General features: G+C 41.9%; 1 protein-coding gene across 2 annotated transcripts; it reads right to left on the reverse strand.

Annotated features, from left to right (window-relative positions):
* Positions 1-63,758: 63,758 nt before the first annotated feature.
* On the reverse strand, positions 63,759-112,801 carry rbl1 (retinoblastoma-like 1 (p107)). 2 transcript variants are annotated; one of them, XM_031827392.1, is made up of 22 exons: positions 112,521-112,801; positions 100,777-100,910; positions 98,572-98,772; positions 94,754-94,818; positions 94,503-94,631; positions 86,730-86,887; positions 86,238-86,302; positions 85,867-86,053; positions 83,832-83,998; positions 83,321-83,433; positions 82,863-82,966; positions 82,476-82,613; positions 78,180-78,344; positions 77,654-77,786; positions 76,928-77,152; positions 71,676-71,866; positions 70,757-70,933; positions 69,175-69,246; positions 68,867-68,954; positions 67,969-68,117; positions 67,324-67,488; positions 63,759-66,584 (listed from the first exon to the last, which is right to left on the reverse strand). In XM_031827392.1, the coding sequence occupies exons 1-22, from the start codon at positions 112,677-112,679 to the stop codon at positions 66,411-66,413; spliced, it is 3,159 nt and encodes a 1,052-aa protein (XP_031683252.1). In that variant the 5' UTR covers positions 112,680-112,801; the 3' UTR covers positions 63,759-66,410. The 2 variants fall into 2 exon arrangements, with proteins under 2 accessions (XP_031683252.1, XP_020338835.2); XM_020483246.2 differs by having other exon boundaries at positions 67,969-68,129; positions 112,521-112,800.
* Positions 112,802-121,896: the final 9,095 nt, after the last annotated feature.

Genomic DNA, 121,896 nt, shown 5'->3' on the forward strand with positions numbered 1-121,896 from the left:
ATGCCAATATCACGGCCTGGGGATATGTAATTTCTGCAATCTACCCCATTTAGAACAGTGATGGACAAGTTCACGAGCCTTGGCATTGTAGTGACAAGAGACCTTGATCAGCTATTGAAAGCGAATTAGGACAGGAAATATATCAGCTTAAACAAAATATAGATTTTTGGAAAACTCTGTCTATCTCCTTGGTTGGTCGTATAAACGCTATTAAAATGGTTGTCCTACCCAGGTTTCCCAATTTCATACCACAAAGCTATTTTAAGAAACTGGATTCAATAGTAACTCAATTTTTATGGTATAACAAGGCAGCCAGAATTTCAAAGAAGCATTTATGCAAGTACAAGATAGAGGGGGGCTTTGGCCTTCCTCACTTTAAACTGTGTTATTGGGCTGCTAATCTGAACATTGTCTGCCTGGAGGGAAAGTTTACCTGCGATGAGACAGAAGGATATGCCTGCATGGCTTTTGATTGAGCAGGCCTCCTGTCAACGTTCCTCACTCCCTGCACTTGTTAATAGCCCATCATGTGTGAAAAAATCCACTTATGACTAACCCAGTCATTTGTCATATGCTTAGGATCTGGAAACAGATGAGGTATTTTCTTAATTATGCTGCATACCTGCCCATGAGTCGCTCATGAGCACCAGGTCGTCAGAGAACGCCAGGGTGGTAACTTTCCTCCCCTCGAACCTGTAACCCTCATTAAAAACCTGTTGTGACTCGGGGGCAGTATTTTTATTTTTGGAAAAAAAACGTTCCCGTAGTAAACAGGATATTTTGTCAGGACAAGATGCTAGAATATGTATATAATTGACAGCTTAGGATAGGAAACACTCTAAAGTTTCCAAAACTGTAAAAATATTGTCTGTGAGTATAACAGAACTGATGTTGCAGGCGAAAGCCTGAGAAAAATCCAATCCGGAAGTGCCCCATGTTTTGAAAGCGCTGCGTTCCATTGAGTCCCTATTGAGCTGTGAATGGGCTATCAACCAGATTACTCTTTCTCCGTATTCCCGAAGGTGTCTACAGCATTGCGACGTAGTTTTACGCATTTATGTTGAAGAATACCCGTAAGCGGCTACATTGCGCAACTGGTCACCTGATGCTGCCAGAGAGATTCTCGTGTAAAATACAGAGGTAGCCATTACTCCAATCGGTCCTACTGAAAAACGAATTGTCCCGATGGATATATTATCGAATAGATATTTGAAAAACACCTTGAGGATTGATTATAAACAACGGTTGCCATGTTTCTGTCGATATTATGGAGCTAATTTGGAATATTTTTTGCAGTTTTCGTGACTGCAATTTCCGGTCGATTTCTCAGCCAAACGTGAAGAACAAATGGAGCTATTTCGCCTACAAAACTAATATTTTTGGAAAAAAGGAACATTTGCTATCTTAACTGGGAGTCTAATGAGTGAAAAGCTCATCAAAGGAAAACGATTTAATTTGATTGCTTTTCTGATTTCCGTGACCAAGTTACCTGCTGCTAGCTGGACAAAATGATATGCTAGGCTATCGATAAACTTACACAAATGCTTGTCTAGCTTTGCCTGTAAAGCATATTTAGAAAATCTGAGATGACAGGGTGATTAACAAAAGGCTAAGCTGTGTCTCAATATATTTAATTTGTGATTTTCATGAATAGGAATATTTTCTAGGGATATTTATATGTCCTTTGCGTTATGCTAATTCGTGGCAGGCGATGATTACGCTCCCGCATGCAGGATGGGGAGTCACTGTTTACATTAGAGGTCGACCGATTATGATTTTTCAACGCCGATACCGATTATTGGAGGACCAAAAAATCCAATGCCTATTAATCGGCCAATTTAAAAAGAAGAAAAAAAGTATTTGTAATAATGATAATTACAACAATACTGAATTAACACTTATTTTAACTTAATATAATACATCAATAAAATCAATTTAGCCTCAAGTAGATAATGAAACATGTTCAATTTGGTTTAAATAATGCAAAAACAAAGTGTTGGAGAAGAACGTAAAAGTGCAATGTGTGCCATGTAAAATATGTGCCATGTAAGAAAGCTAACGTTTCAGTTCCTTGCTCAGAACATGAGAACATATGAAAGCTGGTGGTTCCTTTTAACATGAGTCTTCAATATTCCCAGGTAAGAAGTTTTAGGTTGTAGTTATTATAGGAATTATAGGACTATTTCTCTCTATACCATTTGTATCTCATTAACCTTTGACTATTGGATGTTCTTATAGGCACTTTAGTATTGCCAGTGTAACAGTATAGCTTCCGTTCCTCTCCTCGCTCCTCCCTGGGCTCGAACCAGCAACACAATGACAACAGCCACTCTCGAAGCAGCGTTACCCATGCAGAGCAAGGGGAACAACCACCCCAAGGCTCAGAGCGAGTGAAGTTTGAAACGCTATTAGCGCACGCTAACTAGCCAGCCTTTTCACTTCGGTTACACCAGCCTCATCTCGGGAGTTGATAGGTTTGAAGTCATAAACAGCGCAATGCTTAACGCACAACGAAGAGCTGCTGGCAAAACGCACGAAAGTGCTGTTTGAATGAATGTTTACGCACCTGCTTCTGCCTACCATCGCTCAGTCAGATACTTAGATACTTGTATGCTTGTATGCTCAGTCAGATTATATGCAACACAGGACACGCTAGATAATATCTAGTAATATTATCAACCATGTGTAGTTAACTAGTGATTATGATTGATTGTTTTTTATAAGATAAGTTAATGCTAGCTAGCAACTTACCTTGGCTTACTGCATTTGTGTAACAGGCAGTCTCCTTGTGGAGTGCAACGAGAGAGAGGCAGGTCGTTATTGCGTTGGACTAGTTAACTGTAAGGTTGCAAGATTGGATCCCCCCGAGCTGACAAGGTGAAAATCTGTCTTTCTGCCCCTGAACGAGGCAGTTAACCCACCGTTCCTAGGCCGTCATTGAAAATAAGAATGTGTTCCTGACTTGCCTAGTTAAATAAAGATCAAATAAAGGTGTAAAAAAAATTATCATCTGCAAATCGGCGACCCAAAATATCCCGATTTCCGATTGTTATGAAAACTTGAAATCGGACCCAATTAATCGGCCATTCCAATTAATCGGACGACCTCTAGTTTACATAGACAGCCCAATTTGCCTGAATCATGCTTTCCACCCTGCATTGGATGATGTGGTGTTTTCACAGTGGAGGGAGAAGGGGCTCACAACAATTGGTAATCTATACATAGATGGTCAGTTAGCTTCATTTCAACAATTATAGGGAAAGTTCAACAGGCCAACAACACATTTTTTCAGATACCTCCAAATCAGGAATTTCGTAAGGACACATATCCCACAGTATGGCATGAAGCCAAATAGTCCTACATTAGATAGCTTGATCCTTATCAAACCCCATTCAAAAGGGTCGATCTCTAGACTATATGATGTGCTACAGGCCCACATAGAGGTATCCACAGACACCATTAAAATGGCTTGGGTACAAGAGCTTGGTTCAGAAATCTCAGATGAGGACTGGGTAGAAGCTCTCAGGAATATAAACCACAGTTCAGTGAATGCCAGACACAACCCTGTGCAGTTTTAAGGTGATACACAGGTTACTCAAAAGTAAAACTGCATAAAATATTCCCGGACACCTCACCACTGTGTGAGAGGTGCAAGCAGGATGAGGGGACGTTGACCCACTTATTCTGGACATGTCCTAAGTTACTCTCATTTTTGATTACTTATCTAAAGCCTTTGATAGAGTTCTAGCCCCAGACCCATTGATCGCTCTGTTTGGTATAGTATGTTCATTACCGGAGATTAATAACGAAGTGCACGCCCTCACCGATGCGCGCCACAACACTACAGCCAAAATGGGAGCCACTTAGAAAAACTACAAACTCTAGCTATTTTTTTTTAAACAAACCTGAAACTCTTTCTAAAGACTGTTGACATCTACTGGAAGCCCTAGGAACTGCAATCTGGGAGGTATATATGGTAAAAGACCAATTCCATATTATGGCAAGAAAAGCTAAAATAAGCAAAGAGCAATGACAGTCTCTCGTTTACTTTAAGACACGAAGGTCAGTCAACCTGGAAAATTAAGAACTTTGAATGTTTCTTCAAGTGCAGTCACTAAATCCATCAAGTGCTGATGAAACTGGCCACAGGAAAGGAAAGGAAGACCCAGAGTTACTTCTGCTGCAGAGGATAAGGTCGATAGAGAGAAATTGCAGCCCAAATAAATGCTTTACAGAGTTCAAGTACAGACACATCTCAACATCAATCAGGCTTTCATGGTCGAATTGCTGCAAAGAAACCACTACTAAAGGACCAATAACAAGAAGAGACTTGCTTGGGCCAAGAAACACGAGCAATGGACATTAGGCCGGTGGAAATCTGTCCTTTGATCTGATGAGTCCAAATTTGAGATTTTTTGGTTCCAACTGCCGTTTCTTTGTGAGAAGCAGAGTAGGTGAATGGATGATCTCCGCATGTGTGGTTCCCACCGTGAAGCATGGAGGAGGATTTCCCAGCTGCTTGCCGTCGTTTTGAAGTAATCGCAAAAAAACAGGCCTTATTTTAGTGCATGCTCCAATTAGTTATATTGAGCACCATGGCACCAACTCGCCTTCCGACCGTTCTATTCCCAGCTTATTGTTCAACGTCACAATGCCTGCTTCGCTATTGTTGGCAATGAGACCTGCTCACGTTGTTTTATAGTTAATGTAAACAACAAAAATAAATATTGGAACTTTGCTGGCTTCCCATTGTTTCCTATGGGGGAAATATACGCATGTCTGTCGATTTCGCCAAATATCTCACAATGTGGAAATTTATATTTCTTTCAAGTCGGGTGTAACCGGTGTGAAATGGCTAGCTAGTTAGCGGGGTGCGAGCCAATAGCGTTTCAATCGGTGACGTCACTCGCTCTGAGACCTGGAAGTAGTTGTTCCCCTTGCTCTGCAAGGGCCGTGGCTTTTGTGGCGCGATGGGTAATGATGCTTTGAGGGTTGCTGTTGTCTATGTTGTGCAGAGGGTCCCTGGTTCGAGCGCAGGTAGCGGCGAGGACAGGGATGGAAGCAAATCAGGAGAATCTCCTGTATATAATTATGTAAGTCTGGGCAGCGAGTTTTTATTTTTCCCCTACTTTTTCATTACGCAAACATAAGCACAGTTGACACCATCGAGGTGTGGATGTTTACTTTCTACACAAGTAGTTTTTTTCCAGTTTCGTCCGAACAGATCGTAGTGGTAAAATAAAAAAAGGGATACATTTTTAATGGAATTTAGCATTATACCATTTAGCTTATACCATTTAGCTAAGCTACGAATTATTAAAAAACCCTTAAGATGTCAGCTGCTAATTTTCAGATTTACAGCACATAAACACAGCCATTTTCACTGGACTATCTGTTGCTGCCTAGTCATGATTTCCCTGGGGGTTAGCCTTGCAATAACCAAGTGGTGAGACACATAGCCCTCTAAATGTTTCAGGTACACTCCGATAGGTGTCTGCGTCACATACAGTATCTTTTATTGACATTATCTTCTATTGTTTGTCCTTGTGTATCTGTTTTTCAGCAAAAAGTACTCTGTAGCCACTTAGTGTGGACACCAGGTGAGAACACACACAATAACTGTCTCTCTTCTTCACTTCATCCCTCTCCCCCTTCTCACCTAAATCCTCAAGGTTATATCAACTGGCTGACACAGAGGGCACAGCATGATCATAGGTGAGATGTCACTTGGTCGGGTCAACAGGAAGTATTATTAAAGAGATGCTTTACATTAAAATACAGACAGAGAGATGTAGTAGTCCTAGAGTTAATGATCAAAGGTTAATCTTGCATTTCACTACCTGATGATTATGATGACTGACCATGTTAGATAATAATGCTCTCTTAATAATGCTCTCTATCCATCAGTCTCTCGTCTGCAGGTATGTTTTGATGTGAGAGAGGTATTCAGTCCCATCATCGTCACCTCACCGGCTCTTAAGATAACCTTCGGGCCAACTGGGGGCCCAAGGCTGGTTAGGAGACACCACTACAATTGTACAACTGTAATTGTGATGAACTGAGATAATATTAAGGGAGCACTATAATTCATTAATCATATGCTGTCTGCCTCTGTTCTTACCTGTTTCCCTTTCTGTCTTCTACACCTCTCTCCACCTCATCTTTCTTCCTCGTTTTATAAGGCACAACATATGTTCGTTGAAGTACAGATTGAACTTGTATTTATAAAATGAAATTATCATAATTATAATGCATGTATTTATAACACCTGGATAATTACGGTTTGAAACTGCACATGGGGACAAAGATCATGCTTTTTGGAGAAATGTCCTCTGGTCTGATGACACAAAAATAGAACTGTTTGGCCATAGTGACCATCGTTACGTTTGGAGGAAAAAGGGGGAGGCTTGCAAGCTGAAGAACACCATCCCAACCCTGAAGCACAGGGGTGGCAGCATCATATTGTGGGTGTACTTTGCTGCAGGAGGGACTGGTGCACATCACAAAATAGATGGCATCATGAGGGTGGAAAATGTTGTGGATATATTGAGGTAACATCTCAAAACATCAGTCAGGAAGTTAAAAGCTTGTTCGCAAATGGGTCTTCCAAATGGACAATGACACCAAACATACATCCAAAGTTGTGGTAAAATGGCAGAAGGACAACAAAGTCAAGTTATTGGAGTGGCCATCACAAAGACCTGACCTCAATCCTTTAGAAAATTTGTGGGCAGAACTGAAAAAGTGTGAGGCCTCCTAACCTGGCTCAGTTACACCAGCTCTGTCAGGAGGAATGGGCCAAAATTCACCCAACGTATTGTGGGAAGCTTGTGGAAGGCTACCCAAAACATTTGACCCAAGTTAAACATTTTAAAGGCAATGCTACGAAATACTAATTGAGTGTATGTAAACTTCTGACCCACTGGGAATGTGATGACAGAAATAAAAGTTTAAATAAGTCATTCTCTCTAGTATTATTCTGACATTTCACATTCTTAAAATAAAGTGGTGATCCTAACTGTCCTAATACAAGGAATTTTAGGATTAAATGTCAGGAATTGTGAAAAACTGAGTTTAAATGTATTTGGCTAAGGTGTATGTAAACTTATGACTTCAACTGTATATATTTTTTGCTTGAAAAAAATGTGGGTCGCCACTGCCTGTATATAGCTATCTTTTGGATACACACTGTCTATCAATTTCACCTATGCCATGATAGTCACTGCTAGACTGGTAGCTATCAGAAGCAGAGTAAGCATGTTAGTTTGTTCATTCTATCTTAGACTAACGTTAGCTAACGTAAGCAAATATGAATAGCCCAATCTGGTAGCCTTCTTTTCCACACTTGTCTGGAAAACATTCCATTACTAAAAATAGAATTGTCCATATAGCTAACTCACTCTCTGTGTTGGTCGCAATGATGACTGTGCATAAATCGTCTATGGTTGGTTAGTTGGTTTTCATCTGGCTAGCAATTGTGCTTCCAATTTAGTGATGCTCGCTAGCTAAGAGCAAGCTAGCCATATTGAAATGTCCGTTTTAAGTGTACCAAGCTATCCAGTCAGATAGCGATCAATACAAATAATGGGGTGGTTTAATTGTTTATTGTGTATTTGTTGGAAACAGAATCTGTTTCCACCACCATGTGCTTCCAACCCCTAGCTCTGCACAAGGTGAAGGCAAGTTGTCAAAAATATTTACAAGCTAACGGCTTAGATACATTTACAGTAAGCATGGCATAAGCATGAATTGGGTAGTGTTTGTATGGGTTTGTGTTATGGGGTGTTATGGGGTGGTTAGAGGTAGCCTGAGGACCACAGAGTTCCTTCCAGACCATGTAATCAATTTAGACTACCCCTTTTCACATTTTCTCTTCGTAAAACACTGGTTATCTGGAGTCCTTCCACAGCGCCCTGTTGAAAAATACCCCAAAGCGGCGGAATTCTGGGTAGACAAGCATGAGGGAGTGGACACACCTTGTAATTAGGGAGCGCAACAAGATTGTGGGACAGAAACCAGCAAGGGACACTGAAAGGTATAAAATCAAGACTACAACAGTAATGACACAACCACCTCATTCTTCTCTCTGAAGATTCTCAAAACACAAATAAAAAAGCATGTCTACAGAAATCCTCTGCCAAGGGGTACTATTGACAAGAATGATATGTCAAAGTCAATAGGCTGGAGGAGGTTTACAGACAGGTCTTTGAGATGAGGAAGGATCTTTTTGTGCATGGTAGTGTTTAGAGATGGTAAATGTATTGTTGTATATGAGAGCGATTGAGAGGTGCCATTTCTCCTCAATCTCTCAAACACAACAATACATACTCTGTAAGAACTGCCCTCCTAAGACATTTCACACTTTCTGCAGCCCGTTCACTTTGTTGATTGCTCTTCTTCTCAAGGGCAGCTCCTAATGTCCCTCATTTTCCTTAAACAATACACTAGCCTGTCTCTAAACACTTAGATCCCATTCGGTTAACACCTTTACCAACAAAGGCGAATTGCACTACATCCCTTACACAAAAGTATAAAATGCTAACGCCACAACCTTGTCTTTCCAGGAGACGTGCAGTACCAGCAGATCTTCTGCAAGAGGTCCAAACAGTTGGTGGTTAAGAAGCCTTACACCACTTCCGGCAGTCTTAGCCAGCTTGCCGTACACCGCAAACAGGAAAATAACCTTTGCCACAAGCACAAAGAGTCTCAGCTTCCCCAGCTCACCACGCCAAACACCATTGCCACAGGATCAAGGGCTATTGCTGCATTTAGACAGACAGCCCAATTCGGATGCTTTTTTCATGAATTGGTCTTTTGACCAATCAGAACAGATCTGAACAAGATCTGATGTGAAAAGATCTGATATGATTGGTTAAACGAAAAACAAAATCTGAATTGGGCTGCCTGTGTAAACGCAGCCAGTGTGGCTCAGCATAAGACCATGTAGAACCACTCAATTAAATAGGGATATTTTCTATCAATCTTCAAAATGTGTCTACCTTTATGGATTCACTGAATATATTTATATATATATATATATATATATATATATATATATATATATATATATAATCTGTACAGGGCTCTGTAGCATCAAACAGATGACCAAATCATTTTAATTTGTCAAAATCTAAAACACAGGGGAGTGTACACTGTTCAATGTTAACTAAGAAAGAGAACTGGGTATTAAGCAAGAATGTTACATTCACAGTTGAACTTTGCCAGCATAACGTCAACAGTAGGGTAGGCTAGTTGAACATGCATACATTTAGAAAAATATCTAGCCTAATAGAAAGAAATATGGCATAAACCTGAACTTCTGTATAGTGACCAGACTGTACAAATGTACCTAGGTAGGTAGGTAGGTAGGCAGACAGTATTGTCACGAACCTCGCCGGAGAGGGTGCCTCTTCCTGTTCGGGCGGGGCTCGGCGGTCTTCGTCGCCGGCCTATTAGCTGCCATCGATTCCCTTTCCGTTTGTTTTGGTTATTGGTTAATTGGGTACACCTGTTTTGTATTAGGGTTTGTTTGTAGGGTATTTAAGGGCACTAGGCCCACTGGGTATTTGTGCGAGCTTGTTAATTGTTACTCTGTGTTTGATGGTGTGATTTATTTTGTGTCTTTATTCTCCGGTCTATTTTTGTCCTGTTGTTTGGACTGGCAACTTATATACGCCCTGTGTGTTGGCGTGATCGTTTTGTTGCACTGGTGAAATAAATTTGACAAACGACAGAACCCTGCTCTCTGCGCCTGATTCCACCCACCACTCCTAGTTGATCGTAACAAGTATCTAGATACAGTCATGTCTAACAGGCATGCGTAGGCAAAATATTTGTTATAATAAAACCAGCTTCAGTTTGAGATTTACAATAGTAAATTATTTTATTGTTTTTCCTTACTGTTAGTAAACTTAGCGAGCTAGCTTGCTTATTTACATCTGTTTGGAATCCTATCTTGCGTCATGCCTATAATTTTGTGAGATTAAAATGCATCCAGTCATAATCATAACCAATATGAACCCTCGTCAATGATGTTACATAACTAGTTAGCACAATTATGTACAATTGCTGATGTTACATATTTGCTAACAAGTTACAAACATAAAGTGTGGCTAAATAGCCAACTCCAGTCATGTACTAATGTCTGCTGGTAAACATAGCTTTGGGTGGCTGGTTGTAACATTGTAACTTGCTGTTTAGTAACTATATCTACTACAAAAAAAGATAAAAGGTTTTTATTGTAAAACCTCTTCTCTTTTTAGTCATAAATATGGCTAACGAAAGATGTTTAGCTAGCTACACTACATGACCACAAGTATGTGGATGCCTACTCATCGAACATCTCATTCCAAAATGCATTAATATGGAGTTGGTCCCACCTTTGCTGCTATAATAGCCTCCACTCTTCTGGAAAGACTTTCCACTAGATGTTGGAACATTGCTGCGGGGATTTGCTTCCATTCAGCCACAATGGCATTAGTGAGGTCAGCACTGATATTGGACGATTAGGCGTGGCACGCAGTCGGCGTTCCAATTCATCCCAAAGATGTTTGATGGGTTTGGAGGTCATGGTTCTGTGCACGGGGGCATTGTTATGCTGAAACAGGAAGGGGCCTTCCCCAAACTTGTGCCACAAAGTTGGAAGCACAGGAACTAAGGGGCCAAGCCCGAACCATGAAAAACAGCCCCAGACCATTATTCCTCCTCCACCAAACTTTACATGTAGCACTATGCATTCGGTCAGGTTGCGTTCTCCTGGCATTCACCAAACTCAGATTCATATGTAAGACTGCCAGATGGTGAAGCGTGATTTATCACTCCAGAGAACGCGTTTACACTGCTCCAGAGTCCAATAGTGGCTAGCTTTCCACCACTCCAGTCAAAGTTTGGCATTGCGCATGGTGATCTTAGGCTTGAGTGCGACTGCTCAGCCATGGAAACCCATTTTTATGAAGCTCCCGGGGAACAGTACATGTGCTAACGTTGCTTCCAGAGGCAATTTGGAACTCTGTAGTGAGTGTTTGCGCGCAATTATATACACCGGTTAGCAACGGGTGTGGCTAAAATAGTCTTGCATATTTAGAAATAAATGTGCCAATAGGAGCATCTCTGAAAGACGTCCAATGGCTCTATCAAACAAGGACAACCATATCTACACACAGCAATGTACAGTACGATCGGTATAACATAGAGGCTTCGCGGATGCCACACAGCAGGACTACAGAGCTTCCCAATCTATCCCCCCCCCCCAACTACGGTCCCGCTTTAAATGACGTGTAGCTTTGAAAAGCTTCACAAAGCCTTCATCGGCACTACATGTATTGCAAACCATCTATAACCGTAAATCATGCTTTATAAAGGGTTAATAAGTGTGACATCACTGTGGGACATAATCACCAATGTCAAATGTGACATAAACATGTGCTTTATAAAGGACAACATGTTGGACTGAAGGATGGCATATGCTCTAAAGTGATGTCATGTTAATCACATTACACCTAATCTCCTTCCCAGACACTTCCGCCCAAATGCACTGAAGGACCAGCACTAATTAGTTAGGGTTAGGTTTAAAATCTCATTTTAAGAAGCTAAATTGTGGTAATGGGCAGGGTTTAGCCATAATTAGGTCTTTTTGACTGTGTTAAGTAGTGACGATGACAAATTCTTTACTCGGGAAGTTCACTCCTATAGACTTCTATGGTCACTCACACTAAGGCCAACTTTGAATAGTTGATATCCCAGGCTTATATGTGCTGTGCGTGCAATAACCTGGGGATGACGTTACACCAAGAAACACTTACCTTGATGGAAGTCCCCAACCTAAAGAAATTAAAAGTGTCTTTGTTCTGGAACCAAGTTGCATGTTCCTGAGTACACAAACAAAAACTAGTCATACCTCACGGTGCTGGGCCCAGTCAGTTCTTTGACACATTCACCCACTATCCCGCTGAAAGATCAGCCACAAAATACCGGCACCAATTCAACAGGTTGTAATCAAGCCCTGGTCTCCAGCATTGGAACAGAAGAGGAATACCTTGTGTGGTAGTCTCAGGTTGGACTCCTCAAAAATGTCTTGGTTCTGACACACAAACACAAGCTTTGCAGGTCCAAAGAAACCATTTCAATAACCTGTGGATCATGAGAGAACCTTCATAAATCAGCAGAATGCTAATACCTACTATAAAGTCAGAGACCTTTGGTCATTCATAACACATACATTACATAAAGGCTTAATGAGGTCATTACAAATGTATTAACACTTAGTGATAATTCCCTAACGGCTAAAACAAATAAACATTAAAGAAATGTTTAATCCACACATTTCCTTTAATCTGTACATTTTTAAAACAATACAAATACATAGTTTCAAAAAGTCCAGCAATGCAATTACACTGAAAATTACAAAAGGCTGTGAATAGTTTAGCTTGTCCCTGAACTGGCGGACCAATGGTTCTTGCCTCTCTTTCTGCTGGATATACTGCATGTTGGTTCCAACCTTAAAAGTATCAACAAAGAAAGTTAGTTAACATATCTACAGTATTTCACTTTAACTTTCACTTTAATATATTATTGCTTACTAGTTGTTGTCCAATTAATTTTGTAACCACTCCCTCTTCTAATTAGGGCTGATTTGGAAAAAGCTGTTCAAAAGAGGACATTGTATTATAATTTCTTAGTACTCCCTGACAAAGACCATGCAGCCGAAATGCGTCTGATTTTTAAAACTTTATTTCTATTGAACATGCCATACAAATAAAGGCATTTTAATGAATTATATGAGGAGTGCCTTGGTCCTCCTTTCTTTTTGATAAAGTTAGCAAGTCTGTCAGGAAATGCCTATGTCCCACCATCTGGATAACGAATCTGAATCATAAGGATTGTTGCTGGACTGTTACTCCACCCATTCCATTGGAGTCCAAATCACATCATGTGCGCTTACTGTACTACAGAAAATCCGCCAACGAAACAACAGTGCAGGGCAGTCTCACTGATTTAAAGGGCAACTACACTTAAAAATAAAGAAATGGGGAAATCCGAAACCTGAAAGGCCCTACCAATGTTTTTTGCATGAATGTGTGTCATCCTGCAGCACAGCATTTTGGGGGAAGTTGAGATCAGGTCCAATATTGTTTATGCACCCAAGAAAGAAAGACGTTCGGCATTCCTAGAAATGTTTTAGTGAAATATAATATTTCAAATTTAGCAGACGCTTTTATCCAAAGCAACTTACATTCATGTGATGGTCACGGAAATCGAACCCAATATCCTGGCATTGCAATGCTCTACCTGGATGCATGACAGGGTTATAAATGCTTTGTGAAGCCTCAATTTAATATGGTTTATAATGCCTTTATTAAGCAGTGCTTATGCCACCCTTTATAAAGCACAGGTTGATGTCATATTTGAAATAGTGGGTTATGTCACATTTGACATTGGTGGTTATGTCAGACTTACTGCATGCCACATTTATGAACCTTTATAGAGCATGACATAGATGATGTGTAGCACATTGATGTGGTGTTTTTGAAGGCTTTATGAAGCCTCTATAAGCTGCACATAATTTAAAGCAGGACCAAAACTACTTCTTACAGCATATGACAAATGTTATGTGTTATATAGCTGTTATAAAGGCTTCATGAATGCATTCATAAGGACTCCTACAGTAAAGTGTTGCCTTTGTTTTTGATTTCAAAACATTTTTTCATTATATTCTGTTATATGATATATTCTATTATATTCTATTATATTATATATTATTATACTCTGCCATGTCAATTAAATAAATTAACATGAACTTGAACTTGTTTTTTGCTTCCTAAACATGACCCTAGTTTACTGAGGGTTTTCCGTTGGCGCCTTCAGAACGCACCCTAGAGTGATGGCAGCCAACTTATTTATCAACACATCCATCACTATATCCCTGCCACAGCTTTTATTTAGCACCATACATTTGAAAGACAACTCGTCGCTCAAGACTATGACTGCAATCGCGGCGATGTGACAACACCGATCATCATGGCTGATGACAGTGCGAAAGTGTCCATAAAAGGTCCCTATCCACCATTTCCCCTAATTCTGTTATCTGGCGGGCATTACACCTCACAAAGAGGATAATAAAATCTCATCCCACAGGGAATTATCTTTACCACAGGTGATATATTTCACATTTCCCCCACAGGAGGACTGTTTGTCAGCCACTATCTAAAGCCAGCAGCAGGAGATAATATGTCTATACATCAGTCACCGAGCATTGAATACATTATGTTCTTAGGCATCCTGAATGATTGTTTAGGGGCCTGGCTGCCGCAGATAGCTGGACATAAGCCCCTTATCACGCTTCTCTTGGGAGGCATAAATCACTGGGGAAGTCACTCAGAGCAGAGGTGTGAACTCTCCTTTCAATTGGCATTTAGATGGAAGCCAATTTCGAGGACCACTGAAGAACAAGGCGATGAATAGGCGAGAGACAAACAGGTGTATACAACAACAGCTTGTCCTATGACCCCACGTGATAGGCAACAGCATTACCCGGCTGAACAACAACTGAATTGTGGTTTCCATGCTGCTGAAATTGTGTATCTTGACAGCATCCCAGGTTTGTTTTCTACAGTGAATATAACAATTTAGAGCCTGGCAGAAAAAAACAAGACGTTGATAATTGCCGTTTTTTCATGCCTTAGAAATCCCCATTTTCAGTCATGTTTGTTTCTGAAATACTTGACATAGGCTGTCAGAATCTTAACTGAACATGTTTGAACAGATCACATCTTCATTTGTCATCAGACAGTTCAACCGGACTCATCCGAATGAACAGGTGCATCTGTTTCTCTTTCCCTAGTTCACAGGTCATTATAAAAAATGGTATTGGAAGCTGAGGGGGAATAACGCATAGGAAGCTGAATGGGAAGAATGTATTAAATCAAAATAAAATGTTATTTGTCACATGCGCCGAATACAACCTTAAAGTGAAATGCTTACTTTCATGCCTGTAACCAACAATGCAGTTTTAAGAAAAATAAGTGTTAAGAAAGTATTTACTAAATTAAACTGAAGTAAAAAATAAGAAAATAGAAAAAGAACAAATTATTTAAGAGCAACAATAAAATAACAGTAACGAGGCTATATACAGGGGGCACTAACCTGTGCGGTTAGTCGAGGTAATTGAGATAATATGTACATGTAGATAGAGGTAAAGTTGACTATGCATAGATAATAAACAGAGTAGCAGCAGTGTAAAAATGGTGGTGGGGGGGGGAGATAATGCAAATAGTCAGGGTAGGTAGTAACCAAGAGAAAACAAACCTCAGTGCACACGTTTCGCCTTCGTAGCCCGAGCGAAGGCTTCACACACACTCCGTGCGTAGTGCTGTTCTCCCCACAGGGACCGACTTATGTACCGCAAACATGTCCATCGATCAAGAGCACAAAAATAAACAAGCACCCCCAGATGAGATCTCTGGTCCTTTGTAAAAAGGTGTTCGTTCCTTCTGCACCGCCCATTTCTGTCTGAAACATTAAACTGTGCTGTGAGAGTTCTGTATTTTCCCTGCTGTTGCTGTTAATATGAAGATGGCTGTTGAATTGACGTGGTTGGAGGTCCCACAACTGCTTTGCTTCCTGTCGGAGAACAGGCCTTGTCCGCTGCTGTTTTTATTGCCGGTTAAAAGTGGAAAACAATGTGGTGCTAAACACAATACCTGCGGGGGATAAAGGCATTATAATATATTGACTTATTAAGAGAACCTGTGGAGAGTTGAAATTATATGCCTTGATGTAGGGTTGATAGCTTCAATCAGTTCAGTCTGACAGTTAGGATGTAACACAATAAGAACACCATGTTGTCATGTTTATATGGTGTTCTGCTTACTTTATTTTCCTTCTGCAAGCTATTTGAAGGATGTTCTACCAATGACCATGAGTTCTCAACACAAAAATACCAGGAAAGGAAGTGATCCTTTGCTATTTTTTTATACAGACTGTGAGAGATCAAATAATAGTTTTTGTTAATGTATCATTTGATTTTGCAGCTCTGTGGTGCCTGCAGTATCAGGCTACACCTGCATGAATTTGTCTTGGATGTGAACGATGGTAGCATAGATAAACAGTTATTGCTACGCCGCAAGAGGGGAAAATAGGGCTTGCAAAAGTTATCAAAAACAACCTTCTTATCTTCTGGAGAGACCGTTCAAGTAATCTGGCCATGCTCAGAGGAAAAACAAGCCTTGAATTGAAGAACATAAGTAGCCCCATGTAAACAGAAACGTTAAATAATTGCTGCACAATATGCATGTGTGTGTGTGTGTGTGTGTGTGTGTGTGTTTGTGTGTGTGTGTGTGCACGCATGTATTTGTTTGTTAATATGTGTATAATCCATAAATGCCTTGTATTTCGAGGGTCTTAATAATTAATAATTAAAACCGTAGGTGTACCTTGAGGATTACTTCAGGATATAATATTTATGAAAGTGCTCACTGCAAATGGATAGGTAGGAGGGAAAGAATCGGGTGGGATAGGGGCTTAGAGACGCCCACCTTCCATGCTTTTCATTTGAATGCAAACACTCTTGTGTCGAATCCCCAAGGACAGCGGGCAGATATTGAAAGGTTTTGTTATCGGCGTACATTTACATCACACTGACAGAACAGCTCGCATCAACCGTGTCCTTGCATTAGGACTTAGCAGGAGGACAGTGGCAGTAAATGCAACTGATTCATTGGCTCATATGGACAAATTCTATGGAATGTAATCTTAAATTAGTACATTGAGCCTTCCTGATATGCTGAATAAGAGTGCCAAGTTTAAAGGCCCAGTGCAGTCACAAAAAAATTCCACACTGAGGTTGGAATAATACTGTGAAATTGTGAATATGATGATAATGCCCTTTTTGTAACATCTGCATCCAACTCACACCCTCAAACACATAGATCTCCTGAACGCAGCTCACTTTCCAGCCCACACTCTCAAACACCTAGATCCCCTGAACGCAGCTCACTCTCCAGATCCCAATCACCTGAATTCTAATCATCTGTTGACACACCTGTATATCAATATCACTCACTATCACTCCGAAAACGCTCAGTTCTTTGCACCTCATCACTGTGAGGTATAGTTTGTTTTGTGACACACGGCTTTCAGAGTGATGTTTTTCCACTCTTCCAGTGTATGATCGTTTTTTCCTATTCCCTGCCTGTACTTTAGCCTATTGGATTTCCTGTTATCTACCTATTGCCTGATCTCCCGGCCTATGCTCCTAGCCTTTTCCCAGCCTGTACTGTTGCCCTTTTGGTCCCCCTGTGTATAACCTTCTGCCTGCCCCTGGACCCAGCTACCTGACTCCTCCTGTGGTCCTTTGCAATAAACACCTGCTGCACTTGCTGCGCTTGAAACCACCTCTGTCTCTCCTCGTGTTCATTACACTTTTAGTGTAGGAGCTGCTTGAAAAGACCCCCTGAAGTTTCCGACTGTTTTGGTGGGATGGAGTTTTGGCCTGCCAGGTAGTAAATTAGTTAATAGACCAATATGAAAGAGTTCCAAACCGCTCTGCCAATAATAGCTACTTTTTGTTTTCTCCTCCATAAGCAGAACATTTGCAGTGGCAATACAGCGCTATAGTTTAAAATATAGTTTAAAAAAACACGTCATACTTTTTATATTTCTAAGACACTTAAACATGTTATAACTTTAAAATGTTTGTTTTAAGTGTGTAATTTCAGGACCACAGTGTTACTGCTGTTCTTAACCCACCGTGTTTTTCTGGATTTGATGGTCTCCTGGAGCTAGCATTAGCAGCCTAGCCCTGGCTAGCTCTGCTAGCTAGGTTACCTGGCTGTCGCCGGCAAAGCTTCTCTCATGTCAAGGTTGGCTCTTGTAGCCAGGACAGCTGTTTATAAGTAGAAGAGTATAAGAATGTCAGACAGCTCTGTTTTGGATTCGGATCCATATATGGACAGTAAAGCCAGAAAATGTGAGACCTGTTCAGCATAGTGAAAGAGGAAGAATTGACAGATTTTATACATTTGTGAAAAATGTAAGCAACTTGTTGCCTCAAAAGATCATTGACCTACAAGGGGAGAACGGTCCTAAAATAACATCTCAATCTGGCTAAAGAGACTTCAAGACTGCATGCTGTTTTTGATGTAACAATTATAAACGTCAGAGGGGATAATCCAGAGTGCTCTAAAAGATTGGGCTACTGTGCAGTAGCTACTGAGGATACTACCTTGGACCACTTTCTGTGTTAACAAATCCCACCGACGATGTTCTACACTATCAGAGGCAAAGTGGAATCGAGTTAAAGGTAGGAAATGAAGAATATGCCAATGTATCCTGCCTCTGCCCTCTCATCCAGACCTGCGGCTCGCCAATTTTTTACTATCTGACTTCACCGGGGCCCTCCGACGAGGTACTTCGCTGTTCTCACCGTCCTTCCCACTCCACCTCAGCGCCAAGAGCAAGGTCCTCTGAATCTGGTCCTGGATTACTAAGCCGGCCATTGACTGGAGCAGCTCCCAGAACAGGTCCCACAGGCTCACAACGACCCTCTCCTCATCCTCCGGTGGTGTTGGCTGTTATAAGGAGCTCCATAACTAGGGATGTGATGGTCACGGCAGCAAGGACCCACTGCTTCCCTGGAGCCTGTGTTAGTGACATAAATTACCAGGTTCCTACTGTGATGGAGAAGCACCCGAATGCTCACACAGTAGTCATTCATGTTGGTACAATAGGCATCAGCCATAATGTCGGAGCAATTCAAAGCTCACTTCAAAGTGTTCAAAGGAGACCGACAAGCAGGTTCTAATCTCCGGGCTTCTAACAACAGTAGGTCACAGAATTAATCAGTTTAGTCTTCTCCACAGTCTGCAATACTGTCTTAAATCTTACTGTTCCTTAAATTATTTGGAGTTCATTGACAATTTTGAAAACTTCTGGGAGGCCCATGTTTTTCAAGAAGGATTCATATAGGAAAACAGATCAACCCCTGCTCAGGTAATTCTTCCCATTCCCATTATTTCACAGAGTTATCATCTTACTGCTAAAGATATCCATATTCTCAGGTGTGTTGTCATTGACAATCTTGTGCCCATAAATTTGTATTCCACTGTTAGCTCTGTTACTGTTAGCCCAAATGGGAAGTCCACTGTAGTCAGCTCATCCAGTGCTATTATTTCAAATACCTATATAGATAAACCCACTGTTTTCAAATCACATAGAGGGCTTGGACTGTTGCACATAAACGTGCCAAGCTTGATGTCAAATATGGACCTTCTTGATGTCTGGGAGCATGATACGAGACCTGATATTCTGGTTCTCACAGAGACCTGGCTCAATGGTTCCATCATGAAGAAGGACATTGAAATGGCTGGTTATTACATCTTCAGATGTGGTAGACTGAAATGGGGGCGAGGGATGGCTATATGTGTGAAATTGACCGTTGTGTCATCATGTTCTCAAAGTGTCACTTTCCCCAAAAGTTTGAGCGTTTGTTTATAGATGTGTGCGTTTGTTTAAAACATGCATTTGTTTGTAGCATCAATGTATCGCTCCCCCTGCTGCACTGGCGGATGCTGTTGGTACTATTTAAAAACTGAATTACTTATTTTAGGAGATTTTAACCTGGATTGGCTTACCCCGTCCTCTGATCATTTGAAGAATATTTGTCTCAACTTTAACCTGACTCAACCAAACTACAAAACTACAAGGATAAATTTAAGGAAACGAATCAAACTCCTTGCTGATTGACTTAATTTTGACAAATAGCCCCCACAAGTACAAGCTAATGACCTCAGTGATCCCTCTCCTATTGCATGTATTAGAGATACATAACAGAAAAACATTGATCCTCGTATAATTAGGAAGATATTGTTTTATTCTCCACAGGCGTTCCGTTATATTTATTGCTCTGAGCTTTTCTCTATCAGCTGCAAGCCTAACCTTGAATTGGCTCTAGAATTTTTCGAATCTATTTTCATACCTTTTGTTGACAAACATGCCCCGCCGTAGAGTTAAAAATAGAACAAATCCTTGGTTCTATGTAGAAATTTCAGATCTCGTTCTGATGAGAAATCAGGCCTGGGCCAAGGCTAGAAAACCTGACTCGCAGGTTTATTGGCAGCTCTTCAGGCAATTGATAAATATATGCACTTCCTCAATTAAGAAAGCTAAGTCAAGCTACTTTTTAAGTTTTATGTCAGACTGCTGATCCATCCAAATTTTGAAAAATAAGAAATGCACTGAAGCGTGGAAATTCCTCTCCCTTCTAAATGTTGATAAGTGATACTTCTAATCAGCATTTTATCTCGGCAGGCTTTTATTTGAAGACATTATGTTTTAATTGAACCTGGTCAGTCAATTGACTGCTCTTCCCTCACCCAGCCTCCAGTTGGCTCGATGGAAGATCAGTCAACTTGTAGTGAATCTTTGTACTTTATACAATTTTGTACTTGTGATGTGCTAGATGCCTTGATTATCCTTCCTATTATGTTGCTGGTCAATTTGACCCATTTCCACTTTTGAGTTGTCTAAAATACTAGTTAACCTCTCTTTTTCTCCATGATATTAAATTACTTTACCTCATTTATGGTCATGAACCTAACTTCAAAATGTGGACACACTGATGTGTTGTGGAATGTCTCTGTATATTTTGTATACGAACATGATGTTGTGTGTCATTTTGACCCGGAGGCTTTCAAATGTATAGATATTTGCACAGGTCCAAAATAAACAAGTGTCTAGCTTCAGAGTTAGTTCTGTTAGGTGACCTAAACTGGGATATGCTTAACACCCCGGCAGTCCTACAATCTAAGCTAGATGCCCTCAATCTCACACAAATCATCAAGGAACCCACCAGGTACAACCCTAAATCTGTAAACAAGGGCACCCTCATAGACATCATCCTGACCAACTGGCCCTCCAAATATACCTCCGCTGTCTTCAACCAGGATCTCAGCGATCACTGCCTCATTGCCTGTATCCGCTACGGATCCGCAGTCAAACGACCACCCCTCATCACTGTCAAACGCTCCCTAAAACACTTCTGTGAGCAGGCCTTTCTAATCGACCTGGCCCGGGTATCCTGGAAGGATATTGACCTCATCCCGTCAGTTGAGGATGCCTGGTCAGTCTTTAAAAGTAACTTCCTCACCATTTTAGATAAGCATGCTCCGTTCAAAAAATGCAGAACTAAGAACAGATATAGCCCTTGGTTCACTCCAGACCTGACTGCCCTCGACCAGCACAAAAACATCCTGTGGCGGACTACAATAGCATCGAATAGTCCCCGCGATATGCAACTGTTCAGGGAAGTCAGGAACCAATACACGCAGTCAGTCAGGAAAGCAAAGGCCAGCTTCTTCAGGCAGAAATTTGCATCCTGTAGCTTTAACTCCAAAAAGTTCTGGGACGCTGTGAAGTCCATGGAGAACAAGAGCACCTCCTCCCAGCTGCCCACTGCACTGAGGCTAGGTAACACGGTCACCACCGATAAATCCATGATTATCGAAAACTTCAACAAGCATTTCTCAACGGCTGGCCATGCCTTCCTCCTGGCTACTCCAACCTCGGCCAACAGCTCCGCCCCTCCCGCAGCTACTCGCCCAAGCCTCTCTAGGTTCTCCTTTACCCAAATCCAGATAGCAGATGTTCTGAAAGAGATGCAAAACCTGGACCCGTACAAATCAGCTGGGCTTGACAATCTGGACCCTCTATTTCTGAAACTATCCGCCGCCATTGTCGCAACCCCTATTACCAGCTTGTTCAACCTCTCTTTCATATCGTCTGAGATCCCCAAGGATTGGAAAGCTGCCGCAGTCATCCCCCTCTTCAAAGGGGGAGACACCCTGGACCCAAACTGTTACAGACCTATATCGATCCTGCACGGCCTATCTAAGGTCTTCGAAAGCCAAGTCAACAAACTGGTCACTGACCATCTCGAATCCCACCGTACCTTCTCCGCTGTGCAATCTGGTTTCCGAGCCGGTCACGGGTGCACCTCAGCCACACTCAAGGTACTAAACGATATCATAACCACCATCGATAAGACAGTACTATTGCAGCCGTCTTCAATCGACCTTGCCAAGGCTTTCGAGTCTGTCAATCACCATATTCTTATCGGCAGACTCTGTAGCCTCGGTTTTTCTGATGACTGCCTTGCCTGGTTCACCAACTACTTTGCAGACAGAGTTCAGTGTGTCAAATCGGAGGGCATGCTGTCCGGTCCTCTGGCAGTCTCTATGGGGGTGCCACAGGGTTCAATTCTCGGGCCGACTCTTTTCTCTGTATATATCAATGATGTTGCTCTTACTGCGGGCGATTCCCTGATCCACCTCTACGCAGACGACACCATTCTGTATATTTCCGGCCCATCCTTGGACACTGTACTATCTAACTATCTTTGTACTCCAAACGAACTTCAATGCCATACAACACTCCTTCCGTGGCCTCTAACTGCTCTTAAACGCTAGTAAAACCAAATGCATGCTTTTCAACCGTTCGCTGCCTGCACCCGCACGCCCGACTAGCATCACCACCCTGGATGGTTCCGACCTAGAATATGTGGACATCTATAAGCACCTAGGTGTCTGGCTAGACTGTAAACTCTCCTTCCAGACTCATATCAAACATCTCCAATCTAAAATCAAATCTAGAGTCGGCTTTCTATTCCGCAACAAAGCCTCCTTCACTCACGCCGCCAAACTTACCCTAGTAAAACTGACTATCCTACCGATCCTCAACTTCGGCAATGTCATCTACAAAATAGCTTCCAACACTCTACTCATCAAACTGGATGCAGTTTATCACAGTGCCATCCGTTTTGTTACTAAAGCATCTTATACCACCCACCACTGCGACCTGTATGCTCTAGTCGGCTGGCACTCGCTACATATTCGTCGCCAGACCCACTGGCTCCAGGTCATCTACAAGTCCATGCTAGGTAAAGCTCCGTCTTATCTCAGTTCACTGGTCACGATGGCAACACCCACCCGTAGCACACGCTCCAGCAGGTGTATCTCACTGATCATCCCTAAAGCCAACACCTCATTTGGCCGCCTTTCATTCCAGTTCTCTGCTGCCTGTGACTGGAACGAATTGCAAAAATCGCTGAAGTTGGAGACTTTTATCTCCCTCACCAATTTCAAACATCTGCTATCTGAGCAGCTAACCGATCGCTGCAGCTGTACATAGTCTATCGGTAAATAGCCCATCCAATTTTACCTACCTCATCCCCATAGTGTTTTTATTTATTTACTTTTCTGCTCTTTTGCACACCAATATCTCTACCTGTACATGACCATCTGATCATTTATCACTCCAGTGTTAATCTGCAAAAATTTTATTATTCGCCTACCTCCTCATGCCTTTTGCACACAATGTATATAGACTCTTTTGTTTCTACTGTGTTATTGACTTGTTAATTGTTTAATGTGTAACTCTGTGTTGTCTGTTCACACTGCTATGCTTTATCTTGAACAGGTCGCAGTTGCAAATGAGAACTTGTTCTCAACTAGCCTACCTGGTGAAATAAAATGAAATAAAAATAAAATGTAGTGTATATATTTTTTTGTAAAATATTTCTTTCTCTATTATTTTCCCCTAGCCTTTCCACCCTTCCCCTAACTGGAGTAAACTAATGGTCAACAATACTTAGGCATCCACTTCCAGCTTATACTGTACATACTACATACATTTCACGGGCAGAATATTTTACATTAGTCATCTTTTTGCTTTTTTTTGTCCCAGCTTTCAGCTACCCTCAACACCTCCCATCTGTCTCTGAAGACCATATAGTTTCATTGATAGTTGCCATATATTTTTCAAGTGTTCTGTGATGTTTCACAAACGTTCTGAACCTTTCCAATCTCATAGATTCTACAGATTGTACATTGTTTTGCTAAAAGTATTATTATATTATTGATAGATTTACTATTACTTGTCAAATCACCCAACAGTGCTATTTGCAGAGTTAGCTCCAGGTAAATGTTGCAATTCTTCAGCCATTCCTGGACCTGCGACCAAAAACAAGCTACAAATGGGCAGTACCAAAACAAGTAATGTAATTATTCTGTCTCTTCGCAGCATATTCTGCAGAGCTGGGATGGTTGTATCCTTCAAATATATAACATTCTATTGGCTGCAAAAATGTTGTATAATTATTTCAATTGAAAAACTTGGTTTTGAATCCGAAGTAGCTTTGTGTATCAATTCATAAACCATGTGCCATAGAATCGGTACATGGAAAATCTCCTCCCAACTATTCTGGAACCTGTATGGTGCAGCTGTACATTTTTTGGTCCTTAAATTAAATTGTTATACTTTTTTATTAATCACAATTTTCTTTAGCAAATTTTGGTCTTTAATGCTCCTTACCAAGTTCCTTACCTGTTCCCCTTTCTACTTGCCTCCTCCATTTATGTGGTAATGCTGCAATCAGTTGGTTGTAATTTTGGATAGAGAAGACATTTCCATCCATTTTTGTTAAACTGCATGTGTGACAACTCCACCAGTCCTATTAATAATATAATGTACAAAGATTATACCTTAAAAAAAATACATTTGTATATTTGAGTTTAACCATAATATTTGATATAATATTTGTTCTGACTTCTCTGGTGGATTAAACTGAAATTGCAACCAGCTTTCTATTGTTTGTTTAAAAAAATAGTGATATTTTGGAGATGATTTCATTTTCAAATAACAAAAAGTGAGAGGTTATAATCTGAATGAAGGGGAAAAGGCCATTCTTGAACACGAGGTGAACCATTCTTACTAATCTGCTAGAGAACCCATTCGGATATAAGTATAGTATGACTAAAGCCTTTAGTGAGAGGTCCAATGAATTACTATTGAATCATTTCTGCCCTCCAAATTCATATATATTATATAAATACGCTTGTTTAATTTTGTCTGGCTTGCTGTCCGAAATAAAGAGGAATATTTATTTGCTCATATAATTTTAAAAACAAGTCATTAGGTGTAGGCAGAGCCATAAGTAAATAGGTAAACTATAAACTGGGATATGACTAAAGAAAGAGTGATCTTTCCACAAATAGACTGGTGTTGTACTTTCCATGGTAGCAAAATCATATCTAATTTGTCTAAATTCTATTAAAATGTATTGTAGTGAGATCATGTCTTTCTTTCGGGATATGAATACCGAGTATGTCCACTTCTCCATCAGACCGTTTTATTGGTAAATTACACGGTAATGTAAAAATTGTATATTTTAGCGATCTAATATGTAATATGGTGCATTTATCATAATCCGGTTTTAATCCAGAGAGGTTTAAAAAAGTATTTAGATCCTCCCTGACACTGTGCAGGGATCCAAATTGTGGATGTAAAAGAAAACATGAATCGTCAGTGTACAATGACACCTTTGATTTTAATCCCTGGATTTCTAACCCCTTGATATTATTGTTGGTTCTGATTTTAATTGCAAAAATTTCGATGACTATAATAAATAGATATGCCGATAGTGGACAACCCTGTTTTACTCCACTTGAGAATTTAACACTTTCTGAGAAGTAGTCATTATTTACTATTTTACACCTGGGGTTACTGTACATAACTCATTGTATAAGAAATTCTCCTTTTCAAAGTCAGCTATGAATAAAAGGCCTGGTTTACCCAGATTATTCATAGTGTTCTATTGTTTCCAGTATTTGACTTATATTACCGTCCATGTAAAAAAACTTGTCTGATTAGGATGAATGATATCTGACAATACATGTTTAATTCTGTGCTAATACATTTTGCTAGGATTTTGGCATCACAACACTGAAGTGTAAGGGGTCTCCAGTTTGGATCTTTATATTGACCACCTGGGACCTGTTTCAGTAATAGTGAAATCAGACCTTCTTGCTGAGTATCTGATAGTCAACCATTTTCAAAGGAGTGGTTAAAACATGTTAGCCAACGTACAATCAATTGATAATAAAATAGACAAACTACGATCACGTATCCTATCAACGGGACATTAAAAACTGTAATATCTTTTGTTTCACTGAGTCGTGGCTGAACGATGACATGAATAACATACAGCTGTCGGGTTTTAAGCTTTTAGTCAGGATAGAACAGCAGTCTCTGGTAAGACAAGGGGTGACGGTCTATGTATATTTGTAAACAGCAGCTGGCGCACAAAATCTAAGGAAGTCTCAAGATTTTGCTTGCCTGAGGTAGAGTATCTCATGATAAGCTGTAAACCACACTATTTACCAAGAGAGTTTGTCTGTATTTTTCATAGCCACCACAAACCACAAACCGATGCTGGCACTAAGACCGCACTCAATGAGCTGTATATGGCCATAAGCAAACAGGAAAACGGTCATCCAGAGGCGGCGCTCCTATTGGCCGGGGACATTAATGCAGGGAAACTCAAATATGTTTGATCTCATTTCTACCAGCATGTTAAATGTGCATCCAGAGGGGGAAAAAACTCTAGATCCTACTTACAAGCAAAAAACTAAAGCAGGAAGCACCAGTTACTCGGTCAATAAAAAGTGGTCAGATGAAGCAGATGCTAAGCTACAGGACTGTTTTGCTAGCACAGACTGGAATATGTTCCAGGATTCTTCCGATGGCGTTGGTACACCACATCAGTCACTGGCTTCATCAATAAGTGCATTGATGATGTTGTCCCCAAGGTGACCATACGTACATACCCCAACCAGAAGACATGGATGACAGGCAACATTCGCACTGAGCTAAAGGGTAGAGCTGCCGCTTTCAAGGACCGGGACTCTAACCCGGAAGCTTATAAGAAATCCCGCTATGCCCTCTGACGACCCATCAAACAGGAAAAGTGTCAATACAGGACTAAGATTGAATTGTACTACATCGGCTCCGACGCTCGTCGGATGTGGTAGGGCTTGCAAACTATAACAGACTACAAAGGGAAGCACAGCCTCGAGCTGCCCAGTGACTCGAGCCTACCAGACGAGCTAAATTACTTCTATGCTCGCTTCAAGGCAAGTAACACTGAAGCTTGCGTTAGAGCATCATCTATTCCGGGCTGTGCGATCACGCTCCCGTAGCCAATGTGAGTAAGACCTTTAAACAGGTCAACATTCACAAGGCATAGGGCCAGACGGATTACCAGGACGTGCACTCCGAGCATGCGCTGACCAACTGGCGAGTGTCTTCACTGACATTTTCAATCTGTCCCTAGCTGAGTCTAATACCAACATGTTTCAAGCAGATCACCATAGTCCTTGTGCCCAAGAACACTAAGGTAACCTGCCTAAATGACTACCGACCCGTAGCACTCACGTCTGTAGCCATGAAGGGCTTTAAAAGGCTTGTCATGGCTCACATCAACACCATTATCCCAGAAACCCTAGACCCACTCCAATTTGCAGATCCACCGATGATGCAATCGATATTGCACTCCACACTGCCCTTTCCCACCTGGACAAAAGGAACACCTATGTGAGAATGCTATTCATTGACTACAGCTCAGCGTTCAACACCATAGTGCCCTCAAAGCTTATCACTAAGCTAAGGACCCTGGGACTAAACACCTCCCTCTGCAACTGGATCCTGGACTTCCTGGCGGGCCGCCCACGTAGGTAACAACACATCTGCCATGCTGATCCTCAACACGGAGGCCCCTCAGGGGTGCGTGCTCAGTCCCCTCTTGTACTTCCTGTTCACTCATGACTGCATGGCCAGGCACGACTCCAACACCATCAAGTTTGTCAATGACACAACAGTGGAAGGCCTGGTCACCAACAACGATGAGACAACCTATAGGGAGGAGGTCAGAGACCTGGCTGTGTGGTTCAAGGACAACAACCTCTCCCTCATCGTGATCAAGACAAAGGAGATGATTGTGGACGACAGGAAAAGGAGGACTGAGCACCCCCCCATTCTCATCGACGTCGCTGCAGTGGAGCAAGTTGAGAGCTTTAAGTTCCTCGGTGTCCACATCTCCAACAAACTATCATGGTCCAAACACACCAAGACAGTCATGAAGAGGTCACGACAAAGGCTATTCACCCTCAGGAGACTGGAGGAGGCATGAGTCCTCAGATCCTCAAAAGGTTCTACAGCTGCATCATCGAGAGCATCCTGACTAGTTGCATCACTGCCTGTTATGGCAACTGCTCAGCCATCCAACCGCAAGGTACTACAGAAGGCACTACAGAGGGTACTGATGTACGGCCCAGTACATCACTGGGACCAAGCTTCCTGCCATCCAGAACCTCTATACCAGTCGGTGTCAGAGGAAAGCCACCCTAGTCATGGACTGTTCTCTCTGCTACTGCACGGCAAGCGGTACCGGAGCGCCAAGGCAAGGTCCAAAAGGCTTCTTAACAGCTTCTACCCCTAAGCCATAAGGCTGAACAGCTAATCAAACGGCTACCCAGAACCCTCTTTTACGCTGCTGCTACTCTTTGCTTATTATCTATGCATAGTCACTTTAACTCTACCTACATGTACATATTACCTTAATTACCTTGACTAACCGGTGCCCCCGCACATTGACTCTGTACAGTGACCCTCTGTATATGGCCTCGCTATTGTTATTTTACTGCTGCTGTTTAATTATTTGTTACCTTTTTTTCTTTTTTTAACTTAACACGTTTAATCTTAACTTCTTAAAGCATTTCACTGTAAGGTCTACACCTGTTGCATTCGGCGCATGTAACAAAATAACATTTGATTTGAATTGAGTACACTGAAAAATATTTGATATACCTCAACTGATATGCCATCCAGCCCTGGATGGCTGGATGACTTGAAGACTTTAATTGCATCTAGACGCTCCTCCTCTGTAATTAGGCCTTCACATTAATCTTTCTGTATAGCTGTTAATTTTACGCTGTTAATTTTACACTATTAATAGAAAAAATATTTAGAATGGAGGAGGCTGAAAAGAAAACATATGCTTAAAGTACTTTTCTTTCTCTTTCAAAATATAGATTGGTGAATCGTGGATGACTCCATCAAGTTTATGTAAAATATTTTTGGTAGCAATTCTACGTTGAAGATTTTTTTAAATGCTTTTCTAATTTTCCATCCAGTTCGCTTTATTTTTCTAATATTTTACACTTGATCTTTTTTGAATAAGTTCCTCCATTTATACATTTTTTCCCTCTAACATATTCTGTGCCTCTATGTAACAGTTATATTGCCATCTATCTGTACTGTTAGTTCCTCTATTTCCTTTTTTAAGTCTTTTGAGCTAAATTGTTTTTGTTTTAAAGATGAGTATTGAATTGCATGGCCTCTAAAGGCACATTTAAAAGTGTCCCATACAATAAGGGGATCTGCTGTACCTATGTTATGTAGGAAAAAGTAAGTTAGAAATGATTCTGTCTTGGTTAAAAACATGTTGTCATCCAGTAGACTTTGATGACATTTCCAATATCCTCGTGTAAATTCTGTAAGAGTAATGTGTATACCAATTATTTGATGGTCCGACCGTATTCTGTCCCCTATCAAAACTCTTTTTTTGTTTTGGTGCCAGTGAAAATGACATAAGAAAGTAGTCAAGACGACTAGTTTGAACTGAGTGTTCGCCATGTATATCTCACTAGGTCGGGATCTTTAAGCTTCCATATAATGTACACACTAGTTCCAATATATCCATGTTATTCGTGATTTTCTTAAGTACATCAGGGTGATAGTTTAAAGAGTGACTTCCTTTATGGTCCATTGAAGTACTTAAACTGTGTTATAATCTCCCACCATAATAATTGACTTATGTATTGCCTGTAATGCTTGATAAATGATTATATATATTTTCAAAGAAGCATGGACCGTATAGATTAATGAGCCAGATCTGTTTATATATAAAAGGATCCACCTTCCTTGCGGATCTGTTTGAACAGTTTGCACATTCCGATCAAAATGATTATTAATTAATATCATCACCACCCATTTTGAGTTTCTTTGCTCATGGGAGAAATATACTTCGCACCCCCCCCCTAGTCTTTTTCCCACAGAACATCATCTGAAGGTGTAGAATGAGTGTCCTGTAAACAATAGATACTATATTCCTTCTCTTTTATCCAGGTAAATACTGATCGTCTTTTCTTATCTGCTAAGACACTACAATTATAATTAGCTACACTTATTTCACCACTTACCATAATGAGATACAAGTTTTGATTATATTTACCGTAATATATGTTTGTAAATGTTTGTATATGTTTGTAAATTTAAGTTTATTTGTCACGTGCACCGAATACAACAGGTGTAGACCTTACAGTGAAATGCTTACTTACAGGCTCTAACCAATAGTGCAAAAAAGGTATTAGGTGAACAATAGGTAAGTAAAGAAATAAAACAACAGTAAAAAGACAGGCTATATAGAGTAGCGAGGCTATATACAGACACCGGTTAGTCAGGCTGATTGAGGTAGTATGTACATGTAGATATGGTTAAAGTGGTCTTAAAGTCTTTAAAATGGTTAAAGAGAGTAGCAGTAGCGTAAAAGAGGGGTTGGCGGGTGGTGGGACACAATGCAGATATCCCGGTTAGCCAATGTGCGGGAGCACTGGTTGGTCAGCCCAATTGAGGTAGTATGTACATGAGTGTATAGTTAAAGTGACTATGCATACAGTATATGCAGAGTAGCAGAACATTAAAGAGTATCAGCACCGTAAAAAGCGCGGGGGGCACACAATGCAAATAGTCCGGGTAGCCATTTGATTAGCAACTCAAACCGCCTGATGTAGAGGTCCTGGATGGCAGGCAGCTTAGCCCCAGTGATGTACTGGGCCGTACGCACTACACTCTGTAGTGCCTTGCAGTCAGAGGCCGAGCAATTGCCGTACCAGGCAGTGATGCAACCAGTCATGCTCTCGATGTTGCAGCTGTAGAACCTTTTGAGGATCTCAGGACCCATGCCAACTCTTTTTAGCTTCCTGAGGGGGAAATAGGCTTTGGCGTGCCCTACTTCACGACTGTCTTGGTGTGTTTGGACCAATCTAGTTTGTTGTTGATGTGGACACCAAGGAACTTGAAGCTCTCAACCTGCTCCACTACAGCCCCGTCGATGAGAATGGGGGCGTGGTCGGTCCTCCTTTTCCTGTAGTCCACAATCATCTCCTTAGTTTTGGTTACGTTGAGGGATAGGTTGTTATTCTGGCACCACCCGGCCAGGTCTTTGTTTAACTCTTTTGGTTACTACATGATTCCAAATCTGTTAGTCAAATAAAGAAAAACCCCTGAATGAGTATGTGTCCAAACTTTTGACTTGTACTGTAACTTAATAAACTCTTAAATTGTTGCATGTTGCGTTGATATTTTTGATCAGTGTACAGTGCATTCGGAAAGTATTCAGAACCCTTTACTTTTTTCACATTTTGTTACGTTACAAAATACCCCATAATGAACAAAACAAATTTTATAAATTCTTTGCAAATGTATTAAAATAAATAACTGAAATATTACATTTACATAAGTATTATGTATTTTCAGGTCTCTCCAGAGATGTTAGATTGAGTTCAAGTCCAGGCTCTGGCAGGGCCACTCAAGGACCTTCAGATACTTGTCCCGAAGCCACTCCTGGTTTGTCTTGGCTGTGTGCTTAGGGTTGTTGTCCTGTTGGAAGGTGAACCTTCACCCCAGTCATAGATCCTGAGCGCTCTGGACCATGTTTTCATCAATGATCTCTCTGTACTTTGCTATGTTCATCTTTCCCTCGATGCTGGCTAGTCTCCTAGTCACTGGTACCAGGTTTCCTCCAGATGTGACACTTGCATTCAGGCCAAAGAGTTCAATCTTGGTTTTATCAGACCAGAGAATCTTGTTTTCCATTGTCTTAGACTCCAAACGGGCTCTCATGTGCCTTTTACTGAGGAGTGGCTTCCGTCTGGCCACTCTACCATAAATGCCTGATTTGTGGAGTGCTGCAGAGATGGTTGTCCTTCTGGAAGTTTCTCCCATCTCCACAGAAGAACTCTGGAGGGCTGTCAGAGTGGCCATCTGGTTCTTCCAAGGCCCTTCTCCCCCGATTGCTCAGTTTGGCCGGGCGGCCAGCCCTAAGAAGAGTCTTGGTGGTTCCAAACTTCTTCCATTTAAGAATTATGTAGGCAACTGTGTTATTGGGGACCTTCAATGCTGCAGACATTTTTGGTACCCTTCCCCAGATATGTGTCTCAACACAATCCTGTCTCAGAGCTCTACAGACAATTCCTTCGACCTCATGGCTTGTTTTTTGCTCTGACATGCACTGTCAACTGGGACCTTACATAGACAGGTGTGTCTTTTTCATATCATGTCCAATCAATTGAATTTACCACAGATGGACTACAATCAAGTTGTAGAAACATCAAGGATGATCAATCGAAACAGGATGCACCTGAGCTAAATTCCGAATTTCATAGCAAAGGGTCTGAATACTTATGTAAATAAGGTATTTCTGTGTTTAATTTTTAATAATTCTGCAAAACATTCTAAAAACCTATTTTTGCTTTGTCATTCTGGGGTATTATGGGTAGAATGATGATGGGGGAAAAAAAACTATTTAATACATCTTTGAATAAGTGTACAATGTAACAAAATGTGGAAAAAGTCAAGACGTCTGAAAACTTTCCTTATGGACTGTATATACACCTCACGTGTCTCGTAACAAGACTAATCAATTAGCCTATTAAATTAATTATCTGACTCCATAAGATAAATAGCAACAATATGCAAGAGCACTATAGTTGAATTACAGTAATAGGCAATGAAGCAATGTCTGAGAATGGAATTCTAAATACAAGTGTATTTAATTACTTTGTAAAATGAATGGATTCACATACAATTCATAAATCTTAAGTTACAAAGAATTAACAAGCATTACAAGGCATTATTCTAAGCATGGTCAGAAAGAAACAAAGAAAATATGCCTTATACCATGACCCACATCTCATGGGAGAGGGAGAATGAAAGAGTGTAGGTATCTCACCATTGCAAGTCAAGAACATAAGTGAAATAACAATTAATCTAAGACCCTTTTATTAACATCTGAGTTGTTTGGATTCAAATTCTGAGTTGTTGACCAATAGCGTTACTGTAAAGTTAACCTCCAATCAGATATCAGACCTACATGTTGTAATCACTACAGAACCTCTGCTTCTCAGAGATGTGACAATGGGGTTTGGCAAGGTAACGAGGCATTCCTAAGACAACACAGAGGATATTTTTGCATACAGTTGATAAGAAAAGTCACTTCAGGGGCTGGGTCGCTCTACATGCATGCACACCAAACAGGATGATACACCTTAGAAAAATGTTTAGTAAAAAGTTGTGGTGAATAAGATTTTTTAAATGCATGTCAATCGATCCTCTCTTTCCAAAGAAAAGCAAAATCATTATTACCTCACTATAGAAAATTATGCTGAGAGATACATTGTTTATTGTTTTCTCTCTGAAAATCATACCCACCCACAGAGCATGGATGCCTTTTGTAAGCAAATGTATGCTGATTACTTCCTTCCACTGTGTTTGGTTGCCTCCTTTCCTGGCCAGTGAAATTATTACAAACTGTGTCCACAGTCCAGCCACTGACAGTATGGCAGACATGATAATATGAGCTGCAGAATAAAGCCTTTAACAGATGCAGCTGATTGAGACATTAATAATGAACTGGGTCTCTAGTTACATTTCTAGAAAGCTACCTTTTAATTCTATCACTCCCTGTGGCTTCTTAATGATAGCATAGTCAGACTTTGTGTCTCTCTCACTCTTCTAATTTCTTCCCCTTGCTCCCTCGGGGGGGTATTATGAAAGAAAATTACATTTCCCCCAGATTTATCTGCTGAAAAAAAAAATCTAATATAAATGTGGTTTTATAAACCAGACAGAGATATGTAAGGGGCTCAATTAAACGCGGAGGCAATCTTGTTATTGGGTTATTGGGTAATCTTGTTATTCAAACCAAGGCCAAGGAACATAGGCCAGAGGGTAAGACGGGAGATTGAATTTCAAACTCTATTAACTTGGATAATCTATAATAGCACAGTAAAGTCTATCACACTAAGATAGAACAACATTAAGGACATATTTGTTTATTTTGCATTGCATAAATAATTATGCAGATCAAGATAGTTAGAGTTTTAAAAATAATTTCACTGTGACTACTTGCTCCCATTTTCACAAAATGAATGTCCCTACTTGGCACACTGGGGACCATTTTCATAGATGTTCAAAAATGTAAAAACATAATAAACAGCTAGTAAGAAATATGCAATGCATGGTGCTATATGCATTACAATTTTGCCAGTTTGCTGTATCCCATGAAAAACATAATAAACAGCTAGTTAGTAATACATTTGCAAGTTCGCTGTATCCTTTATGATTGGCTGTCATTGGGAGTAAACATCTTCAATGCTCCCATCTTACAAGGACATGGGATTTCCTAGCCATATATCATATTTGCACTGATATCAAAAGTAAGTACTCAAATGACCTCTAACATGTATGTGTAATTTTATTTTACCTTTATTTAACTAGGCAAGTCAGTAAAGAATAAATTCTTACAATGACAGCCTAGGAACAGTGGGCCTTGTTCTTTTGCCGAACAACAGATGTTTACCTTGTCAGCTTGAGGATTTGATCTAGCAACCTTTCAGTTACTGGCCCAACACTCTAACCACTAGGCTACTTGCCGCCCAGATCTAGTGTTTGGATGAAAGGGTTGCCAAGGGTAAAGAGGCGCAGACATATAAAATGGCTAAGTGCCTCACCACCAATACCACTGAGACTATGTAAGTATACACCACTGGAAAACATCCTTGTCACTGTCCCACTCCTGGCTTTATGTGGACTCAAAGGGAAGGTATAAGAAAAAAAACTCCCATCTTTCATGCTTTTTGAATATATTTTTTTGTAAATTGAATTGAATCCAAGATAGTGTCTCAGATGAGGGTTTCTATGCACACTTTACCCTTCATCTGAACTTTACTGTGACTCAGGATCTTTATCCTGTGGGACCTGTGCATAAAATGTAACTGGGGATGAAAGGAAGAACTGATAAAGATAATTAATTTAGGAGGCCCCTGATAAATAAGGTCCCTAATGATGTGCTTGTCATTATTTATGTGGAGTAGGGTGTAGAAAAGCATTGGAAAAAGGTTAGGAAAAGGGACAGCTAAAATGCAGAGCAGGTTAGGGTAGTTAACGTGGCAGGTTAGGAGAATGAGGTTAAGGTTATTAAATCACAAGAATTTTCAATCCTAATGATAATAACAATCAATCAATAGCTTTGACCAATCCCTTAGGTTTGTAAGACCATGGGTTTAATAATTATTAGTCAGAGACTCAGCTTATGCAAAAGGTTAGTACAGTTTATTCACGAGAACGTTCTGAAGTCCACAATACAAAGACATCTATTTTATAGCGACGCACATACTACCACACAAACAGCAGATATCATACGCACATACATACACACACAAACAGTAGGTATCCTACGCACATACTGTATCACTACCCAGCCGACAAAGATTAGGGAGACCGTGGGAAGCACTCCCTGTCCTCCCTCAAGATTAGGGGGACCTTGAGAAGTACTCCCTGCCCTCTCCCAAATCTCTCAGAGGCCACTAGCAAGGTCAGCACCAAATTTTGCTCAGACAGTCTGTGTTTAAGATACTATAAAGATATATTGTACCGATATGTGTTTAAGATACTGTAAAGATTTATTGTACAGATATATCATTTTACTGACTAAACCTAAACCATCAGATAGTAATTGTATGATTCTAATCAATTTCATACAGTTATAAGGTTTCAGAGTGGAATTATTTCATAATTATCTTCCAACATTTAAATTACTTTAACAGGTTAAGAAAAGGGTTATGGTTAAGCTAAAATGCTACAATTGTCAACAATCGACTCACCGATCAGCCACGCAAAGCAGTCTTGAGTGGCAACAAATCTGCCCAATAAGCTGATTCCCTTTCCATACACCCACTTCTGTTGACACGCCCACTTTCAGACACACTCCATGTGTGCATGACACATCTACTCCCACTCCGGTGCTCCACGCCACCGGTTTACTAACTACCAGTCCTGGCAACCCATCATTACGCACACCTGCGCCCAATCATGAGGCACACCTGGAATCTAAACTGATTACTCCCCCTTTATCTAGCACTCGCTAGCAGCACTCTTCAGGCAGTATTGGTTCTGTGTTCATGTCCAGATGCTTGGCTTTGTATCGTGTTGTTTATTATTATTAAACTCTGCACCTGACTCCCAGTGTCATCATTACAATGCAGTTACCCATGACTCAGTGCTACAGCTAATCTCATGCTAATTTACACATTTTGCCATGAGGCTAAGACAAAATGTTGCTATTTTAGAGCTGTGATTCTTCTAAATATTTATCTTAATATTAACATAATGTTATAGACCAAAGTATGAGCTATAACACAATGTAAAGGATTACAATTAGTTTTAAAGTTCATAAAATGCAACTAACTGGATTAAAGGGTTTATTGGCCTTGATTGTTAAATTCTAACATTAGATTATTCAAATATGTAATACAAATCTCCAAACTTTATGTTTTGTTTAATACCACTATTTATTAAATGCTCCAAGACATCTTTTTTAAAATCATTTTAGATTTTTTTCTAGATTTGGAACATAAAACAACATTTATAAAGTGAATATTATCCGGTAGGTCTAGCACAGCAAATACCTCAACAATTATTTGTATATTTTATCCCTTTTTTTCTCCACAAGTATGCACACCTGGTATCCAATTGGTAGTAGTTACAGTCTTGTCTCATCACTGCAACTCCCATACGGACTCGGGCGAGGCGAAGGTCGAGAGCCGTGCATCCTCCGAAACACAACCCAACCAAGCCGCACTGCTTCTTGACACAATGCCCATCCAACCCGGAAGCCAGCCACACCAATGTGTCGGAGGAAAACACCGTACACCTGGCGACCTGGTAAGCGTGCACTGCACCCGGCTCGCCACAGGAGTTGCTAGTGCGCAATGAGACAAGGATATCCCTGCCGGCCAAACCCTCCCTAACAACGCTGGTCCAATTGTGCACCACCCCATGGGCCTCCCAGTCAACAAAAAAATTAAACCTGTTTTTGCTTCATCATTATGTGGTATTGTGTGTAGATTAATGGGGAGGGAAATGATTTAATCCATTTTAGAATAAGGTTGTAACGTAATACAATGTGGAAAAAGTCAAGGGGTCTGAATACTTTCCTGAATGTACAGTATATATACAAAAGTATGTGGACACCCCTTCTAAGTGGCTTTCGACTTTCAACCTTTCCAACAAGTCAGTTCGTAAAATTTCTACCCTGCTAGAGCTGCCCCAGTCAACTGTAAATGCTGTTATTGTGAAGTGGAAATGTCTAGGAGCAACAACGGCTCAGCCGTGAAGTCATAGTCCACACAAGCTCACAGAATATAGGCCACACAAGCTCACAGGACGGGACCGCCAAGTGCTGAAGTGTTTAGTGTAAAAATCGCTTCCCCTCATTTGCAACACTCTACAGAGTTCCAAACTGCCTCTAGAAGCAATGTCAGCTCAATAACTGTTCATTGGGAGCTTCATGAAATGGGTTTCCATGGCTGAGCAGCCGCACACAAGGCTAAAATCAGCATGTACCATGCCAAATGTTGGCTGGAGTGGTGTAAAGCTGGGTTTGGTGGATGCCAGGAGAATGCTACCTACCCGAATGCATAGTGCTAACTGTAAAGTTGGCTGGAGTAGGAATAATAATCGGAGGCTTTTTTTCATGGTTTGGGCTAGGCCCCTCTCTTCCAGTGAAGGGAAATGTTAATGCTACAGCATACAATGACATACTAGACAATTCTGTGCTTCCAACTTTGTGGTAACAGTTTGGGAAAGGCTCTTTCCTTTTTCAGCATGACAAAACCCCTGTGCACAAAGCGAGGTCCATACAGAGATGGTTTGTTGAGATCGGTGTGGAAAAACATGACTGGCTTGCACAGAGCCCTGACCTCAACCCCATCGAACGCTGACTCCCTTCACAGAACAGCGCAAATAAACAGACACCTCACAAGTCCTCAACTGGTAGTACCCTCAAAATACCAGTCTCAACGTCAACAGTGAAGAGGTGACTCCGGGATGCTGGCCTTCTAGGCAGAGTTCCTCTGTCCAGTGTCTATGTTCTTCTGCCCATCTTAAACTAATTATTTTTATTGGCCAGTCTGAGATATGGCTTTTTCTTTGCAACTCTGCCTAGAAGGCCAGCATCCTGGAGTCACCTCTTCACTGTTGACGTTGAGAAAGGTGTTTTGCGGGTACTATTTAATGAAGCTACCAGTTGAGGACTTGTGAGGCGTCTGTTTCTCAAATTAGACACCCAATGTACTTGTCCTCTTGCTCAGTTGTGCACCGGGGCCTCCCACTCCTCTTTCTATTCTGGTTGAAGCCATTTTGCGCTGTTCTGTGAAGGGAGTAGTACACAGCCTTGTACAAGATCTTCAGTTTCTTGGCAATTTCTCGCATGGAATAGCCTTCATTTCTCAGAACAAGAATAGATGGATGAGTTTCAGAAGAAAGTCCTTTGTTTCTAGCCATTTTAAGCCTGTAATCCAACCCACAAATGCTGATGCTCCAGATCCTCAACTAGTCTAATGAAGTCAAGTTTTATTTCTTCTTTAATCAGACAACAGTTTTCAGCTGTGCTAGCATAATTTCAAAAGGGTTTTCTAATGATCAATTAGCCTTTTAAAATTATAAACTTGGATTAGCTAACACAACGTGCCATTGGAAAACAGGAATGATGGTTGCTGATAATGGGTCTCTGTACGCCTATGTAGATATTCCATAAAACATCAGCCGTTTCCAGCTACACTGTATTTCTGATCAATTTGATATTTTAATGGACAAAAAATGTGCTTTTCTTTAAAAAACAAGGACATTTCTAAGTGACCACAAACTTTTGAATGGTAGTGTACATATGAGATGAGTAGTGTAAACATTATTAAAGTGACTAGTGTTCCAATTATTAAAGTGGCCAGTGATTTGAAGTCTATGTATATAGGGCAGCAGCCTCTAAGGTGCTAGTGATGGTTATTTAACAGTTTGATGGCCTTGAGATAGAAGCTGTTTTTCAGTCTCTCGGTCCCAGCTTTGATGCATCTGTACTGACCTCGCAATAGCAACTAAATCAGTGACAAGATCAGTGCTTAATTTATAAACTGGGAGGTTCCGGAACAAAATGTGAACCTGACAGGAGGGTTACCTGGGGTGCTCTGAGGTACCTGAACGCATGAAAAATCATGAAAATCACTTTTATAATAAAGCATTGCATGTGTTATAATCGCTTTTGTGTACTCTCATAGAGCAATAGAGTAGAGAGAGGTGCTTGCAGAAGTTGCACACGTGGGGAACATTTTTAGTAGCCTAGGGTCCGGGAAGAAAATCTGCCTTTATAAACGCATTTCATGCAATTCTACATAATTTTTGGTGACTGAATCTTTTTAATACCTCACAAATCTCGACATGACAGGCTATACTTTGATACTGACAAACTGAGAATCTAAGATCAATAAAAACAACATTGTGGGGCCTCCCGGGTGGCGCAGTGGTCTTAGGCACTGTATCGCAGTGCTAGCTGTGCCACCAGAGACTCTGGGTTCGAGCCCAGGCTCTGTCGCAGCCGGCCGCGACCGGGAGTTACATGGGGCGACGCACAATTGGCCTAGCGTCGTCTGGGTTAGGGAGGGTTTGCCCGGTAGGGATATTCTTGTCTCATCGTGCACTAGCGACTCCTGTGGCGGGCCGGGCGCAGTGCACGCTAACCAGGTTGCCAGTTGCACGGTGTTTCCTCCGACACATTGGTGCGGCTGGCTTCCGGGTTGGATGCGTGCTGTGTTAAGAAGTAGTCCGGCTTGGTTGGGTTGTGTTTCGGAGGACGCATGGCTCTCGACCTTTGTCTCTCCTGAGCCCGTACAAAATTGGGGAGAAAAAGGGGGTAAAAAAAACACGACTCTGTCTTGAATCCATCAATAGCCTGTGGAGACACACATATTGTACAGTATGAGGAAGAAATTATAGTCCTAAAAAATATTTTCAGGTTCACTGACTCACCAGCGATGGCCGATGTGCCAGAAGCTTCTCAGAAAAAAGAAATGGGCAAAAGAACATTTCGATTTAGAGCAATAAAGAAATGGAATAAATTAACTGAGCAAACTAGAAACCTTTCAATATATAAGTTTAAACATTATTTAAAAACAATTTAAATATAGTATATAGAAATGTTGTGGGACTATAGTAGATGAAGAATCAATATTATTTAATTTGTAATTTTTAGATTGAGTATTTATTGGGTCATTATGCTAGTGTATTATGTATGTTTGTAATAGTGTGTTATATGTGAAAGTGTGTTTGTATTATAAATTGTATTTTAATGTTAAGGACTCTTGGAAGATTAGTCCAAATGGGGACTAAAAGAGATCAAATCTCTCTTTTTACTTTGTAAAACAATGATGCTCAATTTTGAAGTTGATAACTTGGTAGCCTACAACCAGATTAGTCTTCTCTTTTTAGCATGATCTGTGTTTTCCTGCAATTGTATTTGAAATATCGCGAAAGGCTTGTTTTGGCTGACAGCAGTAATTCTATCATTTTGGCAAATTTACAGTATTTCAAATGATCAGGTGTGCAGGTGTGCTGCAAGTCAATTCCTAGAATATCAGGCATTGTTTTCACATTACGTTTTTTAGGGGGCAGCCATGAGATTTACAGAGGAGTCCACTTGAATGAATTCTAATTGCTTTTATTATCATTTTTACATTGCAAACATTGAAAATAATGTTTGATGCTACGAAAGGTACCGGATCCTGGCAAATGGGTTCCAGAAAGAAACAGTCCAAAACTGAGAGGTCAAGATCATTTTCTGAGTCAAAATGCAAGCCAGGATCTTAATTTTTATTATTTTATTTCACCTTTATTTAACCAGGTAGGCAAGTTGAGAACAAGTTCTCATTTACAACTGCAACCTGGCCAAGATAAAGCAAAGCAGTTCGACACATATAACAACACAGAGTTACACTGAGTAAAACAAACATACAGTAGAAAAATAAGTCTATATACAATGTGAGCAAATAAGGTGAGATGAGGGAGGTAAGGCAATAAATAGGCCATGGTGGCGAAGTAAATACAATATAGCAATTAAAACACTGGAATGGTAGATTTTACAGTTGATGAGTGTGCAAAGTATACTGGGGTGCAAAGGAGAAAAATAAATAAATACAGTAGGGGAAGAGGTAGTTGTTTGGGCTATTTATAGATGGGCTATGTACAGGTACAGTGATCTGTGAGCTGCTCTGACAGCTGGTGCTTAAAGCTAGTGAGGGAGATGTGTTTCCAGTTTCAGAGATTTTTGTAGTTCGTTCCAGTCATTGGCAGCAGAGAACTGGAATCTACCACTCAGATTGTTTTAAAACATCACAGGAGGTTGGTGGCACCTTATCTGATTGGCCAGAGGTTGCAGTTGATTTAAAATGTATGTAGTTCTGTTCTTGTCTACTGATGTTCTGTATTATGTCATGTTTCATGTTTTGTGTGAACCCCAGGAAGAGTAGCTGCTGCTTTTGCAACAGCTAATGGGGATCCTAATAAAAAACCAAATTTGCTCTCTGGGCCTGCTGGGTAGGCAAAGTTCTACCTTCAGACACATTGTCAATGGTGTCGTTGGAAGTAGACCAAAGTGCAGCGTTGTGAGCGTACATTTTATTTTGGAATGACGACAACAAAACAAGAAACAAAATGAACAACCGTGAAGCTTACGAGGGCAAAGTGCCACTAACACAAGTCAACTACCCACAAATACAACAGGGAAAGAAGGCTGCCTAAGTATGATTCCCAATCAGAGACAATGATAGACAGCTGTCCCTGATTGAAAACCATACCCAGCCAAAACATAGAAGCACAAAAACCTAGAAAACAAAACATAGAATGCCCACCCAAATCACACCCTGACCAAACCAAAATAGAGACATAAAAAAGGCTCTCTCAGGTCAGGGCATGACACACATGAAATGGTTCAAAATGGGAACACTGTCTTCCCGGTTCTAGGGCTGATGAATCAAGTGCACCTACCACTAACAGCGTGAAAAAAATGTGTCTATGTTGTATACCACAGTCGTCATATTAGGGATATCTAGGTGAAATGTCCAACATTTTCCTGAAAATTGGGACATGCTTACTCAGGGAAATCTATTTGAAATATACATTTCTCTTGAAGCCAGGACATGTTATTTTCACTTTTTTGTTTCCTTCGTTACAGGTTATGACAATCTATCGTCTGAGGCTGCAGCAATCGCCCTTGACTGTACCTGAAATGATACAAGACCACCTGTGAAGTGCAACCAGTGGAACGGAAGAAGAATTCCTCACTACCGGCAGAGTGTCGGAACATAACTTCTAATAGTTATCTATGTGGGACTGATACCAGTGTGGAAGAGCTGGTCACTTTTAAAGGACTTGGTGAATTGCCAATAGGACGATAGAATATTATTGTCTTGTAGATAAAACATTTTTTTGTGAGTTTCCTCCTAAGACAGGATGTGGTAGGAATCGTAAGGGACATCATCATTACACCGGTTAATAGTTCTTTTTTAGAACTTTGTTTCAAAATCTATTTCTTATTGTAACAGCAAGTACAATGTGCCCTTTGCGTTTCATAGAAATACAAGGTGTTTAATGTGAATGATTTTATGCTTACTACTAATGTTTTTTATACTGTCTATTTCTTCATGTTTTTTATTGTTTTCTGAAAATACATTTTAAGTATATATATTTTATTTAAATATCTAGGGGGGACTGTAAGAATATGCAAAGATAAATACACAAGAGACAGAGGACGAGAGGTCAAAAGGACGAGAAGTCAATACAGTAATAACGATTAAGGGAAATAGTGTTTTTTCTGTAATAGGGAATTATTGATCAATGGTTCAGAGACATGGGAGGAATATGTCTTCTGAAATAGGATACTTGTTATTTGGTCAACCACAGGCTAGCGCTGGTTTATAAAACTACATGCTGTCCCTTTGTTCTAGGGAGAGAACCACAGGAGAGCATCACTGAGGACAGGGGAGAATGACTATCTACCTCCCGGTATGATTTGTCCTCTTTGAATAAACCAATTTTCCTCCCCCTTATTTGCTTTGGAGTTTGTGTTATTGAAAATAACATAAATTACTAACACATTCAATATAACAGGGATCCTGTTTTCTGCTAACAATGCCTGCAGTACCGCGGTTGGCCTTGATCTTCCGTGGCTTCAATGAGAGGGGGCAGTCGTTTGGAATCAACCCATGTGAACATACTATGGCATTATACAGGCCATTTACCTTTAGACTAATCTCAGTACCCGGAACAAAAGCACATGTGTACTCGGGTCAGCTACTGGATTTGATTCTGGGAGCAGAGATTTATACATTTTGGACAAACAAGTAACAGACAAGTGCCCCCTTCTGAATAGTCCACTGGATTTGACAATCCGGGCTGCATGTATTCTGCTATTTTATTAGGATCCCCATTAACTGTTGCAAAAGCAGCAGCTACTCTTCCCGGGGTCCACAAAACATGAAACATAATACAGAACATCATTAGACAATGCCCTGTATGGAGGTATCTATTTTTGATGGAACTATTTTGCAGTTTAACAGTTAGCCCCTACAATATGATTGCAGCGAAGGATGCATGCAAAGTCACTAACTTTGGTTGACTTTAGGGGATGAAGTAACGTGCTTGAGCTCTGTATGCTTACTCAACCCTTAAAGGGATAGTTCACTCAAAATCTTTTTTTGTATTTTGTTCATTAGTCGACCGTTAGAATGATTAGAATCCCCCCAACCCTCCCAAAAAGTGCATATCAGCAACAATTTTGCGTTTTGATAAATGTTTCTACAAATTGATGTGTTACTTTCCAAACCCCCAAATGGTGAGTCACATTGGAGGCAATGGTGGGAATGGAGTAACTACTGGTAGCTCCAATTCTCAGATCAAACTGCTTTAGAGTCACAGGGGAGATGGGTTTGGGGCTCACTGCTTTTGAGTCTGACCAGCAGTGGTGAGAGAAGATAAAGAGTGAGAGTTCTGAGACAGGCTCAGTGCTTTTTGATACAGACCGTAGAAGGGATGGCATTGCCAGACATAGGAAAGGATCAACATTATGTTTCTAGTGTACAGGCAACACAGGTGGCTGTTGGAAGAGATAGTGCCAATTGAAAAGACTACTCTGATTAAGATGGGAGGGGATAGTATTTTGATCGCAATATTGCCACTGTGTCTCTTGACCCCTCCTGTCTCAGCCTCCAGTATTTATGCTGCAATAGTTTGTGTCGGGGGGCTAGGGTCAGTTTGTTATATCTGGAGTACTTCTCCTGTCCTATTCGGTGTCCTGTGTGAATTTAAGTGTGCTCTCTCTAATTCTCTCTTTCTTTCTCTCTCTCAGAGGACCTGAGCCCTAGGACCATGCCTCAGGACTACCTGACATGATGACTCCTTGCTGTCCCCAGTCCACCTGGCCATGCTGCTGCTCCAGTTTCAACTGTTCTGCCTTATTATTATTGGACCATGCTGGTCATTTATGAACATTTGAACATCTTGGCCATGTTCTGTTATAAACTCCACCCGGCACAGCCAGAAGAGGACTGGCCACCCCACATAGCCTGGTTCCTCTCTAGGTTTCTTCCTAGGTTTTGGCCTTTCTAGGGAGTTTTTCCTAGCCACCATGCTTCTACACCTGCATTGCTTGCTGTTTGGGGTTTTAGGCTGGGTTTCTGTACAGCACTTTGAGATATCAGCTGATGTACGAAGGGCTATATAAAATAAAAAAAATGGACATTTGAATCTTGTGGAAATTAAAAGTTTCTAAAGAAACACAAGGCACGGAGAGACTGTTTCTAGGAGTAAGAAAGCTTAGTACAGAAATTATGTTTTACGTAGCTGTAGGGTCAGCAGAGAAATTTCCTCTAGAATTAGAGGAAAGTTTGATATTGACATCAATTATACATTAGAATGACAGATTTGAAAAATGTTCAATTTTTTTTTTGTCACAAGTTGTTCTATTAGGGTTTCGAGGAAAACATGTATTACTACATGAAATAACAACATTTTCTTCATTACAGAAACCAGCACATCAGGAAATGTTAATTGAGGATGTCAAATGGAAATGGCATAATTTGAGACATTTATGTAATTTGCATATACTGTAAATACACAATGTACACAACACACTAAATTGGTCATTCTTGAAATGCGGTGGCTTTTGGGCATGGCATTTGGGGAAAAAATTTGTAAATTTTTCTAGATTTGACTTAAATGTACAATTATTTATATATTTTGGCTTGAATGTTAGCTGTATGATTCATTTCCACACAATGTATTATGTTTCTCATGGTGGTGAGGAGGTGTGCCTTTCTGTCCAATGAGGACAATTCTGGACAATATTTCTGTCGGGGTTAGCGCATCAATGTTTTGCAAATATCTCTATTTACATTTCACATGTAGCCAATAATGCATAATGGAATGGATGATGGGTTGAAAATGCACATTAGATATATCATTCGCGCCCGGTGCAGCTGTCGCTAACATTCTTATATGCTAACAGCATGTGTAAAATAACCACTTATTTAAGTGTAAAGATGTATTAGCAGGTAATGAAAAGTTGTTTGTCAGAATAGTAGGCCTACAATTAATTAAGGGACCAACAATAATGGAATGACTTAAAAGGTACATCTACTGAACTAAGGGAAAACTCTACCCAGTAAAGAATCATATTTGAACACACTCCAATATCTCTGACTCTTTAACAGTGGTGCTAAATCATGGCTGTATTTTGAGTCATCATTGAATATACAGTTGTAATCACATAGAGGGGCTCAAAGATTACGGCTCTCCTTTTTCATATTTGATTTAGGAGGGGACGTGGGGCTTCTCACTAGAGAACAGACTCCCATTATATTGCTCATTTCTCTTCATAATAGAGCTGTCAGTGGAATGTGTGGCAAAAGAACAAGCTCTCACACATTCAGATGTGCATGCATGCACGCCACAGGAGGCTGCTGAGGGGAGGACAGCTCATAATAATGGTTGGAATTGAGTGAATAGAATGGTATCAAACACATGGAAACCGTGTTTGATGTGTTCGATACCATTCCATTGATTCCAGTCCAGCCATTACTATGAGCCAGTCCTCCCCAATTAAGGTACCACCGGCCTCCTGTGATGCACACACGCACGCCCTCTATTTCTCTACCTCTCCCCATCTCGCCCCTGCCTGCCTCTGTCAGAGATAAACACCCACATATTTGGGGGAAATTAAATTCTCTCCGCTTGAACCAATAACAGGGTCATTTGTTATCATGACACTGCTCCTGTATGCAACGGAGACCAGATCATGATTCCGTATGTGTCATAGTTTATAATGTAGAAAAACACTGTATATACTGTATATATATATACATAAAAATAAACAGTCGTGGCAAACACAAATAAAACATCACAAATCACCCAGATAGACAGTTACATTCCTCTACAAATAAGTCCCCAATCAATGCTTTAAATGGCCCGAATGCCACCAGAACATCAAGATGAAATGTATGTTGAGTTTTGTTCCAGCAATACGGTGCATTAAAACTAAAAGCAGATTCACCGAGCTCGGTGGAGACCCTAGGAACCTCAAGAGTTAACCAAGCCTGTTAGCCAACTCAGATGTGCATACTTCAACAGCAACGTTAGACTAGATGGAAGTGTATGAAGTAGGGCTTTGTAAACAAAAAGGGAGTAATGTAGAGATCTACTGGCATTTAGTGAAGTGAACCTTTTGAGGCAGTGATGAGTATCAAGACTGTCACATGTAACAAAAAAAAGGACACTATGGTAGATGGCATCCAAAGGTTTAAGAGTAGTAGCAGCTGCACTTTAATAAACAGTATCACCATAATCAAAAACGGATAAAAAAGGTTAACTGAATAATCTGCTTCCTACTGCTTAGAGAGAGACATCTGTCTCTGTAGAAAAAGACAACTGAGCTTCTTTTTGTCAAATCCATATCATTCCAAATGCCTAAGTATTTATATGCGGGAACACGTTCAGGGCGAGACTTGCTTCAGTGTGTGAACCTGTGTGTCAATGAAGTGTTCCTGTCTCAAGGTCAAACCCTTGAGGCCTAGAAATCAATTGTACTCTATACAACTCAGGTAAGTGTCGCTCTGCTCATTCTCATGGTTATGCGAGTTAATTGCATTCAACTTTGTTCCTTTTGTCGCCTTCTTCGAGATATTCTGCCAGGACCTAGGATCAAGAGAGACGCTCAAGTGTTTTAGTACTATATCTCTTGACACAATGATGAAAATAATCATGGCCTCTAAACCTTCAAGCTGCATACTGGACCCTATTCCAACTAAACTACTGAAAGAGCTGCTTCCTGTGCTTGGCCCTCCTATGTTGAACATAATAAACGGCTCTCTATCCACTGGATGTGTACCAAACTCACTAAAAGTGGCAGTAATAAAGCCTCTCTTGAAAAAGCCAAACATTGACCCAGAAAATATAAAAAACTATGGGCCTATATCGAATCTTCCATTCCTCTCAACAATTTTAGAGAAGGCTGTTGCGCAGCAACTCACTGCCTTCCTGAAGACAAACAATGTATACGAAATGCTTCAGTCTGGTTTTAGACCCCATCATAGCACTGAGACGGCACTTGTGAAGGTGGTAAATGACATTTTAATGGCATCGGACCGAGGCTCTGCATCTGTCCTCGTGCTCCTAGACCTTAGTGCTGCTTTTGATACCATCGATCACCACATTCTTTTGGAGAGATTGGAAACCCAAATTGGTCTACACGGACATGTTCTGGCCTGGTTTAGATCTGTCGGAAAGATATCAGTTTGTCTCTGTGAATGGTTTGTCCTCTGACAAATCAACTGTAAATTTCGGTGTTCCTCAAGGTTCCGTTTTAGGACCACTATTGTTTTCACTATATATTTTACCTCTTGGGGATGTTATTCGAAAACATAATGTAAACTTTCACTGCTATGCGGATGACACACAGCTGTACATTTCAATGAAACATGGTGAAGCCCCAAAATTGCCCTCGCTAGAAGCATGTGTTTCAGACATAAGGAAGTGGATGGCTGCAAACTTTTTACTATTAAACTCGGACAAAACAGAGATGCTTGTTCTAGGTCCCAAGAAACAAAGAGATCTTCTGTTGAATCTGACAATTAATCTTAATGGTTATACAGTCGTCTCAAACAAAACTGTGAAGGACCTCGGCGTTACTCTGGACCCTGATCTCTCTTTTGAAGAACATATCAAGACCATTTCGAGGACAGCTTTTTTCCATCTACGTAACATTGCAAAAATCAGAAACTTTCAGTCCAAAAATGATGCAGAAAAATTTATCCATGCTTTTGTCACTTCTAGGTTAGACTACTGCAATGCTCTATTTTCCGGCTACCCGGATAAAGCACTAAATAAACTTCAGTTAGTGCTAAATACGGCTGCTAGAATCCTGACTAGAACCAAAAAATTTGATCATATTACTCCAGTGCTAGCCTCTCTACACTGGCTTCCTGTCAAAGCAAGGGCTGATTTCAAGGTTTTACTGCTAACCTACAAAGCATTACATGGGCTTGCTCCTACCTATCTCTCTGATTTGGTCCTGCCGTACATACCTACACGTACACTACGGTCACAAGACGCAGGCCTCCTAATTGTCCCTAGAATTTCTAAGCAAACAGCTGGAGGCAGGGCTTTCTCCTATAGAACTCCATTTTTATGGAACGGTCTGCCTACCCATGTGAGAGACACAAACTCGGTCTCAACCTTTAAGTCTTTACTGAAGACTCATCTCTTCAGTGGGTCATATGATTGAGTGTAGTCTGGCCCAGGAGTGGGAAGGTGAACGGAAAGGCTCTGGAGCAACGAACCGCCCTTGCTGTCTCTGCCTGGCCTGTTCCCCTCTTTCCACTGGGATTCTCTGCCTCTAACCCTATTACAGGGGCTGAGTCACTGGCTTGCTGGGGCTCTCTCATGCCGTCCCTGGAGGGGGTGCGTCACCTGAGTGGGTTGATTCACTGTTGTGGTCATCCTGTCTGGGTTGGCGCCCCCCCCTTGGGTTGTGCCGTGGCAGAGATCTTTGTGGGCTATACTCAGCCTTGTCTCAGGATGGTAAGTTGGTGGTTGAAGATATCCCTCTAGTGGTGTGGGGGCTGTGCTTTGGCAAAGTGGGTGGGGTTATATCCTTCCTGTTTGGCCCTGTCCGGGGGTGTCCTCGGATGGGGCCACAGTGTCTCCTGACCCCTCCTGTCTCAGCCTCCAGTATTTATGCTGCAGTAGTTTGTGTCGGGGGGCTGGGGTCAGTTTGTTATATCTGGAGTACTTCTCCTGTCCTATTCGGTGTCCTGTGTGAATCTAAGTGTGCGTTCTCTAATTCTCTCCTTCTCTCTTTCTTTCTCTCTCTCGGAGGACCTGAGCCCTAGGACCATGCCCCAGGACTACCTGACATGATGACTCCTTGCTGTCCCCAGTCCACCTGGCCATGCTGCTGTTCCAGTTTCAACTGACCTGAGCCCTAGGACCATGCCCCAGGACTACCTGACATGATGACTCCTTGCTGTCCCCAGTCCACCTGGCCATGCTGCTGCTCCAGTTTCAACTTCCACCTGACTGTGCTGCTGCTCCAGTTTCAACTGTTCTGCCTTATTATTATTCGACCATGCTGGTCATTTATGAACATTTGAACATCTTGGCCATGTTCTGTTATAATCTCCACCCGGCACAGCCAGAAGAGGACTGGCCACCCCACATAGCCTGGTTCCTCTCTAGGTTTCTTCCTAGGTATTGGCCTTTCTAGTGAGTTTTTCCTAGCCACCGTGCTTCTACACCTGCATTGCTTGCTGTTTGGGGTTTTAGGCTGGGTTTCTGTACAGCACTTTGAGATATCAGCTGATGTACGAAGGGCTATATAAATAAATTTGATTTGATTTGATTTGATATTGCTAGGCAGTTCTTTGTATTGTAGAAGGTCAAATATTTCCATGGTAACGTTTTCTTTTCCATGATAATGTTGTTCAGTCCCCTGAACGGTCACATGCAGAGAAAGGTGAGACGATTCTATTGTGAATAGCCTTTCCCTACTTTCCCATCCTCTTTTCTCTGCAGGACCACATGTGAACACAACTAGCAGGGCATTATTTTCCCAGAAAGGGAGGGAGAGGAATAATACACAGGGATTGTTGGATCTTTTCTCGATAGCCTGCGTGATGTCGCCGCTGTGAAGGGCTAGTTGCTCATCCTAAATTACACAGTGGGGTTTGCTGTTCTCTTCCGTGTCTTCCCACTGCTTAACTGCCATCCTGTCTAAGGTTTGGGCCACTTCCATGCCGTTCGTCACGGACTGTTATGGGAATCAATCATGTTATTGAATTTGGAGGATTAATTAGTCTTTGAAATTATTCTTATATCATTTGAATATGCTTTATTAAATCTACAATGAATAACAGGGAGGAGTCTTAAAGTAACTGTCCAGTGTTTCCCGATTTCTATTAAATATGACCTATAATTACTTACGATATGAGTGAAATATGTTAAATAGCAGCTTTTCTGTGTTAGAATGGTGTGGGCGTACCCCAACAACAGAGTGGTGTGCGTGTATAGCGGTCATAAAAAATATAAGTAGACCACTGAATGGCCAGCTCATCCTCCTCAGGGAGATAACATCATGTTCTATGAGGAAATAGCAAGCATTTTTTAAAGTTTAAAGTGTTTTTTTTTCTACAATTTATGCTTTGGCCACGAAGATGAGTATAGGACGAGTCAACAAAGTTATTTGGATACGAGTAGAATCAAATATGAACTTTTAAAAGTACGATTTTTACTAGGTAGTTACTCTAAAGGGGAACGGCACCCGCTGATTTGGCCTTATTTTTTGGCTTGCTCCTCAAGAAATTCTGGTGGCCATGACAGAAGCCAAATGTGAGTTGCCTTGGGGGTGTGGTTTGATGTGGGCGTTTCTTGGGTGTGTCCTTGCTACCACCCAAGACACACCCATCTGCCAGAACCATGCCCAACAGGTCAGACTAAACCTACCTAAGTCTGGTCTCCCCATCAATAACAATTGGTGAGCAGGCAAAAGGTGAGACTGTAGGTAGGGTCTTTGTCAGCCTCCCATTGATGGGCATGGCAGCGTAGATCAGCTCCTGGCCCCAAAGATACTAGTCGGTCACACACACACACACACACAGAGCACTGATCGGTCACACCCAGAGCACTGATTACATTCTCAATGGTGGATATTATTAGCACGGTGGAAACAGCCTGATTTCTGCATTTACATTTCTATTTCCCTTCAGATATCAGGATTTGTGAAGTGAAATAGAATGGTAAGCACAGAGATCAGGCTGGTTCCACCAGCCTAGTTTATGACAGTGAACTGGGACAAAACTCAAAACTGTTTTGACCTTTGATCTGGTCAAATATCACCAACCTGATTCAAGTGTCCTCTCTGTTCCATTTATAGGAATGCTCACAGCGAGGGCATGTTTGCCTGATGCTGGGGGTCCCTTTGCTGGTCTTCTCTATGTTGCATGTTCAGCTGCAAACTGGACATCTCTCGAACAACTGCATCAGGCAGTTCATAAACAATGTACTTCATCTTATGAAGTGGTGTTTACTGGGAGGGCCTGTGACCGGGTGAAACAATAGACAGACAAGTGGTAAATTGCATTTTGCTATAAAATAATATTTCAAATAGTTTAATTGCAGGAAAGCACAGGCTGGAAAGCTGTAGGCTACCAAAATATTTGATCAACTTCCAAATATTGTTTTACAAAGTAATACGAGAGAGCGAGAGAAGCAGAGAGGCTTTTGGCATGAGCTCATTTTGAACTCATTTTGGCATGAGGGCATCCTCACCAGCAAGTGAGCTGTGCATCATTGGGTGTTTCAATGAAAGCATTTTTAGGAAATAATTCCCTCATGTTGTAGAATACAATATGTCTCCACACACCTAGGCTATTGATGGATTCAAGACAAGCTCATTGTCATTGATCTCAGATTCTCAGTTTGTCAGTGTCAAAGTAGCCTGTCATTTCGATCATTTGTGCAGTATTATGCTGCTTTCAAGACAACAAGGAAACTCAGAAAAATTGTTGAATCATGACGTCAGTGATCTTCAGGTCGGAGCTCTAGAAAGAAGAGGCCAGAGTTCCCCACTTTGAATTCCGAGTTTTCACCAGTCGAAAAAAAAAGCTGTCTTGAACACACTGAAGTCAGAGATTTCCCAGCTCCTAATGCCCAGTTGTTTTAAACGCGGCAGTCATGTAGAATTGCATGAAATGCATTCATAAAAAGGCCCAACATTTCCCCGACACTAGGCCACAAAAAAATCTAACAATCTCATGTGTGCAACTTCTGTAAGTGCCTCTACTCTACTGCTCTATGCCACTACGCAAATGTGATGGTATGCATTCAAAGCTTGATTATAAAGGAGATTTTTTTCCTCATGCATTCCAGTACCTCAGAGCTCCCCACTCTCGCGCTCACTTTTTATTTTCCCCGGCACCTCCCGAGTTACAAATTAAGCACTGTCTAAACCTAACCCAACTGCATGGCCCAACCCTAAAGACCGTTCAAAGTCAACTCTAATTGATCTGATCTTAAAAAATACACCAGAGAAATATGCTACTACTGGTACTTCGCCCAAGACATTAGTGACAATTTCCCGGGTGTTTGTGTTAGAGATGTGAGAATACAAAAATCTAAGCCTTATGTCATCATAAAGAGGAACTTAAAATAAAAAAACTTCAGTGAAGAGGCTATTTTAGTTTTATTGACCTTGATTGCATTTCAGCCTATCACCTGAATCGGACTTAGCTTTGAGCCTTTTTGCAGATGTCTTCAATACTATTGTGGATAATCATGATCCCTTTAAAAAAAATTACCAGTTAAAGATAGATTGAATGCCTGGTACAGTCTGGAATTATTAGAAGTCATTCATAAAAGAGATGATGCTTGGGGTCAAGGCCAGGAACACAGGCTTAGCCCCGGACTGGCAAGCTTTTAAGAAACTGAAGAATCATTGTGTAAGACAAATTAGAAAGGCAAAATCTGATTATTATACAACTGCTCTTTCGGATTGTAATGGGAACCAGGCTAAATTCTGGAAAACTATCAAATCCCTGAAGGGTTCTACTTCCTCCTCTCTGCCAAAACAAATTAATTCAGACACTGGTCTCATTACGGAAAAATATACCATCATTAATGCATTTAATCACCATTTTATTTCAGCGGGCTCTCTCATTTTAAGAACTTCTAAGCGTATGATATTAGGCTGGATGCTGATAGAGGAAACTTGCTGAATGATCAGATAAATGATAGTCAAAGCTTTTCTTTTAGGCTATTTACAGGAAAAAAAGTCCTGGATGCTTTGCTAGCAATAGACAACCAAAGTTCCACAGGGGTCGACCAATTGGATCCCGGTCTACTTAAGTGTGCAGCGCCCAGCATTGTTGTCTCAATAACCCTCATTTTTTTTATTTGACATCGTTATTAGGAAATATTACAAAAGTATGGAAATCATCTCTTGTGCTGCCACTCCATAAGGGCAGGGATAGTTGTGATCTTAATAATTATCGCCCCATTTCAAGGCTTCCTTGTCTAAGCGAAGATTCTTGAATGTACAACTTTGCTATTTTTTATCTGAGAAATGTATTTTGAATGTAAACCAATCAGGGTTTAGGCCTGGGCACAGCACTATTACAGCAACCACTTTCGTTTTGAATGATCTTGTCAAGACTTTAGACACTAAAATGAAATGTGCCGCTTTGCTTGTGGACCTGTCAAAAGCTTTTGATACTGTTGATCATGCTATTTTATTGAATAAGTTGACCTCGATAGGGCCTGAGCTCTGACACCTGTTCATGGTTTCATGATTATCTTAGTGACAGAACTCTGTCCATTGTGGTTGATGGGGTTAAATCTGAATTTCTTGAAGTACATAAAGGTGTGCCACAGGGGTTGATTTTGGGACGTATTCTCTTCACTATTTACAATATACCATTGGTCAATCTGTTAAAAATTGTAAACCTCATCTATATGCGGATGATACTATTATGTAGGGATGAAACGGTTACCGGTTTCACAATAAAATTTCCGTCGATTAGTATTACCGTTTCAAATTCTAATTATCATTAAAACCGTTTTTGATTACCATGGTTTGAAAAAGTCACGGTAAATACTGTCCAGCATCAACCAAAGTTAGCACAAAGTTGTTTGTGTGAAAACATGGCGGAAGGCAGTGACAGCGCAAATCTGAAGTGTGGTCGTATTTGGGGTTTTACAAGAGGGCTGAGGGACACTTAATCGAAGATGGTCACCCTGTCTGCAGAACATGCAAAAAAATCAACAAAAAACACAACACCTTGGGGCAGCAGGTAGCCTTGTGGTTAGAGCGTTGGCCCTGTAACCGAAAGGTTTCTAGATTGAATTCACGAGCTGACAAGGTAAATATCTGTTGTTCTGCCCCTGAACAAAGCAGTTAAAACCTCTATGGGTTAGGGGGCAGTATTTTTACATCTGGATGAAAAGCTAGAATATGCATATAATTAGTAGATTTGGATAGAAAACTGTTTGAATGATGTCTGTGAGTATAACAGAACTCATATGGCAGGCAAACACCTGAGAACAAATCCAACCAGGAAGTGGGAAATCTGAGGTTTGTAGTTTTTCAAGTCATTGCCTATCGAATATACAGTGTCTATGGGGTCCTATTGCACTACCTAAGGCTTCCACTAGACGTCAACAGTCTTTAGAACCTTGTTTGAGGCTTCTACTGTGAAGGGGGAGAGAATGAGAGCTGTATCAACCAGGTGTCTGGCAGAGTGCCATGAGCTTAGTCTCACGCGTGCCCGTGAGAGTTAGCTGCGTTCTATTGCATTTCTAAAGAGAAAGGAATTGTCCGGTTGAAACATTATTGAAGATATATGATAAAAAAACATCCTAAAGATTGATTCTATACATTGTTTGACATGTTTCTACGAACTGTAATATAACTTTTTGGACTTTTAGTCTGAACTTTCGCCTGGACTTGCCCGCGCCTTGTGAGTTTGTGAACTAAATGCGCGAACTAAAAGAATGTATTTGGACATAAATGAGGGACTTTATCGAACAAATCAAACATTTATTGTGGAACTGGGATTCCTGGGAGTGCATTCTGATAAAGATCATCAAAGGTAAGTGAGTATTTATAATGCTATTTCTGACTTTGTGACACCTCTCCTTTGGAAAATGGCTGAACTGATATGGGCAGGCAAAAACCCGAGGACAAACCCCAGCCTACCACTGTTTCCAATGGCTGTCATGTTTATTATGAGTTGAACACCTCCCAGATTGCAGTTCCTAGGGCTTCCACTAGATGTCAGTCTTTAGAAAGAGTTTCAGGCTTGTTTTTGGAAAAATGAGCTAGAATTGGTCATTTTTCTAAGTGGCTCCCATGTTGACTGTAGTGTTTTCATGCGCGTGGATGAGAGCGCGTTCTTTGTTGTTTATCTCTTTATCGAACAAAAGGACCATTTGTGATGTAGCTGGGACCTTGTTGGGGTGCCAACAGAAGAAGATCTTCAAAGGTAAGGCATTTATTATATCGCTATTCCTGCCTGGTTGAAATTTTTTTAATGCTTTTGCATGCGGGCGCTGTCCTCAGATAATCGCATGGTATGCTTTCACCGTAAAGCCTTTTTGAAATCTGACACAGCGGCTGGATTAACAAGAAGTTATGCTTTATTGTGATGTATGACACTTGTATTTTCATGAATGTTAAATATTTATATTTCTGTCATTTGAATTTCGCGGACTGCAATTGCACCGGAAGTTGTCGAGGTGAGTCCCTAGCAGAATGCCTGTGCCAGAAAGGTTAACCCACTGTTCCTAGGCCGTCATTGTAAATAAGAATGTGTTCTTAACGGACTTGCCTAGTGAAATAAAGGTTAAATAAATTTTTTAAAAATAAAACTCCCACTACTTTACAGCGAAAGCAAGGTAAGTTAACTTCTAGCTCAATGCATGATGTGGGGACTTCAGAATGGGGGAAAATGTCATTGGTTTGTCTGTCTAACTTGCTAATAGCTTGTCAATAATGTAACCGGAAGCTTTCAGCGTTACCTACTCTTGTAAAAGCACTACACTTTGTTCTACTGCTGTGTGCGTTCTGTGTCTGCAGACTCTATTTGCCCATTGCACACGACAACATGTTATGTAGTTTAGTCACCCAAACAACATATTTTGTTAATTTAAAATCTGCCAGATGTCGACTTGGTGTTTAAAGTGTTCCAACAGGAGAAACACTAGACTCCTATACAAGACTCCTGTATTTATGTAAATTGTTAATGGGGTCATTGCATATACTCAAATGCAACACAGAAGATAGACTGTGTGTGAGTGGATAATAATAATACTTATAATGTAACAACAATAATAACACATTTGCTATTCCCTTGTTTACAGGGTGGGAGTGCAGCAGGCAAACCCAGTGATGCTAATGGTCCCTCCTCATCTACAGTTGTGACACGATCAAGCATTTAAAAAGGCAGCATTTATGCACCCACATCAAAAAATGCTCAAGACCTCACTGCAGCCTTTTTATATTACATTGCAAAGGACATGATGTCATTTCACATTGTTGAGAGGCCTGGCTCTCTGAGGGTGATGAAGGTTGCCGTGCCTCACTACAAAGCGAGTGCTGCGAATTTGATTTGATTTGCTTACTTAAGGTTGTACTCATTTAAAACTGCAGTAGAGAAACTTACCTCTCATGGCCACATGGTGCCATCTTTAATGTTATTATTTTCATGTTTATGCACACAAAAAGTGCATAGTGCTGCTAATTTAATTTGTTGTTGTCGGTTTTCAATATAAAATATATACCGATAACCTGATAATTTTGGTCACTATAATCGTGATATGAAATGTTCATACCGTTTCATCTCTACTATTATGTATGCTGTTGCCCCGACTGTTGATCAGGCTGTGTCAAAACTACAGTCAGATTTTATAGCTATGCAGGAATCCCTTGCTGATTTAAAACTTGTGCTAAATACAGATAAAACTAAATGTTGTTTTCAAACTCTCGTAAGAATGTTTTAGATGAATTACATGTTCACTCATTCGATGGTTCTCCAATTGGTCAATCCTTATTAGGGCCCTTGATCCTTTGAACGCATTAGGGGCGATGAAACAATGGAGCCCGTTTCAATGAAGTAAAGCAACGTCGGAAGAGGGAGCTTGGCAAAAGGGGGCATGATTTGTTGACATAATTGTGATCCAAACCTTAATTTACTCGTTGTGACACACAGGTTCCAAACTCTGACTTTATGACCAAAAATATTCTATTTACACATTGTAGTCAATTTTGACAATATAATAAATGTGTGACTCATATCGATGCCACAGGCCGTTTTCAAAGGAATTAGTTGCTTTTTAGGGGCAGTCACTCTTTAAGCATGGTCTGACTGAGTGAATGTGGTCACACAACCACAGATTACCGGGAAATAGACACAAATTACTTATTCGAAATTTGGCACAGGCACACAAAATAACTTTTTTTTCTTGTCCGTGGGGTAAGGGTTAAGGTTAGGGTGTAAGTAGTTGCAAAGTTGCTAATTAGCTTTTTTTTTTTACAATTTCATCTAGCTAAATGGTATAGTCGTTGTGCGTTCTCAATGGACATTGTTAAACAGGGTGCTTTGTAAATTCGCTCTGGCTATTTTGTTTGGATTTCAGAGCACTTGGTCTGAATGTACTAGAGCGCAGAATATTGATGAATTTACGAGCGGTCAACGCCCGTTGAATATGGCCGGTGTCAGTAAACGTTAGGGAAAATAATTTAATTCAAATTATTACCAGCAGCAGTTAGTCACCAATGCTTTTAATAACACTGACAAAGCCTAATCAGCTCTGCTAGGTGAGTAGAATTGAGACTGAGGATGTGTTTTGTGTCTGGAAGTAGCTAGCAAGCTAGCCAGTTAACTTGGGTGCTTAACCCTGCTCCTTGGCAGATTTTGGGGTTGAATAGTCCTTGTGAGAATCAAGGACAGTGGATTAGGTAACATATTAAAATTGGCAGTATATATGGGCGAGAGCACGAATTAGGTTTACAAATAGTCAAACTGCATCACACCGCATTTAAATGTAATCGCTAAAGGGTGTAGATTTGAGTGTTCTGTGTTGATACAATATGTAGTGAATTTGTTATTGGCACGAAGAAACCCATATGCCGAACATCGCCACATTAGTAAACAATTTGGTACAGCATGATCACAAGGCATCATATGGGAAAGTACAACCAGCGAGGCAAGAGATAACATAGTAATTAAAGTGGCCTCCCTGTGAACAGAAGTTATGTTTGTTTTGACTATACATTATTTTTTTTAAATGTTCACCTGGTAGTTGTGTTGTTATTGTGTGCCAGATGTTAAGACTATAAACCATTATAATTGGGTTATTTGCGGGATTTATTTGTAATTTCAATAGCATTGGGTCTATGTTACTGACTGAAATCTGAGTTTCTGATTGTGATTCAAATGGTTCCATGTTTTTCTTAGCAACCAGTGTTTGTTTTAAGATGTAAACTGAACGTTTTAACAGCATGCTTAGTTCAAATTTAAAGGCTAAATTATTCAACAGAAATTGCGAGGCAATACGTTTTTGTGGCCTAAATGGTCTGCTGGAATAATCTACTGAGATTAGAGTCGTATTTGAATCCTGAACTGAATATATGCTTGTAAACAATCGTAAGTGTTTGTTTTATTACTTGTAGCCTAATCAGAAGAGACATTTACCTAAATCTAATGAATTCTAATAATACAGGGTAGGCAATTGCGATTAAGCTGTGACCATGATCATGATAAAACTAGGCTACAACAGCAATGGATCAAATTTGTGGGTAGTAAGAAGCTGTAGTATTGTGCCCACAAAAATGTTTTTTTCCTTAAGAATTGGCTGATGTATTTTATACATTTGGCACACTACAGGTTAATCTTAAAATAGACATTTAATAAGTGTGAAGCAGAAAGGGGATATCCAGCAGAGGGTGGTATTAAAAATATCATAGTCGTATTGTTAGGGTAGACTACAATAAAAACATTTCCTTCGAGTAAGGAGAGAAAAATCATGTTAGGATTATTTTCTTTACTAAACCTTACGATGTGTGACAGTGACAAAGACATTGATAAGGAGGGTGGATGTACACTTAATGAGTGTTGACAGTATGTGAATGGTAATATGTTAGTGTTTTTTATAGCACTCTAATGATGCAATATTTGAGTAATTAACTGTTGTAACTGTTGAGTAGAGCGATTGAACCTTGAGAATGTAAAATGGATTAGCTGCGGTTGAAAGCGAGCGGGCAGTGGGACGTTTGAAGTCGAGGTATGAAAAACTTTCTTTGACAGGTTCTGATTATTGTTGCTCGGTTTTGTAGTTTAGGTAACACCAGTAAATTGGAGCCTGAAGGTAATGTCATTTAAAACAATAATCTGTTACCATGATGTGGAACAGTGTCAAGTATTTAAAGTGAATGTTTTAGTTTTGAACATTGAGCTGATTGAATATTGAGCTGACGAGGCCAACTTTTTGTAGGTCCTAGATTTGTTAAAACAGGTTTTATGTTTTCACTAAATTAATACAATAGGTTAAACTGATAAGAATACCAGATCAGGGCTTTGTTTTGTTTTTTTACTTTAGAAGGTGTCTATTCCACTTAATGGAACACTGTATTATCTGATGTGTTTGAGTAGGAATCTTTCTTCCAGAACTGATGGAAGTCCACTACAGTATGTCTGTTAAGGGAGCTCCCACATTAAATAATGCCTGACGAAATGTTGTATGTTTATACACTACATTATGATTTATGTATTTTTTGTAATAGTATTTTTATTGAAATTTCACAATTTTCACAGCAACAAAGATAATATAAAAAACAAAAAAGACAGAAATTAGACACAAAAGCTCAGTTAAAGTGAGTGTAATCCTGAGAAAGGTAAACAACCACCATTCTAAGTAAATCCTTGCAGCAGAATAGCTGATAAATCAGGTTCTAGGTCATTGAAATAAGGTTCCCACTCTTTGTAGAACTGATCAGTTTTATTTAAACTGTAATGTACAGTTGAAGTCGGAAGTTTACATACACCCTCAGCCAAATACATTTAAACTCCGTTTTTCACAATTCCTGACATGTAATCCTAGTAAAAATTCCCTGTCTTAGGTCAGTTAGGATCACCACTTTATTTTAAGAATGTGAATTTTCAGTTCTGCCCACAACTTTTCTATAGGATTGAGGTCAGGGGTTTGTGATGGCCACTCCAATACCTAGACTTTGTTGACCTTAAGCCATTTTGCCACAACTTTGGAAGTATCCTTGGAATCATTGTCCATTTGGAAGACCCATTTGCGACCAAGCTTTAACTTCCTGACTGATGTCTTGAGATATTGCTTCAATACATCCACATAATATTCCACCCTCATGAAGCCATCTATTTTGTGAAGTGCACCAGTCCCTCCTGCAGCAAAGCACCCCCACAACATGATGCTGCCACCCCCGTGCTTCACGGTTGGGATGATGCTCTTCGGTTTGCAATACTCCCCCTTTGTCCTCCAAACATAACGATGGTCAAACAGTTCTGTTTTTGTTTCATCAGACCAGAGGACATTTCTCCAACAAGTACGATCTTTGTCCCCATTTGCAGTTTGCAAACCATAGTCTGGGTTTTATGTCGGATTTGGAGCAGTGGCTTCTTCCTTGCTGAGTGGCCTTTCAGGTTATGTCGAAATATAGGACTCATTTTACTGTGGATATAAGCTCAGCCAAAAAAGAAAACGTCCCTTTTTCAGGACCCGGTCTTTCAAAGACAATTCGTAAAAATCCAAATAACTTCACAGATCTTCATTGTAAAGGGTTTAAACACTGTTTCCCATGCTTGTTCAATAAACCATAAACAATTAATGAACATGCACCTGTGGAACGGTCGTTAAGACACTAACAGCTAACAGACGGTAGGCAATTAAGGTCACAGTTATGAAAACTTAGAACACTAAAGAGGCCTTTCTACTGACTCTGAAAAACACCAAAAGAAAGATGTTTAGGGTCCCTGCTCATCTGTGTGAACATGCCTTAGACATGCTGCGAGGAGGCATGAGGACTGCAGATGTGGCCAGGGCAATAATATACAATTCCCGTACTGTGAGTCCCCTAAGACAGAGCTTACGGGGAGACAGGATGGACAGCTGATCGTCCTCGCAGTGGCAGACCACGTGTAACAACACCTGCACAGGATCAGTACATCCGAACATCACACCTGCGGGAAAGGTACAGGATGGCAACAACAACTACCCGAGTTACACCAGGAATGCACAATCCCTCCATCAGTGCTCAGACTGTCCGCGAGAGGCTGGACTGAGGGCTTTTAGGCCTGTTGTAAAGGCAGGTCCTCACCAGACATCACCGGCAACAAAGCCGACTATGGGCACAAACCCACCGTCACTGGACAAGACAAGACTGCAAAGTGCTCTTCACTGACGAGTCACGGTTTTGTCTCACTAGGGGCGATGGTCGGATTCGCGTTTATCGTCGAAAGAATGAGCGTTTCACTGAGGCCTGTACTCTGGAGCGGGATCAATTTGGAGTTGGAGGGTTCGTCATGGTCTGGGGCAAGTCTTAACTGACTTGCCTAGTTAAATAAAGGTTAAATAAAATTTTAAAAATACTGTAACCCTTGAATATGTAATATCGGTTATATGTTATTGTTTTACATAATTAATCTAATAGAGAAAGAACTTATTTGATAATTAATAGTTATGTGTGATTAGGACCACGAGAAGGATAGACCTGCCTCTAGTCTATTTTACTATGAAGTTATGGGTAAAAAAAAATTGTTATTAAGGGTAGTAATTCTATAATTCTATAATTTGATTTGTGTCAAAATGGGGAAAATTACAGGGTCCTTTGAGGTTTTTGAAGTTTACACACCTTGAGTGATATGTAGGAATGTATCGAATGATGTATGAAGGAGGGTATTGTTGTTTGTCTGTTTCGTTTCGATATAAATCTCACCAGATTGGGTCTGCTGGATGATCTGGATAATGTCCTGACCCTGTGTGATGAGGTTGACAGTGTGATAAGCTCATTTGTAAAATTGTTTCAACAGAATGTGATGTTATTTTCTTTGACATTTGATTTAGAAATTGGTTTTAAGAATATTGGTAAAAGTAATCATTTGTCATAGCCAATTCTTGTCTGAATTTCCTGAACCAGAAATGAACTAAACTGTTGTTCTGATCTGTCCTCTTTCGAAATTATGGAAAGGTGACTACAGATGGTATCTAGATGCATGGAAGGGACAATTTGACCAAACAGTGTGTGAACCTCAAAACCCCCTCTAACTGGAGTCCCACCCCTCCCTCCCCATTCAGCTGAAAAGGTGGTGCAGGGAATTCAAAAATATTCTTTAGAACTCCACTTTCACACATTAAGTCCAATACAGCAAATGAAAGATAAACATCTTGTTCATCTACCCATCATGTCCGATTTTAAAATGCTTTACAGTGAAAAGACAACATATATTTGTTAGACCACCACCAAATAAAAAAAAACTGCAATTTTTCCCAGCCAAAGATATAGTCTCAAAAGCAGGATTGGAGATAAAATGAATCACTAACCTTTTGAAAATCTTCATCAGATGACACTCATATGACATGTTACATAATACATTTATGTTTTGTTCCATAATATGCATATTTAAAAGATACATGTTCCACATATAATTAAAGATACACTGGTGCTTAATGCAACCGCTGTGTCAGATTTTTAAAAACCGTTACGAAAAAAGCCTACCATGCAATAATCTGAGACAGCGCTCAGACGTAAATATATTTCTCCGCCATGTTTGGAGTCAACAGTTTGGAGTCAACAGAAATACGAAATTACATCATAAATATTCCCTTACCTTTGATGATCTTTCATCAGAATGCAGTGCAAGGAGTCCTAGTTCCACAATAAATTGTTTTGTTCCATATTGTCCAATAGTAGTGTCCAATTAGCTGCATTTGCTAGCACTTTCAGCTCACGTGCCCAAAAAGCTGACGCTGGTCCAGGAGAACTCTGACGAAAACTTCAAAAATATATATTCCAGGTCGAATAAACTGGTCAAACTAAGTAGAGAATCAATCTTCAGGATATTATTTTCATATATATCCAATAACGTTCCAACCAGATCATAAGTTTTCAGACAAATGCGCCACAGGGAAATTGCATTCTGCTAAGACAGTGACTATTTCCCCTCCCATTCTACTGAATGAGGACATCTAGTGGAAGGCGTAGGAAGTGGTAACATATCCATATCTTGTTTGGAAGTGAAGAGGTGATGACTTAAAATTAGACCCGCATTCAGAATTTCACTTCCTGTTTGGAAGATTGCCTGCCCTATGAGTTCTGTTATACTCACAGGCATAATTAACAGTTTTAGAAACATCAGTGTTTTCTATCCAATAGTAATAATAATATGCATATATTAGCAATCTAGGACAGAGTAGGATGCAGTTCACTATGGGCACGCAATTCATCCAAAGTGAAAATACTGCCCCCTATCCCCAACAAGTTTAATATAAATGTACCTTCCTATCATTCTACAAAATAGAATACGGTAAAAATAAACTCTGGAATGAGTAGGTGTCCAAACTTTTGACTGGTACTGTATGCACAATGCAGGAACATGATACATAGTAGTACTTCAAAATACTTCTACAATGTGGCATGGAGCAAAATCTAAAAGGATTTATTGCAATGTAGTAGATTGTGTTAATAAATTTTTTACTTGCCATAGACTACGACAGTGATACAATCGCTTCACAAAATATTTTGTGATGAGTTATACCATCCTATGAGGACATCCAACTTGCCAAGGCACGGTCAGTTATACGAGCATAATAGCCTAATAAATATTCTGAGGAAATGAGAATAAGCAGATGTATTATCTATTGACAATGTAATCATGAACGTACATTTGGCTCTGAGCCTTTTGGTGAAAATAAAAAGGAACGTATATCAACGTTTTATTGTACAACAGTGCTAATACAATAGTTAGGAAAAGATCATTAATATGTGACCAATCATCATCACCAGTAAACACTAATTTCATAAAACACTGATGTAGTTTGACAGTGTCACATCATTACAAAAGATTACTCCAACATAATATTTAACACAGAAGACAATGCGGGCACATGTATGGTGTAATCAGACCCATTTACTTTTTCAACATTGTTACAGCCTTAATCTAAAATGGATGAAAACAAATTAAAATCTACACAATACTCCACGACAAAACCAAAACGGGGTTTTGCATTTTTGTGCAAATGTATAAAAAATAAACATACCTTATTTACACAAGTATTCAGTCCCTTCGGTATGACACTTGAAATTGGGCTCAGGTGCATCCTGTTTCCATTGATCATCCTTGATGTTTCTACAACTTGACTGGAGTCCACCTGTGGTAAATTGATTTGGAAGGGCACACACCTGTCTATATGAAGGTACCATAGTTGACAGTGCATGTCAGAGCAAAAACCAAGCCATGAGGTCGAAGGAATTGTCCGTAGAGCTCCTCAACAGGATTGAGTAAGGGCACAGATCTGGAGATGGGCACCAAAAAATGTCTGCAGCATTGAAGGTCCTCGGGAACACAGTGGCCTCCATCATTCTTAAATGGAAGAAGTTTGGAACCACCAAGACTTCCTAGAAGGCAATTGCCCAGCCAAACTGAGCAATAGGGGGAGAAGGGCTTTGGTCAGGGAAGTGACCAATAACCCGATAGTTACTCTGACAGGGCTCCAGAGTTTCCCTGTGGAGATGGGAGAACCTTCCAGAAGGACAACCATCTCTGCAGCCTTCCACCAATCAGGTCTTTATGGTAGAATGGCCAGACAGAAGTCACTCCTTAGTAAAAAGGCACAACAGCCTGCTTGAGGTTAGCCAAAAAGGCACCTAAAGGACTCTCAGACCATGAGAAACAAGATGCTCTGGTCTGATGAAACCAAGATTGAACTCTTTGGCCTGAATGCCAAGCGTCACATCTGGAGGAAACCTGGCACCATCCCTAGGTCGAAGCATGATGGTGGCAGCATCATGCTGTGGGGATGTTCTTCAGCGGCATGGACTGGGAGAATTCAGGATCGAGGGAAAGATGAACGGAGCAAAATATAGAGATCCTTGATGATAACCTGCTCCAGAGCCCTCAGGACATCAGACTGGGGCAAAGGTTCACCCTCCAACAGGATAACGACCCTAAGCACACAGCCAAGACAACGCAGGAATGGCTTCGGGACAAGTCTCTGGGTGCCCTTGAGTGGTCCAGCCAGAGAGACCTGAAAAAAGTTGTGCGGCGACGCTCCCCATCCAACCTGACAGAGCTTGCTTGAGAGGATCTACAGAGAATGGGAGAAACTACCCAAATACATGTGTGCCAAGCTTGTAGCGTCATACCCAAGAGTCGAGGTTGTAATCGCTGCAAAAGGTGCTTCAACAAAGTACTGAGTAAAAGGGTCTGAATACTTATTTAAATGTGATAGTGTTTATTTTTTTAAATAAATTTGCAAACATTTCTAAGAACCTGTTTTTGCTTTGTCATTATGGGGTATGGTGTTTAGATTGATGAGGAAAATATACATTTAAGAATAAGGCTTTAACGTAACAAAATATGGAAAAAGTCAAGGGGTCTGAATACTTTCCAAATACAATGTATGACATAATGATGCTCATTTACTAAATGCGGTTGTTGTAACATTTGGATTTTCAACTCCTGATAAGAAACCCATCCAATTTGAGCACCTACTACAGCAAGTAATTGTGCAATACCAGACATGTTGGTATGGAGTTGATGTTTAGATTTACTGTAAGATGTTGCGGTTGAGTTAAGATTAAAAACAAATTTATATTTGATCAAAAATAGCACCACTAACCATAACTCAGAAATTTCCCTTAAAATAAGACCAAATAAAGTGTAGATACTACACAAATGCTGCATTAATTAGCAGCATGAAGGGAAAAGAAAGTCAACTGCCATATTTCATATAGAGACTAGCCCTTTCTGCTATGATACCGCCTGCATACTTTACAATTCAATGCAATAGAGGGCCAAAGGATCATTTATGATAGACAAATTCAGCAGCAAAAGTCTATTTTGGTCACAGTCTTGAAGTCCATGGACAATTTAAAAGCAACGCAGGTTTTGGTTCATCACCAACCTTTGTCCTTCACTTTGAAATCACATCTGAAAACAAAGAAATGTTGACCAGAAAAAGATAGACTCATGCTGTAAGTAGGGTAAGCACTTGCAGAAGACATTAATGAGTTGTTGGCACTGGAATGTGGGGTTCTTAAAAGGAGATTGAGTTTCAGGGTGGGGTTCTCAGTGGTGGGCTCTCTCGCTGACCACGTCCTGCAGCCGTTTGAGCAGCACATCCTCGCTCTCGGGACACACCCGTTTGGTGGGGGACTCGCCCAAGTAGTCGCCCTCCATGGAAAAGGCCCTTTTCCTGCTCACCCCGCCCTGGCGGATCATCCGGTTGATGTCAGTCAGTTCCTGCGGAAGGAGGGGGTAAAGCACAGGTGAGCTAACATTAACATACAGACAGAAAGTAAAGGAACCTTGGCCCTGAGCCAAAAGGGGTCCCCTAAATCCTGAGTGGCGCAGCAGTCTAAGGCACTGCATCTCAGTGCAAGAGGTGTCACTACAGTCCCTGGTTCGAATCCAGGCTGTATCACATCCGGCTGTGATTGGGTGGGCAGCAAAATAGGGCAGCAAAAAATTGTCCCAGCCTCATCCGAGTTTGGCAGTCAGTGTAAATATTAATTTGTTCTTTAACTGACTTGCGTAGTTAAATAAATGTTTAAAAAATCTGCCTCTCCTAGCGTACACCTGGCCATCAAATATATTTTAATTATTCCAGAGATAACACGTCAGTCCTGATCAACTAATCATCAAGTCCTTGACTACTTCAATCAGGTGTGCTAGTTCAGCAAAATTGTGAAACGCCTGGGGCTCCCCGAGGAGAGGTTTGACAAACATCAAGGTAAATGAACTGAAATATTGTCCATAAATTAGCTCATTGGAAAGAAAGGACCACACCTCCCCACACTTATGTGCAAAACATATTGCCTTAAACTATGGATAATGTTGATTCATGAGTTAATACATTGATTTATGTTAAAGCATGTGTATATGAACCATACAGACAACACAATTTGATGTAGAAAATGTGTATCTAAACTTCTGTACTGCCTAATTCAAAACACATACATGCATAAGGGTGGGGACATACTTTGGAGGGGCTGCCGTTGATCTTGTAGGTGTAGGCAGAGTTCGGGGTGAGACAGGAGCCGTTCTTGTGTGGGGACACGTAGATCGAGTGTCTCTGAGAGATGCGGCGGGGGGACAGGGGCTGGGCTCTCATCGAGGGGAACGGGGACAGAGGAGGGGCTTCCATCTGGAAGACAAGAGGGAACAAAACAACTAACTACAGACAACTAGCTTACAAATCTCAAACTTCTGACTAGATACTGACAGTGAACTGGTGTCAGGACAGAAGTATGCCCATGATTAAAGTTGAATTAGTATATACTGTCCAACGAAATGCTAACATGCAGGTTCCTTCGACAATGCAACAATATGAAGAGAAAGTAAATGGCACAGTAGACTATAAGAAAGCACAATTTATAGTAAAATATTTTCACAGGGTATCAGGGAAGGGGGATTAGAGGGCAAATTTTTTAATTGTGCAGAATTAGCAACAGTAGAGAAGAGTCTGCTATCGGCAGTTGTGATTTGTGTGTAGCATGAATGTATGTGTGTGTGAGTGCATGTGTGCCATGGTGTGGAGAGTCAATGCAGGTGATCAGACCAATTCAGATCGCTTGTAGATAGAAATGGTCTCCCGAGCCTGTTGGTATCAGACCTCATACCATACCCTGTTGTCCATGCTGGGGGCGGCGTATCGGAGGGCAAAGCCCTTAATCTTCAGCACATAGACAGAGTTGTAGAACTGGATGAGGTCGCCGCGCTCCTCGCCTTGGGCAAGAGCCTCCTCTCCGCTGTTCTGGTCGGCTTTCTCAGCAGCTGAAATTAAGGCTGGTGGATGCATTGTTCAGTAATGGATACTCATATCACCAAAGAGTCTGCCTACCGTTATGTTAGCAGTTGATGTTATTCATCAATAACACAGACCCCAAAGCAAATCAGGGGGAGGAAAACAGGTCTACTCAAAGAGGACAAATCATGCTTGGAAGTAGGTGGTAATTTCTTCCCTGTCCTCAGTGATTCTCTCCACAGAACAAAGGGACAGGATATAGTGTTATAACCCAGCCCTAGCCTGTGGTTGACTAACTAGAATTCCTTGCAATAAAACTGGGCCAGTGGCCAGATAACAAGTATCCTATTTCAGGTTCAATGTATAAACAATTTGGACCAATGAGAACTTGTCATGTAGCTATGAGTCCCAGACTGAAATGTCTCTGACCCATTGATATTACAGAAAAAAACACTATTTCCATTGACCTTTCGTCCTCTGCGTTGCGTATTTATCTTCAAAATATGCTTACAGTATCAATATAATTTTTTTATATATAATTTTAAAATAATATATATATTTTTTTCATAATTTCTGTGCTAGAAACAAACCATATGAAACCAACATTTTTAAACAGCTGGACATTCATTCTGGTTACATTCAGTGGGATTCATTTCCAGAGTCTTTCTCAGGGCCGAGGTATCTTTTAGGGGTCCGAAAATAACTCTGAACCACCTGGCTATACTCCAGTAGTGGACAGCTGCAGATAGAAAGGCTATTTGGGGGTGTGCTGTCTTACATGTTCCACCAGAGGGGTCCACTTCCATGTTCTCGTCTGAGGGCTGTTCTCTGGTGCTGCTGGGTCGGATGAGGACACTGCGGTAGACCTGTGGAGTGAGCATAAACAAGAGCCATAAGGAACACGTCACTCAAATTATTTTTTGACTTCACGACAGGCACAAATTCTATATATGTAATATAATATTAGTGGTCTATATTAAAATCGTTTTTCTGACTATGCACACCTCCCTCTGCAGAAGTGTTTGAGAAGAACTTGAAATAAAGTACGGAGGAATTCAGAAAAACCTGGCATGTGGGGTCACTTACATGACTGCTGGCTTGTGGTTGACTGCGGTAACATTTCATGATGTCCTGGAATGTGTGGCCTTCTTTCGTAATCTACAACATTCATATGTACACTATTAATAGGAATCCAAGCAACAATCACTCAGGTGAGAAAAAATACTGAATGTCTGTACGACAGCGGTAAAACGTGTTTGTGCCAGGGACCGGCAAGACATGGCCTTCTTCCTCTGGGTACAGCATTTTTTTAAATCCAAAAACAAAACAAAAATCTGTTGAGTTCTACTACCCTAATACATAATTGTTTTAAGATTACTATTTGATTATCTATTGAAGGACGGACACCTAGAGATCAGAAACGGATGTGTAAAAAATATATGAAAATAGCTATCGAATATTGGGAGGACTTATATGCTGAATATGCAGTCAGAATAATATTTTTCAGTGAAAATGAGTCAATTCTGCTGAAGGTAACATTGAGTCAATAAGATAAGGTGATTAGGAGGCTTCTTTATGATATGGGCCATCCGGAATATGGCATTTATCGCAGTAGGATGGACACATACATTGTATTATTGAGTCAATTGTCAGATTACAGTTTCCCCTCGAGGAAATGTGCCATAGATGCGGTAGAGAAATGTGCCATAGATGCGGTCAATCGAACTCGACCAAAACAATGGAATTGCCATGGAAACACATGGGGGGAAAGGGCCATGGGTTAAGATCCAGTCTCATTGCCCCCTGGCAAAATCTACCTACATTCACACTATTGTTTGTGCATTTCAAACTGTTGAGGCAAAGAAATTGATATATTTCTCAAACCATAGTATAATGCTTTTTGTATGGATGCCAACCCCAACACGTGTTCATGTCAGTGTTACCAATCAACTGGGCCGGTCTGGAAATTATCACTCTTTTGTATGTTTGATTCAACGGACAGATAGGAAGAGCAAGTGGTGCTGAGATTCGTGTGTGCTGTCGGCATTGGTGACCAACCGTTGCCCAAAAGATTACCTCTACCTTGGATCAGCGAGGGTTCCAAAAAGAGGCTGTACTACTAGGAGGCAGTAGTATTGTTTACAGAACCACCAAAATCCACTGTATTCAAAAGTGTTTTAAACCCGCAAACACCTGAAGTTCTTCAATAAAATAATGAATCCAAAGAACTCATTACAAATGTTTTCAGTCAGATTTCTTGATGGTGCAGAAAAGTATTAGATATTCTACATTAAGAAACAAGGGAATGCATTTGTCAAATTTGAATAAAGGGTATTCTGTGTTTTAATATGGAACGTAAGTATAACAAATTTTCCTGTGAATTGAAAAAGAAAGATTAATAAATAATTTTATTATGGTCCACAAGAAATAAAAACAAGAAAGTACCATACTAAGTACCCTGCATGACACAGAAATAATCAAGTCATTATCAATGTGTCAATCCCTCTGTTCAAGACCAACAGAACATCGCTCAACTCATTAGGTGAATCCAGAAACACAGCCACGTTGAAAGCCATTTAGCAGTTGCTCTCAAGAGGCTTAATCAATGCATTCAACTGAAGATGGTAAAACAACAAAAATAAGTCAATCTTTCTCAGTGCTTTAGTACCTTAGAGATTATGTAGATGGAGCAAAGGAGGAGCTGGTCCAGGTGTCTGTCTTTCATCAGCTCCGGACACTGGACGATGGAGTGCTCAAAGCAAGTCCAGATCTTGCCCCGCAGCTCTGCCGAGATGTCCAGCCTAACGCACAGATCTCTCAGCCGTACACTGGCCAGGTGGTACACCTACAGCGAGCACGGGGGGGGGCAAGAAAGGGGGGGTGAGAGGGCGAGAGCGATGGAAAGAGTGCGAAAGCGAGCACGAGGGGGCGAGAGAGCGAGCGCGAGGGGGGCGAGAGAGGGAGCAAAGGGGGGGGCGAGAGAGAGCGAGCGAGGGGGGAGCGAGAGAGAGCGAGGGGGGGCGAGGGGGGGGGGACGAGAGAGAGCGAGGGGGGGGGGGGGGACGAGAGAGAGCGAGGGGGGTGCGAGAGAGAGAGCGAAGGGGGGGCGCGAGAGAGAGCGAAGGGGGGGCGAGAGAGAGCGAGGGGGGCGAGAGAGCGAGGGGGGTGCGAGAGAGAGAGGGGGGTGCGAGAGAGAGAGAGGGGGGGCGAGAGAGAGAGAGGGGAGAGCGAGGAGGGGAGCGAGAGAGAGCGAGGCGGGGCGAGAGAGAGCGAGGCGGGACGAGAGAGAGCGAGGCGGGACGAGAGAGAGCGTTAGGGGGGGGCGAGAGAATGCGTCTCAGCTGGCTGAAGATTTTCAACGCTCCAAGAGTGAAACATTTGAGTTATTTGTAGCGGCTAGTAGTACGTACATCATTATTCATCATTTGTGTTGCATGTAAAAATAAAGGCCCCCTGAGGATAATGACTCTGTGCTGTTCTCTGGGATAGATACGTGGAACAGCTGGGGGAACCCAAGGACAGGTTTGCGAACCACTGATATAGGGAATAGGGTGCCTTTGTGATGCAGCCTGTGTGTCCTCTTTCACCTTCCTGAAGAAGAGGGCCAAGGAGCCGGTGCGTCGGGGCCGGCTCTGTTGGGGGTCTGGCTGGGCCTGGGGTGCCGGGATGGGCCGGCTGGGGGAGGCTGTCAAGAGGACCTGGGCTGTAATGGGACTGCCAGGCTCCCCTCTGGTCTGTACCTGGATCAGCGTGATGCCTCCCAGATCATTCTTTATACCTGGGGATCACATAGGCACATTGTACTCAGAACAGGGGGGGCGATTAGCTTGTGGAGGCGTTGCACAATTTCATATCAATAAATTTACCAAAAGTGTGTTACGCATAGAGTTGCAAAGGGAGGGTATATTACGGGAAACTGATTTCAGCAGTAAACTACCAGAATTTAGTGGCCTTTTTGTGTACTTATCACAGGGGTCTGTAATGCTCTCTGTCCCCCTGTGTGGCCTAAATATAAACCATCAACTTAGTGAACACCATTGGTGATTAATATGAGGGTGTCAGCATGAAATAGATTTGATATTTTACACACTTATTTTACCGTGTCAATATGTCTGTTGTCAAATTGATTGCAGTTGTGAAAAAAAGTCAATAGTTGAGTAGATGCTTTTCTTCTCCATTAATTTTCTCTTGAACTATATGGTCTATCCAATAGAAACTCATGGACACAGATAGATATAGATATATATATATATATATATATATATATATATATATATATATACACACACACACACTGCTCAAAAAAATAAAGGGAACACTAAAATAACACATCCTAGATCTGATGAATGAAATATTCTTATTAAATACTTTTTTCTTTATATAGTTGAATGTGCTGACAACAAAATCACACAAATTATCAATGGAAATCAAATTCATCAACCCATGGAGGTCTGGATTTGGAGTCACTCAAAATTAAAGTAGAAAACCACACTACAGGCTGATCCAACTTTGATGTAATGTCCTTAAAACAAGTCAAAATGAGGCTCAGTAGTGTGTGTGGCCTCCACGTGCCTATATGACCTCCCTACAACGCCTGGGCATGCTCCTGATGGGGTGGCGGATGGTCTCCTGAGGGATCTCCTCTCAGACCTGGACTAAAGCATTCGCCAACTCCTGGACAGTCTGTGGTGCTACGAGAAGTGTTGTCTGTTGACAAGAGACTTGTACTTGTTTAAATGTTTTAAAAAATATATATATATATGATTTGGTGGATGGAGCGAGATATGAGATATGATGTCCCAGATGTGCTCAATTGGATTCAGGTCTGGGGAACGGGCAGGCCAGTCCATAGCATCAATGCCTTCCTCTTGCAGGAACTGCTGACACACTCCAGCCACATGAGGTTTAGCATTGTCTTGCATTAAGAGGAACCCAGGGCCAACCGTCTGAGGATCTCATCTCGGTACCTAATGGCAGTCAGGCTACCTCTGGCGAGCACATGGAGGGCTGTGCGGACCCCCAAAGAAATGCCATCCCACACCATGACTGACCCACCGCCAAACCGGTCATGCTGGAGGATGTTGCAGGCAGCAGAACGTTCTCCACGGCGTCTCCAGACTCTGTCACGTCTGTCACATGTGCTCAGTGTGAACCTGCTTTCATCTGTGAAGAGCACAGGGCGCCAGTGGCGAATTTGCCAATCTTGGTGTTCTCTGGCAAAAGCCAAACATCCTGCAAGGTGTTGGGCTGTAGTAAGCACAACCCCCACCTGTGGACGTCAGGCCCTCATACCACCCTCATGGAGTCTGTTTCACATGCACATTTGTGGCCTGCTGGAGGTCAAGGCTCTGGCAGTGCTCCTCCTGCTCCTCCTTGCACAAAGGCGGAGGTAGCGGTTCTGCTGCTGGGTTGTTGCCCTCCTACGGCCTCCTCCACGTCTCCTGATGTACTGGCTTGTCTCCTGGTAGCGCCTCCATGCACTGGACACTACGCTGACAGACACAGCAAACCTTCTTGCCACAGCTCGCATTGATGTGCCATCCTGGATGAGCTGCACTACCTGAGCCACTTGTGTGGGTTGTAGACTCCGTCTCATGCTACCACTAGAGTGAAAGCACCGCCAGCATTCAAAAGTGACCAAAACATCAGCCAGAAAGCATAGGAACTGAGAAGTGGTCTGTGGTCACCACCTGCAGAATCACTCCTTTATTGGGGGCGACATACTAAATTGCCTATAATTTCCACCTGTTGTCTTTTCCATTTGCACAACAGCATGTGAAATTTATTGTCAATCAGTGTTGCTTCCTAAGTGGACAGTTTGATTTCACAGAAGTGTGATTGACTTGGAGTTATTGTGTTGTTTAACCTCTTGCGACGAGCAATCCCGTATCCGGGAGCGTAATCATAGCCTCAAGAGCATTAGCATAACGAAGCGGACATAAATACCCTTAGAAACTTTTCCTATTCATGAAATTCGCAAATTAAATGAAATAAATATATTCAAACACAAGCTTAGCCTTTTGTTAACAACACTGTCATATCAGAATTTCAAAATATGCGTTACAGCCAACGCTAGGACAAGCATTTGTGTAAGTTTATCATGGCATAATGTTATGCTAGGCTCTGCTGGCAGCAGGCAACATTTTCACAAAAATAAGAAAAGCAACCAAATGAAATCATTTACCTTTGAAGAACTTCAGATGCTTTCACTCAGGAGACTCCCAGTTAGATAGCAAATGTTCCTTTTTTCCCCAAAAATATTTTTGTAGGCGAAATAGCTCCCGTTTTTTTCATCGTGCATGGCTGAGAAATCGACCGGAAAATGCTACAACTATAACGCCAAACTTTTTAAAAAATTTGCTCCATAATATCGACAGAAACACGGCAAACGTTGTTTAGGATCCATCCTCAAGGTGTTTTTAACATATATATTCGATAATATATCCGTCGAGGCAATTGGTTTCTCATAAGAAGCGATTGGAAAAATGGCTACCTCAGTATTTTACGCAAGATTTTCTGCGGGAGACACCATGTGACCACATGCTATATATGGTCCCTTACAGCCATTCTTCAATGGAAATGCCTAAAAAGACATCACAATGCTGTAGACACCTTGGGGAATACGTGGAAAACGTAAGCTCGTTCACAGCCATATAAGGAGTCATTGGCATGAGGCGGTTTCAAAAAATGCGGCACTTCCTGGTTGGATTTTTATCAGGGTTTCGCCTGTAACATCAGTTCTGTGGCACTCACAGACAATATCTTTGCAGTTTTGGAAACGTCAGAGTGTTTTCTTTCCAAAGCTGTCAACTATATGCATAGTCGAGCATCTTTTCTTGACAAAATATCTTGTTTAAAACGGGAACGTTTTTCACCCAAACATTTTAATAGCGCCATCTTGTCGCAAGAAGTTAAGTGTTCCCTTTATTTTTTTGAGCAGTGTATATTAATACTAAATAGTTAAACTATAAATGTCCAAAGTAACCATAGATGAAAATTCAGGAAAACTAGTTGCGTGTGTGATGGTACCAAATTGATCATGATTTATAGTCGCTACTCAATCTTCGAGAATAACTTCTATATGAATTTATTTGTTAGCTGAAGTCTGCAGACCATTTATCAGAGATGGTTATACAAGATACGGACAAAATAAATCTGAGGACACCACTATCCTCTAGAACCGTAGTGGTATCCTTTAGGGTTTGTTCGTCGCTTTTTAAAGGCATTCTCCTTAATTAAAAAATAAACATCAGCCACAAGATGGGTATGGGTAAATCCAGTGGTTTAAAGTACTTAAGTTAAAATACTTTAAAGTACTCCTTAACTAAGTAGTTTTGGGGTATCTGTATTTCACTATTTATATTTTTGACAAGTTACTTTTGCTTCACTACATTCCTAAAGAAAATAAATGTACTTTTTACTCCATACATTTTCCCTGACACCCAAAAGTACTCGTTACACTTTGAATGCTTAGCAGGTCAGGAAAACTGTCAAATTCACGCGCTTATCAAGAGAACATCCCTGGTCATCCCTACTGCCTCTGATCGGGTGGACTGACTAAACACACATGCTTCATTTATAAATTATGTCTGAGTGTTGGATTATGTCCCTGGCTTTCAGTAAAAAAAATAGAAAAATGGTACCATCTGGTTTACTTAATATAAGGAATTTTAAATTATTTGTACTTTACCTTTTGATACTTAAGTATACTTAAAACCAAATACTTTTAGACTTTTACTCAAGTAGTATTTTACTGGGTGACTCACTTGAGTAATTTTCTAAAAGCTTTACTTTTATTCAAGTATGACAATTGGGTACTTTTTCCACTGCTGGGTAAATACGTGTTAATTCAATCTCTTTTTGACAGCACCCCTTTTGGTTTAAACAAATCTTTCCATACATGTTTTCACATAGAAGAAGTGGTCAGAAAGTAACTTTTTAGAGTCCAAAACATTCTGGTGAAGAATTTTTTTGTTTGTTTGAATAAAAAGTCATTTTCAACTTACCGTCAATTATCTAAAAATGCGGAAACAGCCATTTGTTTTCCATATTTGCATTAGGGCTGGGAATTGCCTGGGACCGATATTAATCCGATACGATTTTCACGATTCTATATGTATTGCGATTCAATGTTCCAAACATATTGCTCACCATGTCTGCTGCTGAGGGAAAAGAGAGCCATGAGATTTTTTTTTTTGATCAGTCATGGAAATAAGTGGTAAAATCTAATTGGCTCCCTATTTAAAAAATATGGAGATCAATGTAGCATAGACCCTATTTCACATCAGCGGAGGTTGTGTTTTGCCTACCATCGGTTGAGAGACAAATTTGTCTTGAATACAGGATGGGTGTCATTTCTATCATATAAATATAACTCATTTAACAAACCTATCCCTTTAAGACACTGCAATATAGCTGGTACACCATTGAAATGTAAAATTGAATTTATTTTTTACTTCTAATTACAACGACAAAGATGACTGCCGGTCCGCCCACTGCTAACTTAATAGAATAGACATGACAATTTTATCTACATTTCAATAGGTTTCCTATGGAGAATTGACAGTATAATAACTAAGACATGGATATCTCATGGTATGCAAAATGGGTCAACTCTAAGCACCTTTATCTGTTAAATGTTTTGGCATTCAGGTCCAAAAATTAACTTTCTGAGCACTTCTACAATGGGTAAATATGTATGGAAGGTTCCGTTCAAATCAAAAGGGGTGCTATCAAAAAGTGATTGAATTCAAATGGATTGATCCGTATAAATCATAAATTTAACTGACCAAAAATGTGTATAAATACCACAGCGTGTGATGTGTTATCGCAGGTGTACCTTGCAGTGGGATGCTGAGCTGCTGGCCGTTGGCTGTGGTCATATTGAGTATGGTGGGAGTGTCGATCTTCAGCGTCCCGCCGGGTGTGAACATGAGCCTCTTGGCAAGGGACGGAGACTGCTGGGCCTGGCTGCTGCTGTCGTCCCCAAACAGACGCCTCTTGGCACTGCCTGCCGCCGGGGAGCTGTAACGGTCGTGGACGGATAAGGGCGACGGAGGAATGTCTGGGAAAAGGAAAAGAGGTTCAGTTTGTTAGACTTAAAAGAGCATTCATTTTCCTGGAGAACTTAGCATAAGCCTGAGTAGAAAATGACGTGGCTTTATTTCATCGTAACACAGACTGGCACAGAGTTCAATAGAGCTTTCATGTTATTTTGAGGACAATATGGATGTACAGTCTACTGTTATCAAAAGGGACATTAAAGTCACACCACTCCATGTGAACCCAAAGATTATGATACAACCTCCCTCTAGTGGCTGAGTGAGGACACACTGACATAAAATACTGACATACACCAAAAGGAGAAAAATAAGAAATGCTGACATATTGGCTCTTTCTCAATTCAGATTTTCTCAATTCCTCACATCCCTTCTACCTCTAAAGCAGATTTGATAAGGTCCTTGTAACTTCTCCTCCAATGCGGTTGAGGTGGGAAGGTTCCCAATGCGAGGAATCGTGGAAAGACTAATTGAGATAGAGGCTCTAACACCTCAAGGTGGCCTACCTTTGCGTGCGCTGCTCAGGCCCGTCCTAAACTCGCGGATGCGAGGGTGGATGATGGGGGAGAGGGCCACCAGAGGGAGGTGGGAGGGACCAGCACTGCTGTTCCCCGTGTCAAAACTACTGGGGAAGTTCACCTGGATATGATAGGGGGAGGAAGATCAGTTAGGAATAGTTAAGAATAGATATATTTGTAAATGGATAACTGACACCTGGCCTTATGAGAATTCCATTTGGTCCGTGTTACCTAGGATCATGTACTTCTACTATTATATGGCTTGCATTATTGTAATTTGTAGGGTTTAAGTGCCAAATCAAAATGCACTAGGCACAGTTAACCACAGAAATTCTTTGTCAGTTAAAGACTGAGCCAGGATCTAGCTCACCACATTCCAAAAGTTCAATTAATGCATCTTATATTATAACTTATTCACCACGATAACACAACAGTAAAAATAAAAAAAAATCTGATGTACAGTAGATCCCCCATGGGCTGTGCATTGTAGTTGTAGTGTTTCTCGGGTGCTCACCTCCTCCACGGTGGGGACCTTGTTGTGAGCCTGCTCCAGGGCCTCCCACAGCACAGAGTCTGCTGTCCAGGCCCGGCACTCCAGCACCTGCTCTTCGATGGAGTTCAGGTGCTTCACCATGTCCCGGGACAGACCCTCTTCCGAGCGGATGAACACCTCAATCACCTGCATGTGCACATTTTCAGCGTAGGTTGACATCAGATAGTGTGTGTGTGTACCAGTAGACATTTTTATTCCACCAGGTAGGCCGGTTGATAACAAGTTCTCATTTACAACTGCGGCCTGGCCAAGATAAAGCAAAGCGACAAAAACAAGTTAAACAAACGTACAGTAAATAACACAATAGAAAAATCTATGTACAGTGTGTGCAAATGTAGAAGATTAGGGAGGTAAGGCAATAAATAGGCCATAGAAGCGAAATAATTAGAATTTTGTATTAACACTGGAGTGATAGATGTGCAGATGATGATGTGCAAGTAGAGATACTGGGGTGCAAAAGAGCAAGAAGATAATTAACAATATGGGGATGAGGTAGTTATTGTTAAGTTCATGTTTTAAGTATCCCAATATTTCTGTTATTACGAGGCTATCACTCAGTCAAGAGTGCACATGCGCATGAAGTCTGGTGGTTGATGGACCTAGCCTTGAGAATAATAGCGACCTTTGAGGGTGTTCATACGGTATAGTAAACTTTGTTAACCTTTTGCTTGTAGGGGGCAATATTTTTGTGCTAAAAAACGTACCCATTTGAAACTGCCTATTTCTCAGCCCCAGAAACTAGAATATGCAATATTATTAGGATAGAAAACACTAAAGTTTCCAAAACTGTAAAAAATATTGTCTGTGAACTGACATTGCAGGCAAAAACCTGAGGAAAATCCAATCAGGAAGTGCCTCTTATTTTGAAACCCTTCTGTTCCTATGCTTGCCTATCCTCCATTTAAAGGGATATCAACCAGATTCCTTTTTCTATGGCTTCCCTAGGGTGTCAGTCTTTAGACATAGTTTCAGGCTTATATTTTGATCACATTGCATAAGTGGATCAGTGGGGGCTCTCAGAGTGAGTTTTGCGCTACAGAGTAAAGCGGCCGTTGTTCCACCTGGTGTTATTGAAAAACCTACACACTCGGTTGATATATTATATAAATATATATTTTAAAAACAACCTGAGGAATGATTATAAAAAACGTTTGACATTCTGTGGACATTATGGAGACTATTTGGAATTTCGGTCGTGACCACTCTTTCCTGTGGATTTCTGAACATAATGCGACAAATACAAAGGTATTTTGTGTATAAAAATAATCATTATGGAACAAAAGGAACATTTGTGTAACTGGGAGTCTCGTGAGTGAAAACATCCGAAGATCAAAGGTAAAGGGTTAATTTGATTGCTTTTCTGATTTGTGACCAAGCTTCCTGATGCTAAGTGTACATAATGCTATGCTAGGCTATCGATAAACTTACAAACGCTTGGATTGCTTTCGCTGTAAAGCATAATTTCAAAATCTGAGACGACAGGTGGATTGACAAAAGGCTAAGCTGTGTTTCGCAATATTGTACTTGTGATTTCATGAATATGAATATTTTTTGTAATATTATTTGACTGTGGCGCTATGCTATTCAGCGGTTGCTGACAAAAATGATCCCGCAACAGGGATGGGTAGCGTCAAGAATTTAAACTGGAACCTTGTCGTTGTGTCATTTCGAGTTAACATTGGTAGCAGAGGATGGTTAATAACTACAATGTGCCACCTCGCTTAAATGAGAAGGGGTCGTACGAATGTTGGGAAAATGAACTTGGAATCTGGACACGAAAAAGCAAGCACTTGCGGTGGTATTATCGCTGGGGGGAAGAGCGAGAGATCCAGCACTGGAAATAGCCGTTGAGGATTTGAACAAGGATGGGGGTATGGGAACTTTGATAAGAGCACTGGATTTCTGTAAGAGAAAGGCCGTGCCTACGAGGCATATTTCAACTTTGACAGTGATACGAGAAATGACGACATGTGTTACGAGAAAGTACGACATGGTTCTCCCGGATGCAGTGTTAGCTTTCAAGTTGCTAGATACTGCCTGTCTATATGGTAGGGAGAAACAGTTGGCTTTGACTGCTTGTACTGTGCTGACTTTTGCATCTATGAAGTCAAGCACTTCATTCATGCCTGGATATGTGTAAGTGGATATGTGTGCATGGCCCGCCCCAGAAATTGTACAGTGACAATGGAGGAGAATTCAATTATAATGAAAATGGCAGAGAACTTCAACATGGAAGTAAAGACAACGGCTGCATACAGTCCATGGAGCAATGGACTTCTGGAGAGACACAATCAAACACAGAGATCATGCTGAAAGTGAAGCAAGACAATGGATGTGAATGGAACACAGCCCTAGATTGAGCTTTGATGGCAAAAAACTCAATGCACAATGTTCATGGTTACAGCCCATATCGACTAATGTTTGGGCAGAACCCTAATCTTCCCTCAGTACTGGTTGACAAGCCACCAGCACTAGAAGGGACCCGTGTGAGGGCATGGGTGGGGACAGCACCTTTCAGCACTACATGCAGCGAGAAAAGCGTTCACTAAAGCAGAGTGCTCAGAAAGAAATCGAAGGGCTCTGCGAAAACAGCTTCGAGACTGGAAACAGAGTGTACTACAAACTAATTGACTTTCAAGAGTGGAAAGGACCGGGAGTGGTGCTATTTGTGAGATACGGAGGCATCGTTGTCAGGGTGCATCACTCAAGATTGCGGAAAGTAAATGATCAACAAGATAGAGGGGCAGTTGTTGAGAATCAGTCTCCTAATGAAAATGACAAAAAGGACACAGTAACAGACACAAACCTACCGACTGTCTGACTAAGAGCTCCTACAGGCTCTCAGTACTGGAAAGTGGCAGCTTGAGTAATAAAAATGAAAACTGTCACACAACCCATTTGTAATGGGGATCTTGAATAATACTTGGACATTTAATTAATGTTGTTGATGTTTTATTTGTCTTTAAAGAAAAGGGGAGATTGTTAAGTTCATGTTTTAAGTATCCCAATATTTCTGTTATTACGGGGCTATCACTCAGTCAAGAGTGTGCATGCGCATGAAATCTGGTGGTTGATGGACCTAGCCTTGAGAATAATGGCGACCTTTGAAAGTGTTCATACGGTATAGTAAAATTTGTTAAACTGGAACCTTGTCGTTGTGGCATTTCAAGTTAACAGTAGAGTGTGCTATTTACAGATGGGCTGTGTACAGGTACAGTGATCGGTAAGTTGCTCTGACAGCTGATGCTTAAAGTTAGAGAGGGAGATAAGTGTCCAGCGTCAGTGATTTTAGCAATTTGTTCCAGTCATTGGCAGCAGAGAACTGGAAGGAAAGGCGGCCAAAGGAAGTGTTGGCTTTGGGGACGACCAGTGAAATATACCTGCTGGACGTGCTCAATGGGACTGAGATCCGGGCTCTTCGCTGGCCATGGCAGAACACTGTCTTGCAGAAAATCACACACAGAACGAGCAGTATGGCTGGTGGCATTGTCATGCTGGAGGGCCATGTCAGATAAGCCTGCAGGAAGGGTACCACGAGGGAGGATGTCTTCCCTGTAACGCAGTGGTGAGATTTCCTGCAATGACAACAAGCTCAGTCCGATGATGCTGTGACACACTGCCCCAGACCATGACGGACCCTCCACCTCCAAATCGATCCCGCTCCAGAGTACAGGCCTCGGTGTAACGCTAATTCCTTCGACGATGAACGCGAATCCGACCATCACCCCTGGTGAGACAAAAGTGCGACTCGTCAGTGAGTCTTTTATCCAGTCCTGTCTGGTCCAGCGACGGTGGGTTTGTGCTCATAGGCGACGTTCTTGCCGGTGATGTCTGGTGGGGACCTGTGGACAGTCTGAGCACTGATGGAGGGATTGTGCGTTCCTGGTCTAACTCGGGCAGTTGTTGTTGCCATCCTGTACCTGCCCCGCAGGTGTGATGTTCGGATCTACCGATCCTGTGCTGGTGTTGTTACATGTGATTTTCCACTGCGAGGACGATCAGCTGTCCATCTTGTCTCCCTGTAGCTCTGTCTTAGGTGTCTCACAGTACAGACATGGCAATTTATTGCCCTGGCCACATCTGCAGTTCTCATGCCTCCTTGCAGCATGCCTAAGGCACGTTCACGCAGATGAGCAGGGACTTTTGTTAAAGTGACTATGGATAGATAATAACAGAGTAGCGGCAGAATAGAAAGGGGGGGTTGATTAGAATCTACTGTGATTGAGTGTTTGCGTGCGAGTGCAGCGGGCCACTTACCTTGAAGAAGTAGAACGGTCGTAGTTTGAAGATGCTGATGATCCAGGGGAAGGTGCGCTGGGAGCTGTAGGCAAACAGCACCACCTCCAGACAGCAGGCCATCAGAGAGCAGTGGAAGATGTCCTGCTCCAGCAGCACCTAGAATTTTCAGTCATTGGCACACTGAATGAATGTCCAACAGCCTGATGCAATGCACCATCACACATTAGCTTTGCTATTCTTCATATCTGTAAGCGTTAGTTACCATATAGATGTGTGCCATAGCATGAAACAGAAGAAAGCGGTCTGAAACAGAGAGGCACTATCTGAACTCGTCCAATAAACACTTTTTCAGTTGTCATTTCATATACTGTGTACCCTAATGAACACGACCCAGGTGTAACTTACAGCCATGTCTTTGCCATGTAGCCTCCTTGTCTCTTGGGCCATGACGTTCTCAAGGATCTTGTAATAGAGGATTTCAGCCAGCTTCATCCTGTTCTCAGCAAAATCTGAACGAAAGGGCCAAGAAATGGCATTAAGAAGAACATGCAAGCTTTCATTGACCCATTATCTTAATTCAATAGTGGTCTTGTGTCTGCTTTTTGCCTGATCAAACGTAGAAGTAATATGCATGGAAAGCGGAACATGCACAGTAGATGGAGACACCTCATAATTTTGAGGCATGTTTGACAGAACACTTAAGGTAAATAGCAAAAGAGTGTTTGAGCAGTTGTGTACTAAGTCCACTTTGTGTACCAATGTTGACTTTTCGACATTTGTGATGTACCCAGTCTCCAAGCATATTTAACCCCTATTTCTACATGCTCAATGTATTCCATCTGCATGTGTGTCTTCTATCTCACCCATGTGTGATCCAGGCAGCTCCTCTGAGTCCTTTGTGTAATGTTGCTTGAACGTCTCGCTCAGGGTTTTCACTCTGCTCAGAATGGCTACGATGGGGTCCCGCGAACATGACCTACAGGTGGAAAAAGTCACAGGGCCAAAACAGTTAAACACCACATACCTTCCAATTCAAGTCGCAGTGGCCTCTGTTTCTCCTCTCCCTGGGACTTGATTTATCAACCAAATCACAGTTGGGGGCAATTACATTTCATTGGGAAAATTTAAATTTTCGTTTACTTCCTGAATTGTAATTGACCCAAAACCAGATTAACATGCCTAGTTTAGACAAAACTATTTAACATGTAGCGACAGTTTCCCCGACCCTTGTTATAAACCCAGTCCTGGACTAAAACACACTTTCAAATGGAGATTCTCCATTTTTAATCCAGGAAGAGGCTTCATCTCAGATCTGGGTCCATGAAAATGTCCCTATACACTAATGGACATTTAAGGCAGTGGATGTGAGCTTACTTGAATATCTGCATCAGGGCCTCGCTGGGGGCGCTACGCAGGCCCGAGACCATGCTCTGGAGTCGGCTGACGCTTTGCGTGGCCGAGGACACAGGGGTCACCAGTAGCTCCTTCTCCTTCAGGTAACGCCTGCCTGTCAGAGGAGTGGAGGGGGCCAGGGTGCGCTTCTGCACACACACACACACGACAGAACAAGGTTTTATTTCCTATCAAAGTCATAGGAGTCACATGATCTCTGTTTAAAACTTGTTTGGGATAGGGGGCGGTATTTTGACGTCCGGATGAAAAGCGTGCCCAAAGGAAACTGCCTGCTACTCAGGCCCAGAAGCTAGGATATGCATATAAATTGGAAGATTTTGATAGAAATCACTCTAGAATTTCTAAAACTGTTAGAATAATGTCTGAGTATAACAGAAGCAAAAACCCGAGGACAAACCATTAAAAAGAAATACCACTGATTTCATCGGCTGGCACTTTTATAATAGGGTGAAATCGTCCCCGATTGCAGTTCCTAGGGCTTCCACTAGATTACCTTTAGAAAGAGTTTCAGGTTGGTTTTTGGAAAAATGAGATAGAAGTTGTATTTATTTTTAATAAGTGTCTCCCATTTTGGCTGTAGTGTTTCCAAATGTTTCCAAGTGCATGGCTGAGAGAGCTCGTTCTTTTTGTATATATCTGGTAAAGACAATAACGATTCTCCGTCTTAAATTGTAACGTTTATTTGCGTATTAGGGTACCCAAGGTTTGATTATAAACTTTGATTGACTTTTTATTAATTTTATTGTTAATTTTATTGTTAACGTTTGGGATTCATTTTGTATGCATTTTGAAGGAGGGAAACCGAGTGGAATATTGACTGAAGCGCGCCAGCTAAACTGTGTTTTTATGGATATAAAGAAGGACTTTATCGAACAAAAGGACCATTTGTAACGTAACTGGGACCTTTTGGAGTGCCAACAGAAGAAGATCTTCAAAGGTAACGCATATATTATATCGCTATTTCTGACTTTCGTGTCGCAACTCCTTGGTTGAAAATGATTTGTTATGCATGTGTGTGTGCTGGGCGCTGTCCTCGGATAATCACATGGTTTGCTTTCGCCATAAAGCCTTTTTGAAATCTAACACGGCGGCTGGATTGAAACTCTGGGGGCAGTATTTTCATTTTTGGATAAAAAACGTTCCCGTTTAAAACGGGATATTTTGTCACGACAAGATGCTCGACTATGCATATAATTGACGGCTTTGGATAGAAAACACTAACGTTTCCAAAACTGCAAAGATATTGTCTGTGAGTGCAACAGAACTGATGTTACAGGCGAAACCCAGATAAAAATCAAATCCGGAAGTGCCCCATGTTTTGAAAGCGCTGCGTTCCATTGAGTCCCTATTGAGCTGTGAATGGGCTATCAACCAGATTACTCTTTCTCCGTATTCCCGAAGGTGTCTACAGCATTGTGACGTAGTTTTACGCATTTATGTTGAAGAATACCCGTAAACGGCTACATTGCGCAACTGATCACCTGATGCTGCCAGAGAGATTCTCGTGTAAAATACAGAGGTAGCCATTACTCCAATCGGTCCTACTGAAAAACAAATTGTCCCGATGGATATATTATCGAATAGATATTTGAAAAACACCTTGAGGATTGATTCTAAACAACGTTTGCCATGTTTCTGTCGATATTATGGAGCTAATTTGGAATATTGTCGAGGTGTCCCGCTAGTGGCACGCCTATCCCAAACAAGTTTTAAAGGATTTTGATTTGTGACTGAAAATGGGAGAGTGGACTCACTCTTTCACATTTTATTCACAACATTATTTAGCGAGATGACATTAGCAAATATGTGGCGAACACAGACAAGACAGAGGGCATTTTTTAGCAGTATGCGGCAATTTAATTAGAAAAATCTATATTCTATCTATATAAAAAAAACATCTGTTCAGTTAGTTTGCGGAGATGGTGCCATAAATGAGCCTCATCCCTGTTGATTTTCGGCTATATGTTTAGGAACTTAACTGGCTTCAGCTATCTACCTTCTCAAAGTGCTGTTGCAGGTTGCTCTCCACCTGCATGCGGGCTGACAGCTGGCAGGCCCGGGGTTCTGGTGCAGCCTTCCTGGGTGTCCCGATCTCCTCATCGGCATCCGCCCCCAGGAACACCCTCTCGTCAAAGTCCCCCACAGTCAGCACATACTCCTCATACTCCCGGTTTATTGCTTTACTGGGTGGCACACACACACACACACACACACACACACACACACACACACACACACACACACACACACACGTTATAAGACCATAAGCAAGCAATGTTAAACACAAGAAGCTTCAAACGTGACCGAGATTGAAAACATTCTAGGCACCTCTACAAATGACAGATTAGGATACAATAACAAACTTACTTGTTATCTATGAAATTTGGTGTGTCCAGAAGATCAGTGAGCAGCTCCTCATTCCCTTTAAGTATCTGGAGAAGACAATGAATGAGTCAACACACTGGGCCCTGGGGGCTTAACAGTTCCCTCGCAGGGATCAAACGAGACTGATGCACTTTCACATATTTTCAAGGATCATTTTATTCTAGTCCAGACAAAAAGATGTTCCAATTACTATCTCCCACAGGATTTACTATATTCAAAATGAATTATGCCGGCATCTGTATTTATGTGCTGTGGATGGGAGAATCCTCCCACAGAAGGACTGACAGAAGAGAAATGACATTGGCTGGGGGAGGGGCATGTGTCTGAACATTTTATGTGTAGGGGTTTGTGGTTGGATTATGGAATGTGTACATTACTGAGCTTTTGTGTGTGTGTGTGGGGCATGGTCGATTTTAACCCACCACAGTACTCCTCCTGATAGCAGGTTGTCATTGTTTTAATGAGGGGTCTCACCTGCCGCTCAAAGAGCCTTTTAATGTAGGGCTTGAAGTAGTGCTCCTTGATGCCCTTAGCCTCCACCACCAAGCCGTCGTGTAGCTCACACAGCCGATCGATGACACATGGCGGCTCGTCCGGGGTGTTGTTTTCCAACCTGAAGATGCTGGGCATGCCTGAGGACAAAGGAAGCCAAGGTCAAAGAACATTTTTACATTTTGTTTTGTTTATCTCCACTCTTCAGTATGTTATTGACGCATCACCACTGATTAATCTGCCGCATTCTCCATTTCTCATATTCAAAAGTATAATGCTATTTTTCATAATTTAAGTCTGAATGAGTAAGTCAAATAAGTGTCATCAGCTCGCTTCATTTTATTTATTACCTTTTCTAATGTAGCTGTGTTTTGTTATTGGTTGCAAATTACTTACGTAGGGCTGGGCGATAAATCAATATCAATAATTATTGAGGTAATTACTTCCCTCAATAACGATATAAAAAAGTTCAGATTAATTTTCAATATTGTCGATAAAGAATAATTAGGTACAGCAGTCCATTTTCCCTCTGACGCAGCAGGAACGTGCAGAGAAGTGACAATATGCACGTGGAGAGGTATAGGCACACTAAAAACCACTTAGCACCTTGAACAATGAGTGATGTAGGCGAAAACAGTGGCAGTGATAGCCATGGAGTAGGAGCAGCTTCCAACTCAGAAATTATTGATAAAAAGGGTTCAACTGTTTGTTATTTGTAGGTGGTTTGGTTTTTTGAAGTCCGACAAAGAGCAGAGCAATGTTTGGTGTGACTTGTGCCGTAGACAGGTGGCTACCAAGTCTGGTAATACGACAAACCTTGTTCACCATCTGAAGCAAAATCACTCTTTGGAACATTGCTGAAAGTTTGAGTTTGTGCCACGGTATTGATAAACGCCCCTCAAGCACCAGCCAATCTAGGGATGTTCGCCCAAAGCAGTCAACACTGACAGCGTTTATGCGCTACGAGCAAACATCGAAACAGACATCACAAATGCTATTATGCATTGCATTGCCAAGGACATGCTACCAATTAGCACAGACGAAAAGGAAGGTTTCAAGAGGCTTATCAATTTAATTGACCCCAGGTACGTTCTCTCTGGCCGCAAACATCTCTCTCTCACCGCACTGCCTAAATTCTACGCCGACTGTAGGGAGAAAGTTTAGGAACCGCTTAAAGATTTTACGTATTTTGTTACTACTACATTTTCTTTTTTTTACCTTTATTTAACTAGGCAAGTCAGTTAAGAAGAACAAATTATTGTTTTCAATGACGGCCTAGGAACAGTGGGTTAAACTGCCTGTTCAGGGGCAGAACGACAGATTTGTACCTTGTCAGCTCGGGGGTTTTGAACTTGCAACCTTCCGGTTACTAGTCCAACACTCTAACCACTAGGCTACGCTGCCGCCCCATATCTGTGGTCTAGTCACACGTCAGAGCCTTATATTAGCCTCACTATCCACTATATTGACAGAGTGGAATCGTCAAAATGCCTTCAAACATCATACTTTCCCGATGACCACACGGGTGAAGCTATAGCAGAGGTGCTCATTGACACTCGTCTCCTGGGAACTCAGTCAAGACAGACAGGTCTACATTACAACGGATAGTGGTGCGAACGTGGTGAAGGCCGCTCAAATCAACAAATGGACCAGACTGCAATGTTTTTGGACTTCGTCTGCACTTGGCCATTGGTAAGTAACTTTGTCAATTGTGTATATTGAAGTGATTGGTTCATCAACTGATTAAGTTAAATATTACATTTGTACATAACTAAAGGGATTGTGATTTTAACATTTGATTAGAATCTTGTGATTTCTCAGAGCGTGGGTAGATAAAAATGACTGGATCGAGCAATTGTAGTGTGTAAGAAAGTGGTAGGTGCCTTTTCCTATTCATGGAAAAAGAAGATACCTGGCAGTTGCTCAAAAATAACAACCTAGAACAGCACCAGTTGGTGACAAAGCAGCCTACCAGGTGGGGATCCCGTCAAAAGATGGTGCAAAGAGCACTGGAGCAGGAGAAAGCCATTTCACACATCTTGTCCAGTGACAAGACCCAGAACTTAGCTCCCACCTATAGAGATATACAGTTGAAGTCGGAAGTTAACATACGATTAGGTTGGAGTCATTAAAACTCATTTTTCAACCAATTTCTTGTTAACTTCTTATGGCTGGGGGGCAGTATTGAGTAGCTTCGATGAATAAGATGCCCAAAGTAAACGGCCTGCTCCTCAGTCTCAGTTGCTAATATATGCATATTATTAGTATTAGTATTGGATAGAAAACAATCTAAAGTTTCTAAAACTGTTTGAATGATGTCTGTGAGTATAACAGAACTCATTTGGCAGGCAAAATCCTGAGGAGAAATCAAAACAGGAAGTGAGAAATCTGAGCTTTGTAAGTATTCACCACAGTTCCCAATGAAATCCACTTGAGATATTAATGATGTTGCACTGCCTAGGGGTTCCACTAGATGTCAACCATCTATAGAAATTTGAATGAGACTACTGTGTTGTGGGAGTGAATGAGAGCAGAATCTATCAGGGGTCTGGCAGTCAGCCATTTTCTGATCACGCTTATTCCTCATGGTATCCACTTGCGTTCCATTGCTCATGAAGACACAAAGGAATACTCCGGTTGGAACTTTATTGAAGCTATATGTTAAAAACATCCTAATGATTGATTCTGTACTTAGTTTGAAATGTTTCTTCGACCTGTAATATAACTTTTTGAAGTTTTTGTCCAACGTAACGCTGACCAGAATGAGCGTTTGGATATGTATACCAAACGCACTAACAAAAGAAGGTATTTGGACATAATCGAACAAAACAAACATTTATTGTGGACCTGGGATTCCTGATGTAGATCAAAGGGAATATTTATCATGTAATTTCTTGTTTATGTTGACGCCAACATGGCGGCTATTGTGACTAATTATTCTGAGCGCCGTCTCAGATTATTGCATGGTTTGCTTATTCCGCAAAGTTTTTTTGAAATCAGACACAGCGGTTGCATTAAGGAGAGGTATATCTGTAATTCCATGTGTATAAGTTGAATTATCGTCTACATTTATGATGAGTATTTCTCTTGAATGATGTGGCTATGCAAAATCACTGGATGTTTTTGGAACTAGTGAATGTAAAGCGCCAATGTAAACTCATATTTTGATAAATATGAACTTTATCAAACAAAACATACATGTATTGGTTAACATGAAGTCCTATGAGTGTCATCTGATGACGATCATCAAAGGTTAGTGATTCATTTGATCTCTATTTGTGGTTTTTGTGACTCCTCTCTTTGGCTGGAAAAATGGCTGTGTTTTTCTGTGGCTATGTGGTGACCTAACAGTCATTTGTGGTGCTTTTGATGTAAAGCATATTTAAAATGGTATGAGATACATGTATGTTTGAGGAATTTTAATTATGAGATTCTTGTTTTGAAATTGGCGCCCTGCACTTTCACTGGCTGTTGTCATATCGCTCCCGTTAACGGGAGTTAACAAACTATAGTTTTGGCAAGTCGGTTGGGACATCTACTTTATGCATGACAGGTAATTTTTACCACAATTGTTTACAGACAGATTAATTCACTTAAATCACAATTCCAGTGGGTCAGAAGTTTACATGCACTAAGTTGACTGTGCCTTTAAATACAGTGCCTTGCGAAAGTATTCGGCCCCCTTGAACTTTGCGACCCTTTGCCACATTTCAGGCTTCAAACAAACATATAAAACTGTATTTTTTTGTGAAGAATCAACAACAAGTGGGACACAATCATGAAGTGGAACGACATTTATTGGATATTTCAAACTTTTTTAACAAATCAGAAACTGAAAAATTGGGCGTGCAAAATTATTCAGCCCCTTTACTTTCAGTGCAGCAAACTCTCTCCAGAAGTTCAGTGAGGATCTCTGAATGATCCAATGTTGACCTAAATGACTAATGAAGATAAATACAATCCACCTGTGTGTAATCAAGTCTCCGTATAAATGCACCTGCACTGTGATAGTCTCAGAGGTCCGTTAAAAGCGCAGAGAGCATCATAAAGAACAAGGAACACACCAGGCAGGTCCGAGATACTGTTGTGAAGAAGTTTAAAGCCGGATTTGGATACAACAAGATTTCCCAAGCTTTAAACATCCCAAGGAGCACTGTGCAGGCGATAATATTGAAATGGGAGTATCAGACCACTGAAAATCTACCAAGACCTGGCCGTCCCTCTAAACTTTCAGCTCATACAAGGAGAAGACTGATCAGAGATGCAGCCAAGAGGCCCATGATCACTCTGGATGAACTGCAGAGATCTACAGCTGAGGTGGGAGACTCTGTCCATAGGACAACAATCAGTCGTATATTGCACAAATCTGGCCTTTATGGAAGAGTGGCAAGAAGAAAGCCATTTCTTAAAGATATCCATAAAAAGTGTCGTTTAAAGTTTGCCACAAGCCACCTGGGAGACACACCAAACATGTGGAAGAAGGTGCTCTGGTCAGATGAAACCAAAATGTAACTTTTTGGCAACAATGCAAAACGTTATGTTTGGCGTAAAAGCAACACAGCTCATCACCCTGAACACACCATCCCCACTGTCAAACATGGTGGTGCCAGCATCATGGTTTGGGCCTGCTTTTCTTCAGCAGGGACAGGGAAGATGGTTAAAATTGATGGTAAGATGGATGGAGCCAAATACAGGACCATTCTGGAAGAGAACCTGATGGAGTCTGCAAAAGACCTGAGACTGGGACGGAGATTTGTCTTCCAACAAGACAATGATCCAAAACATAAAGCAAAATCTACAATGGAATGGTTCAAAAATAAACATATCCAGGTGTTAGAATGGCCAAGTCAAAGTTCAGACCTAAATCCAATCGAGAATCTGTGGAAAGAACTGAAACTGCTGTTCACAAATGCTCTCCATCCAACCTCACTGAGCTCGAGCTGTTTTGCAAGGAGGAATGGGAAAAACTTTCAGTCTCTCGATGTGCAAAACTGATAGAGACATACCCCAAGCGACTTACAGCTGTAATCGCAGCAAAAGGTGGCGCTACAAAGTATTAATTTAAGGGGGCTGAATAATTTTCCACACCCAATGTTTCAGTTTTTGTTAAAAAAGTTTGAAATATCCAATAAATGTCGTTCCACTTCATGATTGTGTCCCACTTGTTGTTGATTCTTCACAAAAAAATACAGTTTTATATCTTTATGTTTGAAGCCTGAAATGTGGCAAAAGGTCGCAAAGTTCAAGGGGGCCGAATACTTTCGCAAGGCACTGTAGCTTGGAAAATTCCAGAAAATGATGTCATGGCGTTAGAAGCTTCTGATAGGCTAATTGACATCATTTGAGTCAATTGGAGGTGTACCTGTGGATATATTTCACGGCCTACCTTCAAACTCAGTCCCCCTTTGCTTGACATCATGGGAAAATCAAAAGTAATCAGCCAAGACATATATTTTTTTTTTGCCCTCCACAAGTCCGTTTCATCCCTGGGAGCAATTTCCAAATGCCTGAAGGTACAACGTTCATCTGTACAAACAATAGTACGCAAGTATAAACACCATGTGACCATGCAGCCGTCATACCGCTCAAGAAGGAGTTCTGCGTTCTGTCTCCCAGAGATGAACGTATCTTGGTGTGAAAAGTGCAAATCAATCCCAGAACAGCAGCAAACGACCTTGTGAAGATGCTGTAGGAAACAGTTACAAAAGTATCTATATCCACAGTAAAAGGAGTTCTATGTCGACATAACCTGAAAGGCTGATCAGCAAGGAAGAAGCCACTGCTCCAGAACTGCCATAAAAAAAGCCAGACTACGGTTTGCAACTGCACATGGGGACAAATATCATACTTGTTGGAGTAATGTCCTCTGGTCTGATGAAACAAAAATAGAACTGTTTGGCCATAATGACCATCGTTATGTTTGGATGGAAAATAGGGAGGCTTGCCTGCCGAAGAACACAATCCCAACCGTGAAGCACGGGGGTGGCAGCATCATGTTGTGGGGGTGCTTTGCTGCAGGAGGGACAGGTGCACAAAATAGATGGCATCATGAGGGAGGTAAAAATTTGGATATATTGAAGCAACATCTCAAGACATCAGTTAAAGCTTAGTCGCAAATGGGTCTTCCGAATGGACAATGACCCCAAGCATACTTCCAAAGTTGTGGAAAAAGGTCTTAAGGACAACAAAGTCAAGGTATTGGAGTGGCCATCACAAAGCCTTGACCTTAATCCCATCGAAAATTTGTGGGCAGAACTGAAAAAGCATGTGCGAGCAAGGAGGCCTACAATCCTGAGTCGGTTACACCAGCTCTGACAGGAAGAATGGGCCAAAATTCACCCAACTTATTGTGGGAAGCTTGTGGAAGGCTACCTGAAACGTTTGACCCAAGTTAAACAATTTAAAGGCAATGTTACCAAATACTAATTTGAGTGCATGTTAACTTCTGACACACTGGGAATGTGATGAAATTAAAATCAGCTGAAATAAATCACTACTATATTATAATATATTATTAATTAACTAAAACTCCTTGCAAAAGTGTTTGATTATATTATTAGTAGTGATTTATTATATATTATATTATTATATATTCTGATATTTCCAATTCTTAAAATAAAGTGGTGATCCTAATTGACCTAAGACAGGGAATTTTACTAGGATTACATGTCAGGAATGGTGAAAAACTGAGTTTAAATGTATTTGGCTAAGGTTTATGTAAACTTCTGACTTCAACTGTAGGTGTTCTTGAGTCCATCAACCAGGCATTGACCCCACTCCTAGAAATCACAAATGCTCTGTCTGGTGAGTCTTATGTCAGTGTGTCTTACCTGAAGCCAGTACTACACCTATTCAATACAGAGGACACGAAACCTGATGAGGAAACAGAGCTCACCCAAACCATCAAAACAATAGTCATGGACTATCTGAATGAGAAATATGATGACCTAGCCACAGATGACCTCCTGGACATTGCCTCGTTGGTCGACCCTTGATTTAAAACACATTACATCAAAGAGGAGGTGGTGGGCCACATAAAAGCAAGAGCTGTCTCAGAGATGATCAATGAGGGACATGAAAACCCAAGCCCAGCACAGGGAGATGTTACTGCTGCTTCACCACAACTGACAGCTAAAAAGAGAAAGTAACTGGGCAGTAAAAAAATAAAATCCATGCTCCACCACCACAGGTCTTACTGAAATCCAGCTGGTAGAAAAGGAACTCAGCTGCTACCTTCTGTCTCCTGATGCTGACAGTGAAATCAATCCACTGGACTGGTGGAAGATCCACCAAAAAAAGCTTTCCCAAAGTCAGCCACCTGGCAAAGTGCTACCTGGGCATTCCTGCGACCAGCTCCCCCCGAGAGTGTGTTTTTAGCACAGGTGACAACATAGTGACCTGCCATAGGGCAGATTTAAAGCCAGAAACCATAGACAGACTTGTCTTTCTTGCTTGTAACTTCTAAGACAACAACTACCCCAACTTCAACTGTTATGTGCCATTTGGCTAACAGTTTATGCATATTTTTTTATTTATTATTCATAACTTTTAAGGGTTTACAGTTAAATGTTATTTGTCTGACAATAAGAAACATTAAAGCCTTTGGTTTGTTCAGGCATTCTTGAGTCTGAAGCGGATATGCACCTTTTAAACATTATTTGTTTAATATCGTGATAATTATCATTATCGAATGAAAAATGTTATTTATTTGCCATTTCGTCCATTCCTACTTTTACGTCAATTACAGCTTGCTACCTTTGAAAAGTGGGTTGACAAGGTCTTTCCTGTTGGAGCATAGCAGGGCATTTCCAAACACCAAGTCCAAGCAGCAGAGCAGGAGGTGGTATGAGTTCACCAAGTCATCGCCAATCATACGGAAATTTCCTACAATCGGGGAGTAGATTATGTCACTAATAGGTGGGCTGAATGCATTGGGTTAAATTAAACAGAATTTCCCACAATGGTTAAAACATGCTAAAGAAAACTGATTACATTTCCTAGCTTACCTTTAGTGTACACAAACAGGGTCCAGCAGAATTTGAATACATCGCTGACGTGACAGGGCAGGCGCCTAACATAGTGAGAGGGGAGATAGGGTTTCCGTTATGAGATGTCATAGGTAGCATTTCATGCAATCGTCTGAAACATGCAATTAATATTTCAAAAGTGATGAGATCTTTGGTAAAGAGAGAGTGACTGACAGACAGCGAGCGAGCCCCCGACAGAGACAGCGAGCGAGCGCCCGACAGAGACAGCGAGCGAGCGCCCGACAGAGCCAGCGAGCGAGCGCCCGACAGAGAAAGCGAGCGAGCGCCCGACAGAGAAAGCGAGCGAGCGCCCGACAGAGAAAGCGAGCGAGCGCCCGACAGAGAAAGCGAGCGAGTGCCCGACAGATGGCGAGCGAGTGCCCGACAGACGGCGAGCGAGCGCCCGACAGACGGCGAGCGAGCGCCCGACAGACAAAGACTGCGAGAGAGCGAGTGCCCGACAGAGAAAGCGAGCGATCGCCCGACAGACAAAGACTGCGAGAGAGCGAGCGCCCAACAGACAGACAGAGACAGCGAGCGAGCCCCCGACAGAGACAGCGAGCGAGCGCCCCGACAGAGAGCGAGCGCCCGACAGAGACAGCGAGCGAGCGCCCGACAGAGACAGCGAGCGCCCGACAGAGCCAGCGAGCGAGCGCCCGACAGAGAAAGCGAGCGATCGCCCGACAGAGAAAGCGAGCGATCGCCCGACAGAGAAAGCGAGCGCCCGACAGACAGAGACTGCGAGCGAGCGCCCGACAGAAAGCGAGCGATCGCCTGACAGAGAAAGCGAGCGCCCGACAGACAGACTGCGAGAGAGCGAGCGCCCGACAGACAGTGAGCGAGCGACAGAGACAATGCCCGACAGAGAAAGCGAGCGACAGAGACAATGCCCGACAGAGAAAGCGAGCGATCGCCCGACAGACAGAGACAGCGAGCGAGCGCCCGACAGAGACAGCGAGCGAGCGCCCGACAGAGACAGCGAGCGAGCGCCCGACAGAGACAGCGAGCGAGCGCCCGACAGAGACAGCGAGCGAGCGCCCGACAGAGACAGCGAGCGAGCGCCCGACAGAGACAGCGAGCGAGCGCCCGACAGAGAAAGCGAGCGCCCGACAGACAAAGACTGCGAGCGCCCGACAGACAAAGACTGCGAGAGAGCGAGTGCCCGACAGAGAAAGCGAGCGATCGCCCGACAGACAAAGACTGCGAGAGAGTGAGCGCCCGACAGACAGAGACTGCGAGAGAGCGAGCGCCCAACAGACAGACAGAGACTGCGAGCGAGTGCCCGACAGAGAAAGCGAGCGATCGCGCGCCCGACAGAGAAAGCGAGCGATCGCCCGCCCGACAGACAGACAGACAGACAGAGACAGCGAGCGAGCGCCCGACAGACAGAGACAGAGACTGCGAGCGCCCGACAGAAAGCGAGCGATCGCCTGACAGAGAAAGCGAGCGCCCGACAGACAGAGACTGCGAGAGAGCGAGCGCCCGACAGACAGTGAGCGAGCGACAGAGACAGCGCCCGACAGAGAAAGCGAGCGATCGCCCGACAGACAAAGACTGCGAGAGAGCGAGCGCCCAACAGACAGACAGAGACTGCGAGCGAGCGCCCGACAGAGACTGCGAGCGAGCGCCCGACAGAGAAAGCGAGCGATCGCCCGCCCGACAGAGACAGCGAGCGAGCGCCCGCCCGACAGAGACAGCGAGCGAGCGCCCGACAGAGACAGCGAGCGCCCGCCCGACAGAGACAGCGAGCGAGCGCCCGCCCGAGACAGCGAGCGAGCGCCCGACAGAGACAGCGAGCGAGCACCCGACAGAGACAGCGAGCGAGCGCCCGACAGAGACAGCGAGCGAGCGCCCGACAGAGACAGCGAGCGAGCGCCCGACAGAGACTGCGAGCGAGTGCCCGACAGAGAAAGCGAGCGATCGCGCGCCCGACAGAGAAAGCGAGCGATCGCGCGCCCGACAGAGAAAGCGAGCGATCGCCCGCCCGACAGACAGACAGACAGAGACAGCGAGCGAGCGCCCGACAGACAGAGACAGCGAGCGAGCGCCCGACAGACAGAGACAGCGAGCGAGCGCCCGACAGACAGAGACAGCGAGCGAGCGCCCGACAGACAGAGACAGCGAGCGAGCGCCCGACAGACTGAGACAGCGAGCGAGCGCCCGACAGACAGAGACAGCGAGCGAGCGCCCGACAGACAGAGACTGAGAGCGAGCGCCCAACAGACAGACAGAGACTGCGAGCGAGCGCCCGACAGAGAAAGCGAGCGAGCGCCCGACAGAGAAAGCGAGCGATCGCCCGACAGAGAAAGCGAGCGATCGCCCGACAGAGAAAGCGAGCGAGCGCCCGACAGAGAAAGCGAGCGAGCGCCCGACAGAGAAAGCGAGCGAGCGCCCGACAGAGAAAGCGAGCGAGCGCCCGACCGACAGAGACAGCGAGCGAGCGCCCGACAGAGACAGCGAGCGAGCGCCCGACAGAGACAGCGAGCGAGCGCCCGACAGAGACAGCGAGCGAGCGCCCGCCCGAGACAGCGAGCGAGCGCCCGACAGAGACAGCGAGCGAGCGCCCGACAGAGACAGCGAGCGAGCGCCCGACAGAGACAGCGAGCGAGCGCCCGACAGAGACAGCGAGCGAGCGCCCGACAGAGACAGCGAGCGAGCGCCCGACAGAGACAGCGAGCGAGCGCCCGACAGAGAAAGCGAGCGAGCGCCCGACAGACAAAGACTGCGAGAGAGCGAGTGCCCGACAGAGAAAGCGAGCGATCGCCCGACAGACAAAGACTGCGAGAGAGTGAGCGCCGGACAGACAGAGACTGCGAGAGAGCGAGCGCCCAACAGACAGACAGAGACTGCGAGCGAGTGCCCGACAGAGAAAGCGAGCGATCGCGCGCCCGACAGAGAAAGCGAGCGATCGCGCGCCCGACAGAGAAAGCGAGCGATCGCCCGCCCGACAGACAGACAGAGACTGCGAGAGAGCGAGCGCCCAACAGACAGACAGAGACTGCGAGCGAGTGCCCGACAGAGAAAGCGAGCGATCGCGCGCCCGACAGAGAAAGCGAGCGATCGCGCGCCCGACAGAGAAAGCGAGCGATCGCCCGCCCGACAGACAGACAGAGACAGCGAGCGAGCGCCCGACAGACAGAGACAGCGAGCGAGCGCCCGACAGACAGAGACAGCGAGCGAGCGCCCGACAGACAGAGACAGCGAGCGAGCGCCCGACAGACAGAGACTGAGAGCGAGCGCCCAACAGACAGACAGAGACTGCGAGCGAGCGCCCGACAGAGAAAGCGAGCGAGCGCCCGACAGAGAAAGCGAGCGATTGCCGACAGAGAAAGCGAGCGATTGCCCGACAGAGAAAGCGAGCGATTGCCCGACAGAGAAAGCGAGCGAGCGCCCGACAGAGAAAGCGAGCGAGCGCCCGACAGAGAAAGCGAGCGAGCGCCCGACAGAGAAAGCGAGCGAGCGCCCGACAGAGAAAGCGAGCGAGCGCTCGCTCTCTCGCTGTCTCTGTCGGGCGCTCGCTCTCTCGCTGTCTCTGTCGGGCGCTCGCTCTCTCGCTGTCTCTGTCGGGCGCTCGCTCACTTTCTCTGTCGGGCGCTCGCTCGCTTTCGCTGTCGGGCTCGCAAAATGGAACAGTTTATTTAAACTAATTATTTAAGGCTTGCTTTATTTTAGAACTAAAATAAGAGGCAGACAGACAGAGCGGGCCAGACAAACAGAGAGACAGAGGGAAAGAGAAGGACAGACGGAGGCAGAAAAAGGAAATGGGGCTAGAGAGGGAGCGAGGTGTAGGCCTATACCTGTGTTTTCTGCTTCTAGGCTGTCGTGGGGGCTCCCCTTGAGGATCCTGGAACATGTCCATGAATATGGGCTCAAACTTCCGAAAGATCACAGTTGACACTTCAAAGGTTCTCTCCAGGCGGCCCATGCGATTCCGAAATTCCTGAGATAAGTTGGACATATCCGACCATTTCTTCATCTTGTTGAAGAACTGAATCAAACTGAAACCAATGTATGAAATAAATTACATTAACTTATGGAAGTTATGGAAAGAATCATAGTGCACATAAGTGCCATCAAAGTATTCATACCCTTGACTTATTAGACATTTTGTTGTGTTAAAGCCTGAATTAAAAATGGATTACATTGGGGGGGGGGGGGGGGGGGGTCTCACCCATCTAAACACAATAACCCATAATGACCAAGTGAAAACATGTTTTTAAAAATGTTTGCAAATTTATTTAAATTAAATATAGAAATATCCCATTAGATACGGATTCAATACTGGTTAGAATGACCTTTGGCAGTGATTACAGCTGTGAGTCTTTCTAGGTAAGTCTCTCTAAAAAGCTTTTCACACATGGATTGTACTGTTAGGTTCTAATTTTTCAGAGTAAACAACCTCACAGACACTCGATATGCTTAACCAAGTTTAATTCTTCCCAAAGGGTCGACACACCTGTATTCAGACAAAAAAATTATAATAATAATAATTTCACAAGCACTAATATGTAACCCTTTCTCCTAGGCTGTGTCTCCTCCTCCACCACAACTAAACAGCCAATGCATCTCTGCTGCTAGACAGAACCTTAGTGATACCCGTTCTTCCTCACTTCATCTAACCTGACCTCTAACCCAAAGTACTCACTCCTCCCCAACTTAAGGCTGTCATGGTTATTGATACCAGACTCTCTCTCTTCTCCTCCCAGAAGATCCCTGATGGATAACAAAATATCCTGACAATGTAAACGTTATACATTACCCTCTATCCCTCAGTGACATTGTTAGTTTCTAAGATCTCCACCCGTCTCCCCTTATCAAATGCCTGCCACATGTACTCGCTTCCCTGCACTCAACACATTCCTAGCTTAGTTGCACACACTATATACTTTCCTCCAATAACCCTTAACCTCTGGTGTAGACCCTCTAAACCTAAGATCTCCATCAGTGACATGACTAAGTATATCTTAATATTCTCAGAACCCAACAGTAAAAAATGTGTCCATTATTTTCTCAATTCAAGCCCTTTCAAATTGCTTGATGATCCTTGCTAGACAACAATTTAAGTCTTGACATAGATTTAAGCAAATTTAAGTCAAAACTAACTCGGCCACATTCATTGTCTTCTTGGTAAGCAACTCCAGTGTAGATTTGGCCTTGTGTTGTAGGTTATTGTCCTGCTGAAAAGTGAATTAAATCACCAAGTGTCTGGTGGAAAGCAGACAACCAGGTTATCCGCTAGGATTTTGACTGTGCTTAGTTCCATTCAGTTTATTTCTTATCCTGAAACTCCCCAGTCCTTAACGATTACTAGCATACCCATTACATTATTTAGTCATGTGTTGTATTAAATTTGACCCAAACATAACACTTTGTAATCAGTATTTAAAAAAGGTAATTGCTTACCCACATGTTTTGCAGTATAACTTTAGTGAGTTGATGCAAACAGGATGCAAGTTCTAGAATTTTTGTATTATGTATTTTGGATTAACTACAAAGTTCTCCTATCAGGGCCATAAAACGCTTAACTGTTTCAAAGTCACCATTGGCCTCGTGGTGAAATCCACGAGCGGTTTCCTTCCTCTCCGTCAACCTGAGTTAGGAAGGATGCCTGTATCTCTGTAGTGATTGGGTGTATTGATACACCATCCAAAGTTTAAAAACCAATAGGTGTCATTATTTGCGAGGCATTGGAAATCCTCCCTGGTCTTTGTGGTTGAATCTGTGTTTGAAATTCCCTGCTCGGCTGAGGGACCTTACAAATAATTGTGTGCACGGTACAGACATACAAAAAGTAATGCTAAACACTATTATTGCACTGAGTCCATGCAACATATGACTTGTTAAGCAAATGTTGATTCCTGAACTTATTTTGGCTTGCCATAACAAAAATGGGTTGACTCAATACATGTTTTATTAGTTTGTAAAAAGTTAAAAGGTGTGAATACTTTCTGACGGCACTGTAAATTGTGGGAGGTTTGGGGACCAAGCCTCTTATCACTGACCTCAGTTTTGACGTCCTGAGTATTCGAGTCAGGGACACACAGTTGCCTTCCATCACCCCCTTACCCACAGTGGGTGTGGAACCCTTTCTGCAGGCTGCATAGAGAGAGCAGGCTAGCCAATGAACTACTTCCCCCTGAAAGAAAGACAAGTCAGAAGTGTATGGAAAATGACAGTAAGTCACAGTGCGTTATGCTACACCGTATATCGGGGTATTTCAAAACACAGACGGTATGATTTTCAGTACGGTAAAAAAGTATGAATATACACAAATTTGGAGGGTTGGGGGCAACCACAGCCAGAAGGGTCTGCAGGGGTGCGTGCCACATCACTACTTATAACTATTTTAACCCTTCTACAAGTTCAGCAGCCCCGCAGAAATCAAATCAACATTTTAAAAAATCCCCATCAATCTGTCTATTTAAGCTAGATATATATATATTTTTTTGCATGGGCTGTCTCAATCCACCACATCCACACATGTTTGTCAGACCATGAGACACACACACACACCCCCCCACCCAAAAAAAAGAAAGAAAACGTCTTCTCACAATAAGAGCTGTGGCGCGCAAACAGTTTGGCCTAGAAACTATTATGACCCTTATGTGGAAAGATGACACGAACAAGAAGGCATTCTCTGTTTTGCTCTACTACTCCCAAAATCACCACGGGACTCGTCTGAAGTCGGTACAGCATCTTCTGCCAACTTTGGTCTGTAGCTTCCGAACAGTTGGGTCATTTCAGTGTGTAGACCACTCTGTGGAAAGGTGAGTTTCAAACACGTTTTGTTCTAGGACACCCACAAGCCTCCCCTGAAGGGCCAACGTTAACGTGATAATTGTCATCAACAACCGCTGAATTGCATAGCGCCACATTCAAACAATATTACAAAAAATATTTATATTCATGAAATCACAAGTGCAATATAGCAAAACACAGCTTAGCCTATTGTTAATCCACCTGTAGTGTCAGATTTTGAAAATATGCTTTACAGCGAAAGCAATCCAATCGTTTGTGTAAGTTTATCGATCGATCGCTCGACAAAACATTATGTACACCTAGCATCAAGTAGCTTTGGTCACGAAAAACATAAAAGCAATCAAATGAATAGTTTACCTTTGATGATCTTCGGATGTTTTCACTCACGAGACTCCCAGTTACACAATAACTGTTCCTTTTGTTCCATAAAGATTATTTTTATATCCAAAATACCTCCGTTTGTTTGGAGCGTTATGTTCAGAAATCCACAGGAAAGAGCAGTCACGACAGCGCAGACAAATTCCAAATAGTATCCGTAATGTCCACAGAAACATGTCAAAGTTTTTTTTATAATCATTCCCCAGGTTGTTTTTAAAATATATAATCGATAATATATCAACCGCAACTGTCTTTTTCAGTCGGAGAGGGAAAGGCAATGGCTGCCCAAATTCAGTTATGCATACAAAACGCTGCTGGCACCCGGCCATACAATGACGCAATGGTATCTTTCTCGCTCATTTTTTTAAATAAAAGCCTGAAACTATGTCTAAAGACTGTTGACACCTTGAGGAAGCGATAGGAAAAGGAATCTGGTTGATACCCCTTTAAATGGAGCAAAGGCAGGCTATGGAACATGGAGTTTTCAAAATAGAAGCCACTTCCTGGTTTGATTTTCCTCAGGGTTTCACCTGAAATATCAGTTCTGTTATACTCACAGATAATATTAGACCGTTTTGGAAACTTTAGAGTGTTTTCTATCCAATACTAATAATACTATGCATATATTAGCAACTGAGACTGAGGAGCAGGCAGTTTGGGCACCTTATTCATCCAAGCTACTCAATACTGCCCCACAGCCATAAGAAGTTAAGGTATTGGGGAGGTATTGAGTAGCTTGGGTGAATAAGGTGCCCAGAGTCAACTGCCTACTACTCAGGCCCAGAAGCTAAGATATGCATATTAATTTGGGTAGAAAATACTCAGAAGTTTTTAACTGCTTGAATGATGTCTGTGAGTAGAACAGAATTCATATGGCAGGGAAAAACCTGAGAAAAAAATCCACCCAGGAAGTGGGAAATCTGAGGTTTGTAGTTTTAACTCTTTGCCTATCTAAGATAGTGTAAATTTGGTCCGATTGCACTTCCTAAGGCTTCCACTAGATGTCAACAGTCTTTAGAACCTTGTTTCAGGCTTCTACTGTGAAGGGGGAGTGAATGAGAGCTGTTTCAGGTGTCTGGCAGAAGGCCATGAGCTGGTCACGCGCGTGGCCGTGAGCGCGACCTGCGTTCCATTGCATTTCTAAAGACAAAGGAATTGTCGGGTTGGAACATTATTGAAGATTTATGTTAAAAACATCCTAAAGATTGATTCTATACATCGTATGACATGTTTCTACAAACTGTAACGGAACTTTTTGACTTTTCGTGTGGACCTAGTGCTCGCGCCTCATGAATCGGTAGGATCAAGAAGTTAACTTCTTGATCCTACCGCTACCGGATCCGGTAGCGTAACTACACCCTCAGGCTCATTACCATAACGCAACGTTAACGATTTCTCAAAATCGCAAATGAAATGAAATAAATATGCCTGCTCTCAAGCTTAGCCTTTTCTTAACAACACTGTCATCTCAGATTTTCAAAATATGCTTTTGAACCATAGAAAATCAATCATTTGTGTAAGAGTGTTGATGGCTACCGTAGCATTTAGCGTAGCATTTAGCACATAACATTTTCACAAAAACCAGCAAAGTAATCAAATAAAATAATTTACCTTTGAAGAACTTCAGATGTTTCAATGAGGAGACTCTGTTACATAGCAGATGTCCAGTTTTTCCTGAAAGATTCTTTGTGTAGGACAAATCGCTCCGTTTTGTTACTACACATTTGGCTACCGAAACGAAACGAAAATTCAGTCACCAAAACGTCAAACTTTTTTCCGAATTAACTCCATAATATCGACCGAAACATGGCAAACGTTGTTTGAATCAATCCTCAAGGTGTTTTTTCACATATCTCTTCATTGATATGCCGTTCGTGGAAGCATGGTTTTTCTCTGAATCACATGGAAAAATACCAGCACCTGAGTTTTGCGCATCAATTTCCACGCAGGACACCGTGCGGGACACTTGGAAAATGTAGTCTCTTAATAATCTTCTCTTAGTAATCTTCCAATGATATGCCTGCAAATACGTCACAATGCTCCAGACCCCTTGGGGAAACGATAGAAAGGGTAGGCTCATTCCTGTCCCATTCACAGCCATATAAGGAGATGATGCAAATCGGTGCCTCAGAAATCCTGTTCATTTCCTGGTTGCAGAAACATCTTGGTTTCGCCTGTAGCATGAGTTCTGGGGCACTCACAGTGAAAATATTTTCAGTTCTGGGAACGTCAGAGTGTCTTCTTTCCAAAGCTACCAATTCCATGCATAGTCGAGCATCTTTTTGTGACGATATATTGCGCTTAAAATGGGAACGTCTTTTTATCCAAAAATGAAATAGCGCCCCCGTAGGCTTAAGAGGTTAAGGCAGCCCACACCTCTCTGATTCAGAGAGTTTGGGTTATATGTGGTAAACACATTTTAGTTGAATGCATTCAGTTGTACAACTGACAAGGTATCCTCCTTTCCTTTTCCCTAATAGCATTGATGCCAAATCGAATGTTTCAAATACTTTTGCTATATAATTTTGATACCCTAAGGTTTTTTTTTTTAGCTTAGTAGAACCCCCCCCCCCCCCCCGATGTGCAAAATGAATATCAAAGCTGACGTGCATACCTATATAACGTAGGTAGACAATGTAATGGCACCACAAAAAACAATACGGCGCTACATGTGCAACACAGCATTCCTAACCTAGCTGTTACGGATACAGGTATCCTGTGTCTGTGTGTGTGTGTATCCTGTGTTTCTTTTCTCTCCTCCTCCCCTCACAGGTGAAAATCATCACTCCCCAATCAATCAATCATCAATCAGAAGACACACCTCCTATTTCCTACCCTATCACAGTTCCTTCCCCATGGTTTAAAAACCCCATCATTTGTTTGCTCTAGAGCTTAATCTCTCTGTAAATGCCATGTCTGTAGGTCTCTGTGTTTCACTCTCGCTTTGTGTCTTAACCTCTCTTGTTTGAGCACCTCCATAGCACTTTGTCATCACCTGTGAGTATTGTTTTTGGTTATGGTGTTTGTTTGTTGCTGGTGGGAAAAGGGGGAAACCAAGACAAGTCGCCCATGGGCATACACTACCAGTAGGTGAACTTTGTTAAATACACTAGTTAGAACTGGGCGGACCACCCACTGTATTTTTGGTTAGTTAGCTGTTGTTAAAGTAGGCTAGTCTAGCTTAGGGGTGTTTCTGTATATTTATTGTTTCTTTCCTTGGGTCCAGCTCAGCCCCTTTTCCTGCTTCCCCCCCCATTACCGTGTGTTTATAAATAAACCTAGAGTTTGACGGTAGATTTCTGTTGTCGTGGTTATTTCGTTCACACTTTTACTTTGTCACAATAATAATTTGCATGAGTTATGTTACGGGTCTCATTACCATCCCCCCTAGACTGTCAGGCCAAAAGGGATTCGTAACACTAGCCCACTATGTCTGCTGTGTGGATTAAGCAGTCAACAAGTCGAGCAGTCATTTGAAAGACTAAGAACATTTCAGCGAGAAAAGGCCAAATCCATTAACGCCAAGATAATAGAATTCATCAACCCTTCTCTGTCGTGGATGATGTTGGCCTTCGCCGACTGGTTGTGAGCACCTCGAGCCCCGGTACACAAGTAGGCACTATTTTTCCGACGTTGCCGTACCGGAGTTACACAGTATTGTTGAAAACGCACATCAACCTGCTATGGCCACCCCTCATAAGCCTGGTCCCTCTAGGCTTCTTCCTAGGTTTTGGCCTTTCTAGGGAGTTTTTCCTAGTCACCGTGCTTCTACACCTGCATTGCTTGTTGTTTGGGGTTTTAGGCTGGCTTTCTGTACAGCACTTTGAGATATCAGATGTATGAAGGGCTATATAAATAAATGTGATTTTGATTTGATATGGGCGTCACTGCTATTAGCTTCACGACTGACATTTGGACCAGCAATGTCAGCCTCATGAGCATGCGGAGTCTGACAGCACAGTGGGTCGGCGAGGATTTAGTACGGAGGAAAGCCATATTGCATGCTCAAGAATGTGCTGGATCTCATACCGCTGCTGCCATTTCAATGGCATTTGAGAACAAGTTTGAAACATGAACACACTCCTAGCTCCATTCAAACAACTGACTTGCAAAATAAGCTCATCAACTGTGTCATGACTGGCCTGTGAGGATCAGCTTACAATGTTTCACAGCTCTACAGAGATCTTTCCCTCCCGCAGAGGGGGAGAGGTATAGAGGGATTGACGGGGGGGGGGGGGGGGGGGGGGGTGTTATGACCTCACGACCATCGTAAAGTACAAGGCAGCAGCCCAACTCCTTCCTAGTCTCTAATGTGAGGGACTGGAATGTGTATGCCTTAGGAAGAGTTTACAGCCCGGAAATACAGGTCAAATAAATGGACTTTGGAACATTATATTTCATCAGACAAAATGGTGGTAACAAATGGTAGATGGAATATGAAAATGATTGTTGATTTTGTTATGTTATTAATAGTTAAATAAAGATGTTATGACAAACATTGTAACTTGAGTTAATGTATATGTACTGTTTACATACTTTGTTGGGTAGAGAATATCCAGATGAAAGAATGTTTTGGTGACGATAAGACTGATTTTAGTCGTCTAAATGAGATCCTACTAAATCATAATACCTTGAAACGAGATACGCCCCAGGGAACCCAGAGACCATGTCAAAGACGGAAACGCCCGAGGGCATAAAACATGCGAGTTAAGAATTTACATGCAGACTAAGTTGACCACGCGCTGCAGCCTGAGGTATACGACTTGTCATGACCCCGAAATGCAACACGACGTTGAAGACAAAAGAAAATCTCTGAACATTTAAGTTTATGGTGGAGTAGCTATTCTGTATCTAAGAAGGTGAATTCAAGAAGGACCAACCGTTTATTCTCTTCAAATCATTGGTAGTCTACACTGCCAAGGTTTTTGGATATAGAGACTTTATCAAACAAAGGGAACATTTATTGAGTAAATGAATGTCTTCTGAGTGCCACCATATGAAGATCATCAAAGTTAAGGGATTTAATTTTCTCTTTCTGAGTTTTGTAACGCTTCTGCTTGGCTGGTTACTGTTTGTAATCATTTGTCAACTGGGCTATGTTCTGGGCTAGGTAGCCTACTGGTTAGAGCGTTGGACTAGTAACCGGAAGGTTGCAAGTTCAAACCCCTGAGCTGACAAGGTACAAATCTGTCGTTCTGCCCCTGAACAGGCAGTTAACCCACTGTTCCTAGGCCGTCATTGAAAATAAGAATTTGTTCTTGACCGACTTGCCTAGTTAAAGGTCAAATAAAAATAAATAAAAAGGTATGCTTTCGCCAAAAAGCATTTTATAAATCTGACACCGTGGTTGGATTAACAAGAAGTTAATCTTTAATGTAAAATACGTTTTGTTTTCTGAATTTTTATAATGAGCATTTCTGTATTTGAATTTGGCGCTCTGCAATCTCACTGGATGTTGGCCAGAGGGACGCTAGCGTCCCACATACCCTAGAGAGGTTAACACTTTTTCAGTTACTACATAATTCCATGTGTTATTTCATAGCTGAGGTCTTCACTATTATTTGACAATGTAGAAAATATAAAAAAGAAAACCCCCAGAATGAGTAGGTGTTTCTAAACTTTTGACTGGTCCGTTTATCTACAGAAATAAAACAGATCCTGCTTCTGTTGCCTGTTTGAGTGTTTGGTTGATAGCCTCCTGATTCAGTGAGCACCAAGCCTCAAGATAAATAAAATAAAAAAATAAAAAAACGTGAAATTTTTATGCTATGCTGTAATAAAGGCTTTATAGTTTTTTTCATTTAGACCAGCAGGTATAATAATGTAGTAGTGCTTACACTATTCCAAATTGTCAGGAAAATTATAGCAGCCCTCCCCTTGATCGCCTTGTTGTTATTATTACTATTATTACTATTATGATCATTCAGTATAATAATAAGTAATGTAAATGTCAGTAGTAGGCTTAGTATAGCAGAATTATATAACCACCATCGAGCTGTAGGCCTTGGGTTGCAAAAGGATGGAAACTTTCCGGGAAATTTTCCGTGGGAGGTTAAACCCGGGAATTTAGCTTAAACAAATTTAGCTTATAACAGTTAACCTTTTTTGTGGGATACACATGGCAATTCTAGGTCTTGTGGCATATTTGGGTTAAACGATCCCCAATTCAACAGAATTGAAAATCTGCCATTTCTAGCAACAAGTAATTTACAACATTAACAATGTCTACACTGTATCTGATCAATTTGATGTTATTTTAAAAAAGGACAATTCTCTTCTTTTCTTTCAAAAACCAGGACATTTCTTCGACGATAAACGTGAATCCGACCATCACCCCTGGTGAGACAAAACCGTGACTCATCAGAGAAGAGCACTTTTCCCAGTCCTGTCTGGTCCAGCGACGACGGATTTGTGCCCATATGCGACGTTGTTGCCAGTGATGTCTGGTGAGGACCTGCCTTACAACAGACATACAAGCCCTCATACCAGACTCTCTCAGCCTGTTGCGGAGAGTCTGAGCACTGATGGACGGATTGTGCATTCCTGGTGCAACTCGGGCAGTTGTTGTTGCCGTCCTGTACCTGTCCTGCAGGTGTGATGTTCGTATCTACCGATCCTGTGCAGGTGTTGTTACACGTGGTTTGCCACTGCGAGGACGATCAGCTGTACATCCCGTCTCCCTGTAGCTCTGTATTAGGCGTCTTACAGTAGAGACATTGCGATTTATTGCCCTGGCCACATCTGCAGTCCTCATGCCTTCTTGCAGCATGCCTGGTTTAAAGAGTCAGTAGTAAGTTTTCATAACTGTGACCTTAATTGCCTACCGCCTGTAAGCTGTTAGTGTCCTAATGACCGTTCCACAGGTACATGATCATGAATTATTTATGGGTCATTGAACAAGCATGGGAAACAGCGTTTAAACCACTTACAATGAAGATCTGTGATGTGGATTATTACAAATTATCTTTGAAAGACAAGGTCCTGAAAAGGGGATCTCTTTTTTTGCTGAGTTTATATTATTCATTTATATTATAGACCGATGCTGGCATTAAGACCACACTCAACCAACTAAGGACATAAGCAAACAAGAAAACGCTCATCCAGAAGCGCCGCTCGTAATGGCCATAAAAATGGCTTGTACTTTAACAGCAATGGTTACAACCTAGACTTGTTTTCAATAAGAACTTCTACAGTAATGTGTACAGTAGGCCTGGATTTTTCATCTTCGTCTGTACTGTTACTTAGTGCAAACCTATCAGTAGCTAGCTAACTTGCTTTGGCAAACATTAGCTATTAGCTGTGTACAATGCCAGGGGATTGTTTGAAAGAGAAACTCATACTACTATGAGATAGTACTCCCTTATTTCTGCTTATCGTCTTTTATAAAATAACAATACCTTGCTGGCCGACTTACTTTTCCACTGTCGAAGCAATGTTTCCTGAAACACTCTGACCTGTTCTGAAAGAATTCCTTAGGTATACTGCCATGCTGTGGATGTTTGGTCGGGACGTGTCGTTATATGAATTTGTTTGTTTTGATTGACTCCTTACTAAGCACTTCCCCGCACAAAACACATTGAAGGAGCTCCTTGTTGATTCTCAAAGCGTGTATGAAAGAGAAACTCATCGATGTATTGACTTTTCATGACAATTGAGCTCAGTCTGAACTTGTTGCAAGCAGGAGTCCATTTGGCGAGTGGGAATGACAAATCAGTGGCTTACAGCGCCTCATCTGCTGTTGAACGACAGCACTGCAGCGTGTGTCGGAGTGATCTTCCAAGAAAACTCCAGAAAAAAACGGGCATCTCCCACTCGTGTAGCTGCCAAACTGAGCTGACACCGCTGCTAAGCAGAGACCGCAGTCGCACTTGGCCAAATCAATTAATTAAATAATTATACATTTACTCTTACACGTTGCTACCCACCATTGGAATTCTACAGCATTTCAAATTAGGCCTAAAGGTTTCAAGGACAAATGTACATGTATAGAAGTATGTTTTTGTTGTAGTGGGGACAGTAAAATTTGCCATAAAAAACGTATTAAACATGTTATTTTGTAGTTTTATGTTAAACTCACAACAATAGAAAAATCTGCATTAATATTGTCTAATATAATACATGGGGGAAAAACAAACGGAGACATTAATAAATGCATTTCTATAGCTTCCGTTTTGGAAAAGGAGGTGACGTGCCAAGATGGAGGTTCAGTACACAGCGCCCCCTATCAGTCATCTGTTGTATATATAAATTGTTGGTTAAAACCAGCTAAAGCAGTGTACATACAGTAAGTGCGCATTTTGAAGTTGTGAAATTATCTTTGAAGTGATATGAATGTAGAAGGATTTGTTTATAGAACCGTACTGCAATTGAGAATCGATTCACAATTACATGGAGTATTTGGATGTTTTGGCATCAACAACCAATTTGTCTTAAAAACAGAACATGTAAGGTCCGTGGACTAGAAGGAGTAACGTTTGCCCAATAATGGACTTAAAGGAGACAGTTACATTAGGGTGACCAGACGTCCCTGTTTTCCGGGGACAGTCCCCGTTTTTAGTGGCCTGTCCCCTGTTGAAGCTGTCCCAGGAAATGTCTTCGTTTTTAACAGTGCATTAAAAACAGACTGCAAAGTGAAATAATATTTTACGTGGCATTAAAGACCGGGCAGCAGAGCCTACCGGTTGACGTCTCAATCGCATTGTGCTTGTTTTCTCCAGCAGAGGGGGCTGCTCGCTATAGCAGCTTCATTCACTCTTCTTCTACTACTAACTACTTGCGCTAGTTTAAGAGAACTGCCGTGGAAAACTCAGCCAGAAGTGAATCCACAACATCACCACAAACATATCTTCAAGTCAGGTTAGTTACAATCTTTTGAGATACTAGCTGATGTTATGTCACAATTTATTATATAGATAGATGATCTGCTCTATAAGGTTTTAAATAAGTTATGCTAGCTAACGTTAGCTATGTAGACTAAGTTAGCTAGCTACTGTCACGGTAACTTAGCTAGGTTAAACGTTTGCATGTAAACATGCAGTGGACGGGCTATTTTGAAAATATGATTATATTAAATGAATGCACAATTATGAGAAGATTTATTTGTAGATTACAATTGTAATGGTTTGGCATTATAATAAGTAGTGTGAAAATATATTTTGACATTTTCATGGATAACATTGGCATAATGTTTTCTGTTAGAGAGTGGAGACGAAAGAGGAGGAAGACTGGATAGGAAGAAGAGTGAAAGAGAGAGGAGGAAAGGTTAAGATATGATTACAGAGCCTGCCAATTTATTATTCCAAACAATGTTTTTGAAATAAAATACAAAAATGAGGCAAGCAATGGGAATCTGTTAACCAAGTGTTTTATCAAATAGTGTACTATTTATTATTAAAAATTAGAGAGGAAGGAGAAGGGGAAATTAAGGGAGTAAAAAGAGTGAAGCGAATAGTGTAGAAGAGTGAGGTGGAAAGGTAAAGAGAAGGAAAGGAAAGGAAGAGAGCAGGAAGACGAGTAGAGAAGAAAGATTGGAGCATAAGAAAAGGTTAAGAGAGTAAGAAGAGCAGACAGAGGTACAATGGCTCTTTCCAAGAAACAGAATGAATGATATATGGACAGCAGCAAGAAATAAGTTCACTGTTCCTATGCTTATTGTGAAGACAAACTTCAACCTCCCCTGCCAAGAGTTCATGGAGAAGCTGGCCAAAGACAGAGCAATCGGGCCAAAGACAGAGCAATCGTTAAGATACATTCTTCTGAGAAATATACAGATTAGGTTGGTATGTTATATTATGTAGTTACCAATCACAGCATCATCTTATTTCTTTATTAAGTATTTAACATATACTATTGCCTGATTATTAAATTTGGCTCATGTTCTCACATGCTCTTACTCTACCCAGACTACCAGGACCACTGAATGGCTGTTCAGATTCTAACAGGGACAATTCCGGTTTCATGTATTTAGTCTAACGGGCACACTGGGATAGAGTTAGACTAAATACATGAAACCGGAATTGTCCCCCTTTTTTATATTGACCGCCGACCTGGAAATGTCGATGGTTTTAATTTCAGAAAACTGGTCACCTTAAGTTACAATGAGTTCATAAAAAAATCGCCCTCCATAATCTTTAACGGAACTGACCGCGACTGGTGTGTTCCCAAATTAGTTGAGTTAGTTAGTTAACTAGATAGACAACCTAAAGTCTAGCATTGTGACCGATGTCGCAAATTACCAGTTCCCTGTCTTGGCAAATGGGCTGGTTGATGGAAAATAGTGTGATTTACTATGTTCAGCTAACGTTAGCTAGCTAATTTCTATATGCGCTAAACGACTAACTTTCAAAACGAACAACGTTAGTAACATTGCTAACACAACTAACGTTACCAAATATGAAGAGGGGATAATAGCTTAACATTTACGTTACGCTAATAAACACACGCGACAGGAGAGTTAAGACCGTCCAATGTCCGGCCGCATTGTTGATCCCACAATATCTGCTCCCAACGTCCTAAACAAAGTACCGCTAAGAGACTACGTCTATCTAAAACTATTAACTACCTAGTTTAATAATATAGCTAGCTACTGTTAGTTAGCTGGCTAGTTTACCTCCAGTGTGTATGTATTCCAAATCGACTTGAAGTTTTGCATGGCTTCAGATGCCGTCTGTTCGTCCATATTCAGCTCCTGACAAAGCATTTCCAAGCTCTTTCGGACGGAGCTCTCGTCCGTCCGCCCGGAGTCGGAATCTGACTCGTCTCCCCGCATTTGTAAATCTAAGTTACAGTGGCAGAGAAATAAAACAAATATAGCTATCTATGTCAACAAAGCAGTCCAGAGACACCACAAACACACCACCGGTCATTGAATTCCCACAATGCACTGTGGTGCAATTGGCGCGAAAACGGATCATTTCCGACCAATGAGTAAAGGCCCCAAAGGGCAAACAAAGGAACGTAAACAGGGATTGCGTTTCAAAATCAAAGTGTGCAGTCCAAACACATAAAAGACACACCCTATCACCTCAGCCCTTTTATTTTTTAAATATTTTTTTATCAACAACAAATTAATACAGGAAGTACATGTGGGAACACACTTGTATATATAAATAATGTACAAAGGATAATTGGGCTAGGGGGTATAATATCACATTTCACAAGGGCCTTATTATGGGACATACATACACTTTTTATTCTAACAGCTTTTTTTTGTTAGTAGAGTATTTAATTGTCTTAAAATACAGGTCAATTTATTTTTGTAAGGTAAGAAAATGTGTTTTGTTTGTAAATTTACATTTGTGAATATGAAATTTGGCCAAAAGATTAATGAAATTAATTACATAAAAATGTTTCAGCTTATTTCTATCATATTTAAACAATCCAAGCCGTACATCTCTCCACAATAGTGTTCAATTATAAATATACTGATGTCTTGCCACAGTTTTCTTACATGAATACAATGGCAAAAAAGGTGCAACATGGATTTTTTAAAATTTTTAACATTTATTTAACCAGGCAAGTCAGTTAAGAACACATTCTTATTTTCAATGACGGCCTGGGAACAGTGGGTTAACTGCCTGTTCAGGGGCAGAACGACAGATTTGTACCTTGTCAGCTCGGGGGTTTGAACTCGCAACCTTCCGGTTACTAGTCCAATGCTCTAACCACTAGGCTACGCTGCCGCCCCTGATAACCCAGAACACACTGGAAGAGAGTCAGCCCGGTGGAGGAGTGACACAATGAATTCTGGGCATACTCCGCTCAGGGAAGGAATCAGGCCCACTCCCCTTGCCTACCCTGGCAGTGACTCCTCAGGAACCTCCCCAGCTCCTGGTTCATTCTTTCCACCTGCCCGTTAGACTGAGGCCGATACCTGGATGTGAGGCTGACCGTGACCCCCAGCTTCACCATGAAGGCTTTCTATACCCGTGACATGAATTGGGGGCCACGGTCGGAGACGATGTCCTTCGGAAGCACTTCTCCACTTTGAGCATTGGCTAATCCATAAGGCAGTGTGTCCAAGGAGAGGGAGTTGTCTCGGCATGCCAACTCCATCTGGACCTCTTCGCGCAGTACACCCTCCTGAATAGGGTGTGGAACGCCGGCTCATTCCATCCTCTGGATTCTGCCACTGTCCGGAAGGGGGCGTACTCCGCAGCGGTCTGGCCATCCTGCCGTAGTTGGATTAGGCACTCATCCACCTCTCTGCCCTCCGGTGGATGATCGAAGAACCCCACTGAACAGAGCCATGAGCCTCTCACAGGAACCCAGCTCCTCCTCTCCTCTTTCTCAGATGGCCGTAGTCCACTCCAACACTCAGCACGGAAATAACTGTGGCAACCTTGGACCTCTCAGTGGTGTGGGATCCCACCTGATGAGTGAAATAGAGGGAGCACTGGCGTAGGAAGCCACGGCATTTGTCCGGGAGGGACAAACGGGCATCGCTGACCTGGGCGGACTGTTGGATGAGCTTGGGTGCTGGCTCGACTCGTGGTAGAGAATCCTCCGCTATTTGGAGGTGACACCCCTCGGGTAACGTAGAGACGTTGAATGAGGAGGACCTCATCCATAGCCGTCCCCAGTTGCGCCAGCTGGTCGCGGTGTTAGCGGTTGTAGGTTGCCCTGTTCGCCAACCAAACAAAGCCACCTTGTTGTTAGTAAAGTCTAATTAATATTAAGACTTTGAAATTAATTATGTCTACTCAAATTTGCCTACTTTCAGCATCATGAGTTGCTATTTTACAACACTAGCGGTGTGGTCAGCATGTTAGGGTTGGAATATCCATTGCAGTGTGCAATGCAGCCTAGTTTTATTTACACCATCCCAGCAGTTATCTTAGAAATATAACTTTGCTCTGCGCTTCTCCCAAAATACACTTTGTAACATATAGGCTATAGATCATTTGATTGAGACCACCAGGCCTGGATTTTCGTGATTTTAGGGGCAAGGCCATTTACCCTTTTAGAGGTGACAAAACTGCCAGGGCACGAAGGCCATTAACCAAAATAGACAATTACATTTTTGAAAACCAAAAAAACAATAGCTATACTCTGAAGAAAAACAAAAATGTATGTACATGTACATAAATAATTTGCCTACATGTCAAAGTGTAGGTGATAGCCTATGTGTATTGGCTACAAGCCTGTCATGTCCTGACCAATTCTGAAATGAAGTGCCTGAATTTTTATTTATTACATATATACAGTGAGGGATAAAAGTATTTGATCCCCTGCTGATTTTGTATGTTTGCCCACTGACAAAGAAATGATCAGTCTATAATTTTAATGGTAGGTTGATTTGAGCAGTGAGAGACAGAATAACAACAAAACAATCCAGAAAAACACATGTTAAAAATGTAATTTTTTAAATTTGCATTTTAATGAGGGAAATATGTATTTGACCCCCTCTCAATCAGAAAGATTTCTGTCTCCCAGGTGTCTTTTATACAAAGGGAGTGCTCCTAATCTCAGTTTGTTACCTGTATAAAAGACACCTGTCCACAGAAGCAATCAATCAATCAGATTCCAAACTCTCCACCATGGCCAAGACCAAAGAGCTCTCCAAGGATGTCAGGGACAAGATTGTAGACCTACACAAGGCTGGAATGGGCTACAAGACCATCGCCAAGCAGCTTGGTGAGAAGGTGACAACAGTTGGTGCGATTATTCGCAAATGGAAGAAATACAAAAGAACTGTCAATCTCCCTCGGCCTGGGGCTCCATGCAAGATCTCGCCTTGTGGAGTTGCAATGATCATGAGAACGGTGAGGAATCAGCCCAGAACTACACGGGAGGATCTTGTCAATGATCTCAAGACAGCTGGGACCATAGTCACGGAGAAAACAATTGGTAACACACTACGCCGTGAAGGACTGAAATTCTGCAGCGCCCGCATGTTCCCCCTGCTCAAGAAAGCACATATACATGCCCATCTGAAGTTTGCCAATGAACATCTGAATGATTCAGTGTTGTGGTCAGATGAGACCAAAATTGAGCTCTTTGGCATCAACTCATGCTGTCTATGACCCCAAGAACACCATCCCCACCGTCAAACATGGAGGTGGAAACATTATGCTTTGGGGGTGTTTTTCTGCTAAGGGGACAGGACAACTTCACCGCATCAAAGGGACGATGGACGGGGCCATGTACCGTCAAATCTTGGGTGAGAACCTCCTTCCCTCAGCCAGGGCATTGAAAATGGGTCGTGGATGGGTATTTCAGCATGACAATGACCCCAAACAAGGCAACAAAGGAGTGGCTCAAGAAGAAGCACATTAAGGTCCTGGACTGGCCTAGCCAGTCTCCAGACCTTAATCCCATAGAAAATCTGTGGAGGGAGCTGAAGGTTCGAGTTGCCAAACATCAGCCTCGAAACCTTAATGACTTGGAGAAGATCTGCAAAGAGGAGTGGGACAAAATCCCTCCTGAGATGTGTGCAAAACTGGTGGGCAACTACAAGAAACGTCTAACCTCTGCGATTGCCATCAAGGGTTTTTCCACCAAGTTACTAAGTCATGATTTGCAGAAGGGTCAAATACTTATTTCCCTTATTAAAATGCAAATCAATGTATAACATTTTTAACATGCGTTTTTCTGGACTTTTTTGTTGTTATTCTGTCTCTTACTGTTCAAATAAACCTACCATTACAATTATAGACGGATCATTTATTTGTCAGTGGGCAAACGTACAAAATCAGCAGGGGATCAAATACTTTTTTCCCTCACTGTACGTATAGGCTAAACACCAGTCATGTTTGACAAATATAACGTAGGATCATTATTAATATCTAAAGGCTTGATTCTGTCAGCAAACTTGAGGCACTTCTCTTTCAGATAGGAGAAAAAGACCAGTGCCTGTTACGCACTGCAACATCACTCACCTTGCAATCTGTGCGGAGGCAGTCAATTTTGTGATACCATTTAACCATCAAGGTAATTGTTTAAAACCTGGATTTTTTTGGTAATTTTATGAGGCTTGGCATAGCTAAACGTTCTGATCTGTTGCATCAGCCTCATTGCTTTCAAAAGGTTTTTGGATCTAAAGTGGCTGTATGGAATATTTCTTTACAACAGCTGAAGAACGTATTCACATCCAGGGACTTTCCGCAGGTGCTGGAGTTGTAGGCCAACTTATGGAAAACAGAAAGGAATATTTATTTTTCACACAGAAGGAAAAACCGAAGATGTGGATGTCATTAAGGCAGCCCCCGCACCTCTCTGATTCAGAGGGGTTGGGTTAAATACAGAAGACACATTTCAGTTGAAGGCATTCAGTTGTACAACTGACTAGATATCCCCCTTTCCCTTTTCACTAAACTGACCAACAGAATGAAATTAAATCAAAGTTTATTTGTCACATGCGCCGAATACAACAGGGTTAGACCTTGCAGTGAAATGCTTACTTACAGGCTCTAACCAATAGTGCAAAAAAATGTATTAGGTGAACAATAGGTAAGTAAAGAAATAAAAATGACAATAAAAAAAGTGAAAAATAACATTAGCGAGGCTATATACAGTAGCAAGGCTATAAAAGTAGCGAGGCTACATACAGACACAGGTTAGTCGTGCTGATTGAGGTAGTATATGCATGTAGATATGGTTAAAGTGACTATGCATATATGATAAACAGAAAGTAGCAGCGTAAAAGAGGGGTTGGTGGGTGGCGGGACACAATGCAGATAGCCCGGTTAGCCAATGTGTGGGCGCACTGTTTGGTCGGGCCAATTTAGGTTGTATGTACATGAATGTATAGTTAAAGTGACTATGCATATATGATAAACAGATAGTAGCAGCAGTGTAAAAGAGAGGTTGGGGGGGGGCAGAGGAATGCAAATAGTCCGGGTAGCCATTTGGTTACCTGTTCAGGAGTCTTATGGCTTGAGAGTAAAAACTGTTGAGGAGCCTTTTTGTCCTAGACTTGGCACTCCAGTACCGCTTGCCATGCGGTAGTAGAGAGAACAGTCTATGATTGGGGTGGCTGGGATCTTTGACAATTTTCAGGGCCTTCCTCCTAGGTAGAGGTCCTGGATGGCAGGCAGCCTAGCCCCAGTGATGCACTGGGCCGTACGCACTATCCTCTGTAGTGCCTTGTGGTCGGAGGCCGAGCAATTGCCGTACCAGGCAGTGATGCTCTCGATGTTGCAGTTGTAGAACCTTTTGAGGATCTCAGGACCCATGCCAAATCTTTTTAGCTTCCTGAGGGGGAATAGGCTTTGTCGTGCCCTCTTCACGACTGTCTTGGTGTGTTTGGACCATTCTAGTTTGTTGGTGATGTGGACACCAAGGAACTTGAAGCTCTCAACCTGCTCCACTACAGCCCCATCGATGAGAATGGGGGCGTGGTCGGTCCTCCTTTTCCTGTAGTCCACAATTATCTCCTTAGTCTTGGTTACGTTGAGGGATAGGTTGTTAACCTGGTCTCAGAGTATTTCGTATTATTCTGTATGTAAATCCGAGACACTCCATTGGTATATGTTATATTTCGTATGGTATGTATTCATTTGTAGATGTCCAACACCCATTTTGTATATGTTACGAATTACAATTTGTTAGCTAGCCTCTAACCTCTAGCTAGGGTTAGAGGTTAGTGTTAAGTTTAGAAGTTAGGTTAAAGGGTTAGCTAAAAGGATTAAGGTTAGGGGAAGGGTTAGCTAACATGCTAAGTAGTTGCAAAGTAGAAAAAATGTAGTAAGTATTTGAAAAGTTGCTAATTAGCTAAAGTTGTCCATGATGAGATTCAAACTCACAACCTTTGGGTTGCTAGATGTTTGCGTTATATACCCAACCAATCACCATTCTTTCGTTTTTGCCTTAAAGGGTAATTTCACCCTGGCTCTGCCACGGCATATAGTCGTTACTATATTAACAACATTACGTTTTTAGCATAAACATCACATTTATCCAAACCATAAGCTAGAACTCGCACATTTTCATTTCATTAGTAGAATTGGTAGTTGACTCTGTGTATTCATCTGCTCATAGTGAACCACAAAGTCTGGCATTAATAGCAAATGCTGATACCGCCCGCTAGGTAGAGGGTGCGTGCCCACAAACTTGAATAATGGCTTCTACTTCGAACGACCAAAAGGAATATTTATTTTTCACACAGAAGGACAAACCGAAGATGTGGATGTCGATTAAGGCAGCACCTCTCTGATTCAGAGGGGTTGGGTTAAATGCGAAGACACATTTCAGTTGAAGGCATTCAGTTGTACAGACACCGGTTAGTCAGGTTGATTGAGGTAGTATGTACATGTAGATATGGTTAAAGTGACTATGCATATATGATGAACAGAGGGTAGCAGTAGCGTAAAAGAGGGGTTGGTGGGTGGCGGGACACAATGCAGATAGCCTGTGAAAATGAGTTATCTTTCACCGTTCTACCTACCAGAGATAACAGTAACAGTTGTTAAAGTACTATGTGAATTTCACCAGGTTCATATATCAATATGTTGTGTTGATTTGTTATGCATGCCTGCATCGTGTGTACTTACGTTTTGCCCGGCGTGCTCGTGCTCAAATCATTTTGATGCACTGAGAGATGCTTTTTCTGTCTTCAGAAAAGTTTGATTCTTTTAAGTACAAAGTCATACACAGTGTTTTGTTCATGAATAATGATGTATATTTAGAGGTTACTCATAAGTGGATGGTATTGTTAAGATGTTACGGTTTTCTAGGTGTGAAGGAGAGTCGGACCAAACTTCAGCGTGTAGATTGCGATCCATGTTTAATGAAATAACGTACAACACGAATAAACACAAACACTACAAAACAAAGAACGTAACGAAAACCGAAACAGCCTATACTGGTGCAAACTAACATAGAGGACACTAAGGACAATCACCCACGACAAACTCAAAGAATATGGCTGCCTAAATATGGTTCCCAATCAGAGACTACGATAAACACCTGCCTCTGATTGAGAACCACTCCAGACAGCCATAGACTTTGCTAGATAACCCCACTAGCTACAATCCCAATACATACACACCAAAACCCCAAGACAAAACACACCACAATACAAAAACCCCATGCCACACCCAATACATGAAGAAAAACACAAAATACTAAGACCAGGGCGTGACATAAGATGCACTTGTAATTGTACTTTTTAGGATGATATCAACATTCTGAATTCAACATGTGGTTAATAGCTAGCTAAGGTATTAGGCTATTGCAGGCTATTGTATGTGTGAACGATGGCTAGCTCCTCGAATGTTCCCAGTCCCTCCTATTGTGCATCTGTTGTAGAAAGAGGTGACGATTCTCAGAACAGATGTGCTCTACAAATGTTTTATTTCCTTTTGGATGCAGGTATGTGGTTTTATCAATGTAAAATATGTTATGTATAATAAGGAGAGTGTATTAATTTTGTATTCCAAAATCATTTTGATGCACTGAGAGAGAAAGAGGCGACGATTCTCAGAAAAGATGTGCTCTACAAATGTTTTATTTCCTTTTGGATGCAGATGCAGGATTCAGTTCTGCTTTATTAAAACTACCTGATCTCCAAAGTCCAGGTTTATAGTCTCTATCAACCACACACAACGCAGAGTTACAGCGGTGCAGTATAGCACCGGCTACATTGGTGCCTTCTAGACCTGGATTCTTCGTTGATCGACGTCAGCTCAATCACCGCGGCGCTGCTGCTCTAGAGACTAATTATATCATTGAGGTACTCTTGCCGCCTTGTGGCAAAACCGGAACTGCAGTCTTTTTTTTCCTGTTAATTTTTTCGGACAACGATGTATTAAGAGCGCTGTTTATCGTTAACCAACATAGAAGTGTGTTCATCAACAGACATTTTAACGTAACTTTAGTGGCATGGCATCTTATAATGGTGATGAACCCAAATTCACTGCTGGGAGGGGGAGGTTTTTCTCATACTCTGATCAAACCCCTGTAAAGTGTGTAGGTGCAGGAGGTTCCCCCATGTTTTGCTCCACAAAAAATTTGGATGAAAGCCCTTCATCTAGTGTTAATCCAAATGCCACTGTAGATGGTCTAGCTGAGCTGGTCACTCAGCTAGCCCGGGAAATAGGGAGCTCCATTAGGGAAGAACTACAGAGTGGCAGGTCCAGTACTTATGAGCCACCAGTAAGTACAGAAAAGATAAGTGATCATCATTCAGAGTCAGTAGGATATGTAGATCTCAGTCAAATTAAGTTCATCATGCAATCAGACATAAAGGAACCTCCTACATATAGAGGAGATGGTACAGACAAATGCTCCATTCATGAATGGGAGGAGTTGATGAGAATATACTTGAGGAGGAAGGGATGTCCCTGGGGAACAATCAGATGAGATGATTAGTCGATTATCTGGCAAAGCAAGAGACATGGTAAAGATACATTTACGCAATGAGACAACCGTTGATCCTACAGAGAAGCCAGAGATTGTATTTGACATTCTGAAACAGAATTTCTGTGATTTGGCCTATTCGTGCATGCCCTTGGCCAATTTTTACAACACTAAACCTGTACCCGGAGAGGCTGTTATGGAGTACTGGGTTCGATTGAACAGGCCGTAGATGTCGCTGACGAGGGCCTTAAGAGACAAGGTAAGAAGATTGACAGCTCCAACTCTGATGTCGTTAGGATGTTTGTAACATACTGCCCTGACCCCAAACTGGCAGCAGTATTCCAATTCAAGTCTGCTGAGAAATGGACTGCGAGTGAAGTACAGGAGAGAATCTATGAACGTGAACGCCGCAGGAAGGCCACCATGTGTCAATCTACCGCTGTATCCTCAAAGCAAGTAACAGTACATCCCCAGATAACTCCATGTGAAGGCGGGGTCAATGCTGGTACATGCAGTGACACTTCTCTCACATCAAGCGCCAAACAAGATGGGCAGAGTGCAAGTAATCGAGAGACTCATTCACCTGTTTGAACGTACCTTAGAGAAGAGCATACCACCCGTTATGGTTTCACAGACACAGGCCAAGGCACCATCTTTCCCCACCCAGCCCTTCAGGCGTAGGGAAT

The sequence above is a fragment of the Oncorhynchus kisutch genome, linkage group LG1, assembly GCF_002021735.2.
Source record: "Oncorhynchus kisutch isolate 150728-3 linkage group LG1, Okis_V2, whole genome shotgun sequence".
NCBI classification, from domain to species: Eukaryota; Metazoa; Chordata; class Actinopteri; order Salmoniformes; family Salmonidae; genus Oncorhynchus; species Oncorhynchus kisutch.

What these genes read in the sequence shown, in the direction of transcription:
- rbl1 (XM_020483246.2), bottom strand. Translation starts at nt 112,679, where the DNA reads ATGCGGGGAGACGAGTCAGATTCCGACTCCGGGCGGACGGACGAGAGC. An exon ending in CCTGTTTGTGTACACTAAAG is followed by an intron (nt 94,632 to 94,753) that starts GTAAGCTAGGAA and finishes CCCCGATTGTAG; the next exon opens with GAAATTTCCGTATGATTGGC. An exon ending in AGGTCCCCACCGTGGAGGAG is followed by an intron (nt 77,787 to 78,179) that starts GTGAGCACCCGA and finishes TATCATATCCAG; the next exon opens with GTGAACTTCCCCAGTAGTTT.